Source organism: Cygnus olor, chromosome 1 (genome assembly GCF_009769625.2).
Source record: "Cygnus olor isolate bCygOlo1 chromosome 1, bCygOlo1.pri.v2, whole genome shotgun sequence".
Classification (NCBI taxonomy): Eukaryota; Metazoa; Chordata; class Aves; order Anseriformes; family Anatidae; genus Cygnus; species Cygnus olor.
The window spans coordinates 40,831,869-40,976,047 of record NC_049169.1 but is presented as its reverse complement, the minus strand read 5'-3'; the positions used below and the strand labels follow the sequence as shown (position 1 = coordinate 40,976,047).

The following is a 144,179-nucleotide window of genomic DNA, read 5'->3' as shown; positions in this document are numbered from 1 at the left end:
AAGCTTCAAATGATGGTATCATTTACCGTATTCAATTATTTCTTATTTCTTTCTTTAGCTTATTACGTAGTCTCATAAGCAGATAAATATATATATAAAAAGGAGAAGACAAAGGGCAGCAGAGAAAGAGGGCAATGAGAGAGAAAGGGTGACAGATGATCTGTCTGAGCTGACATGGTGTGAGGCAGAGTGTGGAACTGGAGAGGAACCTCAGGGTTCCTGAATGCAGCTCACTGCAATCACGCTGTGACGATGCTGACATTAGGCTCAGATGGATCCTCAGAGTATCTGTGTCCCCATCTATATCACATACCACAAAGCAGTCTCTGATAGCATGTAACAATCGCAAGACCATTAGTACAAAAGGCAAAAAGCCTCAAAAATTACACCACGGCACAGAAAGGGAACAGAAGACATGCACAGCACTGCCATTAGCTGAAACATCCCTGGAGAATTTCTAGCAGATGGATCCTGCATCATGCCCCACAGGAAAGCAAAAGCTGCTCAGTCTCTGCCAATCTGACACCAACAAAAAAATTAAACCTCAAATTAACCCCAAATCTGTCAGTTAGTTTAACCCTGGGAATATAAGCAAGATACATCAGCCAGCAACCTAAGAAGTTTGCCAGATTGTTGTCCCAGTCTAGTTCTAATTGTGGACAATCCATAACTTGTCAGAGAAAGCAGATCCACAGACCTTTCTCTCTGCCCATGCTTGGCAGCACAATTACCAAATATCCCCTATAACAGAGGATATCAGTGATAAGGAGCTGAAATTCTGTGATGTATGCAAGATATTGCTTTCCTTTACTTCTCCCCTTCTTTCCTGCTCAAGACCAGACCTGAGAGCTGCAGATCTCCCAGAAGGCTGGCAGGAGAGTGGGAGATTTATGCCTTGGCCCCAGAATCTTGGTCTGATCAATGCAGTGACTGCTGCACCATCCCTATGCCCGACACAGGACATGTATCCCTTCCTGCATCACCTAACTTGTTGCTTGGGAGCTCGGAAACTTCCTACCAGAGTTCTCTGCAACCTATATTTTAAGACTAAAGTATGGCAACTATACCCAGGAGTTTTCTAAGTCAGTATCAAAACCTATCTTGCATATCAACCCCAGCCAACCCTGGCAGAGCTGTACCTAAACACAATAAAGTGAGGCCAGCCATCACACCCTGCCTATCTCATCCATCCAAGTCGACCGTTCTGCTGTTGTTTGCCATGAACCCAGACCAAAGACTGTCCAGCTCCAAAGCTGCTGTCCCCTCTTACTGGCAACAAGCTCCCTCCGACAGCTCTAGCTCCAACTGCAACCAAACTCTAGCCAGATAGCTTTCAAGAGTAACAAGAAAGCCCAGAGTCCTTTTCCAGTTCCAAAATTTGAAAATATGAAAGTTTAAGACTCAAACAGACCAGCCTAATGTGAGGCTAATTTCTGCTTCCCTAAATGGTGGTATTCAAACAAGGACAAGGGAGATGGGCCATTAGTTACAAGCATAGACAAAAAGAAATAGAATCAGTACACAATCCATTTTCCAAGTCTATCTGCAGTAAAATGCCAACACTCTTCAACGGAGCCAAAGTTTCACTTATAGTCTATCTAAATTTCATATTTATTAGATATTTCAAGTGAAATATCTAAATTTCACTTAAGTCTATCTTAAACTTAAGCTGCGGTCACAACCCAAGGTAACCCAACTCCGGTAACTGAAGCACAGGTGAGGGTAAAGCTGTAGAAGAGGTTGGTTTTATTATAAAAACTTGAGAACATTTTTTTTTTATTATTATTTCAACAATGTCGAAGAATGTCAGGCTATATGGTAATTTCATGTCACTCTTCTCAGTTTCAATTTCACCATCCTATTTCCAAGTACCTTGCTTGTCATTAAGTACATTTACTTGCTCTCTTTAGATTATTTTCTTCAGCAAATTCACTAATAAAATTTACTGAGCAGTACTAACACAGCAGCAGGGGAGTCAGTGTCCCCAGTGAGGAGCAGGATATAACACTAGCGGATATTTAATACCAGTTCTGAGCCTGGTAAGTCCCATAGCTCTAGTTGGAGGTAGCCCATTTCTACCAGTTCTGAATTTTAAAGACGTTTGTGTTTTCTTAGGGGAAGGGGAGCAAGGGATAATTGATGGGATGGACAAAGAAGCTGATGCTACACTTCCTGAAGGACTTTTGTGAGTGACTCTCCCAGGCAATGACCCCTTCTGCTCAGCACAGAAAGAAATCTGCATTGGAAAGCCCGCAAGATGTTCTGCCTCATCACTGAATGGAGAAGAAAATCTCAGAAATACAACGGCAAAAGAATGGGTCTGAATACAAAAGGAGGAAGTTGTAGCCTGAAAGTGAAACTCTCCATTTTAATACACTCTGGAGGACTAGAATAAGTGCTTTCTAATTAGCTTGCATTTCACTTGGCATATTTATTGCTGTCACTGCATGAGTAGACCGATATACGAGGCTTTTTATTAAAGGTTCTCAAGAGAGAAGTATCCAAATCTGCCAGCAACCATGTTTAACCTCTCCAACCCTTATGGTTCAGTTAAAGTTCCTTCTCCACACATGGTGAATACATCATCCTTCTGAGCGAACTGCGGGCGTAACTTAGGCAAATACCTGCTCTATCTAACATGCAACTCCAATACTTATTGTTTGTGGTCATGGTTCTTCTGGTTTGCTCATAGAAGTTGCCAAATCACATAAAAAACGCGGTAACGGAAGTGCTAAAGCTAGCTGTTCAGTTAGAGAAGTCAGATGCAGCAAGAAACTGTAGTGTTCCCGACCAGAAGAACATTGGACGTCAAGGAGCCACACAAGAGTCTGCCTGAGCTGTATTTAGTTCTGAGATCCTGAACGCATCTCCTGGCTGCAGGATAAACGGAAGGTGGTCAACTTTAGCAGGGGAACCTGCAGGCAGCTCCCACTCTGTACCCGCGATTACACCACCTGCGTGCCCTCGCCTTTAAAACTGCAGCAACAATTTCCCATGTGAACATCCTTCCCACGTGGCAGTAGAAATGATGAGTAGAGTTGTGTCCTTTTAAGACGATCCTGTAAGAGCCTGAATGGCTAAAAATTGTCTAACCCATCCATAGATGGGACCTGCGTGGCATCTGCAGCGTCTGCAGCTGCACTATCGGGTGTTCCCAGCATCTGAAGGGACATAAGCTTATTTAATCCACTGTCTCTTTCTTTATAGTGTTAACCGTACAAGAGAGCATTTTAAACAATACAAAGGCTGAGTGCTGTTCTCACTGGGTTCATAACAAACCAGCACCTCCTGGTGCAAAATAGCAGCTAAAAAGGAATCCACACCTGTTCTTATATACATACAGGCTGGAGTCCTTGTTCCTTTAGTTTTCCTCTCAGATGATGAGCGACCAGGCTGGAAGAGCTATATTTTGCTTGAAGTGTCTCTTCCTCGCCAACTGGGAGCACCATACAGTTTGACTTCCATACTATGAATTTTGGTAGCTTTTGGTTGCCTTATTCCCCTCAGTATAGGGGGTTAAGACAGCCAATACAACCCCAGCAATCCCTCTCCATCTCTGTTTTTTTAAGGTTTAGTATCGCTTGATTGTAATGAACAGTTTTCAGGTCACAGACCTCCATCTGGCTGCCCTCCTGGCCACACAGCACAGTGCTTTCCTAACATGAAAGCTCTTTTCTCCATGAATATTCTCCTCGGTCACTCAAAAGCTTTTTCAGCATTGACCAGCTGCCAAGCAAACGAGACAGCTGCCTGTTTTACCCTGAGAGTGAACATTTTTCAGCCTGTTTCTCCTCCTGTTCTCCACTGAACTGGAATACACAGATGTTAGATATTTGTATCTGGCACTAATTAGCAAGTACCACCCATCAGAGTTGCTAAACAGAACCTTGTTTTCAAAATCCCATGGACAGATGCTGCTACTTTGCTCCATGTAGGTGCTATGTTTTCCTTCCAGATTGTTCCTTCGCTTTCTCCTTTGGTGGAGCATCATCTTTTTTTTCCTTTTGCTTTCAGCCAGAGATTCCCTAAGGGAATCCCTCAGATATTTCTTCAGATGCATCCCCTGTGTCTACGAAGCCCAGCGGAGCGTGATGTACCAGTGCTGACTTGCATTCAGCTGCACAGAGCGCAGCTCCCTTCCTGATGGTTCTGGCGCGGCTAATTAGCTCTGCTGAGAAACCAGATACATTAAATCTCAGGCAAATGGCACCGTGCTGCAGCTACATTGTCTCCAACACCTAAGCTGGTGAGATTTTTTTCCTTAGGCAATAAAAGCTCCTACCCTTTTTCTGCTTGCTCATCCAGTTTGAAGAACCACGTATGAAAACGTTCTGAACATCATCTCTGTGTTAATCATTCCCAAACTTGTCTCTCTCCACTGGACCTCTCCTTCTCCAAACTGAAATGTTGCCTTTTTGTTTTGCTTTGTTTTGTTTGGATTTATTTTTTTAGTATCTCCTTATGAGGCTGCTCACAGTAAGAACTTGACCAAAGTAGAGTATACTCTTCCTCTCTTGCTTGTCCTTATTATGAACATCCTGTGTGATCTGACAAGAAAATTTAAAAGCATCATTAACTTTTTTTTCCACTACATAAATTCAAACAAAAGCGAAATGAAAATGTTTACAAAGTGTTACTGAACAACATGCTCAAAAGATGGCTTTGTCCAGTAAAGAATTAATTATAATATATGTCTGAAATGTAAATAAGAAGGAAAAAGTAAAAAAGAAAACCACTTTTAAGCTAGGGAAGAAAATTAATGCAACCCAAAACAAGCGTACTTCTCAGAATCTGTATGTAATTAATATACCATTATTTGTGCAGAGTAAATATTTTCATTCAAACGAGAAGTTTCGACATTTCATTGCAAGAATTGGGAAAAAATCCAAATTGCTTATTGACAAGCTGTAGTAACTGTGTACCAACAAGAAATGAAAAATTTTAGCTTGTCATTCATGATATATTCTGAAAACATGCCATGAATCATCCTCAAGTAAGTCCTACGCTGACTAAAGCAAAAAGGGGAATCTAGCCTAAGTTTCTGTCAAAGAATAAAAAAAGTACATTGAACTTTTACCTTTGGCTTTGTTTTACTGCTTAATACTGGTTCCAAAGGTCTCAGGTGTCTGCTTCCCTGTAACAAGGAAAAACTGTGGAACATTTTTATTTTATTTTATTTTTTCTGAAAGGAAGGAAAATTGGTTTCAGGAAAAATCATTTATTTTGTAAATTGAAATAAGCAATGAAAAGCTTCGGTAAGCTTTGGATCGCAGTATGTGAAATTAAATGTGACTGTTTGTATGCAGTTTGTGAAATAACCTAACAATTAAAGTTAATCACACAAACAGTTCTGATAAAATGGGATGATTGAAATGGATCTGTGAGACACATAAGCAGAAGTGACAAAAACCTGTGTGAGCACGGTGCAGCCCCAGGGCTGTGGCTGTGGGGACATGGTCAATCTGCCTGCTGCAGAGGTGAGGTCTCTGCCCGTGGGGGTAGTGCTGGGTGAGGGAATCCCTCCCTCAGAGGATGGTGAGGCCCTGGCACAGGCTGCCCAGAGCAGCTGTGGACGCCCCATCCCTGCAGGTGCTCAAGGCCAGGCTGGATGGGGCTTTGGGCAACCTGGTCTGGTGGGAGGTGTCCCTGCCCATGGCAGGGGGTTGGAACTGGGTGTCTTCAAGGTCCCTTCCAACCCCAACCACTCTGTGATTCTCTGAATTACTTAGCTGCTGCCTTCCTTTGGAGGTGCTTCCGCAACTGGTATGAAAAAACACAAACAAAGAAAGGACGTGGTCCTTGTATCGATGGGGCTACACTGTCTTGGGCTATCTGAATTTTGTCATGACTGTATATGTATATGCAATAGGCAGGAGTTTACCATATTTTTCTGTAAAAAGCCAGGCTGAAGCTATCTGTCCTTTAGAGTGATACCGAAGTATCTTTGCTGACAACTTTAATAAATAATTCACTCTTTTATTTAAAGGAGATAGAACATAAGAACATAGAGACTTGGCCATGATGATTCACATATAAGCCTGGTGCTACTCTGTACACACATACACGAATACATGTGTTTACACAAACACACACACACAGAGCTTCTCTGTACTTTGATAAGGCTTTGGCAGTTGTAGTAAGGATGAGCCAGACACCTGGGCATGTTAAAAGTAGTATCTGAGCCAACTCCAGCCTGCCAGTCCTCCACTTTACTACTTACAATCTTCTAAATTGCATAGTTGAGGTGAAGTGCCTAAATGATCTTACTGAAGATTGGGGGGAAAAAAGAAGAAGAATGTTCCAATAAAGCTATTATCTCAAATCTTGGAGTAATTTATTATTATTATTATCATTATTATTATTATTTTATAAAACTGTCATTATAGCTGAGAACCAATCATCTACCAAGTTATGGTAATTATGTTGATTGTCATTAACAATGCAATACAGAATTGTGTTTACTAATGAATTGCAATCCTGTAAACAATGTAGACATAGCTCATGAATACTGTATACTTAATTGGGGTCTTGGTTTGAGATATTGAGACAGTGAAAGAGGGCCAACGTCACCCTAGATGTAACCCCACTAAAATAATGCACCACAAATATCCTACTTTTTCATGCATTTAAGGGAATTAGAAATAGTTTACTGAAGCAGTTATAAAGAATATACAAGTGGGAAAAAAAAAAAAAAAAGCCATGCTTTCAAAGCTATGTCCTTGATTCTCATAATGGTCTATGACTCCAAATAATTTGTGCTGTATACTCTAAAGCATTTTCAGTCTGACCACTGCTGTTAAAATGCTAGGAATTTCTTCAGAAACTCAACTGCTAATTTGCTTATTGTATGAGGTAGACTAAGACATAAACACTTGCATGCCCTGGTAAAGAAGAAAATTGGAAAAGTTAGCACTGCCCTGCAGAGGACCTGCAGTGCAGGGTTCAAATTAAACGATATATACTGATACTGTATCTCAGACACCTCTATAAGCTCCTCAGCAGGAGACAGACAAAAATGTGTAGGTTGTTGAGAGTTACAGATACAAGAAGCCAACAGTATTTCCAACAAATAAGGCAATAAAAGCATGTTTCATTAGCAATTACAAACAATTTAAATCTGTATGCATGTTCAAGAGGATCCAGTAGAAGGGGACTATCTGACAAGGTCCTAAAACCAAAGTACGTCAGGCTAGAAGGGACCTCTGGAGGTCACTTGGTGCAGTTGCCTGCTCAAGGAAGGTAAGGTTAGAGCATGTTGCTCAAAGTTCAATCAGGTTTTGAAATTCCCCAAGAGCAAGAGCCCACAATGTACCTGTTTCAGTGTCTGACTACCCTCATCCTCGGAATCCAGCTTTTCAAAGCCCATGTCGAGTACAGCCTTTCTGCGTCACTGTGACAGTGAAGAACTTTGAATGTCATCTTGCACCGTTCTCCCTATGGTCCGTACAAAACCAGGCAGGTCCCCAGTGATGCAGTGAGTGGAGCTGCCTTGACAACCCTGCATCATCTGTGCCAGCAGTGCTCCAGCTGCTGGTGTAGCACCTGGAGGCTCCAGGTGGCTGCTGCACTATGCGCTAACAGCAAAGGCTGCTCCCGAGGAAGGCAGAAGCAGACAGAAGGCAAAGCTACAACTGCTCCCTCGCTGAAGTCCTTGCTAACAAAAATAAGAATACACAAATAAAGCCAGATATTTTAAAGGACATTAAAGAACGGAAAAGTCATAGGCAGGTGGCTTTAAGAAAAACATCATTCTGCTACCTTCTTTGTAGCACAAAAAAGTATAATATTTGTGAATAGCTTAATATTTATATATATACACTGCTTTAATATTAAAATATAAACACAGGATTTACAAATACATAAATCTAATATACAAAATATAGATATGTAAATACAGTACAAATATGTAAATACAGTATTGGGCATTTATATTGTGCTTTTTATTCTCAAGACTCTAACTTGGGTCTTTTACCTTAGTACATATAGACAAGAAAAACCTCAATTAAATTAACCAAGCTCCTAACCAATCATTTCTGCTAAGGATGTGAATGCATGGGCACTCATTTCCACTGAGGCATCGTGAAAATCTCAGTAATTATCACATCCTTTCCAGCTGAGGAATCCTTTCCCTTCTCCTATGCATTTCACCAGGAACAAGACAAGGACAGAGGATTTGCAGCAGATCTTCCAGAGACATCACTCCTTCTGTGCCTACAGCAAACCTAATGACTCCAAAATCGCTATTCAGCAGCTGGTAAGAGTTGAAAATTGCATGGCTCCGCATAACAGCCCTTTGCCTGTTGGGCCTGGGTGCTGGCAAGATAATTCACAGATTCGGGACGTTCTGGCACAGGGACCTTAGCATGGCCTCCCCTATTCTCTGCTGGTTATCCCCTGCTGCTGAGAGATGTAGTCTAACCAGCTGTTACTACTCCCCCCACCCCCTAACCTGCTGTGGACAAGCCAGCCCATATTCTGACTTAAATCTGGAGAATGGGAGTGGTGGAAACATCTTTCCCTGTGCATTAAGCACCTCCATTCATCCCTCAGGATGGCTTGTACCCAGCAGAGGCCTATCTGGCTCCGCCTCAGAGAATGGCGGTGGTCGGTGGCAGGCCTCAGGAACATCACTGCTGAGCAACATCACGACTGCAGTGGCAGCTGAGCATCGAGCTTTCGTCCTGTTCCCACATACAGAGCACTGGTCTGACCACGTCTCATGTATGGCTCAGGCATGACACGAGCATAGGCTATGCAGCATGGTGGTGGTGGGATTGCCCACCCGCCCTGCAGGAGCAGCCTCCTCCAGCACGGCTGGCAGGCCCCAGGCTTGCGGTGCATGGGCACAAGCTGGTCTGCACTACCGGGTGCGGGAACTGCTTGATGGTGTGGGTAACAAACAGCCCAGACAGGAGTCCTGTGGCCCGGATTCCTCCCCTCCCTCAGCAGCCAGCTGGAGAAGGCTCTTCCAGCACGCTGTCATTCCACAGTGAGCATTTCTTGGCTTTTATCCACCCAAGAAATCCTCCAGTCGATATGATATATATCAATTCTAGAAGGAAAAAGTAACATTCTGCAAGTTATTGGCAAAACAAAGCTAGACAGTTCATCCCACCTGCCCTGCAGTTCCCATACTGTGAGACTGCAAAGCGTTCAGCAAGCCATTTTATTGATGGTCACTTGTTTCATTTCCTGAGGTACAGTGGTGAAAATCCCCCAACACTTGCTCTCATTCCCCACTTTCCTTCTTTGGTCCAAATTTCTTCAAGAAACCAGCTACTTCCCAAGCTTACCAGGTTCTCTAAGCCCCTGATACTGTGCTCTCAGGGATTTCCAGCAGATGAACACTGATAAAGGAGAGTTAAACCAAGGCCACAGGTTTAAACCCAGCGTAGTGCAAGTTGCAGTACTCGGAGGAAGGAAGTGTCACCATCTCCTTGTGATCGCCTTTCAGCTGTGCACAGGGCTCCCTGCCCCATGTGCGATCTCTATGTTGTTCCTTCATAGAAAAAGAAAACAGAATGAGAGGGGTTACAACAACCACAAAACAGAGTCAACTCAGCAGAACCCATCCTGGCACAAAGCCCCTCTGAGAGAACTTCTCAAACTCTTTACCTACTTCCCCTCCTCAAGCCACTGTTCCTGGAGGATGGTGTTCCTGCATTATCCTCTGCTCTTTGGCTCGAGGGAACATCCAGTCCTTTTCTGTAAGTGATGCTTTCCAGAAAATTAGAGTGACCTTTCTTGCACAGATCTAACAGCCAAAGGGCAGGAGGGGGCAGCAGAAACGTGACACTGAAACATCTCCCAGTGAATAGAAGTGCCTTCAGGCACTGTGTCTAAAGCTGGCTTTTAGTTGACTGAGCTATCAGACTGTGTTTAACAGCAACAGTGATATTTGCGGTAGACAGACAGTTTCTGTGGCTACTGTTGAAGCAGAACGGTTTGCATATGATACTACTTGAATGAGTACAAATTTTAAATTCAGCTAAAGCTGTGGATGACAGCTACAGGTCATCACTACTGAGAACACAGTCTCCCAGGTCTTCAGCAATATTCCAGCTAGAAGCTCAGGAGTCACCTCATGCAATGTAATTTTGCAGAATCCCAGAGTGGCTGAGGCTGGCAGGGCCCTCTGGAGCCCACCAGGCCCAAGCCCTGCCCCAGCAGGGCCACCCAGAGCAGGCTGCCCAGGGCCACGTCCAGGCGGCTTTTGAAGGTCTCCAAGGAGGAGACTCCACAACCTTTCTGAGCAGCCTGTGCCAGGGCTCTTTTCACCTGCACATAAAGAAGTGCTGCCTGCTATTTAGATGAAGCCTCCTGTGTTTCAGTTTATGCCTGTTGGCTCTTGTCCTGGCACCGGGCACCGCTGATAAGAGTAGGCCTCCACCCTCTTTGCACACTCCCCACAGATATTTTTACACATTGACAAGATCCCCCTGAGCCTCCTCTTCTCCAGGCTGAACATTCCCAGCTCTCTCAGCCTCTCCTCATAGGAGAGGTACTTCAGGCCCTTATCATCTTGATGGCCCTGCATTGGACTCTTTCCAGTATGTCCATGTCTCTCTTGTACAGTATTTCAGTATGCCATTTCTCTGCAAGGTTAACTACCTAATATTTTATTAATGAATTTTCTATTCTGTCTTCTCTTCAAATTTGTGTAATATTAATTAAATTTCTCCACTATTATTTACATTTATCAAGGCTTTACTCCATCAGGAAGAAGGGTTGACCATGAGGTTCTTAACAAATCTGACGATCTGGCATTTTACTGAAACTTACTATAGTTACTTCTGCGAATTGTTCTCCATGGGAATTCTATGGTGCTAACGATGACCTGTCTGCCAAATGCTCTGCTCTTAACACAGGCCAAAATTCATTACAAATTAGCCAAAGTAATCTATTTATTAATCAATGATGAAACGCTTTGACAGAACAAGGTTAAATTTGCCTAAAATAGTATTTTGAACCCTTCCAGAAAGTCACGGTAAAGCAAAATTCAGAAAACCGAGAAACTAAGAATTAAGTGTGAAGCCCTAAACCCAATAACTCATCCAGACACCTGCTTTAACATAAGAGGAGAGTGTAAAATACATGAAAAATACAGAAGCCCCAATTCTTTACACAGGTGCATTGATAAATTTTATTAGCTCCCTTCAAAGAACAGCATCCTGCTGCAACAAATCAGCTTAACATTCACTGGTTTGAGAAATATCCTTCATTGGATGCAAATTTTCAAGTGCATTTGCCATTCAACTTGTCTTTATATCATCTTTTCTAGGTAAACACCATTAAGTTTTCCTCTTTGTTGAGCACAAGCTTCAGTTTATTCTACCTGTTGAACTGTGTGTTGGCTCAGCCTGCAGTGACCAGCAACCTGGACATCAAACTTCACTCAAAGCCGTACGCTGCCATAGGAGATGCTGCCAAGCTCACATTATCTCTGTGTAATTACAGCTTTTTAGTGCAGTGGGGTGTGATTATCTCAAGCTGTAACTCATTTAGTGCACTGTAATTACAGTGCACTCAGCTTCACAGTTGGTTTTGACCCAGAAAGGGTGCGCTCTTGGGGTTATTTTTAACAAACTGTCAGCAGTGCTCATAGGTATTGCCAAGCCTCAAAACAAAAACATCTGAAATTCGACAGGCACTTGACAGTCTCGTTAGTGGATGCCAATGTCAAACGTGTCTGGATATCTCTGAGTACTCTGCTTGTTGCTCTCATTTGTGTGCCTTTACCTGTCATTTCCCGACTGTTGCTTCTTTTAGAAACAGACACCCAGCAAAATGAACCTCAGATTAGTGCTCTGTTGGACCACAGACACTGCAAAAGGTTCTGCTTTAAAAGAAAATAAGAAAAAAGAAAAAAAAAGTGATTTTATTTAACTCTGGCATGGAAGTCATGGAAGTCACTTGCTGATTTCTGATTAGAATTATCAAAAAGATAAATACGCAGTACGTGCTGGAGTACAGAAAGCAGACAAAAAATGCAAGCTGCACGTGGGAAAGGTCTCATCGCATGCTGGGGAGTTACACCTTTGTGCAATCAGAGCAACAGATGCTTAATGAATGGCCTCAAACACATACAGCTTCCACTGAAAATCTTTTATGACACTTTACCATTATAGGTGTGTATAAAAGAAACAACAGTAAAGCCACCATCAAAGGATTGTCTTTTTTATTATTATTATTATTTATTTTATATTTTGTGTATTTCTATTCATGTTTCTAGGTATTACTGTACAAGTTTTACCCACCCTGTGTAGAACAGCTGCCAATTCATTTATATTATGGTGGTGGCTTGGGTACACAAAACCCTGCCTTCCAGTCACACAGAATAATCTTTCCTTTTTTTCTGTACTAAAAGAGTCTTCTGGACAATCTTTCTCCTCTGTGTTGCTTCCACCCGATATTTCTGTGCATGTGAATACTGATAAGCTGCTCCTGTAGAACCAGAATTGCTTTTCACCTGCTAGGAAGGAGAAATTGGCTATATAAACAAGAAGAACATAATAATAATAATAATAATAATAAAACTGGATACTTATTTGATCAGTACAAAAATTAGTATTATGCATTTGAACAAATCCAGAGGATTGGCCAATGCTTTTAAATCACACGTAATTAAGAATAATGCCCTGTGCTACTGTGAAAGCTTGGTACAACCTTCTCTTGTTATTTTGTATACCTTCAGCTTGCAGACAGGGATGCAGATGTGCTGCTACAGATGTAACCAAGATTGTCCGTAGCATAATGTATAACAGATCTGCTGTGCTTCTGTTGCAGAAGACAAACTTTTCAACTTTGATGACATCAAAAGTCTTGCTCTGCAAGAAGTGCTGACAATCAGTTTTAGTGGAGGTGACCTTGGTATAAGTGGGTGCTGCTAGCTGGAGGGGCAGAGGAAGAGCTCAGACGCTTGCTGATAAGCCTACTGCAGCGACTTTGTGATAGGTGGTGGCTGTGGGAAGGGGATTCAGCTGCCACCAACGCCAAACACAGTGGCTGCTGTTTGCACATAATTAAGCCACTCTTACATGTCCCAAAGAGTTGCTGAATTCTAACAACGGCTTCTGCTGCTCTAGCCCAGAGTGTCTGCTGTTTGAGTAAGCTTTCCCAGGGAACAGTCCAAGCAGGTCTCTTGCAGTTTAATGTGTGTATCATTAAAAACCCAAGTACGCCTCTGTTTGCTGTGCTGAGAAGCGTTGTGGGCAGTCAGGGCAAAGGAAAATCAGGTTATGGAATCTTTACAATTTGAGGGACTTGACTCAAAGTAAAAATATATTAGCTCCTCCTTTCTGTCACCTCTGAACACTGGGTGCCTTTTATTCTTCGCCTCTAAGCCATTATTTCACAAATGCAGTTTCTGAAACCAGTACAGAAAACTCTGATTATAGCAGCATGAAACATACACAGCTGATTTTATTGATAGAGGTCCTGCTAAAATAAATTAATAACTAAACAGAGAAGGAGTGTTTCCTTCCAAGCAGAGGATAAAACATGTGTCATGGAGTAGTTATTAAAACACCAATGTGCATTAATTCAGACAAAGTCACCCATTAGGTGCCATTTCAATGACAGCATTTCAATTACTTTTTCAAAACTCGACTTTTATTTACTTACTGGTTTATTTTGTAGTGGTATTCCAACTGGTCTGGCTAGCGAGTTAAAAAAATAATAATAATTTTTAAAAAAATCAGTGTTTTGGGTTAGAATTCCAGAGATGGACTCTTCAAAGAAAACTTACTTAATTGTGAGCTGTATCTTGGTACAACATAGAACACTAAAGTCAGCAGAAGATGTGCTGGAGTGAGGTCAGTTTCTCAAATGTTCAGGACATTTCTAGAGATGTGGTCTCTCCAATTCAGCTGGCACGGTGGCAGATTAGGACTCATGCAACTGCATTAAAGTCTCTGTTTTGGATGGGTTGTCCCAAGTAAATAATCTTTCATCTCCAGCAGTGTTCACATACCTGTCTACCAGGACACTGAAGGCAATAAATAAATAAATAAATAAATAATAAAAAAGGTTACTTCAATTTGTTTGTTAAAACTGGACCAGCATGCAGCAAAGATGAAGATACCCAGGGCAGGGAAACCAGAAAACAAGAGAAAACATGAACCTGCAGCCCAGTGAGAAGAGGACTTGATTTGATTAGGAGCAAGAATGGGAACCCATTTCCCACCCTGCATTTCTCTCCTCATTAAGCTATGTCCAAGCTCTTCCTTGTCCCCAAAATGCTGAATTTTCATCCATGTCATGCTCCTCTTAAAGGGGGAATAAGGAAGTAGGGTACCCAAATGTTACGTTAGGTGCCTATGAGAAAAGGGAATGAATCCTGGCATTAGGAGGGAGCTGGGATTTCAGGAATATCCCTGCAGTATGTATTTTGGTGGCTAGTTTCCTTCAGCCTATCTTATCAGCACACAGGCTTCTCTTTGTCCTATTTCTGAATTTCCAGCTGCCCGTGCTGAGAGCACAGATTCCGACCTTCAGGTACGGATTTGAGGATCTAGCTTTGGGAATTAAGTTTTGTGTATTCAGGGCCTTTGCAGTGAGAAGAAATACATAAAAATGGCACGCCGTTTACTCACTGAGCAATCAGGAGCCACATAAGAAGCAACCTTCATGCTCTTTGGCCATCCTGCCATACGTAACACTGCATCAAGGCCCTTGTAACATACAACGATTACTGAAAGCAACTGATCCCACCTGAGAACACAGCCCTCTCAGACCATCCCAGACTACTCTATTTCCTGCATTATTTCCTGCATTTCTTTTTCTCTGTGTGAATAAGAAATTTCATCTTACAAAGGAGGCAAGTGCCTAGCACATCTGCTGTCATGCTTATTGCCTTCTCTTTGTCACTTCTGGGGAATACATTCCAGCTCTTCACCCAGCTTCAACTGACTTGAGTAATGAGCAGTCTTATTCAACGTCTCTGCTGCTCTCTGCCTTGTGTTTTGCTTTTTAATGAGCTGAGAGGGTCAAATTATTAGCATGAACTTGCTCCAGTAGCTGATGTGACTACCTGTACTTTCAAGCTACGGTACTTCACTGGTGCCAATTACAGACGGGGTCCTAATTTGCTCTGCACGCCGCAGTCAGTATCCCACTGCCTGATGACTTCGTACAAAGCCTCTGCGAGCATCTCTCTCCCCAGCAGTTCTGACCCAATCGTGCCCTCCTCCTCCTCAGAAGGAGTCAAACATCTCCATCACATCACCTAATCGCTCCCCGGCTCCCTTTGCCGAGTAACGCAGTCAGCCTCGCTCCGCCACACGCAGGACACAGCTGGGCACTTGGTTCCCTTGCTCTGTTCAAGGCCCTGTTCAGGTCCACACCACGCAGTTCAGACCTTGCAGACTGGGGGGAAGAAAAGCTTTATTGCAGGGCTCAAAAAATTAACATTGCAGTGAGAGAACGGGAGCTGATAACCTCCCCAAATTAAGAATTTCAAATGTAAGGCAACAGAAAGACTAAAAAACACAGGTCCCTTTGTTAGACTACGACTTGAAGGGTCTTCTAGCTTGATTTTCCCTTTTAAAATCTTTGGTCTGTCTATGGAAACACTCCAAATTCAGAAAGGGTTAAAAATTAATGTGAGAGACACATTTGTAGACGCTATAAAGTCTCTCATTGGTTTTCTGCACTTATGTTGCACCCTCCTGTGCATCTCAGTTTTAGTCCTGTATCTGTACGTGAATGAACATACCTGGTATTCCTCCTCACCTGTGTCAGCAGTGTAGCCGAGCTATCCGTCAGCGTCACATTTGCTTATTGGTCCAGTTATCACCCAGCCAGGCATGTGCTCTAGGGAGGCATCCTTTTGGCAAACATGGCCTTTCTTTACTGACTACACCTTGGCACACGCTTACTGCTAATTTACCAGTAATTGTTCTTTTCAAGCATGTGTGCCTCTCGTTTACCTTTCCAAGGTATCACATTTTTCTTTCTCCCTGGAAACCTATGCAAGTACATAACTAAACCTGCATGTGTAGATTTGCAAAGAGACCAAAGGCGCATTCTCTGTTTAGAGAGTAGAGTAGCAACAGCATCCAGGGGATTTTGATGATTTAAGCTGGTTTCTGTGGTCTTAGGAAGATGGTAGATGCTTTGGGTTGATGCAAAATGTTTAGTGCCAAGTAAAATGTATGGTCCTAAAAGAACCCAAACAAGTTAGCATTTAAAAATAAACTTAAAAAAAAAAAAAAAAAAAAAAAAAAAAAAAAAAGCATCTTCATATAAGTAAAGGAAAGCATCTTCATATAAGTCTACTATCTGAAATGAGATTTTGTCTAAGGGGTGGGGGGTTGGACAGGACAGGACTGGCAATATTAAACAATTTCAACTTCTGACTGAGTAAGGTGGTCTTTGGTTCCCAGTTAAAGAGAAAACATTAGAAGATGGTGCTGCGAAAGCATAACAAATCTGTATCTATCAGTTGTTAAAGCCTAGAAAGGTCATTCAGGGATCTGCTGAAAATACTACATTGCTCTTTATTAAACTGGATAATGCACACGAATGCTTGTCCCATCTGTACTGGACATCCAGAGATTAATATCGGATTGCAGCAGTTGTCATTGTAAAGCTTTTCCTCCAAAGATCAAAGGGCTTCAGCCATTCATGGATGAGACCATACAGTATTCCTCTGGCAGGAGGAATGAAGCACAGGTGAAGTGCAGAAGAGGCAGTGAAAAGGACCGCTCTGAGCCCCTGCTTGCGCTGAAAATTGTGACGGAGCCACGTGCCATTTGTGGTTTCTCACAGAGGCCTTTTATCAGCAGCAAACAAAACACAATGGCTGCAAGAAAAGGTGCTGTGCCCTGATCTCTTTTCACAACACAAACACTGCTACTTTTGAAATCTGACTCCTGACCTTGGGCTGTACAGAGAGCTCGCTCCATCTCTGCTCTCTGCACTAAAGGGCAATGTTGGACTCCCGGAGTCCCAGAGCACACATCTTCGGCCTGGCACAATGGACACAGTCTCAGCAGAAAGGCAACCCTTTATATAAGTTAACCATATGAACAGCATTGTTTTGGCCAGTCAGAACCTCATTGGCAGGACCCCATTTCTCTTCCACATTTCGTCTACATAGGCACAATTAACTTAGATGCTCACTGCAAAAAGAACATACATTTGAGAATGCCAGGGCTGTATTCAGTACTGCTCTGTCCCCGGTAGTCAACGGGCTAACAGTGAGGGTGGATTTTCTTTCGGTCCCACACAGGGTACAACATAATGCCTGATCAGATAGTTACATGCTAGAGTCCATTTTCACCTCTCTCTTTGTTCTTCGCCTTTCATTCTCCACTTTACCTTCCATCTCTGCAGTTAATTTTGTTTAGTCTTTCTGCAAGCACTTTATGTAGAAAGAGTAATGCAGCTAGCAGTATCCCGTTAATTGAACTCCCTTCCTTTGTTCGTTGTGCCTGGAGCACTCTGAAGTAACGGGAGACTTCTGATGATGTTGTTGATGACTGAACATTACCAGTTCCTCTACATTGCTAACACCATAAAAGAAATCATAGGGATGTAACAGTCCTACGACAACAATTAGCATAGGACGCTGGAGGGCAAAGTCTTATAGGAAGAACAGTTGTATAGGAGAAGGTACTTATGTAGCACACTCCTGCAGGTGTGAAGGAGCTCGCTGCTTCGAGTTGTAAAGCTGATCTGTAAAGACTCATGAGAGCACTTGGCATCTTCATGTTTATTTTTTTTTATCCATGACCAGCCTCACATTTTAAATTACTTTCCTATTCCCTTCTCCCTGCCCTCCCTCTCAGTATCCAGATGCTTTCAGTAACATACTTGCAGCTCAACGTTCTTGCTACTCCCTCTTCTGTTTCTTGTCTCCCCTACTTTCTAATTCCCATTGCTAGTGAACTATTGTGAATTTTGCTTCCATTCCATTTAAAAAGTTATTTCTGGTCTTTCATCATGTCACATTATGGTTATTTTTCTTTGGGAAAACCTCAGTTTTCCTGCATTCCAGACTCTTTTCTCAAAGCACCTGAGTCAAATCCCGTAGTTTTATCCAGCATTATCCAGGTCCCAGTGTCAGCCCTCTCCAGTAACTCCAGTCTTCTTGCTGGGTGCTTTGCACCATTTCACCCCTCTCCACCACCTCCCCATTGCTCCTGGCTGTTCTCCAGTTCCTGTCCCACTGCTGCCAGGACTGCTCCAGGAGAAGGAGCACTGGAAATCCCTGCAAGGCAGGCTTGTTGCTCTCAGCTCTGGTGTCAAGTACCACAAAGCCTGCATCAGCCAGAAGCAGCTGCTGCAGGGCTTTTAGTCCCTGTACCTCAGCTCAGGCAACATATGTGCTTGATGCAGATCAAATTTCCTGGGAATATGGGTACCAAACACTGACAAGTCTTTATGGGGCGTATGTTGGCTGAGCTATCACAGTGATTTATAACCTTTTCAAAATGGTCTGTTGTCAGGAGAAGAGAAAATAGTGAATTTCTGACATGAGGGCATCCCCCTGCCAAGTATCGACTTCCATCTCTAAAGCAGGAAAGCACCAGAGAATTTATTTCTAATATGGACCAAAAATGTATTTTCCATTATTCTTGTTTTCAGAAATTTATCTTGCTGATTTTTAAAACACGTCTGAAATTGCTTACATTTTTGTTCTCCTTGACAAGAAAGGAGCCAGTAAAGCCAGTATAAAAAGCCAGTATAACTGGCTAAGGGATACCTCCCCAGCTCTTCAGGCAGCATAAAACTGGTTCCTGTGCCCCAACCTGGTCACCCTAAATGCTCTCCTCATGTTGCCGGTCCCAGGCTGACATATACTAGTTTCTTGAGGCTGTTGCCAGCCCACCTAGTGCAAGCTGCACCTGGAAACTGAACGTGTGGTCAAGGAATTGGATGTGGCTCCTGTGGAGCTCCCAGCATGTCTGTCCAGTGCTTGCTGTGCAGATGGGTCCTGCCACACATTGTGGTCACTAGGCCACAACGTGATTTCAAATTCGTAGAATCATAGAATCACAGAATCATTAAGGTTGGAAAAGACCTCCAAGATCACCTGGTCCAACCACACCCCTACCATCACTGTCACCCACTGAACCATGTCCCTAAGCACCACGTCCAGCCTTGCCTTGAGCACCCCCAGGGACGGTGATGCCACCACCTCCCTAGGCAACCCGTCCCAGTGCCTGACTGCTCTTTCTGAGAAGAAATGTGTCCTCATTTCCAACCTGAACCTCCCCTGGCACACCGTGAGGCCATTCCCTCTAGTCCTACCACTAGTTATCTGTGAGAAGAGGCTGACCCCCAGCTCCCCACAGCTTCCTTTAGTAGTAGCTGTAGAGAGCAATAAGGTCTCCCCTGAGCCTCCTCTTCTCCAGACTAAACAACACCAGTTCCCTCAGCTGCTCCTCATAGGACTGAAGTCCATGCTTGCATACTAGTCCATCCCCAGTAACACCAAAAGCAATGAAGTTTTTCTCTCACCGTGGCTTAAAACAGCACAGAGACTCCAGTAACGAAGCATCTGTGTACACTTTCTGTCAGTGTCAGCAAGCATGATGGCAACTACAGAGACAGGCCCCAGGAGATGTTAAGTCTCAGGAGGGCCGCTAGGAGAACCTGTCTGTGCGATGATGCCCCTGGGGACCTCACCCCATGCCAAGCAGGCACTTGTACGACACGTGCAAGAGGCACAGATAAGGGCTTCAGCTGAGTCAGTCTCTCCCACGGGAAGCCTTCCAAGCCTGCATCACCTCCCTACCATCTTCACCCTCAGGCCACCTCTCACAACACGGCTGGAAGCATTACCACAGCCACCAGGAGAGGCACAACGGCAGCAGGTACAGGGCAGTACCGGTGCCACGGAGCCAGGAGAGGCTGCCAGGACCAGGAGCTTCTGTGCAACCAGCTGGGCCACAGCAGGAGGCCTCACTGCACTGGCCACTGCTGCTCTGAATTTCAGGATAACCTGGGCATCAGTGTTTGCCAAGGGAGGCTCTTGGGATCGCAACGGAGAGCTGGATTATTTCTCAAAGTGACCTTGAATAAAATGGTGGTGGCAACAATCACTCCTGCTTCGTTACGGCACAAGATTCATCATACATCCCTACCACAGCACTTTCAGCTCTGCTCTGTTAAGTAGCTACTCTTACTTCTTCACCTCTTGGCTCCTGATACCAGGGAGGGGGGTCTCCCCCTCCATTTATCCCTCTTTCCTTTTTAGCAGTAGACTTGTCAGCCTCTTGTACTCGCTCATAACGTCTCTGCTTCTCAGAAATATGTTTCCTGATGTCTTCCCATCACATCTTCACAATCACACGATACCACAACTACCGTAGTCATTTAGAGAGAAAAGTAACCTTAGGAAATAACTGTCTGGCTGTTTGGTGATGCAGTTTGGTACCTGGGAAAAGTAAGAGTGAGCACTCAAATGCTGCTTTCTGTGCATGACCAACAGCTTCTTTGTGAAGCTTGGATCCGTGAACCCAGCTGTGACAGAGAAGCAGGCCTGAAAAGGAAGCATGGCAACATCCTCCAGTGTCCCACTAGGAGGGGAATTAATAGTTTAGAATTTATTTATTTAGTTTAGAATTAATAGATTCTTAAACTGTGTCCCAGGGCAGAGCACAGATCACTGAATCAGTAGATATTATTTCTTTTTTGGGGGATATTATCCCAAATCCCTCCCTCTGCTAGCTCTGAGAGCTCCTTCCTTCTTCCTGCCCCCAGCTGTATGTCCCCAACATGAGGAGGCATCCCCTCAGTTCTCCGTTCCCCTGCTCCTTGCAGAGAGCTCAGCTGTGCTTGCAGCTGCCGGGCTGAGCAGCAGAGGGGACAACAAGCCATCCTACATATGGTTATGCCCAGAAGACACAGCTAATCTGCTTTCACCCTTCCTCCTCCTCCTTATTCCTGGATGCAGCACAGTAAATAGCTTTTTATTTGCTGGGTCGGCGGCTCTGACCGGCAAGGAGATCCAAGTCTGCCCTCAGCCCAGCTACATGTGGAGGGGACAATCACATTAACAGCTCCGAACATGCAGGTGTCAGGTCCCGGCAGCGCCCTTTGGGTTGTTCGTGAGCTTCTCATTTCCCAGCACAAGTAGGTGGCTTCAAACATGGTCTAACTCTCCACCTAACCCTATCTGCAGGGCTCTGAAGCTGTTAATTCCTGCTGCCTGCCAGCTCCCGGCAGCACTAGCACGCAGCAGAAGGTTGCTCTTGCTGTCAGTGAAAGCAGCAAAATCTTCTGGGGCGTATTAGTGCTGTTGTAGGTGAGCAGGCAACAGATGGAAAATAGATTTAGAAGCTCTGGGGACATCCGTGATGCTCCAGGGACTTCAGATAGATGTAAATGATCACAGTAAAAGCAGCAGGAAAATTATTCCGGGCCTCTTACCTGCCTAGAGCCAACACGGTGACTTGGCCACCTCTTAAACATTGTACATGACAGATGGTTGAATATCTATTTATTCAGGAGTTGCTAATAGAGGGAAGTATTATGGCAACCCCTGAATTCTGCTAATCCGCAAATTCTAAACCTGCACAAAAGACAGACAGTAAGACTCACCCAGAAACCAGAGAGCATGAATAAAATCTCCACATCTGTAGAGATGAATTGGTACTTCCTTACCCTCATCTTATATGGCTCATTAAAAGAACAAGAAAAATACAAAAGCCAATTTTTAAGTGACTTTCTCTCTGTTCTACTGACCTTGATTTTGAAAAGGATGAATGTACTCATGCAGAAACCACACTGCTTTGTTCAATCCTCTTCTACTACCTTCTTGAAGAGTGGGAAAACGTGCTTGAATTTCCATCTATTTTAATTTTTGCTTGCATTAAGAGAACAAAAGATTTGCCCTTCATTGAGGGTTTCAGAAAAGTTCAGACTTGAAAGCTGAAATAACCTTCTAAAGGGCACATTTTTTTTTATCTGATCTCTCTAAACTGCATGTCAAACTGTGGGAGAAAATGCTGTCTGTGGGCTTTCACACGTATCATGGAAAAGCTATAACACATGGTTTGAACCCCAGTTACACGGACTAGTGATAGCAGTCATGCCAGGTAGCATGCAAATTTCTTCCAATGGCTTAATTTTGTTATCCTAACTCCACCGGAATTTTTAGGAATTTGCAAGTCAAAAAAGGCAGAGAATTGCTTCTTCAGAGATTAGGATTTGAGTGATTCTTCTTGCTATTGCCTGCGTGTAGCTGAGAAAATCCTACCACCTGCTGGAGAGAAGAAAATCTGCTCTGATTTCTGTAGCTGTAACTTCATCTTCCCACACCTTACGTGGTCATGTCTCACTTTTGTTTCAGTGGGGTTTTTTTGTTTGTTTTTTGTTTGTTTGTTTTCCCCATGGTTTCAAATGAGATGATGGTTTAATAGTCCCGTGTGCCCAACAATTTGGCTAAGTTATGTTGTGTGCGCCCACACGCTGTTATCTCAGATGTTCAGTGCCTTCTTTAACTCCTGTTGCTGTTTCACAGCGAGGCAAACACAGCCTCAGCTCATTCAGAAGCGTTATGTTGGGGGGGAAAAAGGCTTACTTCATCATATTTTATCACTTCTCAAGGCAAAAGATGACTTGATCTAGTGCATTTCTGGGAAGGCTTCTCACGCCAACTGGAACAGGAGAGAAGCTCGCTAAGCCAACAGTGATGCTCCAGACTGGTGCAGCTCCATGCTGACCACACGGGCTGCTGCTTTCAGGGGCTCGCTGCCAGCGAGCAGGACAGCCAGCCTAGCCGTGCCTTGCTGCCGGCACAAAAGTGACTCGAGCCAGCACATCAAATCCCGGCCCATGTTGCAGGTAGACCAAGCTGCTTGAGCAAAGCGTTCGTCACAGCAGGGACTTTCCTGTACTCGGGAGGCCCTCTGAGCATGAAGGCAAAGCAGCACCTTGCTGCCTGCTGCCAGGTCTGCCCCTCGCTCCTTTCTACAGCACGCAGCCAGGGCAGGGTGTGCCTGGTGGCGCAGCGGGAGGGAGGCTGTGGAAGACCCATGTGAGCAGGTGGTGCCCAGGAAACATGACAGCTCACCTGCGATCCAGCTCTTTGGGACCCTCCTCACCATCAGCTTTCTTCCAGACCCCAGCCCAGAGTGGAGCACATGCCCTTTACATGCTTAAAGCATGGTAAGCTGAACCTCACCTTCATGCGGTGATGTACCATAACAAAGCCAGAGCTGGCACCAGGCATACAGAGAAGCTTTTCCCCCATTCTCTCTCAGTTTCACTACTTAGTGAAATAATATATATATATAACCCCAAAATCTGACGTATTTATTTAGACTCCCAGTTTTCAAACACTATTTATTATCATCTTACTGTATAAAACTCCAGCTCTTCCAGAAGTCTGTAAGTCACGGTTCTAAAAAATATATATTTTATTCATTCTACTGTGTGTAAAGTAAGGAAACCAAAAGCAAAGTGACCTATATTTTGAACACTGTTAGTCTGCTTTTGATGTATGCAGCAACACCATCGAAAGAAGCAGAATGATTACAGCCTGATAAGTAGCTGTCTGCATTATGAAACAGTAAAACAAAAAGGAGCACATAAAAATCCAGGAAAGTAGAAAAAGTATCTTTGATCTTATATACTATTTACCTCTTCGAGTACATAAAACAAAACAGTAGGCTTTGCTCTGGATTCTGTGTGTCTTACACCTATAATAAGAATTCCAAATCATGCAAAGGACCCATATCTAACGGTTCAAAATCCTTTCTATGAACAGGTGAAAATCACCCAGCCTGCAGCTTGGGCAGCCAGGGAAAAGTGAAGGGCGAGACGAGTTCTACAGTGCATCCAAAGGCTGGGTAATCTCACTCTGGCAGATCATCGGGTTCCCAGGGTGTTTTCTAAATAAATGAAGTCAAGTAAGAGCTGACAGAGAACAAGGTTTCTGGGAGATTTTATTACAAAGCCATAGCCTGGAGCAGTATTTGTGAGATACACCTCATGCACAGCTGCAGCCAGCCAGCCTGCCTGAAATGTGCCGGGCATTAGGCGGGACGTTTTTCTTGTTATCAGCTTGTTCCCACTGCTGTAGACTGTACCTTCCTTGCATCATACAACCAGAAAGGATTATAAGGCTGCAATTTTGTGATGCTTTAGGTTTTACAGGAAGTGAGTTCTTTGGATCTAAAGACACACACAGAGATGAAAAAAAAGTGCTAGAAAAAACATTTGTTTACACCAAAATCAGTCCTTCAGTGTGCATAAAGTAGGCTAAACAAGAACATCATGGATTTTCTCAGGGAGTGTCAGAAAGCATCAATATGGTAAATAATTTAAATTGCATGTATCTAGTTATGAGATGCTATTCAGAAGGATGCACAAAAGATGTAGAAATATTAAAAAAAAAAAAAACAAACTTGGAAGAATTAGAACAGCTAATTCTTATGATGTTTGAGTGAGGACAGAAAATTCACACTAGATGCAGCCCTACTGGTTCAGCTAAACCATGCTTTGAATTATATTATCTAATGTAACACTCCTATACAGATATCAATGTTATTTTATCAGTTGTTAGTCTGGACAACCAGTTTTAGAAAAATCAACATAGAACGTCTTAAGGAAACCTACATAATGACCTGTGCAGTTATTTTTAAACCACTGCTTAAAATGTTATTAAATTCTGTGTAAGGATAAGATTTAAAATATCTCACTGCATAGTAATTGATCAAAACAGCAAAAATACTTCTGGGGAATGTGCCTATATCAGTTCCATCATTCTGGAAGCTGAAGTTAAAGAAAATTGCATTTTTCTACCAGCAGTTATAGGTCTCTGAGGGACATGACTGCACCTGTCCCTGACAGGGCAGGGGCTGAACTGGCTGCTCCACCTTTACACCGCGAGCCCTGTGGCTTCAGACGGTGGCACGGTGAGATGGTCACTTTGTCTGAAGGATAAAGAGGAGCCAGAAAATTTAAGGCAAGATGAGAAGCAAGGAACAAGTCATGGAGAAATCCATGCTGGGCTAGCAAACAGTGCATGCATCGTGCTTCACCTCTTGGCTTGGGTTAAGCCCGTCCACTTGCAGGGGGATGGTGCAGCCTCATGATGGCTAACCAATTGCTTAGAAGAAACTTCTTCAGCCACTTTTTAGGTGAGGAAAGTCCTACGGTAAGAATGCAGGTCTCTGAAGGACTGGGAGTTAAAAAAAAAAAAAAGGCAGATTCGTAATGAATAACAGTTACCTGATCTCAACAAATTACTATGAAATGCCAGAGCAGCTAGATCTTGTCCTTTGCAGAGAGAATATTCCTGCCATGAGCTACTCCGTTGAACAAAGGAGACAAGTCCAGTGTGGCAGCTAGCCAAACTTTCAGATCCCAACTCGTGCTGGACACAGCAAAGAGAATGTGTCTGCTCTGGGATAGACTAGCACTGAGCGACAGCGAGTAAGAAATAGGTGCCTTCAGGGGGCAAAATAGGGACATTTTAATAAGCTACATATGCTAGTAATAACACTCAGACAGTGGAAATATTCATTCAGTTTCCAAATCATGTTCAAATGTCACCATAAGTAAAAAAAAAAAGTAAAGGTTTTTAATAAGAAAAAGCCACCCATAAGTAGAAACGAAAACTCTCACCCAAGAGCACCCTCACCAAGTCAGTGTGTTGGGGCTACTGTCACCCACAGTCGCTGTGCTTGGCCGCGCTCCATCACAGATGTCTTCCCCTCACTCACAAGCTCTTTTCCTCCCAAACCCGAAGGATTTCTGGTTAACCCTCATTTTTTTCCTACACACTTTTCTGCCTCAGACTGTATCATCCTATATTGCTCCCTCTCTGCAGCTGAGCATTTTGAAGCCCTTCCTTCACCTGGTGTGTTGCAACCACCCCCGACATGTAGCACAACCACTCCGTTTATTATTGGCATGATGATAGAAATCCAAGCCAGAGCCCCAAATACTTGACAAGCAGCATGAAAATAGCTTCCTATTGCCAGCAACACACTAAGAATCTGCAATTTTTTTTATTTTTTATTTTTTTCTTGAGAGCATGTTATTTATAGTAAGCAGGCAAGCACAGGCACAGGAGGGACTGAAAGTGACTCCAGGCCAAGAAGAATGACAGTGAAATCTGTCAGGATACGTGCTTGCCATCACTGCCTCTCACTGTGAAGCACAGAAAAATAGGGAATGAGGATTTCTTCCCTGATAGCCCAGACTTTCAAATAGCCTGTTCTCTACCTTGACAGGAGCTTAAAATAAACCAGGCATTTCTTTCTGCAGTGGAATCATCAGCAAAATGCTGACGCGTGTGTTTTCCTGAGGGTTGAGTTCAGTGTCTTGTGCTTTTTGGCAAAAAGCTTTGCGGCATGAGATGAGTTTCCCTGCAACCTCTTAATGAGTTATAATGCCCAAGACGTTGAAAGAAACAGCAGGCAGATGGAGCTAGTGATTTATGTGTAGTCAGGAACAGAAGATAAGCGAGAGTGTTTATAGGAGCCATCTGCAAGCTGTATGCGCTGATTCTACAGTCTATTCATTTTATTTGGACTTCACACCAGCAAGAGGACTCTTCAGTATGCAAATGGCAAGGAGCTACACAGCAGAGGTGTAACGTGATCAGTTGTAATGAAGGTTTTAAACTGCCTGGGAAGAGCAGCTCACCTCGATCTTTTGCTGAAGAAGGAAGGTCCTGCAGGTGATAGCCCGGTGTATGACTCACAGATATGCTGCTCTTATCGGGGCAAAGCTCTGCTTTGTTTGAGACATAGAGTCATAAATCCTGGCACGTTTATCCTCTGTAACTCTGGTCGAATTCCTTCATTTCCTACTTCAATATTTCCATCAATAATAAAAAAAAATAAAAAATAATAAAGATACTTTATTCACCTGATATAGATATTGTCAGATTTTTATCTTTGTATCTCCCTTTTAACAGGCAAATGCACTCTACAGTGGAATACACTGCACATTACTCTGCAAGCTCACCGGGCCATATTTTAGGACATATGAAGCACGTGCTTGAACACTGTTTTAGTTATGCACGCTAGAGATGGGTCCCAATTGTAATAATTCAGGCATGGCTTACGCTATACCTTAACACTGCTTCATGTAGATTTGGAGTTCATGGTCAGCTCTATCTGCTATGAACAGACTGTACACGCTTTGGAAAATATTCAGTGAAAAATGGAATTAGAAAATGATGTGAGCACCAGTTCTAATATAACAACATGTGGATGTATTAGAACTAGAAAGTAATCAACAAGTGAGATGGGCTGAGGGCTCACAAGTGTTTTGAGGTTCTTTCTCTCTGCGAAAGTTACAGCTCTGCTTAGCAGCCAGGGAGCCCAACGTGGAAGGGCTGCCTGCTGCCCTCTTTCCCTCAGTGGTAACAGAAGCCGTGGTGAATCCACACAGGGAAAGCTGCCATGACATTCTTCCCCAAAACTAGTATCCTCATAGCTACCTTTTTACATGACAAAAGTGGAAAGGGGAGAAACAGTGAAAAAAGAGAAATCCCATGGCATCCAGATAAGGGAAAAATCCTGACCCCATTGAGTTTGACAGGGCTATGTTACAGCACTGGATGGAGAGTTTTGACAGCATCCTTTCATTATCCATCAGACCCTGACCCATGGATCTAAGTAAGCCATGTTATGTCCTGGATTTGAAAGAGGACGACTGTGGTGTATCCCTATATCTCTAAAACTAGAGGCTCGAAAGCACTGTAACAGATGTTGAAATGGAACTTAACCAGAGAGACATTTTGCCCCGCAATTCAATATACAAAGCCCAGAGCTAAATCACCTCCTCACTGATGTAGCCAGGTTTTCAGTGAAATCTTAAAAAATCCTTAGCAAGCTGTGGCAATCTCGACTTTGATGAAATGAGTTTCAGAAAGTTTTGTTTAAATCTAGACATGGTCGTGTTGAGGTGCCAATTTAAAGAAAAAAACATACATTTTTAGTGCTAGTGGCAAATTGATTTCTGAGATTCCCCTTCAACTGAGGTCTGAGCAAGAAAAAACAACAGAAGGTAAAAGCTCCAAGGTTTTAGGGTAAGATCACTTTGAAAGACAGGGCATTTTGGCAGCCAGTCACCAACCTTTCAGAGCGCAGGAGCTCCCCGCTCCCACAGAGGGGAGATGTCTGAGGAGCTGGGGACATTGTGAAGATGTTGCTGGGGACACGCAGCACGAGGGAGGCCTGAGGGTAACAACTGAGGAGGGCAGAGAGGCAGAGAGCAGCCACCATGCTTTTTGACCCCACCTCCCACCTGGGATGACTGAGTGCAACCTGTAGCAAGACTGGCAATGAATTAAGTAAAATTCCCGAGTGGAGTGTTTTGCCTGCAACAGGACCCAAAGAAAAATCCCCAGACTCAGCCCCCCCACCTCCCCCCTGCAATTCCTGGAAGTTCAAAACTGCTGTCCTTCCACCTTTAATTAATCCCAGCAATGGATTGGTTTTGCTGAGACTCCCAAGTGCAGTAACCTCTTCCCCCTTCCACTTGCGCAGTCCTACCCTTCTCTGTCCCTCTGTCCTGCCAGCTTTTCTTCTCCTCTCATTTGCTTTCAGGGCTTATTTCCACATATTCTGTCCTGTAACTATTCATATGCCTCCCTCTGCTGTCGCTTTTCATTCTGTAATTCACAGCCACATCATTTGTCTGAGGTGCTGCGGAGCTGCCAGGGCAGGACGCATTCTCCTAACCAGCAGTGTTAGGAGAGCGGGGGAAGTGTCAGGGAAAGGGCGGTCATTCTTAATCCTGCCCATGGTTATACTGCAATGATCATCCTGCTGATTTAACAGAATCCCTACCCGTGAAGGCAGGATCGTGTTCGGGACCACTGCAATTTACTGGAAGTAATCACCTAGGCTCAGATTCACCAATTTTCAGTGATGAGACGCGTTATTCAATGGAGCTATTTGCTAAGCTAAAACCTTCACCAAAAAAAATCAGGCCATGAAATTCTGTTTTCAGCTTTCTGAATGCAGTAAGCTTGAATCTGGACCCACATGAAACTCGGTTGGAAGGGGTGGTTTCACTTCCTTGGTATAGAAGTGTCACAGAGCAGAATCAGGCTACAAACACATACACGTAAAAAAGTATCCAACCGCAGAGCTTTTTTTTTTTTATGTTTTCATGGCTATTGAAGACAATTGAAACTCTGCTGACAAACACTGTGCACAGGCTTGGCTTCATGAAGTTTTCTTTACACAAGCAAGAAATGATTAATGAGTGTTTTTAACATTTTTATTGGATATACTTGAGTTTGTTCAAAACTAGGAATAGTATGCCTATATTGTGTGGGATTTCATAGCTCCACCTGCCTGGCAGATGTTCCCAGTCTTCCTCTGCATTCTTTCCATTTATTCGTCTCTCAGAAAATTTCTGTTATTAGAAATTGGTTTATGTTATATTAGCAAAATATTTGAATTCAATAAAACATTTAAGCAGATTTCAGCCTTTTTCCATCTTAGTTTTACAGAGCTACATTAAGATTGGTGGATTCCTATGTGTCTTTCTGTTTCTCATTGGGCTTCATTGTGAAGAAACAAATATTCTAAACTGTTACAAAGATGTACAAATTTTCATAGTGTGCATACTATTGGAAATTTCCAATATAGCTTTTTGTTGTTGTTGTTGTTTTTACTCTGCTAGTTAGATGATTTAATTACAAGTCCCACTGAATTACAATTTTTTGGAAAGACCTCTATTCAAGCTAAGCAATAATTTCTCTTCACGGTCTACTCAGATTCTAATTTGTTCAAAAGTTTGTTCTTCACAACACCTGCTCAGTGTGCTAGCTGTGGAAGAATAATTTCATTTCAGTTTGGGCTGTTACTTTCTACACTATAAATTTAGTGGTAGAGGAAAATTGAAGCCAGCATAACTATCACTACCAGAGAACTCACAGATTCATTTCAACAGAGAACATGGAATTAATGGTACTCTCATGCTTCCTTTAACCTTTTTCTCGAACCCACAGGAACCACTGGTAATCATTTATTTATTTATTTATTTATTTTTAAACCAGAGGTTTAAGGGTAGCCTTTTACCCCTCCATTACAGAAGCTTTATTCAGCCTGTATTTTCAAACTTACTAAGGTAACACTTAATTTAAGATGTATCATGTTGTCCCCCTATTCAGAAAGTTCCTCACATAGAGGAAATTAATTTGACATGATTTGTTCTGATTTATTAATGTCAGCTGTTGCTCATTACCCTGTTGTCTTCTAGTGCTTACAAATAGATAATTTATTCTTGTCTATTCCTAGGAACAGCAAGTGCAGTAAGTGTAATTCCTTTGGTTGTCTTCTCCTCCCTTTCCATCCTTTCAAAAACGGGCACTTTGATTTCTGTTTTGCAAGCCTCTAGAATTTCCTCCATCCTCGATGATATAATACATTAGCTCCCGCAATGCTATTTTATCTATGCACACACAGTTGGTGATAGCAAGGCCAATTTACCATCTCCCTCACATATATCCCTATAGGTAAGATATGACACGCAATATTGAGATGTCTGGGGCTACTTGAATTATCATTAGTAGTTCTGTAGCTATTTTCTTCTGCAAATACATAAGGGGATCAAATCTTTTGGACTGCAGTTCTTGGGCAAGATTCATGACAACTGCGTTCACACAGAAAACACCTAAAATGAAATGACAGTTCAGATATTTCATGAGACAGAAATGCAGGACCATCTAGGCAACTTCCAACTAAATTTGTAGATTGCAAGGTTGCAGCAGAGAGGAATGACAAGAAGTTTCCCATAGCTGGGGCAATGATGAGCTATACACATCATATTTCATTTGCTTATAGGTATTAAACAGATGTTGAAATAGAGTGCATAACTCTCAGCTTATCAGCATCAGCCTGTCAAGGTCCAGATGCGAGACACTAGCCTTTAATATATTAAGAAGGTAACAAAAACATGGTGAACAATGAAAAACAGTCTTGCATAACATGGAAACACATCGGATGATTTGCTTTTGCATAGTTTTCTACATCTCAGGCTTTCTTATGACAGAAATAAGTGTCAGATAATACAAGAGCTGTTTGGTACAAGAACTGAAATAGAGAAAAAATTGCTTGATTGCCTTTCTCTGATTAGAAAATGTTTCTGACAGGCTAGGGACCGCATAATCACAATACGCATTTGCAGAGGTGGATGGAGTCTTGATTCAATTGCCCTACTGCTAAATAAAATCCTAACAAGACTCTGAGAGATGCCTGTGTTTTGCTCTGAATTAATGAATGCTTGTCTGTGAAAGAGAAACCAAATGTGGCAGTAGACTTTTCTCGACAAAACCCCCCAAGCACTCCGAACAGTGAATATCCAAGTTTTGGTTTCAGTAATGATGTGGGAGAGATCAAGCATTTAGACGGTAACTGAACTTAGCTATCTACCAAGAAAATGAAGAGGCTGAGACATGACTAGCCCTGCCTAAGGTTAGGATAAGGCCTGGAAATAAAGTATGCTTTGAGAATTATGCATTAAGGACATCCAAGATAAACATAAAAAAGTACATACATTATGGGTATGCGCTGAGCTAGCAATCAAAGGTCAGGAGGGAGGCTTGTAGCAAGACAGAAAGTTGAATTTGCACTCTGCTAAGGATCAAATGCAGTTGCTGCTTCACCTAAAGCATCAGTCTCAGCAGCCAGTCACAAGGGGAGTGTATTTGTAGCTGTCATGGTCTAGCTGAATTGGATTGCTTATCCAGAAATTGCTGAAAAGACTAAGAGAAGGGAGGGCCCACAGTCATTCCAACTTACAAACACTTCCTTTTGTCCCGAGCTAGGCTACAGATGGTATTCCATCAAGTATAGTAGGCATCCGATGAAAAAACAGGGGGGAAGAGTCAACCCAGGGAACAAAAAGAACCACAGAAGAACACCAAGAGTCTTGATAAAAATCCTGTTATTGAGGGAACAGCAGATATTGCCCACTGACTTGATGAGGAACCAGAAAGAAGTTTCACAGCTATGGAGGTCCCTTCCTTCCCCCACAAGCAGGTAATCTCCTTTTGGAAGACAGATTTATGACTTTGTTTTCTCATGTTCTGTTCACTGAAGAAGAAAACACAAAGAAGCAAGGAAGAAGTTCTGGAAAAGAAGGTCCCACCTGGAGCGCTTGGACCTAAATGTATGCATGTCTTTGTTCTTTCCTGAAAACTAGCATGCGATGGAGGAATTGTGCCAATGGTACTCCAGCAATCCCACAGATCTCTGTAGAAACTGCTGCTATATACCCTTGTCAAACCATGCAAGTTTGGAGTAAGTGCTGGATTTATATTTCTCTAACATTCCAGTGACTTTGAGTCAGGGTGTGGTAGGTAACTGAAGGGCTAAGTGGTAAGCTTTGGAAATGTTTTGTGAGGAAATCCAGTTGTGGTGGCCTGATCACTGTGATATGTGTCTAGGTCCTGGGCAAGGAGAAGACTGGCACCTCAGAGAAGCTGTCACAGAAAAATACCCTTGGAAGTGCTGGAGCTGACTTTACCAGACTCTCCAGAGGTATACACAGCACCTGCAAGAATCCCACCCTTCAGCATCAGCTAATAGCTGAAAAGAGCTTAGATTGATCTCATCCTTGCACTAGTCCAGTTTTGAAATGCACTTTGGTTTCCTGTGATAGCTTTATAAGGAATAGAAGTTTCCTTCTCTGCAATAAGTATCTCATATTTTAAGAAATTTGTTTATTTCTCCAGCAAGGGTCTTTTTTTGATTTCTCACTGCAAAACTCTTTCAGATTATAATTTTAGACAGGGGGAGGGGAGGATGATATTAATCATGTAGCTATTCTTAGGCAGAGGAAGAATTATCTACGTTTCCACCTAGGAACAACTGCCAATGACATGTGGTGGTGCAGAACCAGCCCCATACTCCTCAGCTGTGAAATTCAGATCTGGATTCACTAATGACTGTGTACTCTTGGCCTGAACAGGGTCTAGTCAATACTGCTGTTGACCAGATATAGCTGTATGTTAACAAGTGCATTGGTGCTTTTCGCTACTCCCTCTCTGCTCCCCACCTCTCCTTCAAGAATGCAGTCAGTATGGAGTTCCTAAAACAAATGAACTAGAAGTTTGGAGAAGAGCTATCCCGATGGTGCCACTGAAGTCTGAGAGAGCTTTATAATGAAGAGTTAAGAAGTTCATTACTGTAAAGGATTATTCAGACCCAGGAAAGGGCTCGCTTTCTGTGTGAAATGTCCCTTTACATCTTATCATCCTTTTTGTACCTTTAACCATTTTTTCACAGCACCAAATACTAATACAAAGGGTTCTGAGGAAACAGACTACAGAGGTATGCAAACTAAATAGCAGGTGAAACAGGTGCTTTAGGTCTCCTTGCTGACAAGAACTTCTTCTCAGTAGGATTACTGGATTAAAATCCTACTCATACAGCTAAATATAATCTTATCAGGCTCAGTTCATTGTGTATGACAAATGTGAGATTCTCCACATGGAAGCTGGAGGCTAGAAAAGATAATTGCACTCAGCAAGAAAATGGAAGCCACAGAGACACGTGGAGAGAAGGAGCTTTTCCAAGACAGCAGAGGAGCTGATCCAGCAGATATTTAAAGAGGACTTGTCAGACAAGAGCATACTGAAAACTGCAAAAATGACTAACCAGATCAGGGTTAAGAATACTTGAACACTGCGGATGCAAAAGAATAAAAATATACTGTTACTTGAAAAATGTCTTAGTTGAATACCCCCACCTTCAAATGCTATAAATAATTAAGTTCTAAATAAAAATAATATTTACTCCTAAATAACTAAATATAACACAGAAGAGCAGGACTGACATATTTCACAGAGACAAGCTTAGATCAAAAGGAAGGAGGAACATATGTAATGGCATTCTGGAGTGCCAACGCCTATGACAGAATGAGCAGTTCCAGCAGATTATAAAATAAAAATGTGATCTAACAGAGGAAAAATAAGTTTGGATTTTTACATTATTCTCATGCATCAGTGGAGTAATTTATGGATTACTGTGGACAGAAGTCATTTCATAAGGATAGCAGTCACAACAGCCAGCCTATTGAAGACAATGAGACTTACTGTAATGTAAATTAGAAATACATCAGTTACCTCTTACACAGCTTTTAGAATCAAAGTTGAAATGCCATCTTGTTTCTAATTTCAATGCTGGCTTCTGATCAGAAAAAATAAGCTGTTATTAGTAATGTAAGTAGTTTCAAAACATTTATTCTAAAATGACCATATGTTACCAAGCACTGTGATAAAGATGGTACTGTTAATGGTACTATTAACTTCTATCAAGAAAAATCTTCTTGGAAACACATAATAACTCTTTTAAAATTTTAATTCGGATTTTCATAATGTCACAGTGCAAATAACTTCCCCAAAACATCCCAGGGAAATGCAGCGAGGCAAGAAGTGCTCAGTGGCTGCAGAGCTGACAGCTCTATAAGCAATGCTAAGGCTCTCCCATAGAGGGCAACGGAGACTCTCTGAAAGTCGTTTTCGTAAGCAGGAGGCTGAAAACATTTTCAATGAACGTTAAGCTAGAAGTCTTTTGCTATTCTGCCCCATCCAATCCCAGCTGCTTTTTAATTATAACCAAGGTTTTTTGTTTGTTTATTTGTTTGTTTGTTTTTTAATTATAACCAAGAGCACAATTTTAACTTTTATTGTAAAAACGTGTTCAGGCTAAAAAAAAAAAAAAAAAAAAGCCTTAGTTCTCTTTGAGAGATGTGGGAAGCTGAAATTTCTAGGAAGAGCAAGGAAGAAACAGCTGCCCTGAAAACATAAAAACTGTTGCTATCCCTCATATTGATGATTCATAATACAATATTTCCAGTTCATTTCCATGTGGGCTAATTTCTTATTTTTCTCTGATTTTCAGAGCTGTCTACACCTCCAGACAAGGCAGGAAGTTATGCTGTGAACTTCAGAGGAACTGGAATGAAAAAAAAAGTCAGCATGCAGAAAGCTCCCTCATCGGGAATGCAGAAAGCACGCTTTACTTCAGACTCTAGTGTTGCCTTTTAGTAGTTTTTCTGTTTTTTTTTTTCCCAGTAAAGCCCCATGCAGTATGTGTTACCACTAGATAATAAGATAACACTTTGCAGGATTACAATGAATTATCCTCTAGTGACTCTGCAAGTATGTTATCTGAAACCAGTGCAAATTTCTTATCTTCTTTTCTTTACAGAACTTGTTTGTATTCTTACAGCATCTGCAGGCCTTAAGCATAGCCCACAAAGATAGGCACAACCACAAAGCAAAACACTCTGCCTTTTCATGTTCTGCTTATGTTGTAAAGTGCTTTATCTTGTTTTTGGATTGCACAGCAGAGAACACATGAACCTAGGAAGGAACTGTGACATGGCAGCGCTGTCCTAAGCTCCCACACTCCGGGTAGAGGCTGTTTATGCCTGCATTTGAGCATCATGTTAGCTTATAGTACGTCTCTCCAGTTCACCATTTTACTCTTCCTTTTATAAGAGTTCTGCCAAGGAGTAGTTGTAGGTTACTGAAGGGCTCGCTCCAATGTATTATTGCAATTTTTATTCTGCGAAGAAGAAATGGACTAGATGACCCGTGTGCCCTGATTGCACTAGTAAGCCTTAACGGCCCTTAGCAGCCTCACGGGAGGCCTCCACCCACACCCATGGGCCCAGGACCTCTATTTAGGCTCAGAGCTGGGCCTCCACCCTTGCAGGAGCTGTGTTAGAGGAGTGCAGTTCTGCAGATCAGCTACAGCTTTGCCCACTCTTGGTCACAGAGACCTTCAATACAGATCGCAGCGCGTGAGCTGACTTCCTCGCTTGACCTCACCTCAGTCTTACTGCTATTGTTTCATCTGGCAGTCACTGGACCTGATCCAGCTGTGGCCTAGGCATCTTGTTTCTGGCTTCACCTTGAACACACCTCTTCACTGTGATACTGCCTGGACGCTTGGCTGAACATGGCCACCATCTCCAGTCTGTCCTGTCTGGGTGCTGTGAAACTGGGACCTGGCTGGTGCGGTCCCTGCCCTGCCACCTCTGTTATCCCCTTGGGCTCCCAGCTCACTCTCTCTTATACAGCAACCCTGCTCGTGCTGTTCTCTGGCTACTTCGAAAACCAGGTCCTCCCTTAAATTCACCATGGCCCTACTGCTTGAAGGGAAAACACATGCTCTAATCAAAGGCCTGTATCAATGATGGGGCAGAGCTCATCCCATTTTACACAGCAGTTTCCACCTCCTTTTCCTCTGCCCCCATATTAAGGAGGGTTGGTAGCTGTGGCCTTCCTATAGGAAAAACAGTTATTTCTTTCCCTGCTGCCCGAGCATGTCCACTACGTGATACCTGGTCACGGGCATGCTTCACAGCAGGTCTGTTACACAGTCACATGCGATGTAGGCAAATGCTTTCACCACTCAATGTATTTGTGGTGCCGGTTAAGTGTTTCTTCCACCTGACAGTCCGAATGAGTGAGGAACAAACTCCCACTATTTATTAGCGTTCCAGGTCCTCAAATGTGAAAATATGGTTTGTGGTCATTTTCCCCTCACCATAAGAGGTCCCTTAACAAAATGTCTGTGGTATAATCCAGGTTTGTGCAACCTGTGAGAACCTATGTCAGCATTTATTCGATTCAGTTTAAGCCATGTGAGCAGAGGACTGAGCTTCTCCATAGAACGATTGCCGTTTTGGTGTGCTGACAGCCTCACGCTTCTATCACAGATCAAAATACAAGCACTGTAATGCTAAGAAAGCACTTTGGGAATGAGTAATAGGAGTTTACTGGTGACCTCCAGGAGAAGCAAAAAGCGCAGCATGGATTCACCTAGCGGACTTGCAAAGTGAACCGACTCCTAGCTGCCCCCCCTGCCCGGTGTCATATTCCTTGTGTCGGACACCGTGACCTGCCATGGCTGTTCAGGACGACTTCAAGAGCACGTTTTTTGCTGGAGCTCTCAGAGTGTTACCGGGCAAATCTGGTGACTGTGGAAGTAGCTGTAAAAGAAAGGCACTCTGCCAAAAGGCAAAGTGGGAATGAGTCACGAATTGCATGCACGGCCAGAACTGCTGCCCAAAGCCATGCTCAGCCCGTTAGCCAGACCACAACCAAACTCATGAATTAAAGCTCTACAGGGAGAAAACCTGCATGGGTAACTCTTAAACGAGTGAATTATCTTGTTCCACAGCCCTCCTTTGGGGAGAAGTAGCATTTAGTTATAGAAAGCTTTGTACAAAAAAACTTCAAATAATTCATAATAATGAAAACAATTGTTCTCTGTATTCTTCAACATTTTGTACCTAATTGCTGAGGGGAAGGAAAAAAAAAAAAAAAAAAAGCAATCTTCTGCAGCCAGGAATACATACAGACATTTCTACAAAAGTATTTGAAAGGAAAAAAAAGGCACTGATGAAAGATACTCGGCCTTTTAATTAACTCGGATTATTCAAGGAACAGAATGAAAAGATTGCGAGTGGAACATTAGCCCAAGATAATGGACTCCTAGTGACACTGCTACATAATGAGGTACAGCAGATAATACTCTGAAAAATAGATTGAGCTGGAAGTCTTATTTTCAGGGTTGGAAACATTAATCCTTTGACAACTTTCTGCATCATTAGTTATCTGGGCATTGCCAAAGGTGCCAAACACTTTCTGAATGCACTGACAGTACTTTCTCTTGACATAAGTGGAAAGAAGATGCTCGGCATTTCCAAAAGTTATTCAGCAGTTTGCAGCTGCTTCCAGTTGCATCAGTTGGCAGGCGATGAAAACCCGAGGTACGTATTCATTTTATTTTAAAGATGGGAACGTGATATGTGAGCTGCTCACTGTGGTTTTATGTTGCCAGTGACACGTTTAAAACTGCTATGAGGGGACACGTAATGAGATGGGGAGCTGGGGGTCGGCCTCTTCTCACAGGTAACTAGCGATACGACAAAAGGGAATGGCCTCAAGTTGTGCCAGGTTCAGGTTGGAAATTAGGAGAAATTTATTTTCAGGAAGAGTAATTAGGCACTGGAACGGGTTGCCCAGGGAGGTGGTGGAGTCACTGTCCCTGGGGGTGCTCAAGGCAAGGCTGGACGTGGTGCTTAGGGACATGGTTTAATGGGTGACATTGGCGGTAGGGGGCTGGTTGGACCAGGCGATCTTGGAGGTCTTTTCCAACCTTAATGATTCTGTGAGATTTAAAAACAAAACAAAACAAAAAAAAAACGTGCAGGCAGCCCCCACGGCCCCTCACGGCCCCCCTCAGCCGCGGGGCGGGCCCTCCGCCGGCAGCCCCGTGACGGGGCGGGGCGCGCCTGCGCTCGCACCCGCCCGTTGGCGGCGGCGGCGGCGGATGAGGGGATCAAGCGGCGACCGGGGAACGGGGTGCGCGCCTACGCGTGCGCGCGCGCGCGGCGAGGAGCGGCCGGCGGCCGGGCGGGGCGGGGCCGCGGCGGGGACGAGCACGGGGGTGGGAGGGGAAGGGGCGCGGGCACGGCCGCAGCGCTGCTCGTACCGGGCCGGGCCGGGCCGAGCCGAGCCGAGCCGAGCCGAGCCGAGCCGAGCCGAGCCGAGCCGTGCTGGGCCAGCGGCGCCGCTTCGCCGGAGGGGTGCAGGCGAGGTGAGCGGGGTGCGGTGGGGGCGAGGCTCGGGCAGGGGGGCGCGGGGCTCCTCGAGCCGTTAACTCCCGTTCGGTACCGACCCGACTTGGGAAATTTTTGGGGGAAAAAAAAAAAAAACAAACCGAAACGAGCGGGTCTGCCCCGCCGCTGTCCCCAAGCGCCGCTGCTGCCCGCTGCGTGCAGGAGGCAGCGGAGCCGCGCCGCGCCGTTTCGCAGCCCCCCGCCGCCTCCCGGGGCCGGCTGCGGTTTAGCCCCGCGCCGGGTTTGCGGCCGCGCTCGCGGCTTTTTTAGCCCTGGGGTTCGCGATCGTGCAACTCGGTAGGGGCGTGCGGCGGAGCCCCCCGTTCGCAGCGCTCTTCTGATGCCGTCTGCACCAGGGCTGAAGGCGGCTGAGGCGAGAGGCGGCTGCCTGCGGCCGCTCGTGGGCTCGCCGTCGGGCTTCTCTGCTCTGCTTGTGGAGTTGTGAAGGTGCCGCGGGTAACGTGAGTCGTTGAGCCTGATGTAACTCGGATCCAGCAGCGAACAGATCTCTTCTTTTCCTCTGTCAAACATAAGTGAGGGACAGAGCTCCTTCTCTGCCCGCTGTCCTGTCAAATCGCTGTAACGCGAAATTATCAGAAAATGGCCATCCGCTTCTTGTGCCTGCCCGCAGCTGCGAGCCCCTGGGGCACCTCAGATGCGCTGCTTGGATTCGCCTAAACGTTCAAGCTCCGTAACTTTTACAGCGTAAGGAGGAGTTTTCTGATGCTGCAGGAAAAAAATGTTGGGCTGGTGCGGTTTGTGCGGGGAGCTGAGTCGGGACGGAAAGTCAGACCGATCCGCGCCTGTGCTTCCCTTAGTTCGTGCTGCGCTGTGTCAGGGTGTCACTCCTAAGGAAACTAAAACTCTGGGATTAGAAGGAAATATTTTTTGGGGAAAACAAGTTTGAGGATTGTTGGTTTAGAGGCTATAAACATCATGTCGAAGTGATCGAGAAGCATACCAGGGAATTCGGTACTTGTAAGCATCTATTTTCCTTTGTCTGCCCTTATGCTTTCAATGAAATGCCAGTGCAGCTACGTACTACAAGAAGCCACGCGTGCTTTGTATCCTGTGAGGCTGTGTTCCTGCCCCCTCGCCCTGCAGTAAGTCTTCGCGTAGAGCACTTTGGCCAATATTTAATACACCGTGCCAGGGCAGCTGTTCGGCGCTCACCTCTTCCCTGATGGCTGTCCCACCGCCACCCTCCCTGCTGCATTTCATACAACTGTTTTCTGAAGCTTCCAGGGCGTTCTTCTGAGGGGTTTTTCCTCCCATGCTGTGAAATCTGTCTGTCACTTTTAATCTGTCAAATAATTTCTCTTGTTAGTCTCCCGGCCTTTTGTTTGGGAGCAGAAAATAAATTTGTTGCAGAAATTGCATGACATCATATAGTTGAAACTCCCAAGTGGGCCAAGCAGCATTTTTTACGAGCCTACATCAAGCTCTGAGGTAATCAGCTTTATGATTAAAAGCAGAATGACATCTTACAGTGTTCAGCGAACTAGAGAATTGTAAAGGAAACATGAAAAGACCGTCAGTGAAGAAATGGTGAGGAAACCGGGTAGTCTTACTGCCTCAAAGCGTGGGGTTTTCTTCAGTTGCGCTCAGTGTAACAAAAGCACTACAAACATCAAAGTTGACGATGGCATTCCCCAAACTGTAATGTGAAAATCTTGGTCAGGTAATTTGTAGCTTTTAATGTGATACACTATTAATACAGATCTTGCTTGTGTAGCAGATGTGCTGTTGAAGAGGTGGGAAACAGCTGAAAGGTTTTTGCGGCAGGTACTTGCGCAGTCCCTGTTGTTACAGGAAACAAAATACCATAGCTCTTCACTTAGGCTGTTCCAGCGCGTCGGTGAGGAAGTAAGAAGTACAGCTGCTAAATGTCGAGCAGTTCTGCACTGAGTGAACAGTACCGTCATTTTTCCCCTCCTTTCCCATTCCGTGTTTGTACTGATGTTGAATTTATAAGGCTTTTCTACTTTGTTAAACAGCCCTTTCAGTTAGCTTTTATTATAACGTGTAGTTGACAGCTGTGTAGTTCAGCAGTGCCTCTGTTTTGAGATGCAAGAGGTGATGGGCACAGTCTTGGTGAGGGGGGGGAAGTTTTCCCACAGGCTTCAGTTCCTTTTAGAGGGCTGCTTCTGGATTTTGCTTGAGCGATTTCTTTTGCTGTTGTCTTGTGTTTTGGTTGAAGTTGATAACCTTTCTGTTTAACTTCAGCCCGCCAGTAGTTTGCCTCCGTCCCTCTGCTGCTTACAGCTCGTCCAGTAATACACAATGAAGAGTGGAGCTCAGCTTACAGCTGGAGCAATGCAGAGGGCCTTGTGTCATTCTTGTGACTTCCCTTGAAAATGTTTGAGCAGATGTTGAGACTAGCATGGCTTTTGCAGGTTTTTTAGATGTCAGAAGGTCTAAATTGTAACCAGAAAGCACAAAAAGTTGTTTCCTTTGAAAAATTAACATTCATAAGCTTGGGAATCAGTAGAGACAATGTGTTGTTACTTTGTGCGCTTACTTTAACCCCAAGCTTGAACAATCTGCATAATTTTGGACGTATTTTTTAATAAATTAACTTTTGCTCAAGGACATGGTTTCTCTGCCTCAAACTCCATCAGTTTAAGCAGAATAGCAGCAGCTCCTTGTGGCTTTATCTGAAAGAAACACTTGGCCATCTCATGGTAACAGCAAGTCGCGCGCTTTCCAACCGGTTTGTCGCAGTTAATTCATTTTTATAATTTCATACTATTGACTTGGTGGAGCTTTTGAGGATTGACATTGCATGTGTGCTTCTCTTTTAGAGGTCAAGTGTTGAACCCTGTGAACTGAGTGGTGTTTAGGAAACGGTTGTTGTAATAGGGCGCTGATTAGCGGAAGGAGTTAGACATTAGTCAGAAGGGTTCTGTTCGGAGTGGCTGGTTCTGGATTGCACACAGTCTAAGTCCCATGCAGTGTTTTGCTGTGTTTGTTATAAAACAATGCTTTATTCCATCTGTACTCTACAACAAGAAAATCTGTTGCAGATGTAATGTATACGGTAGCATAAAAAGCCTCTTGAGAGCAGCCGAAAGTGTTTGACAGATGGTAAGAGGCATTTGGGAAGCAAGATTTTCGTTTTGAAGAAGTAGCTTTTACTTATGGTCCAAGATGAATAAATAATCCTCATTTTCGTCACACTCGTGGTTGTAGGTGGGAGTTCTAGCTCCGTTAGCTTTTTCCCTCAGCGTGCAATATTGATCCTTCATCCAGTAAAAATGTTACATCTATCTCTCTGAAAGCTCCTAAGGTTGCAGTGACTTTGACACGATGCTGGAGTGTGCGTATCCGATCTTCCTCTGTTTTTTCATTCAACCGTTTCCCTTCATATCTCGTTTTAAAGTCTTCTCGCAGCAATTAAGGTTGGGTTAGTTCATGCCCTATCCGCACGTTCGCACGTTTTTCCAGTGCAATAGTCCTGTCACCCAGTGTTTGTACTGAAGTACTGCAGAAGATGTTAATACGACTCTTCTGTTGAGATGAGGGAAAGCAGCTTGCTTCTTTCAGAATTACCTTTTCTTTGCCTGCCAGCAGAAGCCGCGATATTTTGAAGACCAGAAGATTACTTTTTAAAAGACTTGGGTTTGGGAGGGGAGCTATACTACCCATCATTTAAACCCATGAAAAAAATACTTTTTTTTAAATCAAAGTCGGTATTGTTACACAACTTAGGGAAACATATGTCGTAGGTGGTTTTTTATCACTGGCTATTTAAGGAATTATGCATCAGAAGAAGATGCATCGGTTTTAATATTCATTTGTCTGAAACTGATAGTAAGCTGGTGCCCACCCTGCCCTCTCCCCTCCCCCAAAGTAACAAAGCTTGTAAATGATTTACCTGAGTCTTCAAACGGCAGAAACATCATTCCAGCACAGGGTTTGTCCCATGAACAGTAGGCTTTTTTTTTTTTTTTTATATGTAAATACCTATACAGTGCCTCATCTCAGTAGTTGGCGTGTTTTCCACAAAGAGGTGTTCTTTAGTTGTTATATTTTTACAGGTGATTTGGAGAGTTGAGGCAAACAGCACGTTACTCAAAACTTGATGATGTTAAGTAGTGGGAGTGTTATTAATAGGAGATTTGTGTGGTAAATGCAGGTTCAGTTGCTGGCTAATTCATAAATTATTGAAGGCTCTTGGCTGCGTGCTAAAGCAGAAATGATTCATTTTAAGAGTTGTGAAACAGTTTTTGGCAGGTACGTGGCAGGTTCCTTTGCTTGAGATTTTGTGGGGAAATTTTTTTCTAATTACTGTTCAGACGTTGTAAAAAGGACGCTTCCACAGGTGAAGCGAGTTCTCTGGGTGAAGCACGGGCAGTGTTTGCTCAAGTACTGCACTCAGTGATCTCATGCTCTGGTTAATACATTCAGGTCGTACGTTCCTGCAGTCTTTGCAAGTTTACGGGAGTGTGTGATGATGCTCTAAGTCTCTGATTAGATATTCATCAAGTGGCACTGAGCTAAGAAACTTGCTTACTTGGGTGCTCAGCTTCCCTCTTGTAGTTATGGTGTAATGGAAGAGGCCACTCGGGAGGAATATAGGAATGTTGTCAGAGTGTGCGGGGGTGCAATGTGGAAGGCCAAGGCCCATTTGGAATTACACCTGGCCAGGGATGTCAGGGACAACAAGAAGGGCTTCTTCAAATACAGCGGTAGCAGGAGGAATACTGGGGAAAATGTGGGCCTGCTGCTGAATGGGGTGGGTGCTCTGGAGACACAGGATACAGAGATGGCAGAGCTACTGAGTGCCTTCTTTGCTTCAGCCTTCACTTCTAAGACCTTGGAGATGAGAGGGAGAGGCTGGAGAAAGGAGGACTTCCCCTTGGTCAAGGAGGAGCGGGTTAGAGGTCCTGACAAACCTGACGCAAACCTGACGCTCACAAAGCCAAGGGCCCCAATGAGATGCACCCATGAGTGCCGAGGGAGCTGGTGGATGTTACTGCTAGGCCCTTCTCCGTCGTCTTTTGAAAGGTCGTGGAGAACAGGAGAGGTGCCTGAGGACTGGAAGAAAGCCCGTGTCACTCCAGCCCTCACAAAGGGCAAGGAGGAGGACCCAGGAAACTGCAGGCCAGTGAGCCTCACCTCCGTTCCTGGAAAGGTGATGGAGCAGCTCGTCCTGGAGGTCATCTCCAAACACGTGGAGGCTAAAAACGTGATTGGGAGTAGTCAGCATGGATTCACCAAGGGGAAATCGTGCTTAACCAGCCTGATAGCCTGCTGTGATGGGACGACTGGCTGGGTAGATGAGGGGAGAGCAGTGGATGTTGTCTACCTTGGTTTCAGTAAGCCTATCGACACCGCCTCCTGTAACATCCTCGTAAGTAAGCTAGGGAAGTGTGGGATGGATGAGTAGACAGTGGGGTGGGTTGAGAACTGGCTGGGCGGCAGAGCTCAGAGGGCTGTGCTCGGTGGTGCACAGTCTGGTTGGAGGCCTGCAGCTAGTGGTGTCCCCCAGGGGTCAGTACTGGGTCCGGTCCTGTTCGACTTCTTGACCAGTGACCAGGCTGATGGCACAGGGCGCCCCCTTAACACGCTTGCTGGTGACCCAAAGCTGGGAGGAGTGGCTGATACCCCGGAGGGCTGTGCTGCCGTTCAGAGGGATCCCCACAGGCTGGAGAGCTGGGAGGTGAGGAACCTCATGGAGCTGAACGAAGGAGGCAGGGGGATGAGCGAGGGGCCTCCTTCGCTGTGCAGATTTCTGGGTGGCAGAGAACCTGTACCCTTCACAAAGCAGGTGCTGCTCTTAAGCACAGGAGGGATAGATGGGATATCATGCAGGCATTAAAACGGTTTGGCTGCCTGAGCTGCAATTCTTTGTTTTGCGACTGTGGGATTCGAAAATTGCAGTGCTGTCCTGTACCAGGGGAATGGGTTTACCATCATTTGTCATTGGAGAGCTACTCTAAGCGCGGCTGCAGCCTGAAGACAAATATTTAACATGGCCCTAGGAGATCGCCAGTCTCCTTACTTGCATGACATTACCTGCGTCCGATAAGAGCTCCATTATGCGAGGAGTTTCTTTTGAGTTATCAGGAGCTCTCGTGATGTTTCTCTTGGTACTTTTCCAGTGGAAAGCCATCACAAGAATTAGGTTATCGGTGTCCTGCTGAGAACTGAGCCAGTTTAGATATCCATTTGGAGTAGTGCAATCAACTACCTAATGCACGGAAAATGTATTGGTTGAAACAAATATATTATTACGCAGTGGCTTTAAGGTAACGTGTGTTACTTGGGCCTGACTCTGAAGTGCCAACCATTTAAGTTTTCTTCCCACTCATCGATACCCTCAGATGCAGCATAAAATGGAGGCAACTCATTTGCTTAATGGGTTCATTGTGGTTTTTTTGTCCCTTTTAGAGCGTACCATTGTGCCGGCAGACTTGCAGACGGGGTCAGATGACGAGCGTGCTGCTCGCATGGGAGGATGGCAGCGGTGTCTGCTCCTTGTCCGCGCTGCCATCCACGCTCCAGCTGCTGAAAGCGAAGCTACGTTTGTGTGCGTGCTTTACTCAGCGCTGGTTCCCTGCCTTTACAGGTGGCATCCAAACTAAATGTAATTGCTAGGCCCCTTCATGGGTGGAGCGGGGGAACTTTTTTCCATGCTGCAGCCGTGTCCAGCTGCAGAGAGCCAGTGAAGTCAGCCAGGCGCCTTGGAAACGGGACCTCTCTTCCCCTCAGTAGGTACATGTACGATTTCACTTTTTGGAAGAAGTCGCCTGCTCTGTGCTCTAATTTATACATTTGAAACTCTCTTTCATGCAGTAGTATTCTTACAGATCCATAGAGTTTCTGTACAAAGGCAGAAAGGCTGTACCAGGGTGGCTTCTGCTCTGCCCCACTCTTTCCAGGGGTTATAATTTCTGTAGAAGCTGTGCAAGATGCATTTATGTGATATATTTCCTTTGTTAAATGAACTCCTGTAGAAAACTGGGTGGTGGAGCTTATTGTCAACAACAGAGACAGCTTTTGGAGTATGGCAAAAAAAAAAAAAAAAGGTTTTAAGTTCTTTACCTTTTTACCATGTATTTTATATGTTGGACAACTTTACTGACATATATGACATATAGTCCAAATCCAAGCTACATTCTGACACTATTTCCAAGGCTGTTTTTTCGCTGTTGGCACACGTTTTAAAAAGCTGTACATTAGCTGTAAAATCTTCAAAGCAGTTGTCTTCTGGAGTGCTCGGCAAAAAAAAAAAGCCGTGACAAGTGAGGAAAAACTAGCTTGTGAAACAGCACTCAGTATATACCTCCACTGGCCTATTTTGTACCTGTTTGTTGGTGCTGCTCCTGTGCGGATTTGATGTAATACCCTGAATCTGTTTGCCTTGAGCATCAATTTTGCTACTGTTGGAATTCAGTATTTCCATGGTTTAGAAAACTTGCCTGTGTTACTTTTTTCCCAACCCCGCAGTACGCTTTATAACGTTGCGTTATGTTAATTAAAGTATCTGCATGAATAGTGCATGTAATGAATGAGCTATAAATATGTGTTCAAATAACTCCGGCGTAGTTTATTATAAAAAATAAATCCAGTTCTCCAAGGACGTTCTTATAGTTTTTAATATTTCACTGTAGTCAGTTCTGTCAACTGCAATTGATTACAGCCTGTGTAATTAAAAACAACAAGCAAAATAACAACAACAAAAAGCAAACAAAACAGCTAAGTTTATTTCTGTTGTCTGGCCAAAAAGTGTTGTGATTCATTTTGCTTAGGTTTCTTGATGAAAATAATATACCAGAAAATCCTTCCAGTAAAGAAGAATGAATTCCTGGAGTGTGAAATGTGGCTTTGTGTCTTTTTTTTTTTCTTAAGAAGACTTCGAAAGCATCAAGCTAGATTGATCCTAAGTTAGAACACTAAAAGATAGCAATGAACTTAACCGGTAGGGGCCTGTTGAAGTTCCTGGTTTCAGTATACGGCATACATCACTGCAGCAAATCTCTTAGGCGTAGCGTAGTCCGCCCCAAACACTGGGCATGTGCATCCCGGTGCTACTCAAGAAGGAAGGGTTTTGCTTGATGTCCTGCCTTGTAATGGCAAAGCCTGATAATTAACTGCCTTCTGTTTTGAGTAAGCTCTTGGCTTATATGAAGAATAGAGTTGCTCTGCTTTAATTTTTCACAAGACGGCGAAAAATAAACCAGCTTATAAATGCCTTTTAATGGGAGAGGCAGAGATGCAGTCTTTCTCCCACAAAGCATTCTCAAAATCTGTTAGTTGAGCTGCTTGGGGGTAAAAGACTTGTGCAGTATTGCCATGTTTTTCTACAAGTCTTAAAAGCTGCCGTTCTGCTCTTTGAGGGATTATTGAGCACTCAAGATTTAATGTTTGTTTTTTATTAACTAGAAGACTAACATAAAAAAAAGCATACGTACTTCAAATACTTGAAAGACACTGATTTTTATTAAGGCATAGTCCACGTGTAAATAAAGAATAAAGTATCCAGGGGCATTAGGATGATGTGTGAGAATGGTACCCAAGGGAAGTTTTATCTTTTCCTAATATACTAGTCCTAAAAATATGGCAGTAGTCCTGAGGTGAATTATTAATGTGATGAAAATGGCAAGAAATGAAGACAAGTGACACAGCTATTGCTGTTTAGCAAACATTATCACTAATCTTTGAGTTATTACTAATGTGTTTAATCCAAGTCTAGATGAAGCAAAATTTGTGTAGCAGCTGAAGCAGAGTTTAAGAAAAATATATATCAAAGCATACACCAAACATGATTTGTTGAAGACTCAGATAGTAACTACTGTGATCGGGAAGGGAAAATGGCACAGTTCTATGGACGTGGGCATCGCCTTCGTGTGAGTCGAGGGTTTCTGACCGCTCAGTCTCCTTCTAGCTGGCATTGAGGCAGTGAGGTACTGCGCATCAGCTACGCTGTTAATGGCCTTTGCACTGCAAACCTGGGGCAAATGCTGTAATAATTTGGCTTTGACCAGCCTCTGGGATTGTTACATGCATTATAAAGCCAACCTTTGGTCTGAGTATAGCATGCCAGGTTTTATCTAAATTTTGAAAATGTTTCATTTTGCCATTTTGAGCTGTAGAATTGAGTAACTGGTCGTGTGCCAGCAGAATTTAATATAGAAAACCTTTGGGAAGGGAAGAGAGGGGTCTGTGCATCGGAAGTCGTCATTTAGATCTTGTACGGGGGAGCCAAGGTCAAGGTCCTCAGGCAGATATTTCAGGATCAATACTGGTGCTCAGACTTAGGTGTCTTCCAGCTCTGGACAGCGGTCTCGGAATAGGACGTGCTCTTCTGCTATTTGATTTTATTATGGGCAGAGCTCACAATGCTCTGTGCTTCTCTGTGGTATCGCTGCTTTTTTCTGATTGTTGTTTTCTCGTTGGAGCAGCTATGAAAGATAGTGACACGGGGCCAGCGGGAAGAAGGAGGATTGAAGAAGGCTGTAAAACTCTTACCTGAAGCTGCGTGTAGGGTGAGCTTAGCGTGACTGCGTGCCCAACCGTGCTGCTTGTAGCTGACGTGTTAGGTGCTTCAGGTGGGTGTAACGTGCTCATCACTTACCTCTTGTAAGTGAAGAAGACTCGCACAGCTTTCCTGAAGAGCAGATGTGCATACACCAGGTGGACCTTCCCTGTCCAGAGTCAAAGTGGCCTTTTTTCTTCTCTTCCGCGCTGCTTGAGTGGGATGGTGAGGACCCTCCACGTGTTAGTTTTATTGAGGAAGGGACATCTGGGATTGTTTTTTCGTGTCATATACAACCTGCCGACTTTTTCCTGCAACTCCAGCTAAACTGCCCGTTCTGATTTCCCTGATTCCTTGTCATCTTTCTCCTGCCTTGGTCTCCTACACAGGTCATGGTTAACTTGCTGCACGGAATTTTCTGTCTCATTCCTTGCAACTCTGGGCACCATATGGCTAATCAAAGCTTTAGCTCTTTACAGAAGATTGCAGTTTTAGAAGGGGGCATGATCATAACCTTGTGTTCCTTCTTGATAGCTCAGACACTGTGGAGGGCTGCTAGTTTGGGGTGGGAGGATATATGCATATATTTTGTTGCTGTAGCATGGTTCTGGTGTTTTGGTTTGGTGGTGGATTTTTTTATTTTTTTACTTTTTTTTTTAGTTTTATGCTTGCAGGTGGTATAGAGCCAGTGGTACCTGCTGTCTGCGTATGATACAGACAGGGCCTGTGGAGCATCTGCTTTACTGCAAGGAGTGGCTAAGCCCGTAGAACATAATCTGTGTGTGAGCATGTATATATTTGTGTGTATAAAAAAATGTACTAGTAATACTAGAAGCAGATAACTTTTGTTGAACAGTTAGCTGACCATTGTCAACTTGGAGATCACAGCTAGGTAGGGCTTGAAGTTAACACAGTAGTAAGGGTTGATGTGACCCAAAGTCCTTCATATTATTTGCAGACTCCTTTAGAAGAAGAGGCTTTTGTATGGATAAGCAAAGCAACTTTATATAATCCCTATGATGCAAATTGTGGGCTTTGAAGATAACGCATTGCTTTGATTAGTGTCTCTTTAAAAAGATTTTCTAAATTGAGTTTGCACAATATGTGAAAAGTGGCAATTCTAAGCCAGTAGTTCTGGCTTCAATTATTTTACTAAAGATTTTACTAGATTGGCCATTTTGGCCAGGTGGAGGCTGAAAATTACAATTTTGTGATGTTTCTCTTGCGATCAAATAAAATTCTCATCAGTAATAAAAAAAAATACAGTCTTTGTGATTGTAGAGAGAAGCCAATAAGCTAATATTTGCATCTTGTTTTGTAAGCCAAATTAAGGACCCTGTGCTGTAAAGATTTGCTGCGTGGTGTTTGTAAAGCCAGTACCCTGATTCTCGCTTGCAAATAGGATTGTGGTTACACTGAACTGTCGCTGACTTGTGCTGCCGTGAGAAGAGAGTGGGTAAATCTTAATGCAAACAGCCATGTTAACATACCAGCAACAGAAACCCTTTTAAGGCCACTGATATTTCCAAGCAAAATGCAGATTCTGTCTCTTTGAATAATGCACAAAACTACTGAGCGTAAGGAGAAGTTTTAAGACAGGTTTTCAAAACTGTCAACCAGAAGGAATTGCTCTCCTTGGAGAAAGGTTCTCCTTCCATTAAAAGCGAAAGCCTCGCCAAGGTAAAGAAGCTCTGAGCGTCAAGCTTATGCTTGCTAATCAAGACAGAAAACAGCGTGAAGAGCTGCCCTGTAAAATGAGGGGAAAAGTGCTGAAAATAGATCTGAGAGTGCGAACAGACAGGTCTGTATCATGTCAGCTACTTGCAGTGGATATTAATGGTACACATTTACCGTCAGTGCTTTAAAGAGCAGTGCTTGATATTCTCCTCTATGAACATCAAGAATATTTCCTTTAGGGCCTCACGATCAGTTCGTCTCAATGTCATCAACGCCGTTTGATTCTCAGCTGGGAACAGGAAGACAAGGTTTATGTTTCTGTGAACCAGGAGGTGTAAGGCAGTGAGCCCTGTGGCGTGTCAGGTGGGTTTGTTTGTTTGTTTTTTATCTGTAGAAGACCTCTGGTTTGGTCACTGCCATTTCAGCTGGTAGGTCTCAAATTGTGCTGCTTTGCTTTTAAGAAGCATGTTTACGTTGAATTAAAACAAGCTTTAGTACTTTTTTCCTGTTTTTGGCATAAGAACAATATTTTTCTTCAGTGAACTTTTGAAAGTTGTCCTTGTATATCTTGTCGTTGATTTCTACTTTCTTCCCAAACAGAGCTTGATTTATATCAACAGGAAGAGTAGAGATCTGGTAGCTGGTTATTATTTTCAAGCATAATAAAGTAATGAATAAATGCTGCAGGATATAGTGAGTATAAGTAGTTATTTTTATAAAATAATAAAAAAGTGACCAGAACGTCTTTTGACATAATTTTGACTATTTTATTATCAAATGATATTTAATTCCTTTTAATGAAATAAAGTACAATTAAAATAAGAACAAAACTGCTTTTTCATCTTAAGTTACTTTTTCTTCTGATTGACAGATTGTTTTTCTAAATACAATTCACTTATGAACGGGACTTCTATTGCCAGCAGAAAGCTCGAAAATAGATATAGCAGGTTTTTCTCTACTTACCTTCTTTCATTGTGATTCTTCTTTGTTCCCTTACATGGATTTCTTTATTTCTGAACTCCGTTCCTTAGTTGAGCTGTATGATAAACTGGGGGAGTCTTCTATCCTCTTAGCATGTGTACAAGAATTCTGTATGCCTCTGAAATTCTTACAGTCTTTGTGATTCTCATGCTGTGGGTAGATAAAAATGATACCTTTCTAATACATCTGCTCTTCTTCAGCTTGCAACACTAACATGTTCATCAGGTTACCAAAGATCTAGTAGAAGAATCAAGCTGCTGATGGCGTATTCTGCTTTTGGAACAAGACCTGTAACTTCTCTGCAGCACCACGAACACGTGGTATTGCTGAGTAGGAATGTGAGGCTTAGGGCTCTTGAACCTTTGGGTCTTTCAGTTTTGGTTTTAATTTTAAACTTCAGGAAGCAAAAGGTTGCTGCATCTTAAGTGAAGTAGCTTGTTTGTCTATTGTTGTGGCAACTACAGATTAAAGACGATGAGTTTTCAATTTTGTCTTTTTAAAATCTGAACGTGGAATATTGTCTGGCAGTAGACCTTTTGTGGAAAGAGTACGTATGAAAGCATCGGTACTGGTGGTCACAGTAGAGGAAAGAGAAGCTAGAGTGACAGAGACTTGACATCCCTCTCCGTGGATAGTGTTAGAAGTGGTAGCTGAAACGTCTGAGACGTGACACAAGCCCGGGCTACTCATTGTAGACACTGGTGAGGGTTTTGAAAGAAATGCTTTCATTTCCAGCGTTAACAGTCAATTTCATTGCATGATTTATTTTTTTTACTGTTAGTTTCTTGTAGGCGAATAAAATATAAACTGTTCCCTTAGAGGCTATTTCTATCTTAAGTTCGGACTCGAGAAGTTTAGGTTGTCTCGAAGGACAAGTAGCATCTGTTGTGATTCATAATTCTGAAAGATGTCGGGGGAAGTGTTGGAGAAGCAAGCTCTTCACTCCTAAAACACTTTCCTGAATATAGTTCAGTGCCTTCAGAGAGGTGATGTTTGCATTTGCCCCTTTATCTGTGAACTCTTGGTGGGAGGGAAGGAAGAGAGGTTTGTTTTCGTTGTTGCGGTGTGTTGCTGGTTTTTGGTTTGTTTGGTTTTGTTTGTTTGTTTTTGTCAGGGAGCAGCTGGTGTTTTCCTCACTTGTAACTCGATATAAGCTAACCTTCTGCAGCCTGCTCCCTGTGTTCTGGTGCAGAACGGTCCGGGTAGCAGAGATTTGAGAGTAGAGAGAAGTAATTTCTGAGCAAGTGTAGTCTTAATGAAAAGTTGGAGAACATCTTGAGGGAAGGAAGGAATGCATGTGTATGTTATCAAGGTTTTAACTTGCAGTCTGAAAGCCTTCGCTAAATTCTCCCCCTGCCCCGGGCCCCATTTCCTCCAGTGTGAAGGGACCCAAAAAGTCTGAGTCTTGAAGGAGGAGAGAAGAGACAACGGGGCATTTATATTTTCACTTTAGGATGTAGTAGACAGAATTTGCTGACTTGACTCAGCATCTGCCCTCTTCTTGTGATGTGATGTTACTATTGCCATCTATACTTGAACAAAAGCCTACTTCAGCTCTACAGACTTGCTCTCCACCTTCTTACAGGGTCAGGAGAGCTTGGAATTCATTTCATGTTCTCAATTTAAAAAACAACAACAAAAAAAAAACCAAACCAACGACAACTTATTTTTCCACGTTTTTCTTGTAGCCATCTTTCAGACTCTTGCCCTGTGTTGTTAACTGTTTCAGTCACATTTGTCTGGCACTTCTAAATGCCTTTTCTCCATCTGAGCTTTGTTCTCAGGTTTCTGCTTTGATGACCGCGTTGTTTGGCATCATGCACCACTGCCACGTCTTCCTATCTTCTTTCAGATCATCCGTGGCCATAACAGTTTTATCTTCGAGCCCATGCATGCACCATCCTTTTTCTTCTTTCAGTTAAGCACATGACAGTATATGTGTTTTTCTTCCTGGCTGCTGTCCTGCCTGACTTAGCAACTCAGACACCTGGTGGCATTCTTCTGCCTTCTGCTTTTCATCACCCTCTGGAGAACAGTACTGGTGTACGTAAGGTTTGTGCATGCAACATACGTGTGTATTGTGCTGTTGCGAGATTTTAAACGTCTCTGCTTGAATTCTGTGCTGTTTAATCTTTGCTGCTTAACTTGCAGAGATCATGCTGGTGTTACAGTGTGGGAGAAGCTGCAGCGTAGGTGCTTATGTCAGCAAGTGCCTCCTCCCTCTCTCCCTCTCCAGCCAAATTACTACAAACGTAAGCTGTACAAGCAATGACAGTAATACCCCGCTCCTCCCAGTGTGCGTTATGTCCAGGGAGATCGCTATCGACATAAACGTATTTGCTAAGAAAATAACATTTCTAGAAGTCCTACTGCTGGTACTCTGGCAGAACGTAGTTGTATCAGTCTCTTCTCCAGTGCAGCCTTGGGCTTCATGATCGCAGGCATAACAGAAATGGTATTTTATTGTGTCTTGGCTTTTGCCCATCCTTCATCACCATTCCTGATGTCTCATTGCACTTGTAGTTCCCTGCAAATGTTTTGCTGAGTAGAGATGACGATAATTTTGATCTAAAGAGAAGCAGGTCGTCCTTTCTCATATGAAATGGAAGTGGCAGTATGTTACGAATTCTGACACGGGAGCATTTTGATAAGCTTGCATATTCGGTCTCCTCAGAGAACCTGTTTGAGCTAGTGTTTATATACTTGTCTTTCACATAGAATAATTCAATTAGAGGGGACCTTCAGAGACCAGCCTGAGAGAACTGCCTGACCCCTTCAGGGCTAAATAAAAGCTAAAGCACGTTGCTGAGGGCATTGCCCAAATGCCTCTTGAACACTGACAGGCACGGGGCATCAACCACCTCACTGGGAAGCCTGTTCCAGGGTTTGGCAGCTTTCTTGAGATGCAGACGAGCAGAAAGTTTTTAGCTGGGGGAGCACTGAAATTGTTGTTGAGGTGGTTCCTTAACTATTGGCTTGCTGGTGGTTGATCCATTTTGCTAGCCATTATGAAACTGACCTCTGTTGCTTCTGCGACCCTGCAGAGCTCGTGCCATACGGGTCATGAGGTGGGCAAGGGCAACTTGCAGACAGCAGTGGCCGCTCATGGGAAGTTCTGCCTGGAAAGCTTGTGGCTGATGGGCCAGGGTCGTCTTCAGGAAAAGAGCTGGAGAGCTCAGTGTGAAAGTCAAGTGCTGTGCAGGCCAATGTTTTATGGGAAGTCTGGGCCCTGGTTCCAGGGGAATTGGAAACGCAGAGGATTTAAATTATTACAGAAAGCTTGTTTGGATTTTGGTCTGCTGAAGTAAAATGCCTGATCCCATACACAGGAACAGTTTGTGGGTCTCTGTTTTGAAGGATGTTCTTCTCTCAGCTGCACTAACTTAAGACGTTTATAATTGATCAGTACCAAGGTGAAGGTCCTTACCAAGTCAGCTGGGAAGGGACCAAGATTTTGCTTTTCAAAGTGATGCATTTTGCATACCTGCTTACTACAGGTTCTGCAAATGCTTGAAGATTCTTGCAATAACCTTGCAGCATGTTCTCTGTATCGCACTATTTACGTCTAAGTTCAGGTAGAGAGAGAGGTGAGTTGTATCAAACACTGCCATCTACAGCACAACTATGTATGACAGTAGTTTAAATTAACGGCAATCAAGCTAACTCCTCATAGGGGTTAAATGCTTGAGTAGGTTTTAACTTGATGTTGAAGTTTTGGAAGACAATTCTGGGAAGACTTTTAGAGACCTTGTTAAGCTACTGTAAAGTTCTGCTGTGAGAACTGAGCATTAACTTTAAAATGGTGATAAGCAGCTCAGGCTCATTGCAGAATCAGAGATCACTTTACCTGCTTTTTTTTCTGTTAAATAAAGAAAAGTAATGTTTCTACCTTGTGTTTTAATTAAAAACAAAACAAAAAACATGAATTAATTATGTATATATTATAAATAATATTTATATTAGTATATAATATATAATAATATAATATTATATTAGTAAATAATATTTAATTATTTAAAAATTAAAAACACCATAAATTAATTTTTTAGTGTCACAGCAAATAATAATGATGATTAATGTGAAGGAATGGATGCAACAAGAAACTAGAAAGATACACAGATTTTTCTTCCATTGAAATGATGCGGCAGCCTCCAATACAGGAGGAAAAAATGTTGAAAACAACTGAAAAATTGTAATGTTACTAAATAAACAAAATTTTATACTTGTCTTAAAATCTTATAATTTTAAAGCTCAAATCAGGAAGGGTGGAAAGCAGGAAACGATGACAGTAATTTGTTCTCAAGCAAAGCTAGAGTGCTTTTGCTCTCCACCCGTGTCAGTATTTGTATTTTGACATGCAAAATAGCACTTGTTCAAGGTATGTGTACTCTGAAATGCTCTTTTAAGTGTCTGGACATTGGTGTGCTGTAATCTTTTGTTCCCTTCATTAGTTAGGGATGTGACAGTAATCTTCTATTCCCTTCATTATTGCATGATGTGGTAATGGAATAACATACTGATTGCCCCAGCTGCAACAGAACCAAGGGGTTGAAAAGAAACCCAACCTACTGTCAGAGATCCATGAGCTTCTGAATTTCATGGCAAGTCAATGTGATTTATTTTTATTTTATAAGTGGATATATGATATCCATTGTGAAGTTCCTAAAAACACTTTTGTCTCAACAAGATTAAAAAAGCACTAATATTCAACAAAATATTTTAAAAGTTCAGAACTGTTTTTGTTCAATTTAGAGCACTGTGTCGAAGTAGGAATGCTGCAGCTCTTAGAAGTAGTCTTGAAAATGGGCAGTTGCTTGTGATCTTGGGGTGTTCCTTACTATTTTAAAACTAGCTGGATTTACAGAGGTGATCTCCAAGGAGACATAACCATTCTTAAATATGCTTTCATAGTTTGTTTTTTTTTAAAAAAAAACAACTTTCAATCCATAGTCTTTTAGCTGGCTGCGAGATCTGTCTGAAGCCTTAGGTTGCAATTAAGTATTGTGGGCCAAGATTTTCCATGCTTTTCATATCTTGGAAAGAAGCAGTCACAAAAATTAAAATTCCAGGTCCATCTGCTTGTCTAGTTGTTCTGCTAATTTAAAGACAGCAGCCCTAGAAAAGGCCATTTCAGTACCATAAATCTTATGTATCTTTCCTTGTCGATACTCGATCCGCAAGGCAGAATGAATACGGGCACCCTACTGGGGCAGAATGAAGTTAAACTCCACATGCGAACTGTGCCACGTGAGCTGGCCCATGTTGATACAACCAATATCTGTCATTATGGATGGGCACAGGAGGGCAGAATCAAGCTGTGTAACACTCCTAACTTATCTTTATCCTTTGTTTCTATGCCTGTTTTTTCTGTTAAAACTTCAGTTTTGTTGGGATCAAAGAGATTAATCCCTTCGTCAACCTTAGATGCTCCAGAGAGAAACATCATTCATATTTCAGAGAGAATTGGAGAATTCTTCAGTTATTGAAAAAAAGCGATTTAGTTAAGAATTATGATTTTTACTTAATCAACAAATCCTCGATGCTAAGGAGACACTCGTGCTCTTCTTTTCTTTCTTTATTGAATGCAGTATGCCATTTTCTAGTCCCAAAGTGCATAGAGTGCTTAGCATTTTAATTGGTTTTCAAGATGAATTCAGCTTCAGTGTTCAAGGCCAAAGGCAGGGTTATGAAGGTTAATTATACTTATCACCATCTGAAAACAGTCAGCCCCGTTGTATATGACGTATTGGCACGGTGCTCTTCTCATGGGGGGGGGCGAGTAGCTTATTTCTGCATGATGTGCCTGGAATACTTGTATGTTTGTCTTGGGGAGGTGGCTTGGATGGGTAAGCTTGTTGGTTGTTTTACACTTGGTGCTTATAAGCGGCATTGAAATACCCAAATGGCTATTCGGTTCCAATCAGAAATTTATGAAGTTAATAGCATTCTTGCAGTTACCAGATCGTAACTTTATATTCTGTGTATATTTGACATAATCTTGATATGAAAAGCTTAATTTATGAATGTCAGAGGCTTCTAAAAGCTGTTGTGGGAAAGTAAAACATGACATTGCATTGAGAACTACTGATTTATCTTATTCCTTCCCAAGCTGTGATTGTTAGGAGGAGAAGGCAGCTCACCTCTCCCTGAATTCTGCTGAGGGCTGCAAAACGCAGGAAGGAAATAACTTTCTCGCAGGAAAAGTTGTGCATGCCAAGGTGTTTTTGAGACTAAGGGGCTCTGCAAACGTGCTGCTTTCATTGAAATTAATATCATGCATGCTTTTTCATGCCATTTTTTTGGGGAAAAAAAAGAAAGCATGTTTGTTATGGGACTTTTCAGAGAAGGCAGAGCTTTTAAAACTTAAAGCCTTTAGTTATAAGTATGGTGTATCTGCTGAACTTCACTGGTTTGCATTTCTGACCACTGATTTTGAATACCCAGTCTGGGCTCTCAGTCAGTGAAGGAGTAAAAATGTGGGACACCAGATTTTTCCAGTTGTCCCTTTAGCATAACTCGTGGTTGGAAACATAGCTCCAGATATTCTTCTAGCTACTTCTGCAGGAAATCTAAACTGATATATTCATTTTTCCTTCTTCTGACGTGTCAGTGCTGTGTTTGAAAATAAGTGTCAGAGACCGTATGTGCCCAAGGAGAGGGAAGCTTGACTATGAGGACGTCAGGGACTTGTCTGTTATGGCTCTGGCACCTGAACTGTCGCTGCTCAGAGCCATTTGCATAATGCAGAATGGGAGGTAGGGTTTTATTCTTTGCCTGGGTGCTAGGCTGTGAGATACGTGTGTGAGTGGCCTTCAAGGGAATCTGGTGTGTAACGTGATGCTTGGGGGCGTATGAACTGCTGTGGCAGAGAGACACGTCTCGAATTGCTTTCTGCTAATATTATCTTGGTAGTTAAGATAATGTTATCTCACTATTAGGTGCAATTTTATATATGAAAGTAAACTATAGTATGCCATTAAAAACTGATAAGACGTCTTGTCGGGTTTGGTGACCATGTTGGACTGAGGTAATGTTGAGAAGGGAAAGATATTAGGTTTTTTTTGAAAATTAAACCTTCACCTTGTTGTTCTGATGTCCCTCAACGAGCTGATTATTGAGGGAACGGAGGGTGATGGGGAAGCAGGATTCAAAACTTCCTGTTACGCGGCCTATGGGACTGCCATTCAGAGGACAGCGTTCCCTTATATCACCTGCTCGAGCTCTCTGATGACCATGTTAATCCGTTTTATGGCAAACTGAATACCCAGGACGTGAGTAGACAGGTGGGAGGGAGGGAAGAGATGCCTTGTCCATTCAGTATTCCTTGGGCCTTAATGGAATAGTTCTTCCTTTGTACAAGACGCTGGCTTTTGCTCTCTTTGTTTTCTATGGAGCCTTTCAAAGAACTTCCACGGAAGCGTCAAGGCTTTGTTTTTCTGGTAGTGCAGTGTAAAGTGACCTTACGACCGTTCTCTGGTTGTAAAGGAACAGAGCCCTGTTGTCCCAGCCATGGCACATACTTACTTTTCCGTTCGAAAGAATTTAATATCTTCTATACTAGTCCCTGAAGGAGAAGGTTAGTTGTCCAAAAAACAAGTGCGGGATCACTTGACAAGGGCTGGAACGCCACGGTGTTTGATAGTTCCTGTGGACCAAGTTGTATTGTTTAATTGCTGTTGTTCATCCTGTTAAACTAAAAGCTGTATGAAATTCCATAACACTTCCAAATCAAAGTGACTTAGTAGCTTCAGAAAGACAAGGTTGAATGTTTGGCACTAAAAGCACTAGTCGTTGCTGAATTTGTACATAGGGGATTTGAAATATATGTTCGCAACTTAAATAAAATAGATAATAAAATAATAATAAAACAGAAAACAAAGCCAAAGCAACCCTATGAAAGATCCTGAATTATAAGCACATAGAAAAGGACTGACACACAAAAAGCCCGAAGTTAGGTGCATCACCCAATTTTAATTAGGCAAACAAACAAAAAACTGAACTTGGCATAAACAATGGAAATCTAAATTAGACCAAGTCTTTTTAAAAAAACATGCTGTGTAAGCCACATGCTATCGCTACTTGTTTAAACCTGTTGTTACTTTAAGTTAGAACTTTTAGGGTTTTTCCTTTTTCAGTGTGCTTCTCTGACCTTTTGCTCTTAAATTCTGCTACAGATATCCTGTATCTTGAAATTGTGGGAACTACCTTCTAGCACTAGCTTAAAGAAATCCGAGTGAAGGCAATCCCTTATGTCACCAACTCTATTTTAATATCAAGAAGAGCCACTGCTGCTAAGTTACGGAAAACTAAATCATACTGGAAAATAAACATCATGTTCCTGTTTGAAATTCCCACCACGTTTAATCCTGCAGAATGTCCATTTCATGAAAACCTCCCGGTCACAACGTAACTGTGGTGCAGCTAAGCACAGCTCACCTGAGATTTGTTCGTCTTTGTAAAGTTTAAAAGCATGAAAGCGGGCTTACATCTTGCATTGATTTTCTATTTTATGCATCTCAGATCAGAATTTAGGATCCTAATTGGTCTCTTACCTGAACCCTGTGGAAGTCTGTTTGTTCATGGTTCTTTTGAGCAGCACCCAGAGAAATAATCTCAGTTCTGGCTTTGGTTAAACTAAGCTGCTGCTTATAGAAGTTCTGTACTGAGAGGTCTTTGGTAGCTCTGCAGAAGGAAGGATGGACGGTGTGTTTTATTCTCTTTATATTAATGTTATTCCGTAACAGTGCTTATTAATGGAAAAAATGCTTTTCCATTGTTAGCTTTTTGGAAGTCTGTAGTCCAGTGTTATCTCTAAATGAGTGTAGTTAAATGGCAGCACACTCAGAGGTCAAAACATTGAAATCTCCTTAGGCAGGTGTTATTGAATTCTCCTTAGGCAGGCGTTAGTGAGTCAGCTAAGTAACGTTTTGAGGTTTTTCTCACTGTGTGGGACCGACTGCCCACCCCCTCACCCTGCTTTTATAAAACGTAAAGTTTACTTTTGACAGGGCTGAAAATATAAGAAGAACAGTTAAAACGTGTTTGTCATCCTTTTCAGTTTTGAGAGGCAGCAAAATACACAGTGCAAAGGAAAGATGAAAAAACTAACAGAACTGCTGCTTGGAAAACTGGTGAGGCTTTGTATCTATGAGTGTATTGTAACCGAGATGTTTAAGAGCCTTTCGTCACTGAAGATATTGTTCTGCTTCATTTGAGGTATTTAAACAGACTTTCAGTGTCCCCTTATTGAGGCTTTTTCAGCATGATGGATTAGGTCTTATTACCACGTATGGCTAAAATGTTTTTCATAGGCTTGAAATAGTAAGTGTCCGTTTTATCCTTTTTAGTGCTTTGATTCTGTATCTGACAGTAACGTCTGCCAAGGGGAAAAGAGAAAAATGTTCCTTTTCGGAGAAGCACGGTTGGATTTTGTTTTGGAAAGTTCCACGCAAAGGAAACGCGGATCTGTCCCGGTGTATCGGAGCTGCAACTGATTCCACTTTGGCATCAGAAATGGAAGGAAACGTTCTGCCCCCATCCATCTTGTCTATGGAAACATCTCCGCTGACTTATCTTACTTTTTCATTTCAGAAAAAGCCTTTAACAAAAACATTGCTTTTCCTTTTCCCGTGGCTCGACTCCTTTCGTTTCCTGCACTAGTCTGCAGTCCTTGTCGGCGGCTTCATATAAACGTAGCCCACATGCACAAACTGGTGTGGCTGCGTCTGGGGCGGGCTGCGAGGATGCCCCTTGCTGGTCCTGCACCCGCTGTCCTGCTTGCAGGCCTGGCACGGCAGTGGTGGCTTGCCCTAGCTCAGTTTCAGTGATCTGCATGTGCCTGTTTCAAATAAAACACAACAATGTGGCTGGTGTGGGCGAGGGAGCCTGCAGAGAGGCATACAGCCCTGGAGGACCGGTTGTCTCAGCCTCGCCTGTGGTGCTGCAGCCTTGTACAGGTGCCAAAATCAGAGGTAAGCCGCAGGGAGCTCCGGCTGGCCTCTCCTCTCAGCACAGAGGGGTATTAATTGGAGTATCTTGGCTTCTGCTGCAAGCCTCTAACGAGATGAACCTTAGTTGACTAGCTAAGGGGGGTGTGTGGCATTAGTAGCACCTTGGCAGTTGTGAAAGAAATTCCTAACACCGTTAGAAGAAAGGCAGGATTCCCTAAATTAAAATTATTCAATTTGTCCTGTCACAGTTAAATCTTTTCTAGTTTGTCATCTTGTGCAGGAAAAACACAAGGCCAAATAGCAAATGTGCCCTCAAGTCCCAGGGTGGGGTTCTGAAAGGAAAACAGTTTGAAAGGTGTCTGACCACTTTGAGCACGTCTTTTTATTCTTCAAAGGTTGTCCTTGACCAATGTAACCTCGTGTAAGCAGTGCTAGCGTTGATAGAAGTATATCTGCGGTGAGGTCGGTTTGGCATCCACTTGGTTATTTTGTTGGTTGGTACTGCAGCGTCTTGAAATGTAAAAACAAAGTTCTAGACTTGCCTATGTAAGGTTCGATTAAATCTTCCCTACGTCATCACAATAAAGCAGAACAATTCCTGTAAATATTTTATGGTGCTTCATAGGTGTTCTCTCCTGACTCTCATTCTTATGCTCAAAAGCTATATGGAGCTTAGATAAAACTGGTTTGTGGAGGCAACGGGACTAACACTCTAGATAACTAGACTTCTTATGTGAAGAAATAGCCATTTTTACCATTAAAACCATCATCTCCTTTGAATGTTGGGAGCGAACTTGCAGAAGACTGGGACGGGTTGGGGAGCTTTGAGGGGAGCTTTTGCCCTGTAAAGCACAAAAGGGCTCCAGAGTACTTCGGATTTGAGAGGGTGTTGGTTTTCTGAACTGGAGGTGACTTTCACTACCTTCTCTGTACCCTGTCTTTTTACCAGGACAAGTTTGCCTGTGGGATGTCTGCTTAAGCAGCAATTTATTAAAGTTTGCAGTGGCTTTTCAGAAGCCTGGTATCTTTTTCTTGGCATTCATTTTCATCTATCGCTCTCAAAGTATAGCTGAGCTATCAGGACTGTGCTTCTACTTTCCGAGTTGTTTCTAGATGAGTGTTCTTTTTGTGTTTTTTTTTTTTTTTTTTAAAGTCTTTCTGAAGTGTTTCACCCTTCCTGTTTTGTTCTGTCTGAAAACAGCAATACAGAAACAGAGGAAACAGCTTTCTTTGCATGTGAGCTGTTTATTCAGGAAATGAGAAGGCAGGTGATGAAATTTGGGGTGGAAGGAAACATTTCATAAGGGTGCATTTGTTGGCTTACAACATGACATAATCATAATGTACTTGGGGGCATATATATATTTTTTTTAACAATGTTTTTTGCTCAATCTTTTGACCCTGTTGGCCGAGCACCGTTTTTATCAGTAACTCCGTCTCCATTTCTGCTTTCTCGGAACTGCTCTCAACAAACATGCAGTCCCTGGCATGAGGTGACATTGTGTCACTGGCAAGAACCTGGCCCGATCTGCAGCTTGTTAACAGGCCGTACTGGGTATGTGGATTTATGAGCTGAAAGAGGTGACGTGTGGTCTTGTGCTGCAGCCAGGGGGCTGTATTTCCTCTGCTGCACTGAATTCGGCAGCCTCAGATGGAGGGCACTGACCTCTTCACAGCTCAGCGTTATCGCTTGTCTCCCACTGTGGACCACAGTGAACCTTCACCCTGTTGTGTGACTGAGTGACATGGAGATTATTTGAGAGTCTTGGTTTGATTACCCTAGTTAGATTTAAGGCTAAGATTTTCTTGACTCTCTTAAAAACTGTCCTATTCCTATTAGCTCTTAATTTTTAATAAATATGTTGTTCCATTTTTTATAAGCACCTCTACCTTTCTCAAGGGTACTGTCTTAATCTTCCTTACGGACCTTACTGAACTGAATGCACTGATAACCACACCTGAGAAGTGCTTACCTAGGGTGTCCTGGTGGACGCCACGTTGCACGTGAGCCAGCACCGTGCCCTTGGTGCAAAGGCAGCGAATGGTGCCCTGGGCTGCAGCAGAGATCTGTCAGCAGCTGGCAGGGGGGATCCTGCCGATCCACTCAGCTCTGGCGAGGCTGCACCCGGAGCTCTGTGTCCGCTTCTGGGCTCCTCAGGGCAGGAGGGAGATGGAGCTACTAGGGAGAGTCCAGTGAAGGGGCATGAAGATGGTGAGGGGACTGGAGCACCTCTCTTATGAGGAAAGGCTCAGAGGCCTGTTCAGCCTGGGGAAGAGAAGGCCCTGGGCTGCGTCTCTCATCAGTGTCTATAAATACCTGCAGGGAGGGTGCAAAGAGGACAGCTGGGCAATGTTCAGTCGTCCCCAGTGCCAGGACAAGAGGCAATGGGCACAAACTGGAACACAGGAGGTACCATCTGAACATCAGGAAGCACTTCTTTACACATGAGTGAAGGAGCACTGGCACAGGCTCCTTGGAGACCTTCAGAAGCCGCCTGGACGTGGCCCTGGGCAGCCTGCTCTGGGTGGCCCTGCTTGGGCTGGCGTTGGGCCTGGTGGGCTCCTGAGGGCCCTGCCAGCCCCAGTGATTCCCTGTGGAGCAGCATTTCTCAGGTGCTCTTGGGACTCTGCAAGGATCTAGGGGATTTTTCTTGTACTGTTCCTGATGCCAACATAAACAACAACTAGGTTTTGTTTCTGCTACTTTGCCTGTCTTTGTTTGTTGCCTCATTGAACCCAGAAGTCGCGTAATTACACCTGTGTCATCATAACAACATTTAGTGTACTGTTAGCTGATACCCATCTTGGGCATTTTAAGTGCATTAATGTATTCTAGGCCTTAAAGAAAGAAGGCAGGCATCCAACAGAGAATAGCAGGTCCGTTTTGAGGCCAGAGCCCTGGAGAATGCTTCCCTCTTGGACAGGCCAGAGCAGCAAGCAGTATCCGTTTCGGCGTGCACTGAGTGCAGCCCATTAGCAGGTCACAGATGAGGCCGTGCACTTGCGCTATGGTATTGGAGTATAAGAGAGCTTGCTGTGAGGCTACAACAAATCACAAACAGCAGCATGGTGCAAAGGGAGTATCTGATGACTGTGGGTGATAATACTTAGGGACAAAGCTAAAACCCACCTATATTGTACAGTCTGCAAGGATTCAAGTAACTTGGTGCATTGATGAAACAGAAAACAAACATATTGGGAATGAAATACAGGTGTTAGCACGACAGGGTTTTGATCATGTGCTAAGTGGGACCTCCCTTCTGCTTTAAATATATGCCTCTGAGCTGATTGCCCTAGGTTATCGTCACAGTTGGAGAGAAATAGCTTATTTTATGGCATGATTTGTCTGACTGATACAGCTGCTTTAAAATGAGCAACACCTTTCTAAGTGCCTTTTTTTATCTCTTGTTTATAAAAGAAGCATGATTAGCTGGGGCATCGTCATATATTTCTCTTCAGGGTTGCAGTTTGTGCGCCCTTCTGAACATTTAAGGTCTTAAGAGTCATGGTGGTGGAGTAGGAGCATCTGTAAAGTAAAAGCCCCAAACCAACCAGCGAGGCAGACAACCGAATTGCCAACATTGGTGAATGTAGACAGAACAGAAAAGGCATATCATAAATGCCTCCCAAAAGCTAAAAAGGTAGTGATTTAATGTTGGGGTTGTGTTTTCAAACGTCATGTGGAATGTGTGGAACAAGGTAGATAAGGCTGCAATTTGCCAGGTCTTGCATTTTTGCCACCTAACCTTACCCATAAAAGTGGCCTAGAAGAAAGCTGGAGAGGGACTCTGTCAGGGAGTGTAGCGATGGAACAAGGAATAATGGCTTTGAACAAATGGAGTGGAGATTTAGGTTAGATGTGACGTGAGGAAGAAATTCTTCACTCGGAGCACAAAGCACACATGGGAATTAGGGCTGAAGATGCACCTTGCTTTTGTTCTTTTTCGTAAAGAATAGAATGAAATTACCTAAAAACCAGTGTTAAACCCAGGGCACAGGATGGGAGGTGCAGGGCAGTCCCTGTGGCCTAGGGGCAGCCTTTCTCTCTGGCAAGCCAAATGGCCCAGGGGAGCCAGCCCCACAAAAGGGGCCCTCAGCCCCCTCAACCCTCCTCCTTGTCCACGTGAGGGCATCTTCTAGGCCGCTCCTGACACAGCCGCCTTTGGCCACGCGTGGGCCACTCCATCACAGAGGCTTGTTGAGATCACAGCGGCCACCACTGCCCCGCCTTTGCTGCGGGCCCTATAAAACAGGCCCCCTGCAGCTGGCCCACCACTCGCTGAGCATCTAGGCCCTCTGACTGTCAGCTGGTGCAGCAGGAATAGGACTAGGAGAGCAAGGCGAGCGGCAGGCCTCCTTGGTGTGCAGCGATGCAGTCCAGCCAAGCACCAAGAAGGAAGGCATCTGACCAGAAAGAGAGGTGTCGTGGGCGGAGGGACGGTGGCACTAGAGAGACCAGTGCCCAAGGGGCCTCTGGCACCCAGCCCACAGATAGGTACAGGTGGTACCATTGGCACCGCAAGATGCAGGTAACAGGCTGGCCCCTCAGACACCCAGCAACAGGGGGCCTGGGCCTTACCCTAGAGCAGCGGTGACATAGGGCGAAGGCGGGAACATCAGAGAGACAGCCGCAGGGAGCAGAGGCATGCCCATAGTCCGGGACACAGTGCGGGACCCAGTAATGGCTCTAAACCTGAGGGCAGTGTCGGACCCGTCCATGAAAACCAAGCCGAGAGTGGCATGGGACTGAGGCATGGAACTAGATGTCCCTCTGGTTCGGCACCCTGGCCAGAAAACATTACTGATGGAAGACATCCTGTTTGGGCAGTCCCGGTCAAGGACTGGCTTAGCCTTCTGCCCAGCACTGTGGAGCCAATGGAGCTGGATCCACCGCATGTCGAGGAACCGATGGAAGTAGATCCACCTCTGCCACAACAGACCGGGGACTACTGCGGCATGTCTTTGTGCACTGCCATCCGACAGCACCAACAGCATCGCAGGAGTGCCCGGCGAGCCCCCTACTCATTGCTCAGGCTCCATTGCAAGCATTAGCTTGGGGCCACCAAACACCTCAGACATCCCGCAGGCTTGCCTGCAAGATGTCCCGGCAATAAACGGCTCTTGCCCATTCTCAGGGGTTGTGTGAGTGCTTCTTTTTTGGGGGGGGAGTGGTCTAAAGTTGCGCCAGGGGAGGTTTAGGTTGGATATTAGGAAGAACTTCTTTACTGAAAGGGCTGTTAGGCATTGGAATCGGCTGCCCAGGGAAGTGGTTCAGTCACCATCCCTGGGGGTCTTTAAAAGACGTTTAGAGTAGAGCTTAGTGATATGGTTTAGTGGAGGACTTGTTAGTGTTAGGTCAGAGGTTGGACTCGGTGATCTTGGAGGTCTCTTCCAACCTAGGTGATTCTGTGATTCCGTGTGATTCTGTTTGAAGTAGAACAGACCTAACTTACTGTTGGAAGCACCCTCGTAGTGACCTGGCTGCAGCTGAAAAATGAATTCCCTTTCCTTACGTCTGTAATTTTCAAAATAAATTTATTCTCAAAGCTGATACTTATTTGTCCTTTCTGGCAATATCCTTTTGTTAGCGATCCCTTTCCCTTCCTTGGTGTTTATTTTGGCATCTTTCAGCAGCAATATCGTTCACTTTCAGCCTTCATTTTGCCAAGTAAAATAAGCCAAGCTCAATGTCTTCTCATAAGTGAAACAATGTGGGGAGATGCAGTCCTTAACCATTTCTGCGCCTGCTTTATTCTCGGTGTCTGTTCAGACGTCAGCAGGCAGTATTTTCTCCCTTCCTCTTCTGGATACCTTCCCTGTATTGTACTGGGCTCTGCTGGTATTAGCTTCCTGATGCCCATGAAAGCCAGTGAATGCTGAGAATTGGACGCTAAGGTACGTGTCACAATGCTACCCTTGAGACTGACACGAGGAAGGATGAAGTGACTGCAGTTACGTGAACAGAGAGAGGACCAGAATACACCGGCAGTGTGACCAACAAATATCATGTATTAAAAATACCTGTTAAAAATAAAGATGTGTTGAAAACAGCTTTAGGGTGAATGTTCCTGTGTCAGGAAAGATCTGTTTATGTGGATAACTGGGCACCGTAGCAAGTCCGTGTAACAGAAGAGCTAACTGCTTTAGATATCAGTGTATACATCTGTTTGCAGTGTCACTCGTTTTTCATCCTGTTTAAAGAGAGCTTGGCGTTTCCGTAAATTGAATACGTCTGCAGCCGTCCTGGTGTTGCTGAACAGCCTGCTAATAATAGAGCCTAAAATGGGTGTGGAGGTGGAGAGATGAAAAGGATCCGCCTCCAAGAGACATTAAACAATCGTGCCTCGGTGGTCTGCATCCCCTCTGCTAGCATGGAAGCTGTGCCTCGCTGTGCCTGCTGCTCCTAGAAATAAAGCTGCTGCGAGGAATTGCTCTTCCTGTGGTAATGTTAGCTTCTGCTTTAGCAACGTGAATTAATGGCTCGTAATAATCTCCCTTCAAATTCATCTTGTTTCTAATTTAAATGAAAGCATCTAGGCATACACTTCCCAGTTACATGTCATCTCAGGAATTACTCAGGTACTTGAGTACGGTCCTCTTTGCTGCTTCTAACTGCATCATAGGGAACGCTAACGTTTCCGATTTCTTTAGCCATACTATGTCATTTTGTTTTAAAAATTTAATGCTTCCTTTTGTGTTGTGGTTGCACATGTTAGAGTAACTTAGTATTTCAGCTTGCTGTGTTACATTCATTCTACCTGTTATTCCCAAGGGAATTTTAATTCGGATATACTTCACGTAATGCAAGAACAAAAACTAGTGGGTTCTTCTGTATAGTGAGATTTGTTTTCACCAGGCTGTATTTCCTGAGGCAGGCGTTGAACCACACGGTCTTCTTGGTGCGTGTTCTCCAGTCTTCTCTTTTCCTATCTTCTTTTCCCTTCATCTTCATCTGCTTCCCTCTTTGAACCCACTGAGCGAATGGTTAGGACGTGCGCCTGCCCAGTGAGTTGTGCTTGATTCCAAACCCTTTTCTTGTCTCACCGGTGACTTTAAATGTGATGTGAGTACTAAGGCTTCTTACAGCTTCCATTCTCTATCAGAAAAGCAAATAGGAAGTGTCTAGAGAATGAGGCTTTGTTTTCCAGCTGCCAGTGTGGTGAACGCAAGCTGAATATCCAAAAGTGCCACAGAGGGTACTGTTTGGCATGAATAATGTGATTTCTCCATTGTGGTGACTGTTTCTGAAGTAAAATTGCAAAGTTCTGCATTCCTACTCTTCCAGAAGAGCTGTTATGTACCCAAACAGCTTGTGTGTGTGTGCTTGTGTCTACAGGCTGGGAGTGGTGTGCTGCTGCTGGGGTCTTGAACCAAGGGAAAAAGATAGGAAAGGCTAAAGATCCCCCCCCCTTTTTTTTTTTTGCTTATGTTTTTCCAGTGTAACTCTTTCTCATTTGGTGCAAGTATGGTTAAATGTAAAGGCTTGCCTCTGTGAGTATGTGTGGAATAGCTTTTGTTCTGGCCATTTTATGGGAAAACCTCTCTCCCTTCATTCCTAAAAGGCTGAGTTTTATGGGCTAGTGTGGACTTTGCAAGGAACCGTAATGTACCATAGGAAACTCTTTATACTCTTGAGAGATTATAAAAGTGAAAATTTCCAGTGGATGAAATCCACTTTTCATTTCATCCACTGGAAATGACTTATTCATTTATTTATTTTATTTTATTTTCCCTTCAGGTTATTGAGTATCAGGATGGAAGACCTGTAACTGAAGGAGAGAGAGGCAACACGCTCTTTCAGTATGGAGACCGTTCTGGTTGACGGGGAACTGGATAGAAATTCAGTGAGTAATTTAAATGTAGCATCATGTATTCAAATGAAGAAGAGGGTTTTACGGGGAGAAGGGTTAAACAGCTTGAATTGTTTCTGTTTGAATGGCTGCTTTTCTGGTAAATACACTTGGAACATTATGTAGTATCAACTATAATTTGATAGATTCTTATGGTAAGAGGGCTGGATGTCAAGAAGCATTTGGTTCCTGGATTTGATACTTGGAGCCTCTGAGTCCCGAAAGAAAAAGATATTCCTGGCAGTCTCACTACTCAGCGCTTTACTAGTTACTGGCTGTGGACAAAGAGAAAATAATGTATTTCTTGGTGGAATGAAGGGCAGAAAAGGCAGGAAGAGTGGTAATTGTATATTCTTAGGATGATTTCATGTATAAAAGTTGGTAATCTGTGCACATCATAAACTTTGTGAAGTAGCGAAACTACCAGATCTCTTTCTAAGCACAAGTTAAAAACCAGGAAAAGATCATGGATACTGTGACACTTAATCATCATCACATTGTCAAAATTATTTATGAACTTATTTTTTCCACAAGTTGCATTATATGGAAGCATTCTAAATGTTTAGGTTTAGGTTAATTCTTGCTTCCTCTGTTTTCATAACTGTTAATGATTTATAGCATTGGGGAACACACAGGATCTACTGCAGAACTAGTAATTAATCACAGAGAGGACTTCTGAGTAAGTTCTTAGTGAAGATATTTTTTAAAGAATTTAAAGTTGTAGTTCACAGTTTAAACCATGGTTAGTTGCATTTGATGAGTCGGTCAGTTTCATGCCTTTTTTTTCCTCTAGGCTACCTCTGAAATCTGAAATACATACTTTATGACATATTTTTTACTAAAAAGTTCAAGTTTTTTATATTAGTCACAAATCAGATTTATCCTTAAGATTTTGAGATTGTTCAGTATTCCAGATTTTTAGCTCCAATCTGTTGATACCTATTTTTTCAAGTTCCGTTTGTCCAATTCATGAAATACTTGAACTCTGAACATGCACAAAGAACACTGATCAACATCATGCTACACAATTTAAATCCTTTGGAGCATTTATAGGAGGTACCTGAGATCACAGAACTCAATATTGTGGAGTTCTCTTTCCAGAATCTAATCTAGGGAGAAAAGTTTTATACGGATTGCTTATCCTAAGTGGTTAGGTTGAAATGTACTGTATCTGAACACAAATGTTAGGACAGCTCAACAAACTTTTTATCGCAGTTGTGACACTACTAAGATAGTGCAAAATATTCTAGATCCTTTGGTTTAACTTCTTGTTTGAAAACAGCTTTTGACTATTTTCCTATAAAATACTAATATAATTTGAACAAGCCTAATTGGCACAAAATACAAAACATATCATGGGAATGTTTGTTGTAAACCATTTTTTTCTCTAAATTATTTTTAAAAGACTTTCTAGTTGACTAATTTTACCAAGAGGTATTTTATAAATGAGTTGCATTTGGTATAAACTTGTACAGTCAGTCCTTGTTATTTAAATACATCAACAGACATAAAAGTACCTTTTTTCCTTGAAGCATAGAATATTGGCCTTTTTTTTTTATAAGCTTTGAAGGCTGGCTTAGTGGTCCTGAATTTAAATATGACATGATTAATCTGAACGATTTATATGTAATAAAGAGTGCTCCCTGGAAAAGTCTATCTTCAGCAGGGTATAGAAACTCTAACATGGCTTTAGAATGTGCATTCAAATTCTATTAAGAATTTAGTTGTAGGTTTAGATTGTAAATCTACTAAACATTTTAAACAAACTCATCTTTTATGGTGTGAGGTTGAGACATGCTAGCATGACATATGTTTTTGCTTTTGCCCTAATCTTCCACAGGAAAAGGATTTTGTTCTACAGGACAAGTTGGCAGATGTAATTTTAGGTTTGGTAGCAGTTCTTATGAGCTTTATCCCTGTGAAATGGAAATCTAAAAATAATGTTTTTCTAAAGCACGGAGCAGCTTTTGTGTGAAAACAGAAGTATTGCTGCTGTTTAATGTAGTGGATTATGTTGCTGTTTTTATTCTGTAGTCTTCCATATTTAAAATGTTACTGGAAGGAGGGCTGGGCTTTATCCGTTTCGGTAGAAACATTTTTAATTGAATATGCCTGAGCAGAAGCTAACTAAATCATTTAATATTGAGAACCTTCCTTGTCAGAGGACTTACTCTAAAATTGAAGTTTGCCATCAGTTAAGTAAATGTGAAAATACAGGTGGATTGTGTCTCTGGGAATAAGTACGTATTTATTTCTCTTAATTCTGTATATTTAAAATAAGAGTTGTGGGAGATGATGAAGAGGAAGGCCCTGAATGCAGTCTTTTCAGAGCAAACACCAAAGTAGTGAAATGATACCTTTTTGTTTCCTTGGGGGGGTTGAATTCCTCATCTGCAGTGATATGAATTGCAGATGGTTGAGGTGCAATAAGCTATTGGAAAATAAAGAGGTCGTTTGGGCTTAAATAATTTCATTTCAGTATTTTAATGTTTTGCATCATACTCAGAAATACCTATTCTGCTGGTTTTAGGTAAGTGCACAGGACCAAATCTGTCAAATGGAAATGCAAGGAATGCAGTTTGATGTGTAAACAGAATATTTATTGGGGGAGATCAGGGACAGAGTTAGACAGGCTTGTGTTTCAGTCCCCAGCATGGGAGCTGTTTGTACCAGTGCATAGGATTACCTATGCAATGCTAAAATATTTACATAAAAGTCCCTGCATCATCTCGGGTGACCGGATGCCCTGCTCTGTGGTGTCATGTTGTATCTTGGTCAAGACTTCTTGAGAGGCAAGCAGTGCGACAGACCCTGCTGCTTCCTCACTGTGTTTCTTCAACGTGTAAGTATGCCCTGCTAGCGAACATGCTGTCTGAGTATCAGCAACTTCTCATCTGTGTGTCTGTTAATAATTTATTTTTCCACTTCTCTCCTCTTGCGTTCCAACTTGTGGTGTGAAGTAAAGCAGACCAGTGCTGAGTGTTGGTGTTCCCAGCCCTTCGGCCACTTGCTGGATCTCTGTGCAGTTACTGCAGACTCTTTTTCCTTGCTCTCGTCAGTCCTTCTCTTCAGTCTAAAACAGCATAGGGTAATATAGTCAGGTCAAACAGGAATTTTCTCATAGTCTGCAATACGTTACTACCATACATTAAAAAAAGCATTTCATACACCAGTGTCTAAGCCTGTCTGGTGAGTTCATGAGTTCCGTTAGTAGTGTTTCCCTCTGACCCAGTCTCTGGCAAGGGTCAGGAGGTTGTTTACCAAGTGCACTTTATTTCAGCTTCTCTTGTTCAATCAAGTCCTTTTCCACGAAGTACAAAATTATGACAGAAGGGTCCCCTCATCTTCCCTGTGATTTGTACTGCTGTTCCAGAAACGCAATATTTTACATTTGCATATTGCAATAACAATTTAATGCCCCTAGGCAGCTGTGAGGAATAAAAATCCATGTTTTAAGATCACGAGTATAAGACGAGACTCCTGCTTGCTAAGATTTTTTTCATGTTTCCTCTTGTTTAGTCATAGAATCATAGTCCTGATAATAGAGAGGCAAAATTGGATCCTCTTTAAAGCAGGGCAGGGGTTTCTCTCCTTTATGGAAATGGAGCAGAAGACTTTTGTTTGAGGTATAGAAGGTACAGCATGCTTGGATTTATTTTTTATTTTTTTTTAAGGAGGAAATGTCTGTTCATGCTGATCAGTATGCTTGCTTTCTTCTCTTTTTTTTTTTTTTGTTGTTATTTCTGTGTCTCAGATCTAGTAAACCTTTTGAGATGGGTGGAACTTACCTTACATCTGTACACTGCTGAGCACAGCGGGATCTTAACCCCACTGTGGCTTTGGGTAGTAGTGATTTATAAAGTATTCCAACTCAAACGACAGAAAGAAGTGCAAGCTATAACTACGCAATTATTCTCATATGGTGCCTATATTTGATGCATTTCAATGGGAAGCAGATATTTATTTTTATACAAATAAATTCTTTGGAAATACTTTGATACAAAATGTTTTCTTACATTTAAAATGGCACTGCTTCTCTTTCTTCCTAAACAATTTAAAATGTTACTGTTGTTTTTTGTTGAACTGATTCTGTGGCTTCTAAGTTCATGTTTGCGTGCCAAACCCACCAGGCTTTGATACGGCTTTGTGCTTATTTGCACATTAATGATCCCTGAAAATATTTTGTATTTCCAAAACACTTGGCTGAAAGCGGAGCAGTTTTGGAAATGTATCTTTTGTTATTTCAACTTTCTTTGGAGCTGTAGTCTTCTGAAAATTTTTCAGCTGAAAATTTCGTAGGATATGTTACGTGTCAAGCCATGGGAGCGCTGAGAGGTTCCACTCCGAATTAGCAGCTGGGGCAGTTGCTGTTCACTAACCATATACGACGATGGCTTCTAATGCTGGCTTCTTTACTAGCGTATTTGTCAGTTTTGTTGCTTCGACTTTTCTGAACTGCGAAGTCTCTTGAGGTCTTGCCTTTTGGTATTGAGGTGCATGTTGTATTTTAGTCATGAACTAACACTGTTTTCATTGTCCTTCTTCTTTCCCGCTGCTGCTGCTTTTGTGCACTTGCTTCTTCCTGGCCTGGATTTTTTTGTTTGCTGTTCTTCAATTGTATGTGTACGCAGCATCATGGGGATAACAGAGACTCTCATGGACCATCAAGTAAGTGAACTCCCCTTTACTACAGTATTTTGGACATATGTTCGTAATAGCTAACATATTGCTTTGTAAATAGGCCACTGGGCTAAATATTTGGTTTTGTGTATTCAAATTGAGAAGCTGAAATACAGTGAAAATCTGTTGAAAATAAATGCTTCAAATGTTAAGTAATGTATATAATAAAGGCATGGAAACAGTCCTTCAGAAATAATTTAATTTTTGAGCTTGCCTGTGTATAGCACTATATGGTTCACTTAATTTCAATAAATTTACATCATCACAAATCAACAGGTGCATATACTGTAATACTCAAAGATGTTCTCTGGTGTTTTGGTAGGGAAAACTTCAGCTGTATGTACATGCAGTCAAAGTTCAACTAGTGCTATTGATTCATGTGTGTCAGTATAATCATATGACTGGCAGAATAATTTTGCCTGGGATTTAGATTTTGCTTATGTGAGGAAGGGAAAGGTGCAGGAAAAATTTTCTCCTTCGTGAGAAGTCTGTGCAGAAGTCATGGTCTTCAACAGTCTTTGTGGGCTGTTCACTTACTCTATACCAGTTAGAGGTTTACTCTTTCTGAAGATCAATTTTTCATGAGACACACTTTTAATACAAAAATGGTATTTCATCTTTGAAATAATAAGGTTTTCTAATGGAAGGAGTTCTTTCCATTAGCATTCAAACATTGTTTTTATTCACATTAATCCATCCTGCTCCTTTCTGTTGTAATAGATGTACAAAGCAAGCTTATTTGAGGTTTTTAATGCTGGCTTGCAGATTAATCTCAAGGCTGCTGTTGGCCTCTTCAGTGAATTGTTGGTACAGCTGATGGCATTGCTAGGTCCTGTTTCTTCTTGTGGGCTGTAGATAGGAGGTACAAGAAGTCTCACAGACTTTTCATTGCAAAAAAGCTCACAATCTATTGTAAAAATGGGCAGCTTGCTGTAGGTGTCCCTGCTTGATCAGGAGGGTTGGACCAGATGACCTCCAGAAGTCCCTTCCAACCTCAACCATTCTGTAATGCTGTGAAAAAATATCAGACAGCTGTGCTATATAAATATGCAGTCTGTAAAGCTGGCAATTACTAGAATGTACTCATGTTCTTGCATGGAGTTCCTGAAACCTTTTTTTCCCAGGTCCTGAAGTTCTTTTTCAAGTTGTTTTGATGAAAAAAGTAACCATACTAACTGCTGGAAGGTTCCTGAAAGCAGATTATTTAAAAGCTAACTGCTAAAAAAAACCTACCCAAATAATACTTTTAACTTACCAACTTCTTATTTTCCTGCTGTAAGTGGGGCTGATCTTGCTAGTTAAAGACAGTCAAAAGTAATGCAGAACTGAATTTTAATAAACCTTTTCCTGTATCTCGTGTCCTTGTGCTGTTTTCAAGTGGGTAGGCTCGTTAACATGCTCATTATGGAGTGGAAAAATTGGGAGTCTGCCACTTCAGAGATTTTTTTTCCATAACTTCGTCTGATGAAATAAATTGGCTGTAACGACCTCAATTTGTGTTTCTTCTGATGCATAAATCTTACTGACAAACTATAATTACTAATTTGATGGCTAGTAGTAAGAAATAGAGCAAAGTATGAATTATCAACTCTAATTGTTCTGTTGGTATTCAAGTGTGCCCTCTGGAGATTCACGAAGGGGCTTTGATGTTTATTACTTGATGTTTCTTCCTTAAAATAGCACTCCGCTCAGCTTCAAGGAGATAACTGGTGTGATTTTAAACCTACTCAGGTAAAGGATGGGATGAACCAAGATCATCACACTCTTGGATGAGTGCCCTGACGCCTGAGCTAAATTCGAAAAGTACATAACCACTTTGAGGCCACCGAGTGGAAGGAATGGTTGGCAGTGCTGTTGTAGGTTTTGTTGTACATGTTAAGCATGTACCTACTAAATCATCTTTCAAGTTGCAAAGATGGCACATGAAACCTAAGAATTAAGTGAGATGTTCCCCAGGAACATTAGAAAAATCATGTCATATGTTGTCCATGTCACAAAGACCTACTGTTATGATGAAGAAGCTAAGACCTTGCTCACTGGAAAGTGTGAGTGCTTTGAAGATTAGTCAAAAACTGAGTGAGGTTTTTGAGGCTTACAGCATTTGATTAGTTCACTGAGATTTCACTAAAGGTACCTGTGGAGACACAAGTTTAAACCGTAAGTTTGTTTGGTATTTTTGCAAATGAGAAGCAAAACGTGTTTGACTAGGAGCATCATTTATTCATCCAAGTTTAACTTTTATTTCACAAGTGAGCAAGGCTGCTTGTATGAATCACCATTGCTCTCTTTCAGAGAGAGAAACTGCTTGGTTTTATTCTGTGAATGTACTGAAATTCCCAGATAAAATCATTCTTCGCTTCAAGTGAGTTAAAAACTAGCTACAGGACCATCGAGTGTAGTCAGCAAATGGATAATTTAAGTATGTGCCATAAATTTTTATAGCGTTCGTAAAATCAATCCATCAGAAGCTATAAACAGCAGCCAAAGAGCTTCTCCAAATTGCTGTTATCTATTAATATATAATAATTAAATCTGCTCTCTTAAATAAAGATCTGCTTCCAAGTGGTAGGTGTTTGATTTAATGACATCTTAAAAACTCAGGTTCACTACTAGCATAACTTCTCCTCCTCGCTCCTTCCCAACTACTTTCTCCTTGAAATAGCTTTCTTTGATTCTGTCTTCTAAGGTTCCAGAGCTCCTGCCAAAAGATGCTTAAGGTGTATCTTTATGTAGATTGCCAACCATCTGAATGTCTTACTGATTGCACATTTGTGATTACGCTGGCATCTTTAAAAATCATATAATTATTCAGTCTTTTGTAGAAGAAAAAGATGGAAGTTCCTCAGTAAAGGTATTCATTGTCCCATACTCCAAGTAACCACTATGTCACTTGGGACATGGTTTAGTGCTGGACTTGTAGTGTTAGATGAATGGTTGGACTTGATCTTAAACGACTTTTCCAACCTAAATGGTTCTATGATTCTGTGTTCTGCCTGTCCTTGTCCTCCCCTTCACCATAGAGCAAATGTCTTGGAGCATCGGGATGAGGCATTTGAAAGTAGGGGGACAACTTCCTGGTGGCTGCTACAGCGCAGATGTGCAGACATTTATGTTTTTAACGGATTTATTTCCATTTGTTTAACACTTCTATAATGTTTTGTATAAAAAAAAAAATGTAAAACTCTCCTGCTCTTCGTTCGTCAGCTTTACAGGTTGAATTTTGAAAAAGCCCACTTGATTTAAGAAATTCACCCACAAAATACTGTATGCTGGATGATAGATAACCTGTTCTGTGTAGGGAAGAAGCGTTTCCAACAGTGCTAGCAGTCTTTGCAAGTCCCAAATTGAGTTTGCAGACTGAGGAAGGAGCATGAGCTTAATAGGGAATTTCAAGCTTGCAACCCTTACCGTTGTTACTGAGTTAACATCACTGAGTTCAGTTCATGAGTTTGGAGAACTTGTGTAGAGGTTTCTTCCACTAAATGACTGGCAAATACTGTCTGAGAAATGATTACATCTTCACAATTTCTGAAGTTTAACGGTTAAAAAGTTAGTAATATTGCACTCTGCTTGTTCAGAACGGATCCTTCTGTAAGGGTCACTTGAGAAAGTATTGTCTGTGCTGCAGAGTGACAGCCTGCGGGGCACTGCCTGCTGCTGACATGCCCTGAAACCCTGTCCTATTGGGCAGGGAAATGCAGTTCTGACACAGTTAGAGGCTTGTGGCTTTCCAAAAGCAGCTTTCAGCTGACTTGCTGCAACTTCAGTGCATCCTAAGCACTTTTAAAACAAGCGAGTATAGCTCAGTCCCTTGCAGTGATCAGTTTGGTGATAGTCTATGAAACAGTCACTTTTTAGCCTCCCCATTTTATTTTTTTCGTTTTGGACACTAGCTCTTGTGTGGTGCAATCCTTCCCAAAAGTTAGAAATTTGCTCCCTACCTCTGCCCTCCCTCCCCTTACTTGTAGTACATAGTGGGAAAATAAAAATCTAAATTGGTACTACAAGAAAAACAATTCCAGCCACTTTTGAAGTGTTGACTTTCTGTCACTGACAAATTTGAACTCTGAGCTAGGGAAATGAGCTTTTTGCCTTGCTTGTCTTATCTCCTTTCTTACTTTTCCTAAGCACCAGTCTGCTTATGGTGTAGTTTGTCCAGAGTAGAGCTTTAGATGGTTCATCTGATATAGAAAAATAGTACAGGTGGGTATCCTGGCATCCTTGCATTCATCATACTACCCTGTGTTTATTATAGATATTGCTTAAAAAACACGTTTCAGTCACTGTAATAATAGTAGTAATGAAGCTAAGAAGAGGGTCTCTGTATCTGCAGATTCTATCTAAAAAACTGAACTTTGTTTTAACTCAATCTTCTGTTAAACTTTTAAAACTATTTTGAGGAAAGCTTGAGAACTCTTGAAGTGAGTAGCATTTAAACTTACAGTCTTTTAGGCAGACTGTTTTTAGTAAGCATCTTTTTTTTCTTTCTAATCTTTTTTGCCAGTATCTCTGCTTCCACGGGACAGATGTTACTGAGTCAGTCATTATTCCACTATCAAGAAAGTTCCAGCTCTGTTGTGTGCAGCTTAAGGATAGGTACAAACATCATAAGCAGGATGGCTGCACAGGTGGATCTTACAAATAGCTAGAAGAGATCAAACAAGTCCTTTTCAGACTGATAAGGTTCAAGGAGAAAAACTCTTCTGATTTAAACCTTTCCCTTGGTATAGTCTCTACATAATCTTTCTTAGTAAGACATGTTTCTTTGATGTACATGTATACATTCATTTTAGTTTTCTGGAATGGTGGTACAGCTTGGTCTGGTAAGTTGTTTCCTGGGTCAGATGTCTTGTGGCTAGTTAAACCAAGTCAAAAAAGTGGCAAAGAAAGCAGGATTTCAGAAGTAACAGCTCGGTGCTGTGTCTGTGATGTTCGGTAGCAGCGTGCAGTTTTCCTACACACAGTAGTTTTTGTTTTCATCTTCTGACTCACGTCTTAGACCAATCTTTCTGGCTCCTTTCTGCCATTCCCTCCGAAGCAAATCTCTGGTTTGAAATCCTCATTTTCTAGAAAGAATTTTTCAAGACAGCATTTGAATACCAGTATCATTAATAGCAGTGAACTTGTTAATAGAAATCAATGCACAAGTACATAACATTGAGCATCCATTTTGTATTTCAACAGTCGTAACAAACAGCGATGAATCACAGCTTTTAACTCCGGGGAAAATGAGCCAGCGCCAGGGAAAAGAAGCTTATTTTACTCCAACCAAAGAGTTACTCCAACCATCTCTCAGCCCAGCAACTGCCCACAGCCATGGTAAGGCAGCTATTTTTTACAGAGGTTTTAAAGAACTTAAATGCTGACATTAATTACCTATTTCAAATGTTGGTTCAAAAACACTGCCCTCCCAGATAAAGAGGTAAGGAAGAAAGTGTACTAAAATATTGCAGGCAATTTTTTTTTGTATCCTTACGTGTTAACCTGAAACGGAAAAAAGCTCAATACGTGGTAAACTACTTCAGTAGAGTATGCCATGACTTGTGAGAGAACAGTCCACATGATAGTAAATCATTATCTGTGTATAATTTGGTAATTGATGGTCATGTTAATGTCTCAAGTATTTAAGTTGTGTGTTTGTGCAGAAGTGTTATGATACACCACTTATGCATGGAACCTGTTATAGAGGTCATTGACAATGACTTATGTTGAAAGATCGTTCTCCTTTTGAAAGGGAAGATTCTCAGCACTATCTGCCAGTCTTCAAACAGTCCTCTGTTTTGCTGTACCTGTCGAAAACAAATGTGGATCTGTGTGAAGTGATTGGATCCAAAGTGAAATTTGCCAGTTGACCTGATGTGCTGATAGTTTGTTTAAAAGGCAAAAATAAAAAATAAGTTACTCTCCTTGTACTTACTTGCTTTTAAAACTCTTTGTTTTATTGCCTAGAATATAACTATAGATGTTTGTCATGGTGTTTGCAGTCCTTAGTGAAAACTTTTTTTAATTAATACTCTTCTTTGCTATTGGCAACCGTGCTAATCATCTATGCTTACTTTAGCTCTTGTTTCTGAGGTGGTTTGGTACAAGCCTCTCTAACTCCTGTAGTCTGTACTGTCATAGTCTGTCATAGCAATAAAGCCACTTTCTTAGGCATCTTGGAATCATTTTGCTGTTTTCCCATTCAGTGCTATTCGAATAAGAGGGAAATGTTTTAAATACAAACATGGTTGTTACTATATTGAATCTGGTAGTCTTTTATCATATTTTAAGAATTACGGTAGTGTTTTCAGTGCACAGCTAGCTCTGATATATTTTCTACAAGCTGCTCTTATCTCACTGGAACAGTGCTTGGTGTTCTCTGGCTTACACTGTACTAAGTCTGGAAATATTTTCTGTATAACTTGGTTGTAACTTTTATGTTATTCAAATAAATTTTTGGTTATTATGTGTACTGTTTTATCCCTTACTTGACAAGGGATGTAGGTTATGTAAGTTTATTTGGATATTCTGGTAAACACATTCCTTTTAACGTTGCTATTCCCACTAATTTGTGAAGTCAAACCATTGTGCCTTTTTAAGGGCTTTCACTCAGGAAAATCATGAAAATGGGCTTAAAAATTGCCAATAGACTTGAGAGTACTATGTCAGTCTCCTTGCAGATATTAACTATTGTCTTCTGATTTTTAACTCTGATTATTCCAGGGCTTTTATAAGTGATTTTAAGCATGTTAAATATATCTGTGACTCTTAGCATCACTCATCTCTATGCCTTTGTCTTCCAAGAATGCTACTAGAAATGTTCCTGTAGTTTTGTGAAAAGGAATTTGTCTTAAAGTCAATTTCAGTAGCGAAACAGTAGTACAATATGGGGCTAGGCTTCAGCAACCTGTAATTACTGACTTCTAGCATATCTGCAACCTGGGAGGTGTAGGTCTGATTTTTATGGAGTTGGTTGACCCACATTTAGAAGTTGGGTGGTTATTCTGTGCTGGTTATTCCTACAAGGAAATGACACTGCTGATGAAAATGTGAGCTTGTTACATGGGGATCAAGAGATACTGCGCAAGCCTGGAAACATGAAGTAGAACACAGTTTAAAGTGGTGGAGCACTTGAGTCTGACTGTTTTAATTGACAACATCTGATGAGCAAAGGGTCTTTAGAACATTCCCATAGTATTGTATGATGAGAATATGCAGAAATGTTTAGATATAGTATTTAAAGGCATTTACTATGAACTAAATGGAGATGCTTCTAGTCACTGGCACCTGAATGCACCTTTAGGAGGTGGGTAATGTAAACAGTCTGAAAGCACAGTAGGCACAGCATAAAATAGGATTGGAACAGAAAAATGGATGATACAGTCTGCAAGGATCAGTCGGCTCATCTACTGGAATAAGTTAATTAGCGTATTCTGCTCGTGTCTTAAGTAAGATCCAATGGCAAGTATTACAAGTGTGATTAAAAGTGGATGAGAACTTAAATGTTTACCTCTACTCTCTTATATTAAAATTAAATGTTCAAATATCAGTTTGGGCTATTGGCTTCCTGTTTAGAACAAAGGGTGAGCCATACAACATGCCACTGTGAAGTTGTAAGTGGTGTATATTTCATAATTCTAAGTATTCCTGTGTATAAATACTGGGTTTTAACTTATGTGAAAGTAGCTCTTACTTTTAGAAAGTTTCTATTTTCCTGCACTTGCTTTCTTGGTTTAAAGCATGACTTCCTTCTTCGCTCCTTTCATTCTTGTATATATTGAGCAGTTAGCTTAACCCAGGCACCTGTTTTAGTTTCAAGGATTTGCATTAGAAGTGTGTTTATGCTCGTGTATATTATGCTCCCTGTTAAATAACAAAATTCTGTGCACATTATCTAGTATATATGTGCAGTAGGACAATGAATCACCTTGTCTTAAAAATATTGTACCTGACAAAATGTTGAAAAAAATGAATGCTTGAAAATGTTTCCAAGGTTTTCCCTTTTAAATTTAGGGAAATATTGCAAACTATCAATTTTGATTTAGCAATGTTCGTCTCTTCAGAAGGAGTGAAGGAGAGCATACTGCGACTTTTTCAGTGAAGATTTTTTTTCTTTAGCTGTGACATGCATGTGGTATTTTAGATGGAACTTACCATGTTATCTAAGCCAAAAACAGCTGTTGTCTTTTTGTAATCCGGTGTAGAGTACAGCACTGTCTGGCAGTGATCATTCAGCAAAACTCTATATACACTATCAACGTTCTGCATAATCTTTGCATGTAGAAGTTGTGCCTTCTTATTTTACGTAATATTTTTAAGATCCTTGAAAATGCAATGTAGTTCATTCTGAAGCTGAAGAGTAGCATGTTTATCACAGAACGGCTGAGGTTGGATGGGACCTTCGGAGATCATCTGGTCCAACCACCTTCAAGCAGGGTCCCCTAGAGCACGCTGTGCAGGATGGCATCCAGGTGGGTTTTGAATATCTCCAGAGAAGGAGACTCCACAGTCTCACTGGGCAATCTGTGCCAGTACTCTGTCACCCTCGCAATAAGGAAGTGTTTTCTCATATTGAGCTGGAACTTCCCGTGCTTCAGTTTGTGCCCATTGCCTCTTGTCCTGTTGCTGGGCACAACTGAAAAGAGTCAAGCCTCATCCTCTTGACACCCTCCCTTCAGATATTTATACACATTGATAAGATCCCCTCTCAGCCTTCTCCAGGCTAAACAGGCCCAGTTCTCTCAGCCTCTCCTTGTATGAAGAGGTGCTCCAGTCCTCCAACCTTCCTCATAGCCCTCCTCTGAACTTGCTCCAGTACCCCATGTCCCTCTTACACTGGGGAGCCCAGCACTGGGCACAACACTCCAGGTGAGGCCTCACCAGGGCTGAGTAGAGGGGCAGGATCACCTCCCTCGACCTGCTGGAAACATTCTTCTGAATGTAGCCCAGGATACCATTGGCCTTCTTGGCCACAAGGGCACGTTGCTGGCTCATGGTCAGCCTGCTGTCCACCAGGACTCCCAGGTCTCTCCCTGCAGAGCTGCACTCCAGCAGCTCAGCCCCCAGCCTGTTACTGGTGCTTGGGGTTATTCCTCCCTATGTGCAGGGCCCTGCACTTGCCGTTGTTGAACTTCATGAAGTTCCCCACAGCCCAGCTTTCCAGCCTGTGGAGATCCTTCTGAATGGCAGCACGGCCCTCTGGGGTATCAGCCACTCCTCACAGTTTTCAGAAATATTTATCGTCAAAAAGCTTGCTGAGGCTGCACTCTGTGCCATCATCCTGGTCACTGATTTTCGCTAGTCTTCCTTTTGCTATTGATCTATTTGAAGAAGCCTTTCTTGTTGTCTTTGACATCCCCTGCCAGATTTAATTCCAAGTGGGTCTTGGCCTTCTTCATTGAATCCCTGCATACTCTGACAGTGTCCCTCTGTTCCTCCCAAGTGGCCTTTCCCTTTTTCCACATGCTGTATAATTCCTTCTTTTCTTTGAGATTTGCCAGGAACCCCTTGCTCATCCATGCAGGTCTCCTGCCCCCTTTGCTTGCCTTCTTGCTCATAGGGATACACTGATCTTGAGCTTGGAGGAAGTGATGCTTCAATATTGTCCAGCTTTCCTGGACCTCCTTTCCTTCTAGTGCCTGAACCCATGGGATTCCTCCAAGTAGGTCCCTGAAGAGGTTAAAGTTTGATCTCCTGAGGTCCAATGTTGGGATCCTATTTTTGCCCTGCTTCCTCCTCATAAGATTCTGAACTCCACCATTTCACGGTTGCTGTAGCTAAGGCTGCCCCGAACCTTCGTGTCTCCAACTAGCCCTTCTTTTATCGTTTATGCTAGAGACAGACCTTTAAAGTTGTGGAAACTTGCTTTCATTGAAAGGTTCAGCAAGATTGTTTGACAAAAATGTTTTAGAAAAACTGATGGTGGGGATTATGCCTGTATGATCTCATGAGTTTACATAGCAACTTCAGAGTTTTACTGTTGAGAAGTCAACTCAGCTCTATGGAGTTTTGGTTCTTAGCTGGACTTGTAATTTTAATTAATGTGGATTTAATTTATTTCTGCTATGCCCATCTAGTAGTTATGTATTGTGTCAGAATAAGCCAGTCTTGATAATAACACTACAATTACAATTTGTTCTGTAAGAAAAATTTATTGAGCCTGCTAATGTCAGTGGCTTTAAGTTGGGTAGTACCTAAAACCCAAGTGCCATCTAGTGCTAAGACTGAGACACTCGTGTGCTGAGATTCAAGAGACATCAAAGCAAACATAGAAACTAGCCTCTTGCATCACAGCATGCAGGAAAGGATTTAGTAAAGGCAGAGTTGACTTTCTAGAAAGCCAAGAATACAACTTTTTATGGGAGCTCTAAGATCAACTACACAGTCAAAAGCATTCCAGTTATGGACCTTGTTAGCACTGAAACTCAGGAGGGGCTGTTTATGAGAGTGGGCTTGAGCAGCTCCACTTCAAATTCATCTTGAAGACATTTACTGTGTTTTTTTTTTTTCCCCACTTTTCATTGTATATGTTTAGGACAGCAGTTTCTAGATTCTTTCATTCAACAGCTCACTCAAAAGGGTTACTTTGCTTCTCAAATTGAGGTGGGAGGAGATCGAAGAGTGATAAACTTTTGGCAATAATTCGCACAACCTTTTTCAAGCAAATCTTACTTTTCCCCACACAGTCTTTAACTGTAACTTTTGAAGTCTTTGTAATTATAATTTCATAATATCTGCCAAATTAGTCTGATAAGCCTCTAACTTATCAATGCTGTATATTGCACGTAAATGTTGCCTCCAGTATGTCTCATATTCAGACGTTGCATTTTCTTTTGAACTGTGCACCAGCAATGAAACATTCCTAGTTCTCTGTGCCTTGAACATACTAAATGATCATACTGCTTTTCTTTTTTTTTAAATCTTCTATTTAGAATGGACAGGCTTGGAATTGAACTTAAACAGTTAGCAGCCTTTTGATGGAAACTTTGATAGATTTGCGTAGTTAGTTTTTTCTGTGTAGCTTTGTGTACTTCTGTGGGACTGTATTTTTAGGCCCTGTAGTGAGCTAGCATGGCCTTGCCACCTCACCAAGACCATATTTTTGTAACAGGGTAGCACATACAGATTTTAGGACTGCTAGAACAAGTTTCAGTTCTGGCAGTCCACGCATAGATTGAAGAATGTTAATTTAGCTCACTTGCTGTGTTTGCATTCTATAACCGAAAACGTTGTTAACCATTAGTGGGAAAATTACTAAACTTTTATTGAGATTATTTTTGGTGATGAGACAGGCTCATCACTTTTTTAACCTAATGCAAGTGCAACAAAAACGAATCTTTGACAAAACTATTTTATTACAGTTTTAAAAAAATGAGCATAAAAATACTGAATTCAAGATTGCATTTTTCAAAAGCTGTAAAGCAGAACTGGGCTTGCTGATGTAAGCTGTTTATGTTGTTACACAAATTATCCCTGGTAAATTGGATTCTTGTAAATCTTATTAACTCAGACTTACATCAGAATACCACTTTATTTGTGTTTGATAAAATGGCTTAAGTAGAAATAGTGATCACTGAAAACATGAAAAAATCACCAGGCTCCTCAGGAAGGGTTTTTAATATCTTCCAACTTCTAAATATGCAGTAAAAACATATTTCAAACTTGTTATGAAAACAACTTAGTTGTTTAAGAAGCTGTACATGTGGTAAAGACAGAAATCTAATTAAAATTGTAATATTAACAATTCTATAATAAGACATTTTAAACTATTTTTCGGTTTGGTTTGTTTTTTACTGTTATTTGTGTTGTATCCTTATGGCTTTAATTAATGAGAGTTTGTGCTGTTGTTTTTTATGTGCCTTTGAGTATATGTTACAAAGTGCATATGATTAAATGCTTTTTGGTTGTAAACTTGCTGGTAGCATATGTATGTATTTATTTCTTCAGGATATAATGTCTGAGTTTATTTTTTTAAGAGTGTGAGGAAGTGAAAATCCATGAAGAGGAGTGCAAAATTCACAACATTCATTATAGGAAAATTTTGCTGTTCTAGATTTTTGTAGATTTGAATGAGGACTCTTAATTTGCAAGCTGTGATCATGGGAGCATCGTCCAGACTTACACAAGAACAATCATACAATCATTAAGGTTGGAAAAGACCTCCAAGATCATCTGGTCCAACCCTCCCCCTGCCACCACTGTCACCCACTAAGCCATGTCCCTAAGCACCACATCCAACCTTTCCTTAAACACCCCCAGGGACAGTGACTCCACCACCTCCGTGGGCAACCTGTTCCAATGCCTAATTACTCCTCCTGAAAAGAAATGTCTCCTAATTTCCAAACCGACCCTCCCCTGATGCAACTTGAGGCCATTTGCTCTCATCCTATCACTAGTTACCTGTGAGAAGAGGCCAACCCCAGCTCCCCACACCTTCCTTTCAGGTAGTTGTAAAGAGCAATAAGGTCTCCCCTGGGCCTCCTCTTCTCCAGACCAAACACCCTCACTTCCCTCAGCTGTTCCTCATAAGACTTATGCTCCAGGCCCTTCACCAGCTCCGTAGCCCTTCTCTGGACATGCTGCAGGGCCCCGATGTCTTTCTTGCAGTGAGGGGCCCAAAGCTGAACACTACTCGAGGTGCAGCCTCACCAGAGCAGAGCACAGGGGGACAATCACCTCCCTGGTCCTGCTGGCTACACTATTCCTGATACAAGCCAGGATGCCGTTGGCCTTCTTGGCCACCTGGGCACGCTGCTGGCTCATGTTCAGGCGAGCATCGACCAACACCCCCAGATCCTTTTCCTTTGCGACGCTTTCGAGTCACTCTGCCCCAAGCCTGTAGCGCTGCATGGGGTTGTTGTGACCAAAGTGCAGGACCCAGCACTTAGCCGTGTTGAACCTCACCCCATTGGCCTCTGCCCATCAACCCATCCTGTCCAGGTCTCTCTGCAGGGCTTTCCTACCCTCCGGCAGATTGATGCTTTCCCCCAACTTGGTGTCATCTGCAAACTTACTGAGGGTGCACTCACTTCCCTCATCCAAGTCATCAGTAAAGATATTAAAGAGGGTGGGCCCCAACGCCCACCCCTGGGGAACTATTGTAACTGATGCTTTATAGCTGGCAACTCAGCAGATGATGCATTAGGGTTTTGGAGCTCTAGTTTCTGTTTTTCATGTGGAGAACAGTGACCTTTACAGACAAGTTCATCAATTTGACTGCATCAACCCTCAGAACGTCTCCTATTTTTATCCAAGGCACCAACAAGATGCAGATGGAGTGAAAATGTGAGTAGTATCTGGCAAAAGTATGTTAGGATGATAAAGACTAAGGAGGAGATATTTTATAGAAATGTAGACCTTTGAGCTAAATTAGCAGCTCTGTGTTTAAAACACTTCTCTTTGTGCTCAGTTTTAAGGGTTTGGTTGTTTTGTGTGTTAGACTGACTTACTATGTGACTAAGTGCATGCTCATCACAGAAGGCTCAGCACTGGGCATGGCTTTCCAGAAGGAGCTTGAGCTGAGCTAAGAGGTAGGATCTGCCCCTCCTTTCCAAGAAGTAGATGTTAATTCAGTTTGCACTAGGATGAAAATGTACTCCGTGTTATGCGATTAGAAACAGAAGTGGTTTAGACGCAGGGAGGTGGATTGACAGTGGAAGCAGAATGATTGGTCTGCCAGTAATGGTCATGGTATCATAATGAATAGAAGGGAGAAGTTGAACGAGCTGGGGGGGAGAAAATAAGGGTGTTTTTGGTTGTATGGAGCTTGTACTAAGGGTGGTTATTCTGGAGTAAACATCTGAAGGACTAAAATCCTACAGACCAAGGTCTGTAGGATGCTGCATTTGGAGAGAAAACACACATCTAGCTATTTTTGCATGAGAAAGAAGGTGGAGAGTGAAAAATACGTGTTTCTAAGCATTAGTTCCTGAAGAACATTTGGTAACTGCTGGAGGGATGAGATGCCTTTGGAGCCATAATGACCAAGAAAACACAAGATTTGCAGACATTACTGTCTTTTGATAATGATTTCTGGTTTTCTTCTTACATTTCCTTTGACTTTTCTCTGTATATCCAGACAGACTTAATCATGCAAATAACTTGATGCAATCTCCTGTTTCGCTCCACTGTATCTATCCATTGAATAGAGAAACTGAAGAATGGCTAAATAATTGATTACTTTGACCCAGTAAGAGCCACTTATTACTGAGCTTATTTTACCTGAGTTCATCTTCCCTTAAAACTGACTCAGCACTAGAAAGGAAACAGCTTGAGGGTTTGTTGAGGAGGTTCTCTGACAAGCTCCCCCCACCCACCCCCCCTTTTTTTTTTTTAACAATTGTGCACTAAGAGCAAATGAAATTAGGCACTTTCTGTATAGAGTGAGAGCAGCTAACACCTTGGAAATGTTTATTAACACTTCTGCTTTTGAGTGCAATGTGGGAATTTTGTCTAAAATCTTGCAACCCCTATTACTTTGACAGTCTTGGTCTCTCTTGCTGCATTCTTGGGAGGTATTTCATTTTGTCTTACTTTGTCTTCTGATGCATGTACCATAGTATCGTGGAGGTGAAGCCCCAGTTCTGTAAATCTGTGACTTACTTGGAACAGCTTTACTGACACTTGTGTCAAACAGGTTGTGAATAAGGTTCTCTTCACAATAAGGAAGGAAGAGTTTGACCCTTTATAATTTGTTTTCAGTTTGTGTTGCCAGACTGACTTTCTTGTGAATGTGAATGTTTGAAGTTGTGCTGTGTGTGGTTAGTCTTCTGCATCTATTATCTTGATGTCCTGCTTTCTTACTGTAATGCATTCTCTGGCACATTCCTCTGCAAGTCATTGTGCATTTATTAAAACTTGCCATTTCTGAAATGCTACTCCACCCAGCGTTTGTGGCTCGGGTAAATTACACGTACTCCTTTCTGTGTGAGGTATGGCTTTGTGGAAGTGTGGTGCTGGGTTTGAAGGGCACAGCAGGGCTGATTACTGTGAAACTTCTCAAACAAGTTCTTTTTTTTTTGCCATGTAAATCTCGGCAAAGCTGGCGTACTTGAACCTGAACTGTGACCTTGAATTTTCTAAGTGTTGAGATGAAAAGTGTTGAAACCTGAGCAGTGAGCAAGCGTATTTACTTTGGGTGGGTGGAGCTGAGCAGGAGTGTTAGCAAGCAGGGAGGTGGAGGCAAGTACAGTTGCCACGGGGGCGCTGGGAGCCTTGGTATTAGTTCATAAACCATTCTCAGACATGCCTGTGGAATTACTCCTCAGCTAGACTGCTCTTGACACGGAAATACTAGACAACAGAGGAGCATTTGGTGAAAGAAACTTGCTACTGCAAACTACCACAACCTGTAGCCTCCTGGTTCAGATGTCTCTTCTGTGAATCAAATAGTGGTGCCTGAAGGCAAGTACATCTTTACTATCTGTTTCTGTTAAATAGGAGAAAAACACTTTTGCTTGAAGTCCCCATGCAAAAATCGTATGTTGGATAAAACCCACTTGTAGGTATGGTAGCCTAGCAGTTTGCTTTTCCTGCTTTCTGCGTACCGTATGGAATGTGTGTATCCTGCGTGTAGAGAGTTATCTATGACCTTTTCATTTGTTGAACTGGGGGGAGGATCCTGCTGGAAACGTCGTGTTGTCGAGATGTCAGACCAGATGATTGTCAGACTTGAAGAGTGAGTCTAAAAAGCTTCTGTCTTCTCTGCTACACTGTCAGTTTTCCTTCTTTGTTCTCCTCCCTTTAGCTTGTACAGAGTTTGGTTTCATGATTTTTGGGCTTTGCTTGCACAACTCTTACGGGAAAAGGAATATTTTTTACTCTGCATTACTAGATGTAATCCTGAGCCGTATTATTGCATTGGTATCAATTTGTTCAATGTGTTCATCATTTAAAATTGCTAAAATCTATGTAAAAACTTACTATGTTTAAAATTCCTCAGTAGGATAGTTCAGAATGTGATTTGATTTTTAGAATTCAATTTCCATGCATGGAAATTCATACCTGTGCAGCTCAGGGAGGTCTTTTTTAATAAGCCTGTGCTTTTTTTCAGCTGTGAATATTTATCAATTGGAGAAATGTTTTAAAACTAAAACCAGGCTTTGTCAAAAGTGTTCATATGCTGTTGGAATGGCATGCGTTGTCTTTCTCATTTGTGTGCAGAGACTTATGTTTTGCCTCAGGCAATATCCTGAAAGAATGTCTTAAGCACAGGATTATGATTTGGTTTTCAGCCAGCATTTATTACTAAAGAAGCCCTGATTGAATTGAGTAGCTGATAGGAGAAATGCATTCTGTCCTTTAGACATACATACAAGGTATAAATTTTCCTCCTTGAAGAGATGTTCAACAGATTATGATGGGCGTTGGATTTTGTGGTCTTTTTGTTTGTTTGTTTTTCTTCTGAGATAGATGAACTAAGTATTTCAGTCATGGGCGTTTTCTTCTTTCTACTGATGTAGATATTATATGAAGCAGAAACCAGGCTTTTTTCTCCCTTTAAAGTCTGCTTTTATGAAGAACTTAATTTTTGGTATGGAGAATCTTGCTTTTTTCATGCAGAGATATACTGTATCATGCACCTGGATGCATTTAGGCTTGAGTGCAGATATTTTCCTGTTTACACAGATATTTACGTAAGTCTACCTTCTGCAGTTGGATTTGGCTGTAGTTCTATTTGTGAATATTTTGAAACCATGTAAACTTGCAAGCTTTGTATGTTAATGCATTTTCTGTGTCAATTATTAAATTATAAGGGTACCAAGAACTGAATCTGTCAAGAATAGAAGCCTTCCTGTGATGTAATGATGTTATTCATTAGAATGATAGCAATTCATTTTTTATCAATAGATTGGTTCATTTCATATGAATTTATTTTCAGGTTGGGGTTGGAGAGAAGAAGGTTGGTTTTTTTTCTGTTTTAATATATGGTAGTTAATGAAGTGCACCTTGCCATTGTTACCTGCAGAACATGCAAACAGCAGCAATTCCAAGCTACTTGAAATATCTTTTCAGAAAGCTTCAAGAATGAAGCTTGTTGCAAGGAATGAGGAGGGTTTCTAGAAGCTTTGGACACCAAGTGCATGGAGAGCAGAAACCTCTTTAATATTTCAGGCTGATTCTCAAGAGTCATAATAAACTTTTAGTTAAAAGTTTCAGCTTTCTTTTGACCTAACAGCCTTTCTGTTGTGTATCAGTTATCTTTCCAGCAGTGTGTACTGCATTGAAGTAACTGAAGCAAACGAACATGTGTCCAAGTACTAGTGGGCATAATAAATCACAAGCTGTTGCAAAAGTGCAGATCTAGCGAATTTTCATAGCCAAACCATGTCCTAAACTGGTTTATCACTGCAGGTTTAAGTGAAATATGAAGATGACTTGGTGGGGGAGAGGGAGATGAAGGAGAAAATTTAAATTAGATTATTTTTTCTCCTCTCCTTGTGGTGGTGAGACAGTCATCTTTGGCAAAAGGCATAACCTGCCTCTCCTGTATTGCTGTTAATAAAGGAAAAGTTTCTTAGTAGCAGCTGCCTGATTTGGGAGGTAGCTTCAGAGAGGGGAAATGTGACTGTAACATTATCGTGCTTGGAATTCTAGCCAAAGATTTTAGGTTTGCTTCTAATTGGAGAAAGGGACATAGGAAGGAGAAACAGGTTTTTAGTCTGTACTCTGTTACAGCTTGGCTACATGAACAGTGCCAAGGACCCGAGAGAGTATGGGAAGAAATGAGGGATAAACCTTCAGGATTATATTGTTTCCTCCAGCGCCTGGATATCTAGCCACTTCTCAGTAAAATGAACACAGTGTGGCAGAGAAGAGTACAAAGGGAAAGAATCTAGTAGCCTGGTAGGAATATTTTTGGGAGCGGCTCCGGAACCAGCTGGCATGCCAGCTGGAGATGCAGAAGAAGTGGTCTGGAAGGCTGATGGTAGTCTCCCGTCAGCCCGTGTGACCCTCCCCTGACAGTGCAGGATACAGGAGGCATCCTCTGAGACCAGTGCCAGCACAGTCTTACTGGACAGGGTCAAAGCCTCAACGTCAAGATAGTGCTTAACACAGCCGTTAATTGAGCAAAAAAGGTCTGTAATGAGGTGATACACTTCTTTCTGTGTGAAAGGGGAGTTTTTCTACTGTAGGTTTCTCTTGATTTTTAATTAGGAAAAAAAATAAAAATCATACCATAGTGGCTTGCTCTGTTTTGTAGCCCAGAAGATAAATTTGGAGAAGTGATGTGGTGCTATGTTTATTTAAAAAGAAATGATGGATAAATGGAGACAGGCATTAATGCAAGACATGCTCATCTACTTTCTCTCCATGCTATGCCCAAGTAAATAATTTTTCAATTCTTGTACAAAAGAAGTGAAGGTTACATGTCACAGGTAATGATTTCTATTGATGGCTTGTATTTGGCTATTTGAGCTGTATCTTTTCCCCTTTTTTTCTATTCTTTGACATATACTGGAACATTTTTCTGGTAGGAGGCATGAAGAAATTCAAGCAATTCATAGCATCCTGGAAGCTACTATGCTTCATGATCAGAAAAAATACTTTCAATGGTTTCTGTATGTACCTTACCGTATGTATCTATAGGTACTAATGCCCATTCTTCACAGTTAAAACCTTTCGTAGAGGTTATAGAATATTTCAGTGTACTGTATTATTCTTTAGCCAATGTGAACTGAAATTACTTATTTGCAAATAGTACATTTGTTTACATAAACAGCTGGAGTAAACAGTATTATTAAAAGGTTAATCAAATTCACATTACCACTAATTTGATTTAGGGGATGCATGTCATTTTGTAAGGGAAGACCTCTTGTACAGAGTAAGGGAGAGCATAAGTTCTCGTTTTCAAGTCTATTTTTAGTGTTTTATTTTTCTACTTTCCAGCAAACAGAGTAGGTTTCAAAGTGCATTTCATCAGAAATGTGGTCTGATGGGAAAGTGGAATTAGCGGAGACAGGAAGGAATATTCCATGCATGGAAGAAGGTAGTCAGGCATGCTAGTTGTCAGGGCAAAGAAACAGCTGATCAGATGAGCAATGCATGAAGGTGGTTAGGGAGAGCTTATTTGACTTCATCCTGGTACTGATCAGCAAGACCAGTTTGGATCATTTGATTCCTAGTCTTGAAGCACAATTTACTGGGATTTTTTTATGTTTAAAATTCAAGTTGATTAGTTTAACTGCTGTATTCATTGCATAAAATATTTGGGGCATTAAAAATAAAAACCTTTTTTGTGGAGCTTACTTTGTGCAACTCTTTCAGGAGTCAGGCAGTTTGCATATATAAATATGGCAGTGTTAGAAAAAGCTCATTTCACCTTTTAAACAAAAATAAGAAATGATGATGTAGAAACCATGGCAATCAGCTGATGAAAACTAGCTAGGTAAGTACCTAAGGAAGGAAGTTCAGCACGTCTGCGTAAAGCAACACATTGGCTTTCTTTTCAGGTTCCCATAGTGTACCCATAGTGGATATCAAATAAGGAAGCCACCTTAGCTCCTGAGTGCAGTATTAGTTTGGGATTTGAAAGACTAACAGGAAAAAAAAAAAAGATTTAATGAATCCTTAAAACTTAAATAATGATTGTTTTTATGCACTTAGAAAGTGAAGATGAGTGGGACCAAAACTGAGATGTAAAAAAATGAGACGTGCTGTTGTTGTGGAGAATAGAAGCTGAAACAGAGCTGTTCTGCTTTAAGTGTTCTAATGGATTTGATGAGGACAGTGTAATGTTGCTTGGCTTGCTGCTGATTTGGCAGCCTCTGTCTCTTCGCTTTATTTTTCACGTGTGCCCTTCGTTTGTTTCTTTCCTTTTGTATCTTACTCATCAGAATATGAGGTAGAAGGCTGTTACTGCAACACTCTTGTTCCAACCAGCTAATGCTAACCAGCTTTCACAGAGAACATAATCCTTACACAAACATCTTAACTCATGAAGGAAGAGGGTCCACTGCGACGTAGGTTTTCCTCATGTGCTGGGATTTCATCTGTGTTTTCTCCAAGAGCTGATGGCCGAAAACTTGTCCGGAATGCTTCATTTGGAGGATATTATGAACTCTCTCCTGCTTCACCAGGTGTGTTTTGGTCTTGCATTTCTTAAAATGTACAGAAGCGAATACAATTTTCATTCAAGTTGAAAAATTTGAGGTGGAAGTAATCTACTGAGATGTTGGTAGACACTGTTAACAGAAATCAGAAAGAATATTGCTTGTATGCATCTAGATAATAGCTCTTTGTTAGTAGCAAGAGCTGTTGTAGATAGGCAAACAAATAGGTTAGCTTACTAACCTATTATATATATTATATATATATTATATATTATATATATATATTATATATATATTATATACTATACTGGAGTATTTTGTTTTGATTTTTGGGGCTTTTATGACTGAAGTTCTGTATTGTGGTTTATAAATCTCTTCCTTCCCTGTACTTCCCTTGAAATAACAGGACAGAGCATAAGGGTATTATGCTACTGAAGAGTCTTCATGCCTGTAATTAGTGGTTTGACATATAATGACAAGACAGAGTGAATTAAGGCTAGAACAATAACCTTGCTAAACTCCGAACTGCAAGACTTTAAAGAAATTTAACATCAGAAATGGCTTGATTCTCTTTTTGCTCAGATTTTTGTCTCCTGAAAGTCAGTACTAGAATATTGAAGAGAATTTCTAGAGGTTTGTTGTCCGTAATAAGTATTGCTGATACTTGAATTTCAGTAGTTTACTTCAGTAAACTTCAATCCTTGAAAGTGTATACAAGGTCACCTCTTCCTGAAAAGCCACATTGTAAAAATTGTGCGCTCCTAGCAGAATTATTCTACATGTGTGATGACTTGTGCATGTGCATGGTTTGTTACAGTCCCATGGGTCCAGAATGCTGGGAAAAAAGAATAGCTTTTGCTTTCTATTGTGTGCCTTCTACAGGGCAGCTCACTGACTTCCTAAGTTCTGTCTCCAAAGTCATGGAAAAGAGTTGAGGTGCAGAGTGTACGGGAGGTTGCAGGCTGGCGATTCAGGAGCTGTCTGCACTGCTGGCTCGTGCTGGCTTGCAGAATCACTAGAGCGGCATGCTCAGCCACTGGCAGGTGGGGATAGTCCCTTGGAACACCACATTCTCTTAAACCTCCTGTTTTACAATATAACATTTCCTTTCCGTGTGCGTCAGGAAATGATCAGCCTTCTACCGAGAATCTAACACCGTGTCATATTAAAGCTGCTCAGGAAATAAAAGATCTCAAACCTTGAACGCATGGAGTTGGCAGCTAGACAGATCCTCCCTCCCTTTAAAATAAATGCATGTAATCTGGAAATTACTGAAATAAAAACAGATTAGTTTCCTATTTATTTCCTTCCTGTGTACATTGTACATTAAAGTTGATCAGTGTCTGTAAGTGGACAATTAATGACTTCTTAAAATACAGAACGAATGGAAATGGGCTTTCAGTTAATAAAATCAAGTGTTAACACATAACTAAGAGATGTGTTCTCTCTTGGAATCTTCCATATATATGAGTAATTTAAACTATTAATATACTAGAAGGTATACTCTTTCAGTTTGGTTTAAGCAAGGAGTAGTTATTGCCTGTCTAAGAGATACTTGTGTAGTAACACTGAGGGAATTCTTTGGTTATGAGTATTTCATTTTCTGTGGTGTTTGCAAAAGAAAATACGACTCAGAAGATAGGTTAAAGGGCTTTGCCTGCTCTTCTGATTACTTCAGTTTCAAAATCCATGGAGGAATCTGAATAAGTTAATATGGGATTATATTCTTAAAACTGGTTGTCAAAATAAGCTTCTGAAAATCACTAGGTTAAAAACACTTGTCTCCTGTGTTTGAATCCTAAAAGATCTTCCTTTTCCTTTTTTTGCAGTGTTTACTAAATAGCACTAATACTGATACCTCCCAGAAAGCTTAGCTTACTTTGTTCTTCCAGGAGCATATCATTTTTCAGCTCAATAAGTTGTTTTTTTCAGAACTGCACATTCACATTAGTCTGTTCCTTGTTTTTAACTTGCAAGTTAGTAGTATTGTTGCTTAGCTTGCTGGTTTTTCAAGCATTCTGTTGCTTTTAATTTTTTTACTGGTTCTTCTGTCTATTGGAAAAAAAAATGCTGCCACCACCACCAGCAGCAAAAAAAAAGAACCACCTCCAGCGGGTAGCAATTCTTTCTTACCTTTTGGATAAAATAGACTTAGTATTAAGAAGTAACTTTTTTCCTTTTTTTTTTTTTTCTCACTAAGGTATTCTAGCTGCAGGTGATATTTGTTGAGAGGTACAAAAGCAATATTTGAGATGTAGAAGATGTTGCGTGGTTATTTTGCTTGTTTTTTCCCTTTCCTCGAGATTGATTAAGGGACAGATTGCAGGTACAAATTCACCTTCAAAATGGCAGTTTCTTAACCAAACACTTTTGTTTTAAAATGTACCCTACCATAGACTTCATCCTAAAGATTCTTGAACACTAATCTCACAATGTTTCTACTCACAATTTTTTGTCAAAGATGATGTTTTGGGGGACTTATTTTCTTTTGGTGTTGACAGTGTGTCAATTCTATGACTTTTTCAGGTCACAGAATCATCAAATGGTTTGGGCTGGAAGGGACCTTAAAGATCATCTAGTCCAGCCCCCCTGCCAAGTGTTGTTTGGTTTTTGTTTCAAAAACATCTTGCATGTGTGAAGTTCGGGTTGTTCAAGTTGCACACAGTTGTCCGACTCTCACATCTTTCTGAAAGTTCATTGTGAGTTTTCATCTGAATTTAAGCCTACAAGTTTTAGAAGGACCCAATACGAACATAGTCATGGAAAGTTTTCATTGGACTCTAAGATCATATCGTGAACTGTAGCTGACTTCATTGGGTTTTGTTTCTGTTAAGACATAGTGTTGCTCTGAACACAAACTCTGTTATCCAGAATTGCTTTAGAGGCTACAGTAGTGAAACTTGTGTTTAAAAATAAATAAATCTGCAAGTGCCTTAAATAATAGAGAATACAGAGAAATCCAAGAGATTTAATAGTGAGGAGTGACAGAAAAGGACTTCATCACCTGAAGTTCTGCATTGTGAAAGGTGGGCTAAGGTTATCCTATTAAAGAGTTACTGATTGAATTATAGGATTAGAAGTAGCAAGAATACTAAAACGTTAAGCCCCAAACCACTGATGATAAACACTGAAAAACTTGAAGCAAGTTATTTTTATTAGAGACTACCTCCTGCCCTAGCAGTCTGTGCTCCAGGCAGTGACTTCAATGACTTTTTGTTTATTAATATCAAGAAGTATAACTTTTAGTACCTCTGGGGCTAACAAAACTACAAGAAGAGCAATAACACAAAGCATCATTTTGAGGCACAGTGTTCTTGGCTATGCTGTTATCTTTGCCAGATATCCATAGAGAAACTTCTAGTTCATAACTGGTAGCAGGAAGGGAAAAAAACAGCATTTCTTATTATTGATCCTATGAATATAATTGTTTTGATGTTGTTTCCTTGACCAAGTATTTCTCCAGCAGGGTGTGTTGTCCTCAGTTTGGGCCCGTATATAGCCTTTTGTGATATTCCAGTACAAATATCCCTGCAGGTATCATCTCAAATTATTCTCAGAAGAAAGAAAGCCATTTGCTGTATGGACATGCCCCTGTCTTTATGGAGATGCACTGGCTGAAGTGTGTGTTACACTAAGGAAGGCTGTAACTGGAGTAGCACCTGAATAATGATTTTTTTTAACATGTATTTTGTCACATAGGGAGAAAAGCCTTGTGTCTTTATTCTGGGTTAGCTTATTCCTTCCACTGAGAGGGGAGCTACAAGAAGGATAGATCAGGACATGGAGTTGGCTGATTGGGTTTTTGTTATTAACTGAGACAACATAGAGCCGGAGTCTGCAGCACTGTGACTTCAGTAGTCGGATTTACCAGCAAGTCCCTCAGACATCATTTTGCTGTTTGTGTGGCTAAGGGAGGGATCAGTAAGTGTGGTGGCACATTTGTAAAGCAGCAAGTATGTGTACCTCTTCACCTTGAGGCACTGGGAGCGAGAAGGTGAAGTTCAGGAAGACAGCTTTGGTTTTCGCCTCTGACACTGGGTACAGAGCAGCTTGTTCTGTTTTATTTCTGTTTGGTGATACTGATGAAAATCTTGTTTATGAAAATAAAAATGTGTGTATGTTGGATAAGGATGTGTAAAGTCCTTAAAGCTGTTGTGCGTATAAAGAAAGCTGTGAATTACAGCTTCTCTTCTGTTAGCACAACCCTGACATAGCACTTCCTTGGCAATTCCCATCGCTAGGTATTTTGTGTCTGTGTTTAAATAGATAAATGAAACCTGGAAGGTCATTAGGAAGTCGCTATGTTACATTTTCAGTGGAACTTGGTTCCTAACTGGGGATTTCCTTTGGGTGTGGGGTGAGGATAAGACATCATTACTGTGATTCTAGTGCATGTTTGACTGCCTGAGACTGGCATCAAATCTAGTAACTTCTTACTGAATTTAGGCCTGTCCTTTAAGGCTTGAGGTGACCTTTGTTTTGTTCCTGCACCTAATTGCTGGTCCTGTAGAAAATGTGCTTTAGTATTTGTCTTATGAATGAAACATGGCTTCTGGACTATGGATCTTGACATGTCTATTATTTTTGTATTATTTTTTGCCAAATACCCCAGTATTACAGATCTTCTGCCTGTCTAGGTACTTCTTCCGTGCGGCCAAATAGCCTTCTGCGTTATACGTTTTTATTAGCTGAACAAAGCCCTCACAGATGCATTAAAAGCATTTCAAAAGGAAGGGTTTAATGGACTGGGTACATAAGGGCTTCTGTAAACACATGTAAAGTTTTGTGTAGACAGACATAAAATGTGATTGTATTGCAGTATATATATGTTTTTAAGTCTGTTCTTCATCAGAATTTCTGCAAAAGGTAATAAATTAAAGAAGAAAACAACAAGAAAAAAATGGTTACTGAATGAAAACTAAGAGGAATCTTGTATTTCTCGCGTAACCTGAAGAGCAACCTAATTTCTCAATAACTCGCTGAAACTTCCCAAGATTTGTATTTGTGATAGGTGAATTGGTGCTGTCTTAGCGTTTCTCGGTAGTGTAAGTGGTGGAACGGTGAAGATACTAATTTAAAAAAATATATATAATTAAAAATCCCTCATTAAACAAACTGCTCAACGGTGTTACAGAGCCCTTAAGTTCTCGTGAGCCGCATAAAGCCTACGAACACATGCATGCACTCTCCTGAAGCACATGAAGTGAACTGTTTCTCTGGAAATCCTGTCATGTCAGAGGAGTTAGGGCCAGTTTCTCTGACCAGGTGGTGGCCTGGGTGGGCAGGGGGAGCTGGGATGGGGCCTCTGGCCTCCTCCTGCCCGCAGTTTCTGCGGGTGTGGTGCCCTCTGGTGGGCCCGGCCTCCGGGCTCTTCAGCTGGCTGGGCTGTTCCTCAACTTCAGCTGTGCAGCGCGGCTGGGGGCCATGCAACTGTTGGCGTTTTGAGTCAAATAAATGCATCGAGGAATTTGTTTTATTCCAGTCTGTAAGAGCATATGCTAGAACCAACCTTATCAAAGAAAATGGGTCACTGAGGTGTTTTCGTCTGGTAACCGCGCCAGATTATTTTTCTGAGCGTAGAAGGAGAACCCCGCGTGCTGCTGTGTGGGACGTGGCAGCTGCACAGCAGCATTTCTGCAGGTCGTGGCCCCCGTCCTGCTGCCACACACGTCCCGGCCACCATCAGTGACTCACTTTGCTCTGTGGGTGCTGAGAAAGTGCTGGGGTTGCATTGTGAGTCACTCACGTTAGTGTGGCATTTCGACTTCAAATACAAGGTATGTCAAGGCAAAAGTATAAATTCAGGGTTAATACAAGCAATCTGTTTCATGTACTTGTAAGAACTGCATTTATAAGAAATCAACTGGCAATCTTAATCCATGTTGTAGGTTTGCTTTCACGTGTGTGGATTTTAATGATTATTTGTAGCTAAAGAAATGAACAAACCCAAACTGACTTTATTTGGTGTGTGTGTGGGCAGGGGAGAGGGGGAGCTGAAAGGACAGATATTGCTGATTGTATTTTCAGCTGGTCAGGTCATTGGGTTGGGTGCAACACCATCCAAATGCAGTGGACTGTTCTCACCTCTTGGAGGGTTTTAAATTAGACTATACTGCAATAACTAATACGTTTTCAATCGATGTGATGATCTAGTATGTATATGATGATTGAAAATCTGATTTGCTTGTGCTTTGTATGCTAAATACAATTGCAGATTTATTTCAAAGGCTAGCTCTTGTAAAATGTAACGCATTCAAATCATTTGCAACAATGCTGTCTTTTCTTTAAGGTTTTGACAAAGGGAAGGATGATGTGTCACAAAATAAAGAGGATACAGCACATTCTATGTCAAAAAGCAAGGTAAGGAAAGCAGCCTCAGTTAGGGTTTAAAATGTCAGCATACAAAGGAGTTGAGTGTCTATTTTAATAAATGCAAATGTATTCGACTTTCATTGTAAGTAATCTTGGAGATTACTCTTCAGATTTGGCTGTAGATAAAGACCAAAATGAACTTTAATGTAGTTCTCAAGATGACATCACATGAAAGTATACAGTTCAAATTAGTGAAAATGAAACGTGGAGTCCTCTCACTTTGATCGTGGTGTGGATGTTGCCTCACCAAATGTAATGTACGGCTGAGACATCAACAGTACATTAGAGCAGATATAATTGCTAGTGCATGTTTATGCTTTTTGATTGTCTTTATTAATAGAAATGGAAAAAGCAGGAGCCATGCAAATTCATAGTCATCATATTGTAGTCCCAAGATGAGAAAGATGTGCTGAGGTGCAGTAAAAACTGAGAATGTACAAAATGGAGTTGGGAGGCACATGGCAGTAACCAAAAATATATCATTTTGCAACGGCTGAACTTTAAAAAGGAAGAAAATGTGAACTACTTGAGCAACCAAAGAAGACTCTTGTTACATAGTGATCTCTTTTTTTTTCTCTCCGGACTGTTTTGTTCTGATAACATTTACCTACATGAATAGTTTGCAATAGCATTCTCATTCAGAATAAAGTATTCTTTTTGATGGTCTTCATATAGCATGCATATAACGTAAAAAGTCATTGTAGTAATGTAGCAAAAAATCTACTGTAACTATCTGTTCCTTTCCCAAATCCTTTTAAATTTATACATTACACTTACAGAAGCTTTAAATGCTAAGACATTGTATAGGATGGTCTGACGCAACATTTCTTATGTATTGTCTTTAACCCTTAAAGTGCCTGGTATGTCAAAATACTAAATTTTTATCTAGTTATTTTTAGGTATTTAGAATGTGAAACCCCAGAAAAATATTTTTAATTTTTAAAACTGATGTCTTTTTCACCTCAAGACTTTAAAGAGGAGAAAGATGGAGTTTTGTGGAGGAGAAAGTTGTGTATAATTTGATTGCTGAATTGAGTAGCTAAGTTAAATTGTTTTTCTTATTTAAGCATTGCTATGGGATAGAGTTTAAAGGCTTTAAATCATCCAATTGCATGTTTTGGTATTTTCTGCTAGTACATCCACTGGCTTTTTTGGCTTTCAGGGAGGAAAAAGGTGATAATGGACCCTGCAAACAGATTGCCAGGGAGCAGCAGGAGTGAGCAGCTCTGCAGGGAGGGCTGGCCAGGAGCGGCAGCACGACAGGCAGGAGCAGTGCCAAGAGTGCAGCCGGGCACCTCGAGCTGAACAGGGCTGGCGGTGCGAGCTAGGCTCAGCTTATGGCATAAATCCACAGTGAGGGGCAGGCCCGAGGCCAAGCCAGGAGCTGAAATCTGTGGGTCAGCAAGGTGCTCGGCCAGGCACAGCTGTAGCCTGGCTCAGGCTGGCACCAAGGGCTGGGAGCTGAGCTTCAATGCATCCACCTCCCAGGTGAGGTGGGGGAGATGGCTGCTTCCTGACACAGCTCTCTTCACAGCAACTCGATCTAAGGTCTGATCATGCAGTGTGGTGCATCAGAGCTGGCCGTAGGTACAGGCAGCACAGCCTGAGGAGCGGGGGGGAGTGCACTTGAGGCCTCGACACAAATTTTTCTGCAGTATTTCATGTGTCTGACTCTTCAAGACAAATGTTAACACAGAAACTGAAGAAAATCAATCTGATTTAAACATTATAGTAACAGTCCCCTTCTAAAATGATGTCATCAGAATTGCACTCTGGGAGCACGGGTTAGCCTCTATGGTTGTTGCAATTCTGCAATGAATTCTAGCTGAGCATCTCATGTAGTTGGTGTCTTCCATCTGACTTGAAATCACAAAATTGTGTCTTTCAGTTTTACAGTATCATAGTCAGGGAGATGAAGGAAGCATACTTTACCATCCAGCTTCTTTCAGATCAAAATATTTTCATTGGTCCAGAAACCTCTAAATCACTTTTGGCTTGGAAATCAAGTAAATACTGTTTCTTTTAACCTAGATATATTTTAAACTTCATTCATCTTTTTTTTTCCTTATACTTAGTTTTCTTGGTTCTTGTCTTGCCAGGGTCTTAAGTCTTTGTGTGCTTTTTGCTGTTACTTTTATTTGTGTTTTTCTACTATTGAAGAGGAGACAGAGATATTCCTACCTCTCCTAATAAATATTATTCTTTATCCTTATTTTTGTAATGGGGCTTGCTAAGACTAGTGGTTCCATTATACCCCACAAATAAACTTCAGGCTAGCAGAAGATGGTAACTGACTGTCCCAGCTGTGGAGGAGCAGTAGCAACCCTTCTTTCTAAACAAGGTTGTTTTCTTGTAAATTTTGATCCCATTCCCTCTGTATGGATGTAACACTGAGAAGGTCGTTAGCTTAAAAATACCTGCATCACCGATCTGTCTCATAATCCATTAGACAGGTAAATATGGACCTTTGCTCAGTGTCATGCTAGCTAGCTTTATAACTGATACTGAGGAAATGAGTCTCTGTGACCTGTGATACTTAGTTTGGTTTGGGGCTTTTCTATGCATGGACTTTAGATTGCATTAGTTTTCTGTTAGTGAGCAACTAGAGTATTTATGAATGTTTTACTTAAGTTGCTCCATTATGCTTTGCATAACGAGTTCATTACCTCTTATTTGACAATGATAAGCATTTTTCCCACCTCCCTTATTACATTGAAAGTAGGGTATATCCTCTAACATCTAGACAGAGGAATTAAATTTCAAGGTGCATGCTCATCTTAAATTTTGAGTGTCAAAAACAGATTTTTAATACAAAATGAAGAGATGGCCTTCAGTTTCCAAGATGAATGTCGAAGTTAGGGAACATTTACTTACTTATGATTTCGGTAAATGGTTACTTACAAAGTCATTTACCCCAAATGATTCTGAGTTAAAAATACTTTTTCCTATTTATTACACATATCTTTTTGACACTATTGTTAATGTTTTTATCTAAATATACTCCTATGAAGTGTGACATTAAAGTTGGATTGTTTTATTTCATTTGCCAATCGTTAATTTTCATTTCTTTGGTTTAAGCAATGCACGTTAAAAAAAAAAAGTACACAAGTGCACTGTTCTTATTATTGAACTAAGCATTCTCAGAATTTGCAATATTTTTTTGACTGTCATTTTATAGGAATTCAGTGAATAAACTTTGCATTGTAGTCTGAGACTTGAAATGACTAGTCAGAAATGTTGAACAGCTTTAGAAGCAGTTCTCAGAAACCTGCCCTTGAATTTACACAGTTTAGGAGGTTATATTGATTTATCTTTTTGACTAGGCAGGGACTTTGGGCCCACCAGATTTACATTTCAGTGCACAAAGAAATTTAACTCTGTAATTTATCTGAAGTTTACGTATAGTGGATACCTGTACAGTGTTCTCTGAGTTGGAAGAGGAATGGCATGTGATAACTCTGTGATAGACTCCTCTTGTTTTAAAAAAAAATAGCTCTGCATCCCAGGGTGAATCTTTGGTGGCTGTAGTTCCCTTTCAACTAGTCGTCAACAGATCCTAAGCAATAAACTTTGAACCTTATAAGAGGTGGGGAGAGGCTGTGGGGCAGAAATCACGTGGCGCTGATGCAGCATATTGTCCTGCCATGAATAAAGACTTGGGTTTCATAAATAAACTTGAGTCTTCTTCCCCTGCCTATCACCACAGCGATATTCTTTAAGATGACTTGTAGAGTAACCAGAGCGTGGAATTAGGGAGGAAGGAGCAGAAACAAGTGTCGTAGTGGTCAGTTGTGCTCTGGTAACTTACAGAGAATTGAATTCTAGGTTGAAGAGGCTGTATTTTCCTTCATGGGTCACAGGGTAAGTGCCTCTGTAGCAATCGATTTTGAGCAATTTGCAAGTTAGGAAGATGTTGGGATTCACATGTCAGACATGGAAACAATTCCTGTGTTTAAATACAAGGATTCGCCTAAAACCTTGTCTCTGCTGAAATAATAGCTACCAAGTCAAGACCGTAACATATCAAGTAACAGGGTATGTGGGCTAAATATTTACTGTATATAGTTCAGCTTCTGGAGTAATTTCAGGCTTCTTTCCAACAAAACCTTTATGAAAAATGACTCAAATAGGTGTTGAACAGCTCATGCTACAGGCTTTGTTGTTTTATTGAGTGGGAGAAACAGCAAAAGAGTGAATGGGAATGGGAAACTTACAAACATAATTATACACTTAAAACACTTTCAGAAGTGCCTGAAACAGTGATGTGGCCTCATATCATGTATTTATTTTATTTATGCTGCTTTTTGTGAATTTCAGTCTGAATCCAAGCTTTTCAATGGCTCCGAGAAGGACATCTCTTTATCTTCAAGCAAGCTTACCAAAAAAGAATCTCTCAAGGTGAATTCATCTCCATAAACGTGTGCACAAAGTTTTACCATATTCTTCTATTGAGAAGAGAAATGCCAAGTAGTGAGAAGACCCCTGTGGAATATCCGAGTATTGTGAGAATTAGTGTTGCTGGTTCTCTTCAGTTTTCAAATCTCATTGAACTGTTACTTGAGAATGGGCTTTTATAGTGTAGTCCTTGAGAATGCGTAAAATCATAGGGTAACTCAGAAGCTTATAAAATAATGCAGGTTGCCAGGGGCCTCCAGACATTTACCTGCAATGAAATGACAAACTGTAATATCAAAGTTAGAGTTTGCATGCAGTACTTAATTTTTTTTTTACTGACTTATTACCCCTATGTTGTGACAAGACCATACTCCTCAGTTTGGCAAATACCATATCAGGGAAACATTAAATTATTTATCACTAAAAGAGGAATATATGTTGCCTTGAATCTCTACTGGGGAGGGAAAGTAAGAGGTGGAGAAAAATTACTGATCAGATAAGGTACCTGTAAAAATCAGAATCTGGCCCTAAATTTGGTTTTGTGCTTTACACCGGGAAAGGAAATGGGGGGTTGTTGTTTGTTTATTTTGGTCTATCTCATCCCTCACCATAATTCTAATAGGAGTTTCACAGTCCTCAGTCTTAAAAGCAAATTGCAGAAGAATCTGAATTCAGTTGCGTTGGTAGCAGCTTTTGAAATATAGCATGGGATAGTTGTTTACAATTTGGGATCAAATACTGTGTTTTAAAGCTACTTATATCTATCTTTCTTGCAAATTGAATTTAGCAGGTTTTATCTCAACTCGTATTTGTAGATGTCTTTTTGAGCTCTGATTAATTGCTTTTGTCTGTGGCATTGTAAATATTTTTATTAATATTTACAGGTTCAAAAGAAGAATTACAGAGAAGAAAAGAAGAGAGCTACAAAAGAATTACTCAGCACTATCACAGACCCATCAGTCATTGTTATGGCTGACTGGCTGAAGGTCAGAACCTAAATGTGAAACCTGAGTTAAAGATCAAGCAGCTGCTGCTTTCTGACCAGAATAGAAAAGGCTTGGTCTCTTAGTTGCTGTTAATGTTTTTGTACAAACACAGCAGATACTAATTGCGTCCCAGAGTCTCTGTGCTCACATCCTACGGGAATAATAGAGGAACCTACTCCCACTTATTGGAGTGGCCATAGTCACGTGCATCTTGAATGTGTAGCTATCAACTTCTTTTGAGTTAGCTTTATGATTCCAAGCCTGCCCTTTTTATTTTGCGCTTTGAATTAAAGCCCTGTTATATCTGTTACCAGCAGTGAAAGTGGATAAGTCATATTAGATATATGAATACCTATTTCTTTGTGTTTATTTCTGGTAATTTTCCTTTCCTCTCTAAGAACTAACTGTCCTCTAATAGTTGTACAAAAGGTGAGAGATGAATTCGTCAAAGATGGCAGTCATAATTCCTTAGACATTTAAAAGTATTCTTTGGAAATTGTACAAGAAAAAAAAAAATCTCTTACCCATTTTATACTTAGCTCCAAACAATAGCTTGTCTGGGAAGTTTCTCAGGTTTTTGCAAAGTCCATGTTAATCAGGTTAAAACATTGTTCAGAGGTCAAGTTGGCATTCTGTCCTACAAACGGAAGAAACTAAAACCCAGAGTTGACAAAACTGATTCAAGCAATCTAATCAGATGTGCAAATTCAGGGACTTAAAAGGATATTGCATAGCACATGTGAGGTGATATTAACAGCTGCTTATGAAAGATTTTATCTAAGAAATTTAAATATATCTGATTTATTTTGTGAATATCCTGGGTTTTTTATCAGATATCTGTCCTGTTTTCAGAGGAGCTCTCTTTCCAAAGATTATTGTATCTTCATGCTAGCGATAAAATATGTTTGAGGTAGAAAAACACATGAAGGTTTCAGATGAATCTCCATACTTCACATATCTTGATGTGTGTACATCCTCCTGCAGAATAAGGATTCCTCAAGAAAGAGTAGAAGAACGAGCACTGAAATGATACCTTTTTGTTGTCTTTGATAAGCATAGATAAACTTGAATAGACTTTGATAAACTCCGCTTGGAATAAAAAATAATAATTTCAATTTTAATTCCCATTTGATTAAAGGGCACGGTTTTAGTACTGGGTTCTCTGGGATGTAGCTGTAACTATTTATCTTCTAGATTCGTGGTACCTTGAAGAGCTGGACCAAACTGTGGTGTGTACTGAAACCAGGAGTGTTGCTTGTTTACAAAACCCCCAAGAATGGGCAGTGGGTAGGAACAGTGCTCCTGAACGCTTGTGAACTCATTGAGAGACCTTCTAAAAAAGATGGCTTTTGTTTCAAACTTTTTCATCCTTTGGAGCAGTCCATATGGGCTATAAAGGTTAGTGGTAGCATGTATGGTTCTTAATGGGTAACTAATATTAGCCAACAATGACTAAAGTCAGCCTTAATGAAAAGTTGAGCTGCATTTTCTGTTATAACTTCTACTGGTTTGTTTATTCTGACTGTAAAACTTTAACACATAGTCCTCTTCATCACAAAAAGTGTTTGATTTGTGCTGCTCTATATAGTTCAGACATATGATGTGTAGAGGGATGCCATTAAAGAGGCATTACGTCACTGACAGTCATGTAAGTGGAAGGAATGAGTATATGATATTGTATTCTGCATCAGTCTAAGAAATTAAGGAGGAAAGTGATTGAAAAAATGAAAGAGTCAAGATGTGTTATAAGTATTTCCTAGTTTCCAACCCAATTTTCATGTAATGAAATGTCAGCCTAGTTCAATTTGCTTGTAATAGTAGAAATTCAAATAGCTTCCTTGTACAATAACAACATATATTGCAACTAGTTAGCTAATTGTAGTGTTTGTTTGGGGCTTAAATTTTAGAAAGATAGATGTTTCCTTTCCCTTCCGATGTCTGTTTGCTTTGCCATACATGGCGTAATATTGTCAGCAGCTCTTAGCTGCAAGTGTTGAAAAGCACGGTGTGTTCTGCACCGCAAAGACTTATTGCAATTTCTTGTAAGCATTTTTATGTTAATGTTCACTATTACTCATTGTTTATACTTCACTAAACAATTGTAGTCCTTGTTTTGTTTTTACATTTGGAGAGGGGGTGCGGAAGCGCAGCACAAGTGAACATATTTACCTCCTAAAATGACATCTTGCTTCAGATGAAATTACTGTACAATATTAGAATCCTTGTCATAATAAATTAATTATTATCTCTGCAACATACATCGTAGTACAAGTACTAGTTGTGAGATTGTATCTTATGACTGATATTCTTATGAATCTTATATATGTGGTGCTGCTACATCTGGAGAATATGCTGCGTTGTTTTTGTTTCTTCCTTGTATCAAACTGGGAAGTCAGTCAGATAGTGTTATTCCTGATGTTTGTGATGTTCTTGCTGAATTACTATCATTATCAGTATTATCTAAATCTACTAAACTTACATCAAATCATTTGTAGTTCCATTTGATTAATTTTAATGCTGCTTAGGAAGACTAAGTAGTGGTGATCTCACATTTGCAGAACACAAACTTCATATCCTTTTTCAAAAATACAGGGTTTGTTGTTAATGTGATTTAATTATTTATGATCTTGTATACATAAATTGCAAAGTGGTGGCCTGTCTGCAGAAGATCACAAATCAGTCTTATATTTCTTTATTGTTTGGCAATGAGAAATGGATTTGTTTGTTTTTTTAACTAGATATTTAGAATTTAGAGGACATGCCCCACCAGATTTTTACTTTTTTAAGGTAGGTCAAATTTTGAACCTGAACAAGTTGATATTGTCCATTCTAAATGTGCTGAGAGCTGGAGTGGCGTTTGTTCATTTTGGTATGGCTATTTGCAGTTGAGAATTACTGGACTTAATTAGATGAGAGGCCTTAAAGTTTCAAACTATTTTCTGCCTTGTTTTCCTTGTCAAATATAACTTCCTAGTTACAGATTTATTACTGTGAGGCAAACTTTGATGAGCATAATAGCAACTGGCTGATTTACAGAGTAGATACACCAGAACAAGCAAGAAGTCTAAGACAAAATGAGTTGTGTTTGCCATCAGTGTAGGGCGATGACATTGCAAGAAATATTTACACAGTCATAAGTACTGCAGGAGATTTTCTTGCTTGAACGCACTTACCATAGTGTGTCCTTCTGGCAGATTGCAGATTCTCGTCTGCAGTAGTTTGCAGCCAGTCACTTAACGTGCTCCCTTAATCGTTGTGGCCTTTCTGTTCCTTCTGTGCTCTGGGGTGCCCGATGCACTGTACCTTGTTCTTTCTTCCTCACATGCCAAGTCCTGATGCCATCTCACTTTTCTAAGATTAATAACTAGGAAAGCCACCACAAATAAATTTTCATAAATAGATTTAGATAAGTGTGACTGCTTATCTGATTTTGCTGTTTTCTATGAATGTTCATGGCACTTGAGTTTTGCTGGCACGAGTATTCTGTAGAAAGAAAACTTCAAAGTTTTCCTTTAATCTGGTGGAACTCTTAACTTGCCCTTTACTTTGCATTGGAGTAGTTGTACAATCAGTTCAAAGAAAGTCACCTAACAAATAGAAACTAACTAATGTCTCTCTTGTACAGAACATTAATATACTGAAAATTAATTTTGAAATCACGATGAGTGATACCAAAGAAAAATGTCCAGTGCTTTTGAAACATTAATCAAATAAAGAAAATCGTAATGCACAAGCAGTTACTCCAAAATAAGTCAACCTACTTATTTGTTTAGTCAAATTATTAACTCAGTTTTAATTGTTGCATTGCCCCAGCACCTAGGGGAGTATAGGTTTCTCAAAAAAAAAAAAAAAAACAAACCTTCATCTCTAAGTTTCAGTTGTTTGGTACGGAGTGAGTAATGCACCCTGTATGCCCCCAGTATAACCCTAAATGAAGTTCTCATGGGGGCAGAGCGCTGCCCTTTGTGCCCTCTAGTCTGGCAGTTCTGAGGCCTTCTAGTGGCTGAGGCCTTGGCGCGGTGCTGGTGCAGCCGCAGTGCCGTAGCATCGTGCCATCCCCCTTGTGCAGCATCACAGGACCGCTCCCACCCCTTCTGTCCCCCAGGGCCCAGTGAAACCTCTCCCTTGCCTCGCACAGCATGTCAGGTCCTTAGTGGCCCACCCTCGAGACGAGGCGTGCTCTGCATGGTGTTGTCTCATGGTTCTCCTTAACTCCTAACCCTCACGTTGCCACTTCACCAACCACTTGGCATAGGTGCACCTTTCCTCTTGCTCTGAAGGGAGACTGTAACATAGCAGCTTGCTTTTAACACCCAGGTTGCTTCTACTCTGTCTTATTCAGAAGTTTCTGAACAAAATTTACACCAGCAATAGCTTGTGTGCACTGGTATTTAAGCACCACCAAGACTCCTCGTTAGCTGCCTCTCACCCTCAGAAACGTTCTGGCTGTTCCATATGCTTGCTTCTAAAATATCTGCTGTTCTCTGCTTTTGCTCAAAACTTCTGCTGGCTTTCAAATTCCCTCTTCCAAGCCTTGTACTGGCTTTTCATTAGGCTTCTGTAGGGAAATCAATCAAGACCAAAGTATGATAACTCATGAGTTAGGCAGGCTTAACCCAGCTGTCAACAATAGCTTCAAGTGTGTTCAGTACAGCCCTCTTTGCCTATCAGTAACTTTAATGTTCCCGTGGGTAAAAGTTTTTGAAGGGGCTTTAAAATGATTGCTTAGTATTTTATTTCAAAGCAAAGCTTGACAAAAATAGAAGGGTCTTTGGGATTTATTTTTTAAATTCTGAACGTGAAAAACTTGATAGTGAAAACTGAACTTTGGTGTTTGACATCCTCTGTGTTTCTTTTGGTTGAACTCAATGTCACAATGTCCTGCTGATTCTCTTTATAGAGGGACTTAAGCATCTACATGTCTTTTATGGGCCTGGGCATCATCCTTTCTTTATTTATTTTTTCTTTTAAATATGAAGTCTGCAGTTAGGCATCTAAATACATTTAGGCACCTAAATATTTTTTGGAATTGACTGTCAGGTGGTAGAGAGGTTGCAAGGAAAGAAGGAGGAAGAAAGGAAGAGTGGGTTCCTGTAGCAATACCTAGTGTTTGGGTGTGGGAGCGGTTATCTCCATTTTATTTAAATCTCGATTGATGTCTCATCAAATGTCATTGACTCATATCTAAAGACAGGCAAAAGTCATGCAGTGCTGGAGCATAGGATGCTGCTGAGATACCCAACACATTCTCATGTAAAATAAGCATGAATTGGATCATGGAGGAGGGCCGCCTGCTCTCTGCGATGGTTTGGCTTGCCCTTGTGTCTTTATATGTTTTCTGAACCATGGCATCTTCTCAGGAATTGGTGGGGATCTCTGCTCTCATCAAGAGGGAGAGAGGACCAGAGGGGGAGGCATTAGCTACTTCACAAATGCAGGGTCTTCTGCTAGACAGTGTTGGTTGTAAATCAACTCCCTTAAATCACCTCACAGGCGTGTCTTTTGTTTTCAAACTTAGCTCTTCAGCTGAAGTGCAGAGTTGAAGAGGAATAACTTGTCCCTTGTTATCTCTCTGTACCTATCTGCAGTCCCTTGAAAGTGAGGTGCACCAGAATGTGACCCCCTCATAGCATTCCTTTTGATGCTTTTGTCCTTTTGCTGTAAATGGCATCAGCAGAGCGTTTCCAAGCTGTTGTGGCAAGTCTGATTTCCAAAAACAAAACAAAAAAACACCAAAAATTATTTGAATCCCAATGACCGTTCTCTTTAAAATGGGGTTGAATTGGGAGCTAGACTTAGAATAAGTCTTTGAAGAAGAAACCCAGTAAAAGAGGGCTGTTCATCTTTCCATTCATGTTTTCATTAGATGTTGCTGAGTGACAGTAAATAGCCCTGCAGTGTGTCGGCTTATTACATGAATGATAAACTCTAATACTGAATTTAAATGTCTGATGCTGTTGCTTGTTTTGTGTATTTCAAGGGTCCAAAAGGTGAAGCAGTTGGTTCTATAACTCAGCCATTACCCAGCAGTTATTTGATCATCCGAGCCGCTTCAGAATCAGATGGTAAATAGATGCTTCAGTATTTTTCCACCGTGACAGCAGGCAGTTATTAGAAAGAGATTGTTTCGGTTGTCTTACTGTCTGTTACAGCACTGCGACTGTAGTTCCGTGCTGGCGAAGGGTCTCCCTTAGTTTAGTACTTTCGGTTGTTACTGGCAGTTTTTCGTGGTCACTAAAGAAGGCTGAACTGAATAAATTGTCCCTGAGCTCCTTGCAGTTTCCCTGCTGTGGCTGGGTTGAGGAGGGGGAAGAGGTAGTTTCAGACTTAATTACATTAATTTATGCCTAAATTTTCAAGCTAATTGCTTTCAAAAATGCAAATGTGGACGTATTTTCTTTGTGTTGAAAGTATTTGTGTGTTATAAAACGCAACAGTTTTGCAGAGTTTTAGTATTAAGAGCTCCCTCTAAATGTAGGTTTTTAACACCATCACTGAGGAAAGGTGGTGGTTAATATTGGTGCAGCCACCTTGAAAGGTTACAAAATGGAAGCAGTTTAAGACTTGTGTAACCTTCTTAACAGCTGCTTTTCTTCTAATGATAATTAAACGTAAGGTCCCTGAAGACCTTAAAAGTAAGACTATTTACCTTCAAATCAATACATAATTATTTTTAAATGTAGTGTATTGAAGAGAAATAGAAGTAATATTTTGGGATTATATAATTGTAATTCATCATTAAGTGTAAAACTGTACTGTCTTCATTTTTTAACTTTAAATGCTTTTATTTTTTATTGTTTATGAAAAACTACTACTTTGGAAAATTGATTACATACAGGGAAATGAAGAGATGAGAGGATAAAACATGCTTTAAAAAAAAAAAATCCAATATTGAAATGGCATTTATGTGCTATTAAAGTTCTTTTCCATATTGTTATTGTATTACACTAAAAAAAACTGTACTACGTGACACAGTTACTTAGTCTTCAAAAGTAGAGCATGGCTGCAGGCAAGTTTGAAGAAATTCAACAGTCAGGGCCTTAATGGAGCCATACTTGCATTAAGGAAGAAATGCTAGAATATGCTGTAACTGAATCGTGATTTATCCTGCTTGGCCTGCCCTGAAACATCTCTTGTACCAGAGCTGGGAGGTTGTGAGTTGTTGTTATGCCCCTGCTAGACCATAAAATCCAGTACACGTAACATAGAACAGCTCCAAAGTACGTCTTCAAAGGGTAATATGAACAGACTCAAAAGGATTGTGAATTTAGGAAAGCGAAGTTGTACAGTTCAGTTAAATCCTTAATTTTCATATAATAATAAATTTGTCTTTAGGCAGGTGTTGGATGGATGCTTTGGAGCTGGCTTTGAAATGTTCAAGTCTCCTTAAACGTACAATGATTAGGGAAGGTAAAGAACATGATTTGAACTCTTCATCAGACAGTGCTCACGTCTCTTTCTATGGTCTGCTTCGTGCTAACAACTTAAACAGTGGAGAAAACTTACCGTAAGTAAACGAATCACTAAACCTGGTTGTTCCTCTGGCAGAACCTTGTAGCAATAACTTCACTTCTCCAAAGGGAGGATCCCTTTTTAAGGCTGTAGTTCCTTTTGCTCCTGAGTTCTCTTTATATGCCTTATTTGTACTTTTTTTTTAATATGTGGGTAAAATGAAAAAAATATATTTATTTTGTGCAAAGCAGATACAGAGGGCAGCTTGGCCCAAGGAACTCAAAGTTGCTTATTACATCAGTAAGTTGAAGTACTCAGTTAAACTGTTAAAGTTAAATTTTATTTATCCTGAAGTTGGTCTATCTTGTCTGCTTCACATGAAGAGAAAAGTTTAGTTTGTTTGACAAAAGTAGGCTGATACGAATATGTTGCTGTTCTTTGGTTAAAGTATGAATAATGCTAAAGTTATTTAAATGGTTTTAGTTATGTCTCAGCTTTGAATCATCAGAAGGGTCGCTACTGCTTCAGTCAGCCTATTACTAAATTAAACAAAAGTTGAAATCATCTGTTATTACCTGGTATCAGATGTTTGAGTGCCCATGAATAACTAACTCCCTGTTCATTTCAATAAATGCTTTCAGCCAGATTTTGGGGAACGTAAGCTTTTGTGAAAATACATCAATAACAATCATGGTGAATGAGTGGTGCTTTCAAACACTTCAGTTGTGGCACCAAAGTGCATTAGAAACATATAAAAGATTTAGTCCTTTATTTGAAATAATTGGGTTTGAAGGTTGGGCTTTGCACAGTTTTTCTCAATGATCTTCCACCAGTTCAGTATCCTTTCAGACTGACATAAATTCACTTTGAATAATCCCTCATACACGAAGGTTTAGCTGCTTATGTCTGTTCTGGTCGGGCAGGACTTTTGTACTACTGTTAAGAGTACACTCCTGTATTTGAGACAGAGGTAAAGGCATGCATAAGGAGAAATGCAATTTTTTCTGGCATAGGTAGTTTTAGAAAAGCTGAGAAAAGGCAAACTTGCTTCCAGTCCAGATTCAAGGCCCTGTCAAGATGACCATGCAGTGTTTTGCCCAGGTAGAGTTTTACTCCTTCCCCTGTCTCATGGGAACAATAAAACTTCTGTGTACAATTCAGCTGGAGGTCTCTGGTTGTGAATAATGGTTTAATATCATCAGCTGGCCCCAATTATGATTAGAGCAATTAGCTACATCTGCTAAGTCTAATTAAGACTAATAGTTTAATTAAGTAGATCTTTGGATATAGCATACTGTAAGAGTGTTCGGTGTGCTTTACTAACTAAGCAATAAAAACTGCAGACGTAGTTTTAACAGGGTAGGCAGGAAAGGGAGAAAAGGTGAAAGCATTTTAGCTTCAGCTGAGAGCTAGCCTTTTACATTTTTTGATGAAGTCACAGCAGAGGGTGCCTCAGCCTTCCTGGGAACAACTGCGTAACCTGCAGAAGGAAGTGTGTTGGGCAGTTAATGAGGAGTTGAAAATCATTATTTATTTATACTGCCTTAATGTGGGAAAGGAGGTGTTATTCTCTACCTACCAATTAGTGCCTCGTGTGAAGTATCACTTCAGTTATGGAATTCCCTCTTCACTTTATCTTTCTTCGTCTCCAGTGGAGAGTCTCTTCCCCTCCTTATTAATCAGAGTTTGAGAATATAGTAGTTAAATGTAAAAGCAAACTGACCTTGGTGCATTTAACAGTTCAGTGAGAACGCTGCATGCTGTATGTTTCCAGCACAGCAAGTTCGACGTTGCTGCCAGACCAAGGCTGATACTAGTACTTTTATCATGGTTTTTTTGTTGTTGTTGTTTGGGTTTTGTTTGTTTGTTTGTTTTTGGTGGTGGTGGTTGTTGGTTTTTTTTATCAGGAAACACAAGATTATTGTGTGGAGCTAAAAATTTCATTTAGCTTTTATTTTGTGTAGGTTAAATGACAGTGAAATTGAAAGGCATCACTTTAAAGACCAGGATATGTACTCTGATAAATCTGATAAGGAAAATGATCATGATCATGATGAATCTGATAATGACGGATTGGGGAAAAGCGAAGAAAGCGACAGCGACACATCAGAGCGACAGGATGATTCTTATGTTGATCCAGAACCAATTGATATCAAGGAAACTACGTATTTGGAACAAAGTCACGAAGAACTTGGGGAGGTAAAAGTGCTGTTTATGTACTGAGCAGGCTGCTTTGCCAAATGGAAGCTGATATTTTAAGGGGCACACTGTATTTGAAAGCTGACTTACAGGACTGCCTTTCATATTCTCAACAATATTGAGGGGAAAAAAATCTGTCCACCATTGTTCTGCTCTGCTACATCACTTCAGTGCTTCTGAGCCTGTAAGAAAGATAATGAGGTTATTTGGAGTATTCCTCAGAGAAAAGGAGCTCATTTTGAAAGGGCCACCTGCAGCAGAAGTTGACCATATCTGCCCATCCTTTTGCTACTATTTCTGGTTTTTATTAAGTCCTGCTTTGTTGTGTTTTTTTTTTTTTCTTCAAGTAAAAATCTTCAGGTTGAAGATTTTAATGCAAGCTGGCACCTGTATATTTTTTACTGCAAGAGAGGAGTTAAGCAGCTATGGAGTTTACAGAATTCAGTAGAAGGCTTGCTGTGTTTTTGATGTTCCCCTTGCATTCTATTATGATGCCCAAAGCTTCTGTTCCACTTCTGCAGATAGTCTTACACACCTACACAACCAAATGCGAGAGGGATTTGAATGTTTTACTTGCTATAAAGATACTAAAAATTGAAGAAGAAGAAATTGAGATGAACTTGTTTAAAATCTCTCTCCTTTTCTCAAGTGCTAAGTATGAGTTATTACATAATGCTTGTTTTATATATTATACACACACACACACACACCCCTATATCTACCGTATGTATAAACTTTGTGCTTTGTTGCTTTCCAGTATTGTTTCTAGAAGAAGCAATGGTTTAGGAAAAGCCGAGGAGTTCAAGTTGACAATGAATTCTTGTTATATGCATTTTAGAACTGTTCTGTAAAGAGGGATGCTTTTCCTACAGCCCTTGTTTTTACATTTCAGAGACTGTAAGGAAGAATATCTCCTTGGACAAAAAAGAGCGTATTCGTGTGTGGCTGCTGGTTTTGCTTACTTACCCCTAAGCAGTGGTTTTCTTTGAGGAAAACTGCTGATACTATTGACTGGTCAAGGTAGTGAAAAGCATTATTATAACAACGCTTACAGTGGGGAAAAGATGACAGAATGAACAGCCCTTTGCTATATAAATCCCATGTGTGAGAACGCAGAAAAATGTCCTTGATGCCTAGGAAAGGGCTAAGGGAGCATTTTTGAACAATATCTCATTTTTTTCTGTTTCAGGGCTGATAAAAACAAATGCAGATTTTAATGCTGAATAGTAAATCTAGCATCCTGCACTAAATATGCATCTGAAGTATATTTATAGCAACTTGTTTTTTCTACTTCTCTGAGCATTTCATTTTGAGTATCTGTTTTCCATTCTTACTGCATCCTTAGAATGTGTTGACTGACCTGTCTCTTGGAGGATTATTTTCATTCTCCTTTCTCTAAGCAGTTTCTCATTCATCCTAGGCGGGGGAGGCTGCTCAGACAGAAGTAGTGTCAGAAGAAAACAAAAGTCTGATCTGGACATTGCTGAAGCAAGTCCGTCCAGGAATGGACTTGTCCAAGGTTGTACTGCCTACGTTTATCTTGGAACCTCGTTCTTTCCTTGACAAGCTGTCTGATTACTACTACCATGCAGATTTCCTCTCCGAGTGAGTCAATCCTCTGTCTGGTTTTCTTTCTTTTCTTTTTTTGAGCTGAAATGAGATACCAGTGAAATACCTAAGTCTTTGTTGCTTGGGGTGGTCTACTTAAACAACATCATGGACTGCTTAGTCTGAATGCTTGCCTGACAATAGATCAATTGTCAAATGCCCTTGTGTTCTGAAAATGAATGGCCTAAGAGCTTATATGGTACATTTTGAAGTCTGTTCCCTCTTAGTAATTTAATAGCAATTGTGTTGCAAACATTTCTGTTGCAGCTTTTGGAGACTGATTGGAAGAATTTTTTAAATTGTTATTTTTTCCTTTTCTTTCTCTGGAATGCATATTTATAGTGGTCGAACAGTACCAGTTAGCCTTTTTTAAAAAATTGTTAAATTCCATTAAGATTTAGAATTTATTTACCTGCTTAAAGAAAGCTAATAAATTAAATAGTGTTATAATTGAAACAATACTGATATTTGATCTGTACTTTCTGTTTGTTTCGTAGAGCTGCTCTTGAAGAGAATGCCTACAACCGCATGAAAAAAGTAGTGAAGTGGTATCTGTCTGGATTCTACAAAAAACCAAAGGTGTTTTTTCACATATTATTTTGTCTTTACTTTAGAGGTTGTGTCTGGTTTGAGGGCTTGGGGATGTGCTGGAGTTTTTGTTTAATTATATTGTTATGCATTTTTTTTAAAAGCAAGATTAAGTCTTCATTATTTGTGCAAATGCATCATGGACCTTTTTGGTCCCTAGCTATGCTTAAAAGACTATGTTCAACTGTGCTTTGAAGTGGAAATATAATTAAACGTTTTGACATAAAGTTGAGCCATTTCTGTGTTCTTCAGTGATAGCATGGTATGGTTGGAAGAGTAGTATTCCCACTACTGTGGAAATAGCTGTATACTAAATATTCTTTATGATTAAGTTGGCAGGAAATAGTATTGAAAGACAAGACTCCTTACTACCCAACTTCAGGCAAAATGTCTATAATAATTCTGCAACAATTCTTAAATTCTTAAATTCTGTTTGCTTAAATTCTAGCCTGGAATGGCGTAGCAGATACACAGATTTATGTGCTAGTTTCCTTAGTTTGAAGAATAGAATAACTGAGCATAATATTCAAATGTCAAAATCAAGTACAATGTGCTTTAGCAGATGTATTATGCTTTTTTTTTTTTTTTTTTTATCTTCAGTGACAGACTGGTAAATTATTCTGCAAGTTCTCTACCTGCATTGTATGGTTACTGTCTGTTCTGTTTCTGCTTAGGGATTAAAAAAGCCGTACAATCCTATACTTGGTGAGACTTTCCGCTGCATGTGGATTCATCCCAGGACGAATAGCAAGACTTTTTACATTGCAGAACAGGTAGCTGCCATAACCAGCACAAACATTTTTAAGAAAAATAAATGAGTTAGACCTTTTTGTGCTAGACAAATGATGTGTCAGTATTTATATGGATGCATAGTATCCTAAAACCTCTCCTGATGAGCATAGTTCTTAGACAGAGAGGAAGGTGTTTCTAGCATTTCTGTTCTGTCTTCCTCTAGAAAAAGTGGTATTAGTTAACTATTAAAATTGATTTAAATGTTTGATTTTTATCTCTAAAGGTTATAGTCACATCTAATATTAATTGTATTCTATTGTGTACAACTTGAATTTTGCATTCTGTCTTTATTAGCTCAAGGTTTATATTACATTGCCTGTTGTTTGTTTTTTTTTTTTCAAATATGTTTTTTTTTCAACAGGTATCCCATCATCCTCCAATATCTGCCTTCTATGTTAGCAACCGCAAAGATGGTTTTTGCCTTAGTGGTAGCATTCTGGCCAAATCAAAATTCTATGGTAAGTAATGTGGTGGGGGAGTTTTGTTTTGGTTGGTTGGGTTTTTTTTTGGTTGTACTTTTACTGAGGAGTGTAAAAGCAGTGCAAATGAATTGTGTTTTGTGGATGAAGGAAGACTTTCAGAAGAATCAGTGTTTTGATCATTGTATTATACTTGTCTTACAAAGTTTTTACTACTGGTCTTTAGAATTTTAATTTCTACTTTACAATATTTTAGTTTTTAATTGGTAATGATGTGTATTATGGTGGCTTCACCAGACAGCATATATTGCAATGCTAAGTATACTGATGTTTTTAATTCTGTTGCTCACTTACTAGGAAATGTTGACTGTCATCTTGCAGGGTGTGAAATGTGTTTCTCTGTTTGAATTTCAGGGAATTCATTATCTGCCATACTAGATGGAGAAGGACGGCTAACATTCCTAAACAGGGGAGAGGATTATGTAATGACTATGCCATATGCTCATTGTAAAGGTACTGTTTTTTTCATTCTAGATGGCAAAGTTGTGGGAACAGAAATTTATTATTCTAAATAGTGTATTATTATAAATTCTATTACTGTGTCAGATTCGAGCTTGTCATCTTAGAAGGATCTTCTGAACGTGGGCAACGTTGGTGGTTCTATGGTTCCACATACCTCATGGGGAGAAAAAATGTTGTTTAAGCAATCATCTATTTTTGGCATGGAAATGGATATTTTAAAAAAATACTAAGAGCATATGTGGCTATCTGTCATTACGTGACAATTTACTGTTTGAGTTGCTGTCTTTTCTAAAGAACAGCTTTCAGTTTCTCCAATGTTTTCCTATTGGAAAAGTCAGTGTAGTATCTACACCTCACTGTGTGATTTGAGTGCAAATCACGACCATTTGTCTTTAGTTTTGCTATTGGAAACTAGTCAGTAGTTCCTTTCTGGAAGGTTAGTAGTTGTACAAAATACATTGCAGCATTGCTGGGTGTTTTCAACTTTCACATTCTCTGCCACAATTGGTTTTTCAGAAGCCAGAATCAACAGCTCTAAGATTTCTTAGAGATGTATGGCGAATGAGTTAGCAGAATTATGTAACTTGACATTACTTTGGTAGGCCCTTCTCTTTCTGTTTTTTGTGGATGTTTTAACATTGTTGGATTCGTTCTTGTATGGTTTTGTTGAGAAAAATAATACTGAACAAGTAAAAAACACCTTACATACGTACAGTCAAATCAAACAAGAAGAACTAGTGTGACTAGTAATGCCAACAGAGAGCGAGAAAGGTAGGAGAATGTGCAGCGAGGGAAAATGTGCATGCTGAAAAAAACATACTTGCGTAGGCATCTGTTGTATGTAAAATGTATTCAGTGTTTCAAATGCTGGACTGCAGGGGAATCCTACTGTAGGAATTGGGCCCAAAGAACTTTATTTTTTATCTTGTCCAGTTAGAAATTTTCATGTTGGCTCTTTCTTGCAGGAATTCTGTATGGCACAATGACCTTAGAGCTTGGGGGAGCAGTCAATATCACCTGTGAAAAAACTGGCTACAGTGCAACAATTGAATTCAAACTCAAGGTCAGTGAACGCTGCAAGTGGGCATGAGAATAAGTGTTAGAATATTAAATTATATATATATATATATATATATATATATATATATATATAAAATCAGGTCAAGCCTTAGATACAATCTCATTTAATTTTCTTTAATATGGAATTGTCTTCTCTGGAAACTGAAGAATTTTCATATTAATTGCTATGTGTATCTAGCAAATAGTGATTAAATTAAAAAAGGGAGTTATATTGTCACCTGTTTATTTAATGTACTCTTCTGTTTCCAAAGGTCTTGACTGAAGCTCTGTCTTAACCTCTGGTCATAAGGACACTTCTGTCACAGTGCTAACATATTGCTACGAAACTTAAGAACAACTTGGCTAGGGCAGGGGCAGGAGGAAGCAACAGTCGGTCTCATTTCCAGCAGTGGCATCTGTGCGTGTCTGGGAACGTGTGCAAGAGCAGGGGAGCTCCTCGCACAGGAACTGATCAGCAGCTTGGTTTTTTTGTCTTGTGAATATTTCATGGAGATTTTTAGTTCTCTGAAAACGTTCAGGGTCTTTTTAATCTGGAGAACTCAAACCCAGGTTCCCTTCTTCCACCCTGAATAAAACTTTAAACAAAGGTGGTGCAAGGGTTTCTGCTGACGTTCGGATCAGCCTAATGCCCAGCATTAAGGAGCAGTTTTGCCTACTATTTTTGGCAGCTCTGTTTGCTATAGAAGCACCCACCCAGTTGCAAAGGCTAAAGAAAGGTTTCTCAACTACATGTAAATGGCTTGAACTTCTGAAAAATATGTTTGCCATCTTTGAGGCAGAAACTGATTCAAGGTTAAACAAATAGCCATTAAAGAGAAATGTGCATATGGAGAGGAAAACTGTATTCGGTTGAGATTATAGGGGAAACTTAAAAGTTAGGAGGCTGTAGTAATGGAAGTTTCGCCTCATCAACACACAGGATACATGTGCAGACTATCAAAAAGGGTGAAGAAAATTCCCGGCAATCATTTTTTCTTGTTGCTTTTTTCAGAGTTAATCTCTAGTAACAAAGAGTCCTTGGCAAAGTGGTGAGATTTGTATAGCAAATGACAGTTTCCTCCGAGATATCATCACGTCGCTGTTTTCTGCATTATTTGCCCTTTTCTTTCCAGATTTCTTAGCCAATTCATATGCTGTTGTTCAGCAAAGCTTTTGAGAAAATACAGAGAGAACAACTTCTTTCTGGGGTTGTTAGACAGAAGTTGTGATACTGAAAGCAATCGGGGCTGTTTACGTCAGATTTCATAAATCACTTAATTCCTTAACACTCAACATATATGCCAGTAATTTGCTATTAAAATAAACATGGAGGCATTTCTTTTTGTTTTGCAGCCGTTTTTAGGTAACAATGACAGTGTTAATCAAATATCAGGGAAAATTAAGCTTGGCAAAGAAGTTCTGGCTATTTTGGAAGGTCACTGGGTAAGTAGTGAGTGATAGTGCTGTGTAAATTCTGGCAAGTGAAAACAGCACTTAGTTACAAAAATAAAGACACCTAAATTTAAAAAAAAATAAAGTTGATTAAATGCCACTTTCATTGAAAATATCTTTTTATAGTTAACCAGTTCTCAAGAATGACCTTAGATTCAATGTACTGTTAATTGCAGCCCTTACAGGTGGAAAAGTTGAGTATGTTTGAGTAGTTCCTGATGAAAATACTTTTCAACTTGTGAAATGTTTTAATATAAGTGTTAGTATTATGAGAAATTGTTATGGCATCAGCATGAAATTTTTAAATTTGTTTTAGTTCTGGTGAGGTGCCACTGGTGCCACTGTTGGATGTGGTTAATGGTTCCATTGTGTACCTATTCCAAGCTAGAGCCAGCGCAGAGTGCAGAAATTGAATTTTGTAATTAGCATATGTAATTATTTTTAACTGCATTTATCTGAAATAAAAGAAATTCTTGTTGAAAAAAAATGATTATTCTTTCTGTTCGTATTATTTTGGCACTATTTGAGATTATTACAGTTAAGGTAACTGAACTATATATGTTACAGGACAGTGAAGTTACTATTAGGGACAAGAAGACAGATGTTTCGGAGACATTCTGGAACCCAACGTCTGATATCAAGCAGCGTAGGTTACCTAGATACACTGTGAAGTTCGAAGAGCAAGATGACTTTGAGTCAGAGAAGTAAGTTCACTTTGGAAGCACTTACAATTATTTTTTACAAAATAGAACTCATTATCTTCTCCAAATTGCAAAAATAGGCAGTAGCTGTTGTTTTCCTTCCTTCATGTATTTGTTGATACTGACGTGTAAAACAAGAAAGGAATAGTGTTAAATACTAAAAGTTTATTATTTATAAATCTTACAATCATAGAAGGTCTTGTTGGAAATGTAGATAAAAGGTATATTACAATACAGTAGTGTCTTCTTTAGAGGTTGATCCCCTCACTTAGCCTATAATTAGGGAAATATTTTCAATCAGTTATTATAAACAGATTGTAACTCTTTATATTGCTTATTTGTCAGGCTTTGGCAGCAAGTGACTAAAGCAATAAATAATAAAGACCAAACAGAAGCTACTCAAGAGAAATATGTTCTGGAAGAAGCTCAGAGGAGGAGTGCCAAAGAGAGGAAACTTAAGGGTGAAGAGTGGACGTGCAAGCTGTTCGATCAGGATTCAGTCACAGGAGAATGGCACTATAAATACGCCGAGTGAGTGCTGGAATGCTTATACCAAAACTGCTAGTTAAACGCTTGGTAGTGCCTCTGAGACTCTTGTTGTGCGTCCGGGAGCACAAGAACTCAGAGTTATTCAAACGCAACAAATATGCAGTGCTACTCAATATACCTAGTAATATGCTTCAACCAAGATCCGTAACTTTTTAGCTGAACTTGGGCTGAGCTTCACCAAAGAGAGGGCATTAATAAGTAATGCTGAAAAGACAGTGATTGCTAAATCAGGAAAATATGTTTCGTGTAATCATTGCAATGGGCTTTTCTATCTTGTTGATTTTTTATTTATTATTATTTTATTCCTCTTTTTGGTTATGTGCCTCTATACATTCATGCTATATTCAAGAATTTTCTAGGGCACGGTGCTTTGGGGTGCATTGTGCATATTTCATGTCTCCTCGAGGCCTTGTGGTTCAAGTGTGTGCCACAGAAGCGTTAGAATGTGCTAGAAAGCAGTCTGTGCTGTCAGCTGTCACTGGAAGAAATTTCTGACTCCTTTTCTGCATATGAGGCCAACTCACCACCTGGGCCATATAGAGAGCAGAGTCTTTTATGGTCACTGTGAAGATGTGTTCAGTGAGCTGTGGAATTTAAGATACCTGAATTAGAAACCAGGATTAGGGATATAGGTATCGGGATTGCAGCTTTGAAAGACCTTTGGGAGAGGAATGCCTTGTTCTTATCCAGTTACTGTAGATGATGCTTAACTTAAGCCAAGTTAAGCTAAGATGTAAATGCAGGTGTATGTTCACGACATCTGAAACAGATGCAAATGTTTTAAAAGGCATGCAGGAAGAGATGAAAGAAAATCCCTGTTTAATCGGCAGTTGCTGAAGCTGTGCGTCAGAATGATCTCCATGCAGCTGACTTGCTGTTTCTGTCCTGCAAAGGCCGTGCTCAGTGAGGATGTCTGTCTTTGCCTTTGGCTACTTGTCATTTTCCAACGAGCTCTGTCTTTTGCTTGATTTTTTATTTTTTCATTTTATATCAACCTGCACCTGGAAAAACACTCTTAAAAACCTGAACAAGCAAACTGTATGTAGCTCAGTACTGCTTCTTGACCGATGTTGATTACCATTAGCTGCTTTGGAATGAAAGCAGTCTGGGGGGATGACTGAGTCTTAATCTGTTCTTCCTAGGCATACTGGCAAACAGAGATAAAAGTGTTAGAGTTATTATGGAAGTCAATAATGTACAGTATTCACTGCCTTACCTTGGTCATTTAAAAGGAAGAAAAAAAGGCAAAAAAGCAGCCCAAAGTAATAACAAAAAAATTCCCCTCATTTCCCTGTAGTTCTAGAATAATAACTACGTTAAGCAGAAAACCCCTCCATGTTGACAAGTACGTAGCTCTGGCCAGATGATTTCATAATAATACTGCTGGGTAATATGACGGCTTGTATTCTTACCACTGCATAGGGAAAAAGATCATTAACGTATACATACTGAATAGTTTCTGAGCAAGAAAATATTTCTCATTTAAATTGCTGTGGTATTAATCATTTGTGTTCACTTTGTCTAGTACCAGGCCTTGGGACCCTTTGAATGATATGATCCAATTTGAAAAAGATGGCACAATCCAAACAAAAGTTCGACACCGGACACCGATGGTATGCACCGGTTTTGTTATCCTGTGCAAAAAGATTCACACAATATAAACAAGTGCTCGGATATATTGTGTGATGTGTGTGAAGGTCCTCAGAGCATTGGGAGGGTTAGAAAATATCGTTTTTACCATCCAAAAATGTGGGTTACCTGATTCATAGTCTTTCACTTCTGTGATGCATCCTGAGCGGTAGAGATGACTTAATTGGCTAGGGATATAAAATAACACAAACTTGAACTCAACGGTTTAATATGGCCTTTCCCTTAAATAGAAAGGTGCACAAACTTTGGGTTGTGTTTATATCAACAATCTTAGCTTTGACTTCTGTGAGATATTGTGCTTTTAACTATTGCTGTCAGAATGTGCTGCTTTTGCTACAGTTCTGGTTCTCTGGAAATAATTTGTAAGCTTAATTGTAGGTTAGTGTTCCAAAAATCAAGCGAAAACCAACCGGCCAGAAAAAAGGGGAGTGTGGTTTCTCATCCCCTGAGCCCGATAATCAGGATTCCTCTGGAAGTGAAGGTAGGAAAAAATACGTTTTTGTACAAACATAATAAATTTATCTGACGGTTAAACAGTGTTCTGTAGTCACACATGCTCTTCTTATTTCAAGATGTTTGTATTACAAAATAATATGTGCTTTAGATAACGCTTCAGTACGAAGCACATTCTGGAAAAACAAAAGCAGCAGAATGGCTCATGGTCTTAATTGCCTTTCCTGTCCTCTTAAATATCAATATGTAGGATAAAGTAGGCTTCAGTACTGCACGTATTTAGTATCTGGAAAACAAATTGTGTTTGTAAGCTCTTTTCTTTCTTAAAACAAAGTGAGTTGTTTTAATTTGTAGATCAGTGTGTTGATAGAGACAGATTTTTGTTGTTGAGAATGCTAGCAGAAATTCAACAGTACAGTGAGAGTTGTAAGATAGTTCTAACACTTAACTTGCTGCCCTGTGCTGTAGGGGACTTTGGAATAAAGCTTTAGTTTTCACTAGAAACTCAATTAGAAAACTTCCTCCTCGTTTTTGCAAATCGCTTAGTTTGTCCTTGTTACTTTGTTCAGTTTTGGACTAAGGACTTATCCTGGGAATTAAATCTGTCTTTTGTATTTTTCTAGCACAACTCATGAAGCATAATACAAGAATAAGGAAAAAAGGGGCGGATCTTGGTGAACTGCAGAGTGCCATTGAATCTATAAAGGAAACACAGGAAGACATTAAGAGGTAGTACTGAATAAAATGCTTTAAAATGGTTTAGAGAACGCTAATTTTCTAGGTTTTTTTTTTTGGAGGCTGGTGTGTATCTTTCTGCTTTAGAGCCCTGATGTCATTGAAAGAGTAGGAAAAGTAGTTCAACTACCCTTCTTCCCAAGTGTCAGTTACTCATCAATATTTCATAATTTTCCTCAAAATTTGTGTTCTGTAGGGACCCCTAACATACTAGAAATGCCAAAATGTCTAGATAGTAATTTACAGGATATTATTCTGTATCTTGCAGGGACATTATGGCTCTACGAAATCGAGTCACTTCTAATTCACCGACTGTGGACAACCAGTTTTTGCAGCTGAAGCACTATATCTTCATTTTACTCCTGGTTCTGCTACAGCTTATCATTAATTTCTTGTTCAAATAGGAAGTGTGAACAAGGGCCTTTTGGAACTGGAATGATCAGTTACTGGGGACCATATTTAAGCTGGACTTTAAATGATGCAATATTATTTAAAAGAGCCCTGTAGCAACAACTTACAGAACTTTTGCCTCAGAGTCCATGGTTCAGAATCATCCTTCCATCTACCCAGTTGAAGTAAGAATCATGTAAGTGCCAGTACACTCTTGCTCCTGGTTTGTGCCTCTGTCTCACAGACATACAACATCAGCCTTGTGTTTTATATTACGTCACACGCTGTACTGATGAATCTTCACCACGGAATAGATCAAACTGAAAATTCAGAGGTCAGGCACTGTAGATAGGACATGATTCCTGGTATGGTAGAATAATAAACAAGCAGACTTTGTTACATTTCAACTTACCATTTTTGTAACAAAGTGACTTTAAAAGTAGCCATGCGTACCAACATTTTTTGTAAATGGTGTTGGGTGTTCGGAAGTAAACTTTTCTTTAAGGTCAAACAAATACGTTATTATACAAAGGTCATGAATGTTAGGAACTGTTGAGTAAACAGCTGAAGTCTCTGGGAATTCTGAAATTTGATGTCCTTAATTTGTTTTGGAGGTATGACGGTTTTTATCCTGAATAACTAGTGGCTTATAAACCAGCCGTTTTAATTTTAGAGTTTTGAAATTTCAGACTCTTCATAAATACATTCCTGCATCTCCTGTACAGAGCACATTTTTACTAGCGCAGCACCTGGAAAGGTAATTGTCCGCTCATATTCATGAATTGCACGTGTTGAGGATTTAGGGTATGTTTTTTAAGCCTTGATAAATGGACAGCTCTGAATTTACATTTGTGTGTCGCCATATCATAGTAAGAAGACAGACTGATGATGCCAGGACTCTCTTATTTTTGTAACAAAATGTGAAGGTGCGACGTTATGCATAGTATGTAGCATGAGCTGAGCTTCCCAAAGGAAAGACTATGCAGAACAGAATTTGGCCACTATCAACAGTTCACTTGCAAATGAGAAGTGTGTGTTTACAAGGGAACCAGCCCTAGGAACTGTGGGACAGCTAACAACGCACACCTCGGAACAAATGATAGCGAAACACTGCTTGTTAGATTTGTCCTTCCTGCAGTATATGCTACCTAACTGAACACCACACCCCGGTGCACCTGTTCATTAAGCTGAGCTGTACAAATTTATGTGAAGCTTAAGTTTCAGTTTAGAACCAGGGTTTGCAGCATTTCATTTGAAGAACTATATGCATGTATAGAATTTGTAAAAATTTCATCCAAAACAAATGGGTGCCAGTGTTTATCTGGTGATTTCCTTACACAAGTCACGCCTTTCCGTGTTTGCATCAAGTCAAAAAGGAGCTGTAGTATTGTAAAGGTACTTTCAGCTATCCAGGTGAGATGATGGGAGGATGGGAGGCACAACGCAAAGTGCAACCAAGTTTGTTTTCAGTGGATCCTGTCAGAAATCAAATCCATCCCGTGCAGTGGAAAGTTCAGAGGTCATTTTTGGCTTTTTTGCCATGTCCTGTTGATCCCTTTGCCATGGGCAGCCTTACTGACTCTCCAAGTGATGTCATATTCTGTTCTGCATCAGTCTTGTTCAGTATTTGGTGAAAATACTATTTACTGCTGTTTGTCATTCAAGCTCTTATATTCCTGCGGCTGACATCTTGACAGCACCTCACCTTCTGTTTTACCTTTCCCCTTCTCTTGGCCTCAGTGATGTAAAAGTTCTTTGCTTAAGCAGTCGACTTCAGCTTATTTCTTACAGCTTCATGTTAGTATAGCTACTTCTTAAATCTTTTTCAGGCATGGGGACTCTATTATGTCTACAACTGATGAGACAGAATTTGTGAATGTAGAAAGTCCCTCACTGTTATGTTTTCTGTTTTTTTTAAAAAAGAAACAATCCCTAAGTTAGCTCTAACAGAAACTGAAGTTGTTTGCCATATATAAAATGGCAAACTATTAATATTATAGTATTATTGTAATCTTCTCAGGATGAAATTTGGCCATTCATTATAGTGGTCAAATGTCAAAGCTTCACCTGTCTTACAATCCAAGTCAGGTCCCTCTGTACATGGGGCTAATATAAGAGGAAATGAGTGAAGTAAAAAATCAGAATTGGGGCAATAACTTCAATCTGCTAAAATATCTCAGCTAAGTTTGTGGTGCTGAAACTCTTGAATGATAGTTACAAGCTTTTTATCTGCCTTGTAAATAGGAATGTCCTTCTGCCCTTTTATGTTGATTTTAATCACTTCTATTCAAGATCAGTTATTAACACAGACTCATGTATTTCTACATGGACTGCATGGTAGTAAATGTGGATTTGACCCAGCTAGCTGGCAGGCTGTATGGTGTCAGACAGCATCAGACTAAACAAATGCTCCATATCTGAAATTCATACTCAGCTCAAGACAAGTAAATTTGAACAGAGCGAGACAAAATGCCTATGCTTATCTTCCTTTTCAACTTATTTTTTAGAGGTTACTTCTGTTGTGAAAGTGTTTTTCATCATGGTCCAGGAAGGTAAAGGACGTGTGATGAAACTTTTTACAATTAAAACTGCAGACTTCTGCTTGATGGTATGATCAGATTCCTTAAATTCTAAAAAGTACATTGAAACCTAGGACTTGGTTGGGTTTTGTATTATGTTTCCTTATGTAAACAGAACAAAGTAATTTCTTGCCTGATTCTTACAGTACAGCTGGTCACAGGCCTGGTGCATGAAGCCTTTTCTCTAGCACCTCACCATCGCTAGAGAATCACCATTTAACCATGACGTATGGCTGATCTTGAATATTATGTACTTAACACTGAGCTCTGCACGGAGTTACTCCGTTGACTGTACAGTTTGCAGACTTTTGAGGGCTGTAGCCTCCTACTGGTTTTTAAAGTTTAAAACAGCACTTGTTTCCACATTTGATTTACAAATGTTGTTTGTTGTTGTTTCTTCTTGTACAGGAAGTATTTTCAGACTTTGTTGCCATGTGGTTTTGTTGTTCTGTTTTGTTTTCAAATGCACTCTAAGCCTTTAATTTGCCATTTAGGTACAGATTGCCTAGTTAGGTACGGATGACCTAAGGTTAAAAAGAGTAAATAAGCCATGTGAAACGTAGCAAGTAGCAGTTTCAGCAGCAGGTGATGTTTCTTGCATTTCACACGTCGATTACTTTGAAGTAGATGACATTACTTACTGAGGGCATAGCCTGGGGTTTTTGCCTCCAGTTTAATCTTGTAAAGAAATTATTTTATAGGTCTACCTTTCAAATGCGATGATGGTGGTTTCTTTTTTTTTCTTTGTTGCCCTCCTGTGCCTTTGGGATTTGTTTTATTTTATTTGCCGGACTGGTGTTTATGAAACAGACTTTGGATTCGATGTGTAGTATATTTTGTTAAAGGCTGTTATTTCCCCACCGTTTATGTAAGTGACGTACCACAAGGGTTCTGTCCCTCTGTAAATTTTAATCATTCTTTTTGAAGGGTTATCCTGAAACCTCTGAAAATTTCGCAGATACTCGAGTATTGTCAATAGTGCCTTCTTGATGGGCTTCGCGCTGTTCCGAGACGCGGATGTACGGTTTGTCAAGTTTGTGCCATACCTAACCCCCCCTTTTGTCAAGGCTTGTGTGTTTGAGAACTAGCTTCCCTCGCGTAGTGAAATAAACGCAGAAACTCCCCTCTGCCTCTTCTCTCGCGGCGGGGGGCTCCCGGCCACCTCAGGAGCGAAACCGTTGCGGGAGGCGGGCGGGTGCCGCCATGCCGCTTCCCGCACCTCAGGGCGCCGCGCATGCGCCCCGTGCCCGCCGCGGCCATGGCGGTGCCGGACGCGGGGCGCCTGGCGCAGGAGGCGGCGGCCATGGCGGGCGCGGTGCGCGGCGCGCTGGGGCCGCGGGGCGGGCGGGCGCTGGTGCTGCGGCCCGACGGGCGGCCGCTGCTCACGAGGGACGGGCGGCGCCTGCTGGAGGCGCTCTGCCTGCAGCCGCCGACGGCCAGGTACCGCGGGGGGACGGGGAAGGGAGAGAGCGGGGGTGGGCGAGCGGGGGTGGGGGAGCGGGCGCTGACCGGCTCTGCGTGCCCGCAGGGCGATGGCGGCCGCCGCCTGCCGCCACCGAGGCGCGACGGGGGACGGCGCCAAGACGTTCGTGCTGCTGCTGGCCGCCGTGCTGCGCGGCCTGCGGGCGGCCGGCGGGGCCGGGCGGGCGCTGCCCGACTTCGAGAGGCGGGTGCTGGAGCCGGCCGCCGCGCTGGGGCTGCGCCGCCACCTCCTGTCCGCCTTCCCCGGGGAGGAGCAGCGGGTAGACCTGGCCGCCCTGGAGGCGCTGCTGGACGCCTACCTGCGCGGCCGGGTCGGGCCGGGCGAGCGGCGGCGCCTCGCCCGCCTGTGCTGCGAGTACCTCGGCCGCTGCGCCGCCCGCTGCCCGCCCGCCCTGCGCCTCCTCGGCCGCCATTTCGAGGCGCTGCACGCCGCCGTGCCCGGCCTGCCCCTCGACGGCTCCGCGGTGCTGCCCGGCATCGTCCTCCGCAGGGACTTCGCCGCCTACAGCCCCGCCAGCGGGGCCGTGGGGGCCGTGGTGGTCACCGAGCCCCTGCACGCCGGCCCCTCTGCGCCCGGCGTCGAGCTCGTCGTGGGCTCCGAGGGTCAGTATGAGGCCGCCCGGCGCTGGTGCGAGGCCAGAACGGAAGCCGCGGTGAAACGCTTGCGGAGCAGCAACGTTGGGCTGCTGCTGTCGAGTGTGAAGCAGCAGGACGTCGTTGTCTACTATGCGAAGCTGTACGGCGTGTCCGTGGTGGAGTGTCTCTCCTCGGAAGAAGTTGCCCTTATCCGTGAAATCACGGGAGTCTCGCCCTATTCGCCTTTTGGTGATAACGGGTGTAGTGAAATCACAGACACTGCAGCAGTGACGTTTTGTCGGCCCTTGCTGCTGGGCTCCAAGAGATACGCTCACGTTGGCTTCGCCAGCAGCGCGTGTGCCTTTCAGCCTCATTGCCTCGTTCTTTGTGGGCCAGTGGATGGTGTTAATGAGCAACATGCTGCTGCCGTACAGGGGGCGTTCACGATGCTACAACAGCTGTTTAAGACAGTTGATGGGACGGAGGAATGCAGGTCCAAAGGTGAAAGCCAGAATGATGCCTCAGATGGTTGTAGCAGGCATTCTTCAGCTACTCGGAAGCAACTTACAATAGAAAATATTTATTGTAACAGTAATCAGGTTTCTGAACATCAACTGAAAACACACAGGGGTGAAACAGACACACAAATTGTAGACGCTGCTCTAAAGGGAAGTGAAAATCCAGCAGGTATACAAACAGCTTCGCAGATACCCTCAAATCCCGCCTCACACAGCGAAGAGTTAAACGTTCCCTGCAGAGGGGCTGGCTCTTCAACAGATGCACAGAAACCACATGCAAAATGTGAGCATTCAGGTGAAATGCACAAGGGCTATGAAAGTGATTTACCAGTGGACAATCAGAAGAATTACAGTACTGCTGTATTAACAACAGGCAACGCTAACACAGTTACCGTGTGTGAACGCCTAGATGTCAGTAAAGATCTAGAGAAAGCTAGCTGTGGTATAATTCCATTCAAACATGAAGAGGGTTGTGTAAGTATTGCACAGAATTATTCCAGCTCCATCATAGAAGCAGGATCAGTTTTGCCAGTAGGAGGTTACTTTGAAATCTTGTTACATTATTATATTCAGTACTATGCAAAGCATCTTCAGCAGTCAGCGGTAACTGTCATATCCAGCGTTGTTGCTGATGCTTTGTTAATTATTCCAAAGTCCTTATATGGGACAACAGAAGGGAACAGCTTTGCCAAATTTTATCTCAAAACCACAGATGCACTCAGGAAAAATCAGCCTCTGCCTGTGGATGAGAAAGGCTTGGAGTCAGTGTATTGCAAATACCAGTTAGTAATTTCAGTTCTTCATTGTGTTACAGAGCTTCTCAGTATTGATTTAATAATCGGTGTTAAGCGGCCACTACAAAAAATTGAGGATAATGACTCAGATGATGATCTCTGAAATCATAAATAAAAAATCTTTTTCATGATGCGTTTTCCTGGGTCTTCTTGTCAAGTGGTCGTGTTTCAAAATTCAGTGCTAGAAACTAAAAGATCTCTTTTTAGGTAACAGGGTAAAAAATGATGTGCAGCAGCTGGGAGAGAGGAGTGAGAAACCAGAACCAGCCCTGCAGCCCCCCAGGTCAGTGCAGCAGGAGGGCAGGAGGTGCTCCAGGCAGGCAGCAGCAGTTCCCCTGCGGCCTGTGGAGAGGCCCCTGGCGGAGCAGGCTGTCCCCCTGCAGCCCATGGGTCCCACACGGAGCAGATCTCCACGCTGCAGCCCGTGGAGGAGCCCCCGGTGGAGCAGGTGGATGTGGCCTGGAGGAGGCTGCGGCCCATGGAGAGCCCCCGCAGGAGCAGGCCCCGGGCCGGAGCTGCAGCCCGTGGAGAGGAGCCCACGCAGGAGCAGGGGTCTGGGGGGAGCTGCCGCCCGTGGGGGACCCGTGCTGGAGCAGCTTGCTCCTGGGGGATGGATGGACCCCGTGGTACGGAGCCATGTTGGGGCAGTTCCTGAAGAGCTGCTGCCTGTGGGCAGCCCCCGCAGGCTCAGTTCAGGAAGGATGGCATCCCGTGGGAGGGACCCCACGTGGAGCAGGGGCAGAGAGTGACCGTGAAGGAGTGGCGGAGGTGAAATGCTATAGACTGACCACAGCCCCCATTTCCCTGCACCGTTTGGGGATTGGAGAAGGTAGAAGAAAATTGGGACTGGAGTTGAGGAAGAAGGGAGGTGGGGGGGAGGTGTCTTTTTTTTTTTTTTTTTTTTTTTTTTTTTTTACTTTTTGTTGTCCTATTCTGTTATTAATAGGCAATAAATTAATCTTTCCCAAGCCAGGTCTGCTTTGACCATGACAGTAATTGCTGAGTGATCTCTCTGTCTCAACCTACAAGGCTTTTTCCATCATATTTTCTGCCTCATCGTGCTGAGGAGAGGGAGTAAGGTAAGCAGCTGTGTGGGCACCTGGTGACCAGCCAAGGCAGCCCAGCTCATGTGAGATGCAGCATTTTTGTCCTCCATTGGGTTCGCATCAGCCCAACTAGTAGCAGTAAGAAAATCATATTGTGACTGGCCAGCATTTGCTCTGGCAAATTAGTTTACGTGACATTACTTAGTACAAGTATTTGCTCTTCTGGGTTGAATTGTGCTCCTGTACAAGCAGGCTGTGTAATCGTGGGGAATATTTACACAGGTAATAATGCAGTTTTGTGTGAAAAAGCTAGGACAGTGTTTCAGTTCCAACTTTAATCACTAGGGGTTTTATTCTGTGTTTTCTGCTTGGTTTTGTTTGTTTGTTTTTCACACAGCATTTTCACCCTGGTAAGATTTGCTCTAAGCTTAGTATCACCAGGGTGTGAATAAACCTCCTTTTCTGCTGTGTCTTAAAAACTTGTAGTTCGACGGGGGAGGCTTTGTAAATGAATGGCTACAGCTGATGGAGGTATCACACTGGTTCTCCATGCGCCATTGCCATTATTGTGTAATACTTAGAATAACGGATTTATTCACTTTTTTAATTTACCATTCAATAAATTGTAGAGAGGATATCTAAAATCATAGGCAAAAACTTCTATCTGCTATACCTGAGATGTTTACAACTACGAATCAGATTTTTTTCCTATTAATTCATGCTGTTGCTTTCCCTTTTTCAGCTTCTTCAGGATACTCTGTCTACCACTGTTGTTTCAGGTGTTTTGGCAGCAATGCTTTTTTTCCCCTCAGCTTACTGTTGAAAGATTACATGTATTCTTGGTAGTATAAAAAATTGTTCTTTTTTTTTTTTTCTTTTTTCCCCTGACTAATATGCTCTGGTTTCCATATGCAGATGTCAGTGAAGCTCAGTGTTGACTAAAGAGATTTCTTTCAGGAAGGACTAGGGACAGTCACAGGGGGTCGGGTTCTGTATTCTGACTTCCTAACAAGCTGCTGAAACAGTTCTGCTTTCACACACCTTTCTGCACCCTCTGTGCACGCTGCTGACCAATTTGCTGGTCAAGGAATGAAGATTTGCTTGAAGGTGGTCTTAACAACTGTGGTATAGAGTGCGTGAAGTCTACAGTGGTGTGGGCCATCTACAGAAGCTTCTTTGGTCTGTGGAGTGGGGTGTTCTCTAATTACAGGCATAAAAAAGGGAATACTGTATCATTTCACCTTATTCTATACCATCAGCACGTCTGCAGGCTTTCAAATTTACCGCAACTTTATGGAAAAGAGGTTAAGATAAAAAATATTTCAGTATGTGGTTGTTCTTCTGACTGTTTGATTTAAATTGTCATTCTTACATTTGAGAACCAGAAACTTCAAAAATTTGATGACATATGAAACTCTTTATTTTTGTATACAAGCGATACAAAGGGGAATTTAAAAGTGAAAATTACATAAAACTATTTTTTTTCACTATTCTTTCATCTGGCACCCGACCTGTTTTTGGTGAAAGCTCTTGAGTCTGAAGGCTACTGAGCTGGGTGCTATTTTTCATTTACTTCCCTGCAGGTTCGTATCTTGTGAATAACCGTTTTTTACTTTTGAACCATAGATTCCCTGTTTTTTGTAGAGAACTGCAAAGTGGCACTCCTTTTCCGTGGAGAAGAATGTCATCTCTCTCCCCTGGGCTGCTACGTGTTCGGCACATGGCTGCGTGGTTTCCCGTCCTGGAGTCTAAACGCATTACAAGACACGCACAGGTTTAAGGCTTAAAAAAAATAAAATAAAAGCATTAACTTAGCCTTTGGTGAGATGAGCAGATTTCCTTCTGGATTCAGCTCTTTCTTATCTGTCCCACTGTCCAGCCACATGTCCCCTGCTGATGTTCCTGTCCCACTTAGACCAGGCACAGCAGCCGATGCCCCTTGTAAAGGCTCCAGTCACCAAGTCAGCCTGCTCGGCCTGGCACACGTTCTTACTGCTTATGGGTACCTAAGCCTTGGCTGCAATTATTCGTGACATCTTGTACCTTTCCCAGATTTTACAGCTGTATATATAAATGTAGTTTGCCCGCTAACAGCTGATAAGGAGGTGATTTTAAGAGTGAGTTCTTGACGTTGTGGCAGGGACAAATGTCAAGACCTGAGGGTTACCTGGCTTGGGATGAATGTTTCCTCAGTCAAAACACCAGCAGTGTGTCTGGGCATGCACTAAGGTTATACAAACCTATGCCGGATTTGTTTTATTTTGTTTTGTTTTCCTTTCTTGCAGTGTTTCCCAGAGATTTTTTTTTGTTTTGTGCTTGAGTATGGATTGATCTCCATACAAAATGAAAGCCAGGCACATGTGAACATGTGTGAACTCAGGTCCATACTTGAAATTCAATGTGGAATACTGGCATACAGATTGTAATAGTCTAAAAAAAAATAAAATAAAAACGGTTTTAGCAAATGTTGATGTTTAACCCTCCTTCCTGCAGCCCCTAGCAAACCTACCACACGTCAAATGCATCAAAATATTTTAAAGGTTCTCACCCGGGCCACAAGAAAGGTAGGTGTGTTTTAAGCAAGGTCATGTCATTTATCAGATGGCAGATTCACATGTAAAAGCAGGTAGCTTCTTTTTTTTTTTTTTTGAATAATAATATATATTTTTAAAAAATGGAAAAGAAAAGAAAGCTTTTGAAACCACTGCACTGACTAACGCTGGCAGCCTGACGCTCAGCACCTTCCTCGGGCCCTCCTGATAGATCATCCATGATACCAGCTCCCTGTTTACCGGATGGGTATTGCTTAACTACTTTAGCGGAAGTTATGCAACCTAAACATGGTATATATGGTGTATATATAGCTTTATTTTTTCTTGCATGCTTAATTGATTACTAACCCTCAGCCTTTTTGGCAGCTATACCCAGTATTGCTAACAAGAACCAGTTGCCACAAAGAGTATTCTGTTGTGTAACAAATCACGTGTTATTGAAAGATATTTGCAAGAGGGAGTTTATTTGGGAGCAAATGATGTGTTTAGGAGCAAATGATAAGGGATTTTTTCGATACTGGGGAGCAGAAATGGCCAAAAAGGCAACAACCACTTTTAAGAAGAAATGGTTCCTGCCTTATGGCAGACAGTAGGGCCCATGCTGAGAAAATCAGTAAGATACTTTCTCCCCCACTAGTTTAAATAGGAGCCAGGTGCCATAGTGATATTGCAGATTTGGTTCCAAATAAAAGTTGCCGTTTGGAAATAACTGAGTGACTTAATACTAAAGATGTAATCACCAGTCAGCTGCATTCTTCATTTAATATGCTTATGTCTAAAGTATGCTAGCTACAAAGGTGCATTCTTTGTTGCCTCTAAACCAAAAGCTTTCTAAGGTTATCTTAAAACAGTCCTGAATGTGAATTGCTTTTTGTTGTGTACTGCGGTACTTTTATATTGTTTCTCTTGTTATCTTTATAACAGTCTTCCAAGGTCCACAGGGGGGTGATTAATCATACCACATGAGAAGATTAAGGAAGATTAAATTCTTCACTTGCATATATCTCCTTGATATATGCACTACAATTGCACGAGAATTGTATTCACCTGAGCCTGTACTAGGTTTGTTTTGTGTTATGTAACAAGTCTTCTATTAGCTGTAGAAAGTTCCTTTTTTGTTTTTACTTTTTATTTTTCTGCTTACTAAATTTTTTCTACAAGTTTTTATGTTAATCTGTTCCCTTGTGTCTTTTTTTTTTGAAGGTTCTTTTAAATCTCATGTTAAGAGAGAAGTTAGCTCAATATTAAAGCGAAGAGACTTTTGCAGTTGAATTTTCTTGAAATCTAAGAAATATGTAAATTTTTCAATCACCATTAAGAACAAAGATTGAGTACTAGCTTTATTTACTGTGTGCTATTTATTTCATTATTACTGTTAAGACTGAACGAATCAAGAGAGTAATGTCTGAATCTGTAAACAGTGGCTTTGGAAATATGCTGGCTGCAATTAACACAATTATAATTCTGCTGCAGCACTCTGTGTAAGGCAGCATTTGTAGTCTGTTAATGAAGCTAGAAATAGATGCTTGGATCTAATATACAAATTACTTTTTCTTTTTTTTTTTTTTCCTCACACTTCCCTATGAGAATGTTAAACCAATAATTGCTTTCAGGAGGAAGAATTTTAATTTTAGCACTCCAAAACTAAAAATGATGGCAGCAAATATGTCATAGATTCAATATATAGTGGCTTCGTTATTACTTGAATTGCTGGAAGACCAGACTTTGGAAGTAATGCTTACGCCTGTGATAGATGGGAAAAAAGAGTTGAGCTGTGCCCTCTGTTTAAAAACACTTCTGGCAGAATGAGTAGCAAATAGTTTTTCTACAGAAAACACTGGTTCAGTGGACAGTTTATTTCTCATGAAACCAGCAGCAGATGAAAGACCTATTACACGGAAGCTTTGATCCAGTGCAGGATTAAGGGCACATCCGTAATATTGCTTCCTGTGTGGCTGCGTCCTAAGCTACCTACAGCAGAGCTCACTACAAAGGATAATATTTTTGTTTAAGGTATTTAAAAAATGTGTTGTTTTACAGAACAGAATCTCAAACCTCTTCTTGTTTTGAGATTTCCCGTAAAACAATTCAGCATGGGGATCTTTCTTTTTGTAATAATCACGACCTACTTTCAGTGGGAGTCTTCATTTTCCAGACTAAGCATCTGCTTCAATATTACCCTAAAATGTAAATGCACAGAGTGAACACATGGCAGGGATTTCTGTGCGTACGTGGGGAAAAGGCAGCTCCAGATGAGAGTTATGTCTGTTGAGATTTTACCATTAGAATTGATACGTGTCTGGTATCATGTATGAGGATTATATTTAGGCTTTTGGAACAATGAAAGTCATTGTAGAAGCTGCTGGATTATATTCATGAGGCAAATAAACGACACGGATCCATTTCCTAAACCCAGAAATACTCAGGCTCTTCATTACCGATGCAGCATTGAAAAAAGTACAGAGTAGTTACACAGTGCTGCAAAAAATATAATCTGCTGTCAGTGTTGACTGAGTTAGAGATGTTTATTGGCAAGGTTTTTGTTGTTGTTGTTGTTTTTTTAATTACTGGGGCAGCTGTGGCAGTGGATCCCCCCACTGCAGGACTGCTTCTGCCCTTCCTGGGGGTACCGGCTCAGCCTTGCTCTCCAGCCCGGAGCTGCTGCTGCACTTCTAAGCTTTGCTGGTACACCAAGCTTCCAGAAGTCTGTTGTTTGCCTCTGATCAGTGCATTCTTAGCTCGCAAAACAAAGTCAAGGGGAGCTTATTTGATTTTCTGATTGATGATTTTGTACACGTGAAGCCTTTCAGCATAACTTCCACATCAAAACCAGAGTGGTTTAGAACTGTGATACTTTAAGGACAATTCTTAGTTAGAATTGTCCTTAAATTGCCCTGTGCTTCCCATAACAAGAATCAGTTTTCAGCGTTTGTAATTCAGCCTGAATGTTCTCTTGGGCAGAAGTTTTCCCACACTGTGCAAGGAGTGACTGCTTCCTGCTGACATACCTGGAGAATTTCGGCCAAGTAGTTCAATTGTTTCAGGAAAAGAAATTAGAAAAAAACACTTTGTTTCACCTTAGTTTTGTCTGGTCTTTTATTTGAGCTTCTCTGCAGTCCCCTTGCTTCACTGCCGGGAGGGCAGTTCTCCAGTTTCTTCTTTGTTGAGAGAGCTGGAAAGAGATGTGAGCCAGGGAGCAAAAAAAATCTGAAGCCAAATCTCCTGCTTCCTGTCCTGGGTCTGATACCAGGTGCTGCTGGGCTGTCTCCAAAATGTGATCCATTTTGGTGACATGTATGGACTGAAAAATACAAAAGCTGCTCAATCATATATAAGAAATGGCCTCCTGTGCCAAAGTTATATGTGAGACAGCGCAGCTTACCGCACTATTTATGGATACGGCCAACTCAGCAAAGCTCACAAGCTCTAAGGTGTGGGTAAGTGGAGGGATTTTGTGAAATCTCCAAACAACCAGTGCTTGAAATGCAGCAAGCACTGGAAATCAGGATGTGTAGTACATTCGCTGTAATCTGAGTCATTTCTAGCACCTTGCAACATTATTCATAGAGGCGCTTTCTAAGCCTTGGTGGTTATTAGCAAGCGCTATCAGCATCACTGTGTCTCAGTGACATACTCTATTTCAAAAGTTCGCCGTCCTGGCTGCAATCCTAAGTGTGATAGAAGATAGATGGCTTGGATCAATGAGAAGGAGCTGATCAGTAAACAGGCAGGAAGAGGGAAAATTTCTTCTCCTGTATCACTGGGTCATTGCTTCTACTCTCTGCTTGATTGTAGAGATCGTGGGACATTATAATTTAGGGGTAATTGCATGGATGTGTGGGTGGAGAGAGGCAGGGACCAGAATAAGAGAAGACAGGAGATAATAAGACCCAGTTTGAAAGGAAGGGAGAGGGGAAGATGTAAATTGAATGACGAATATAGCATAGAAAAGGATTGTCATATAGAAGGAAGAGTATAGAGTGGTACACATAAATGGGAAGAAGCAGCCACAGCTCCTATACTGCCTTCCCTGGGGATGCAGTAAGAAGGGGAATACATCATATTCTTCTGTTTGCTAGGAAGAGTGGCAAGAGAAGGATGCCAAATTGGGGGAAAAATAATAATAATAAAGTCCTGAAAGTAATTTTCACCTGTGCTGAAGTATGCAAGTAGCTACTTCGGAAAGCATTGGGAGGAGCCCCGGAGAGAGCCCATCTGCGTCTACCAAAGCAGTCTGGGCCATAAACTTGCAACACCCTGAGATAACGATTCAGATTTCTATTACTGAAGCTCAAAGAGTGTCTAGGGGTGGATGCAGAAATGGCTGGGTGTGGATTCGATTTGTTGAGACAGAACAGCTTGTCCTCACTGCTCTGAGCCTCTGGAATGGTTTTTGATCCTCAGGTATTTGCAAGATACACACTGAAGTCGTCAGTAAAACTTGGGTTTACTCCCTGGCCTCAGTGGCAAGGGGTTCCTGGCCTGAGCTCGTGTGACTGCTTGTGTCTGGGAAGCGCTGGGCAAGCTTACATTACAGGCATGTGGTAAATGGGAAGACGTAGAGCCTAGAAGCTACTGGATTTATTGCTTTGAAAATAATTGCACAAACTCTTATTGAACTCATAAATCATCTGATAAATTTGCCACTTGCTAGGCCTTAGATAATTAATCTAAATTTACTTGTGTTAAGTGTAGAAAGCCTGTCTAGGACATTTAAGTTTATTTTACATAGTGAAATATAAGAAGAGCTCAGTGCTTTTAGTCTCCTTATTGAATTATATGGAAAAAAATCTGTTTTCATGTCATTCTGACTTCTCATGTGACTGAAACATTTCAAGAGGAAAAATTATTCTGAAATCACAGGTTTCCAGCAACTCATATACCACTCTCTCTTATCGATAGTGTCCTATTTATTTAATAGCTGGCTCTCATTTTGTAGGTCTCACTAGACCTACAAAAAGAGGTCTAGTGGTTTATCCCTGCTGAAAACATCAGAGTTCTACCTCTGCATCTTCATACCCAAACCTTTAATCCAAATGTATTCAAGTGATTTTAAACCAAAGATACCAAACCTATGGATAGAACATCAGTACAATTTTTAATTATATTTTATTGTTATATTGTATTATATGTTATATAGATCTACACATTTTTCCTAATTAATACTTCTAATTGTTTTTCACAGTACAAAAAAATATTAAAATGCATAAACAAGATCATAAATTATCTTGCTTTATATGAAACATATTTCAGTTCTAACCTTTCATTCTATGGTGTCTGTAAGTTTTTATGAATATGACTAATATCTGACTTTTAAAACTGTGTTTTGATTCAGGAATTGCCTGACTCTGGCTGTAACATTCTAGCTGCAAAGATCAAATTAAAATAAAAATGTGACAAACACCTCTGAATATCTTGGAAATCTATTACTGCAAACCATTGGGAAAAAACAATGAATTTTGTCTTCTAGAGTTTTATAACAATGTATGCCTGAGGTTAGAATTGGGTCCCAGATCAGCAGCATCTGCGGGCTGTGTTTAGTATCTCATAAACTGTAAAGCTTTTCAACAATTTTACCTTTACATTTTGGTACTGTTCAGGTTTATAACAATGTCTGAATCTATATCGAAAAGCAGAGAAATAAATTTCTCATCATTATGCCCTCTGGGTTGCTGTTGTCAGAATGAGTGGGTGTTAACATCAAAAGTTAGAATAAATGCTCCTGCTTTGAAATGCTGCCTCTACAGCTCCTAACGTTACTGCACTTGTCATCGTGAGCTCTCTAAACGCTCTAGTTTTCAGCTTCGAATAAATTTGTTCCACTCATAAAAACACCCACATCTGTAGGAAGATGTGTGTGTGTGTGTGCACCTTTCTTTAGCTTCCATAATGCGACAAGTTGTGTTTTCCCTCTCTGATTTGCCTGCCTTCTACTGTTTTGAAGCGCCACGTGACACTGGCCGTTATTTATACATATTTTTTTCCTCAAGGTTGAGCGTTGTCATGTTTTGTTAAAACCTTAGATGTCAGAATGTCTCTTGACTTATTACTTACCTGTTCACATATATTTTAATTACCCTGTTCAGAAATTATTTTAGTACAAGAGTCATTGAATGATTCAATAGAGAATAGCAGGTATGAATATTCAATTTAAAGAAGGCAAGTCCTGATAACTTTTCAAACTTTTCGCTGTAATTAATAGCTTAGACTTGATCATGGCTGGATTCTATTTGGTTTTTATTTACCAAAAATTTCCGGAGTGTCTTTATAGTTGTTCAGTGTCATCATATAAGTAGTTTGCCATTGATATAGTTAGTGCAATGGCGATACAGCAACCTACATTTCTGGTGAAATGACTAACAAACAGTTGGTGTTCTGCAGAAATGGTTGTCAAATATCATGGGATAAGAGACATTGGCTGATCGGGAGACAGATATTAAGACCCTGGGGTTTTATCATATCTGCCACTAATTTACTGCAAAGCCTAGGGTGAGTCGCTTAATGCCTCTGTGATTAATTTTTCATCACGAGATAGTAGTGGGCTTCGTATTCATAAAGGTTTCAGGCCATGCTTTAAATCTCTGAGAATCCAAAGATGGTTGCATATGCAATCACAGAATGTTAAAAATATAAAAGAAATGTATTTGGACCTCCACTCAGCCTCTCAATTATCTTCATACGCTGTGGAAAACTTTTTACCGGGATCTCAGATAGATATTTTTTTCTGATTTTTACCTCTGACAAGCGTAGGAAAACTGAGATGTTAGTAAGGAAGCAGATATAATTTCTTATGTTCCTTTCCCTTCTAACAAAGGAAAAAAAAAAACCACTCACAAACAAAGGATTTCTGCATGCAGTACGGTGAAATGTTTCAAATGCAATGCTTTCAACAAGCCGGGCCCTCTCCCTTGCTGCAGCCTTGCTGCTCCGTTTCTCTGAGCCACTAAACAAGGCTTGAACTGCAAGCAGCCGGGAACAAACTGTGAGCAGAGTATCTGGCACAAACAAGCCGTGGGGAGGAACATGCCCATCTGCTGCATTCGGCATTCGCCGTGGCGAGGAAATAGAAACAGAGCGAGGCTGAAGCCCCGTTTCACAGAAATCAGAGTCACAGAATCATCTAGGTTGGAAGAGACCTCCAAGATCACCGAGTCCAACCTCTGACCTAACACTAACAAGTCCTCCACTAAACCATATTACTAAGGACTACATCTAAACGTCTTTCACAGACCTCCAGGGATGGCGACTCAACCACTTCCCTGGGCAGCCCATTCCAGTGCCTAACAACCCTTTCCGTAAAGAAGTTCTTCCTAATATCCAACCTTGCCCTCGGCGTCGGGAGAGGCACAGGGCCTGCACAGGGCCTGATGGCTGCCAGGAGGCACAGAGAGGGGCCTAGGCCGGGTGTGGGGCCCAGGGCTAGCAGCAGGCTGCAGGACGTGGCACAGCGGTCCCCGTGCCGCCAGCACCTCTCTGCACACCGCGGGGCATGGGCAGGCCGCACGCAGCAGTCCCCAGGTGCTGCCACGGCTCCGAGCTCTCCGTTTAGCCTCCACACCTGGGTGCTGGTGCAGGGGTTTTGGCAGGAATTGTATCTGAATTTGTGTCGGGAATTGTGTCTGTTTGTGAGCCGACTGGCCACGTAACACGGGAGGGTGCTGAGAATTAAACACACAGAGATGGGGACCGTTTAGTGGGCTGTGTGTGTCGCGTAATTCCGACACGTGCTCCTGTTAATCACCAGCACAGGTAAAAGTGTTGGGATTCTGCTTTCACTGCTAAACCTTAATGGTCCTCGTGAAACGGTCTATGTTTTGGAAGACAGCTTCCATTAAAATGCGTCCAATGTGTACATGTTACTTATTTATCTACGGAATTTTGCTTCTTTCCCCACAGATACTGGAGATTAGAAAAGACTGGACACTGTGTTTTTACTAACAACAGGCCCATCCCAAACCTCTGGTTCAAAATAATACCAGATACTTATTGGGATCCTAATCCACAGTTCTTCGATTTCAATGCATCAGCCCTAATGTACACAAGAGGAAGAAGCGATTTTGTTCAGATTTTGTCCCACTGGGCCAAAACCAACCCTTTGTTTTGTTCTGGGGATTGAGTTTTTCTGGTATCAAAGATGATTTAGGTTGGTTGGGGGACAGCTGTCTAATCCATAATTCACAGGCTGCCATTTCTATAGCCCTCCTGAATGTGTAGGGTGTTGTGTGTTTATTCACAGCAGTGGACAGTAGGTGTAGCCAGGTTGCCATCGTGTTCTGAGTTTAATGTGTTCTGAACTTTAATTTCCACAGCTAACTTGACGGAGCATCCTAGCAGCAAGTAAAAGAACAGAGAGCCATGACTGTATTAAAAAGCTGACTAATATCCTGAAGGTTATATGGGAAAGTCAGAGAGAACTGAATCATGTGCCATTAGCAACCGAAACCCCAATTTTCTGTTTAAAAAAATGGTTGATGCATATTGTTGCTCATAAAACAAATGACAGATTTTGGTTAAAATCCAGCTGCTGCTGCAAAGGAGATCTACTGGAGAACCACAGCCATGCCAGTGTATCACCAAGTGACATTAAACGCCAGAGCACTGATGGAGTTGGGAAGGCGGGGAAGGGTTTTTTTGGCTTTGTCCTGGAGGCTCAGGAGGGCAGAGTGGTCTCATGCGCTGGGTTGCACATAGCTGGAAAGCTGCCTAGCTTCACTGCATGCTGAAAGAGGTCACGTGCAGTGGTTTGTCCTAATAAATAAAAATCAAATGCCAGGACACAAATGGAAAGGATACAGGGTATGCAATCCTGGAGTCTAAACTCCCCTGCATAATTGGAGAAAAAGAGAGGAGACCTCTTTCAGGTTTTATGTTTTCTTTATTTATGTCCTACATGCAAGATACTCTGCAGAGCGCAGGTTCCCCTGGCACGGAGGTGTGAAGGGTTTGGGTGCATGAGGCAAAGGACACTTGGGAAGGGCTGATCCTAAACTCACAAAGCTGACAAGATGCTTACATCGACTCAACACATTTAACTCCGGCTGTAAGTGATGTGCAGTGGGAAGGGGAGGTGGGGATTGGGCCGAG

The 144,179-nt window shown here is 41.4% G+C and overlaps 2 protein-coding genes across 5 annotated transcripts; both read left to right on the top strand.

Moving 5' to 3' along the window:
- Positions 1-38,396: 38,396 nt before the first annotated feature.
- Positions 38,397-129,250, top strand: OSBPL8 (oxysterol binding protein like 8). 4 transcript variants are annotated; one of them, XM_040553791.1, is made up of 25 exons: positions 38,406-38,470; positions 38,511-38,549; positions 68,402-68,507; positions 73,145-73,181; positions 78,378-78,512; positions 99,516-99,586; positions 103,916-103,996; positions 104,878-104,979; positions 106,174-106,377; positions 110,960-111,044; positions 112,315-112,486; positions 114,396-114,630; positions 116,051-116,235; positions 116,736-116,817; positions 117,501-117,599; positions 117,980-118,076; positions 118,452-118,550; positions 119,525-119,622; positions 120,972-121,061; positions 121,638-121,774; positions 122,117-122,302; positions 123,846-123,933; positions 124,349-124,451; positions 125,047-125,152; positions 125,427-129,250. In XM_040553791.1, exons 3-25 carry the CDS (start codon positions 68,466-68,468, stop codon positions 125,560-125,562), a joined length of 2,670 nt encoding a protein of 889 aa, XP_040409725.1. In that variant the 5' UTR covers positions 38,406-38,470; positions 38,511-38,549; positions 68,402-68,465; the 3' UTR covers positions 125,563-129,250. The 4 variants fall into 4 exon arrangements, with proteins under 4 accessions (XP_040409717.1, XP_040409725.1, XP_040409735.1 ...); XM_040553783.1 differs by having other exon boundaries at positions 38,397-38,549; XM_040553801.1 differs by lacking the exons at positions 38,406-38,470; positions 38,511-38,549; positions 73,145-73,181 and adding an exon at positions 93,011-93,253.
- Positions 129,251-129,370: 120 nt separating this feature from the next.
- On the top strand, positions 129,371-131,631 carry BBS10 (Bardet-Biedl syndrome 10). Its single transcript, XM_040553818.1, has 2 exons — positions 129,371-129,567; positions 129,656-131,631. The coding sequence occupies exons 1-2, from the start codon at positions 129,386-129,388 to the stop codon at positions 131,598-131,600; spliced, it is 2,127 nt and encodes a 708-aa protein (XP_040409752.1). The 5' UTR covers positions 129,371-129,385; the 3' UTR covers positions 131,601-131,631.
- The last annotated feature ends 12,548 nt before the right edge of the window (positions 131,632-144,179 follow it).

Excerpts from the sequence above, each read along its gene's own strand:
- OSBPL8 (XM_040553783.1), top strand. The coding sequence starts at position 68,466 with ATGGAGACCGTTCTGGTTGACGGGGAACTGGATAGAAATTCA. Across the intron at positions 112,487-114,395 it reads AACAGTGGAGAAAACTTACC|GTTAAATGACAGTGAAATTG; the intron begins GTAAGTAAACGA and ends TATTTTGTGTAG. Across the intron at positions 121,775-122,116 it reads GATGACTTTGAGTCAGAGAA|GCTTTGGCAGCAAGTGACTA; the intron begins GTAAGTTCACTT and ends CTTATTTGTCAG.
- BBS10 (XM_040553818.1), top strand. The coding sequence starts at position 129,386 with ATGGCGGTGCCGGACGCGGGGCGCCTGGCGCAGGAGGCGGCGGCCATG. Across the intron at positions 129,568-129,655 it reads CTGCAGCCGCCGACGGCCAG|GGCGATGGCGGCCGCCGCCT; the intron begins GTACCGCGGGGG and ends GCGTGCCCGCAG.